Source organism: Plutella xylostella, chromosome 7 (assembly GCF_932276165.1).
Source record: "Plutella xylostella chromosome 7, ilPluXylo3.1, whole genome shotgun sequence".
NCBI classification, from domain to species: Eukaryota; Metazoa; Arthropoda; class Insecta; order Lepidoptera; family Plutellidae; genus Plutella; species Plutella xylostella.
In genome coordinates, this window is record NC_063987.1 from 5,959,910 (window position 1) to 6,089,155 (window position 129,246).

General features: G+C 35.6%; 2 protein-coding genes across 3 annotated transcripts; both read right to left on the minus strand.

The window, feature by feature from the left end:
* Positions 1-20,427: 20,427 nt before the first annotated feature.
* On the minus strand, positions 20,428-87,222 carry LOC105390918 (transcription factor SPT20 homolog). The gene is made up of 6 exons (XM_048622041.1): positions 87,034-87,222; positions 34,888-35,027; positions 23,892-23,950; positions 23,249-23,492; positions 21,933-22,169; positions 20,428-21,720 (listed from the first exon to the last, which is right to left on the minus strand). The coding sequence occupies exons 1-6, from the start codon at positions 87,053-87,055 to the stop codon at positions 20,497-20,499; spliced, it is 1,926 nt and encodes a 641-aa protein (XP_048477998.1). The 5' UTR covers positions 87,056-87,222; the 3' UTR covers positions 20,428-20,496.
* A 22,761-nt stretch (positions 87,223-109,983) lies between these two features.
* Positions 109,984-118,552, minus strand: LOC105390916. Of its 2 annotated transcripts, none has more exons than XM_011562291.3 (3): positions 118,134-118,552; positions 114,514-114,733; positions 109,984-110,225 (listed from the first exon to the last, which is right to left on the minus strand). In XM_011562291.3, exons 1-3 carry the CDS (start codon positions 118,318-118,320, stop codon positions 110,060-110,062), a joined length of 573 nt encoding a protein of 190 aa, XP_011560593.3. In that variant the 5' UTR covers positions 118,321-118,552; the 3' UTR covers positions 109,984-110,059. The 2 variants fall into 2 exon arrangements, with proteins under 2 accessions (XP_011560593.3, XP_011560594.3); XM_011562292.3 differs by lacking the exon at positions 118,134-118,552 and adding an exon at positions 116,797-117,430 and having other exon boundaries at positions 109,995-110,225.
* Between the last annotated feature and the right edge of the window lie 10,694 nt (positions 118,553-129,246).

Sequence of the window (129,246 nt, forward strand, 5' to 3'; positions counted from 1 at the left end):
CCTATTATTACGCCGCGGGCGGATAGTTTCAAAGAAAAAAAGTGGCGAAACTGGATAATTATGAACAACAATATGAAGGTACGTTTATTGTTATTGTTTTGTTAATTTGTGAGATAAGAGCTTTGTAACATAGTCTTTTTGTTGACTCTTGTCTGGTGATGTTCACCCTAACCAGACATTACAAAGTTGCTATACTATATCCCATTCAACGACCTCGCTGAATGACGTTCAGTCAAGACGTCGAACGTTACAATCAACGACTTGACGAGTTGTCCTTTAGTCATACAACTGAACAGCGCCATCCAATGAACGGGCTAGTGGTTCAATCAAACAGGAGATTAAACCAGTTGCCTGCGACACATATATATAACAAACGTTCAAGTATAGGTATATTTACATACAGTATTTGTATGCCTTCCTCACCCATTCTAGTCATTGATCCTCATGCTTGGAAGATATTGTTAAAGTACTAAGGCCGCCTATTCTTTAAAATTAACTTATATAATAAATTTACTATTGTTTAAAATTAAGTTATAAATAATTTATCTAAATCTATTTATGAGAATGCCCGACTGCCCGTAGTAAATCCCAAGACAAATGATAAATTATCTACGGTCTTCGGTATTCGTATTTTTTTTGTGATTAGGTATCGCTTACCATAGGTATACCTAGTGATTTACTTAAATGCTAAACGCCGATGTCTGAGTTTTAATTTATGCCAGTCACTACCTATAGTGTAAGTTTTGAGAATTTTATGTTACACCGAATTGAGCGCCTCTAGTGGCCACTATGATGAAACAAATGACAGAAGCTGTCGCATGCAGTTGACAGATAAAAAAGCGAATGTTTTCATTTTGCGTAAATTTTCGCAACGTCAAAGTGTGGTGTAAACCACAGGGACTGCATTTCTACACAACTAAATATCAAAGTAACTTTTATGTGTAGCATTTAAAACCCCTATTCTAAGAATAAGAGGTTAAAATTATGATCATATTATATCAAAACTTACACTGGGTTGCGGAGAGTTTTTAGTAACCGTTCGAGAAGTAAAAATAACGCAAATTTGTATGTTCCACTACTCGAAAGGTGAAAAAACTTAGTGTCATTTAACTGACAAGTTTTTTTCTATGCACCAAGACCTAAAATAGACGCATTTTTCCTGAAATAAAAATGACATATTATGTATCTAGCCTATCTGAAACCTAGTTAAACATTGTGAGATATGGCGTTTCGACTTTCTCCGTGTTCGGCATCATAAGGGTCACAGTGACAGTTAAATAAAGTCCATTTTTCTCTCCACCTTTATTTGCAAGGTGCGGGTGCCTATATAAATAGAGTGAGTCGCCCGCGCGCCTCAGTTGTAATATCACCATGCAGAAATGACTAGGTTTCAGATAGGCTAGATACATAATATGTCATTTTTATTTCAGGAAAAATGCGTCTATTATGTAGTCTGAGCCTATCTGAAACCTAGTTAAACATTGTGAGATGTGTTTATTATCGCATGGTGGAGAGAAAACCAACTGTGACCCATAAGCTACTGATGAGTATATCAGTAGATAAATATTTGAATCTATAAATTTATAATGCATAGATTTCTAGGTAATAGATATACTAAAAAGAAAGGTATAAGTATACAAAAGACTTAAGTACTTCCTTATTATTCCTGACTTGTCAGAAAGTTATGGAAGGTATGTACCTATACATATAGGTAGGTATTTATACATATGGATACACACAGTGCCTCTTCGAAAGCAATACTTATTAGTAATTATTGATCAAAATCTTGTTATTGTCAAGGCAATATTTTTAACATACACTAGCCGAATGGATGGAACCAGTGAAATACTTTGCAACAATATTTAAAAGCTGTAAAATGTAGAATATCGATCCAGGCCGCTGGGGCTCAGGTCAGCACATGCTGACTAGGGTATGTAATTCTGGACTGACCTCAGAAATGCAGCAGGCGACCTTGGAGCCTCGAGGACCTGCTCAGTCAGCCCTGTACGAGGACACGGCCTGCAACACCTGGCGCGGCATCTAGTCCTTGGAACGAGGAGTGGTGCTTGAAGGGAAGATAATTTTACTAAATATCTCAGCCTCATCAGCTCTGGAAAAGATTAGATGAAGGCTGTGACACTGGCGGATAACTAAGTATTCAGTTTTTCAAAACATGATGCAGGTTACTATATTCATATTCTATATTGACAAGTACTCGTAACACACAGTCTAATTTTGTATTGTAACTAACTCGGCGGTTAACGAGTTCCTGTGCAGTCCTACTAGGAAGGAAAGTTATTTTATAAGCCTTTGCACTGATTTTATGGGCTACTATCATTCTGTATCATCATGTGTGAATATTATGAGCTCTGGCAGCATTCCTTGGTAGATGACATCAATTAATAAAGATTGATTAACACAACAATAGCAATTATAATAGTTGATAAATGAAACCCGGCTAACATGTCTTAACTGGGTAAGTAAATGATCAGTCATGCCACCAGGATAAGTAAAATGTTCAGTACTTTATATGAAAAACATTAACAAGGTCACCTTTAGGTATGTTCGTCAACACTAAGGGCAGGTCTCGGCCAAAACCTTAAGGCTTCGCCTTGTTGCAACTTCAAAGGTACGTAGGTAGGTACCTACTTACATTGTTGTAGGTTCGATTTTGAAACCATTAAGTCAACCTGGATAAAACAAAATAAAATAGCTCGATTAAATAAAGATGGTACGTAAAGATGTTAGTTGTACCTGATCAGACCTGATGCAACGATAGCCAACATAGACTCTCTAATCTGTGGAAGCAACAATCATGGTGGCGGGAACATGGACAGTTGGACGAGCCACCTCGAGCCTGACTTATCAATCAGAACTGACAGTTCGCCAACAGCAGATAGCTTGCGGCTATCTATAGGTAAACTTAGGTAGTTAGCTATACCCAAGAAAAAGTCCTTGGACATCGATATGACAGTGGAACGGCGAATAACTGTGACCTTCTTTAAAACAAAAAGGCTTGTTGTTGTCCAGCTAAGGAAGGTTACCTACTTCAGCGACCTGGTATTGCATTCTGAAAGAACTGCGAAGAGTTAATATTATGACTAATAATTATTACTTATTTAGAAAGTTTTCCGCAAACTCTAATAAATCAAGCAGCTACCACGTCACCGCTGCCCGGTTATAACTCTGTACTAGCTTAGTAGATATATATACCAGTTCTAGCCTTCAGCTAGAGGCCAGAGAGCTCCTAAATGTGATGCGAGTACGAGCATGACACAAGTAATTTTTTACTTGGTAACTAGTTACGTAACTAACTGAAAGATCCATAAAACAGTTGAGGATTACTCAGAATGGAATTGTGAAAACGGCACGTCTGCATCTTAACCAGTCAGTCTAAGTAGTTTCAGCAGATACAGTGTTGAAAAATAGTTATGAAACGTTTGCGCCAGAATTGAATTAAAAATACATTTTCATTAGAGAAGCCGTCTAGGCATGAATAGGTACTTTCACCCTTTGGATTGTGCTCCAAATGATGACCTTCGAAATTCATAGAAATTTAATGACGACTGCCATTGTTTATTATCTAGCCCCGTACATTGAGTAGGGCCGCGGCTACACGTGATGTGATACACAGTACACAGTAGGTATATGCATGTTCCCAGAATAGTGGAAGTTATAATTTTACCAAAAGGTAGTCGTCTCGTGCAAGAGCACCGTTACTCGATTTATTCGATACACAACTAGTAGACAGCTGCTGCGTAGGAGGTTCACGCATTTTTCAACAAAGAGCTCGGATTATACACACTCACAATCCACTGGAACATAAGGAAGACAGCTAATATGGTGCCACTCAGAAACCGCGATGACACTCCGATCATGATCACCCGACAGTAGGATCATAATAAATTCGGTAACTTGTGAAGCGGTATGGTATAGCAACAGCGACTTTCACGAAATCAGGAATTAGCTCAGTGCTTTTAGGTTGAACACTCGCCGGTGGGATTCACTTTGCTCACAGCCGAGAAAAGAAAAGACTCAAAGCTGGAATCTGCCGATGTGTCATGACACTTAAGATAGTGTCTGGGGGATCACTTTATATGACGAAAAACGAACTTTCAGCGCACTGCGGCGCGAGCCGCTCTATCTGTTTGTATACTGTATTAAACGTGCCGATTGCACGACAGCTCTCGTTCGTTCGTTTCTCATCAGTATAGAGTAACGCTCCTGTACTTACCGTGCGTCACCATTCCCATGAGCAGTCCAATGATCTTTAGGCAGTTTAGAACAAAAGCTGCATTAGACAGTTTCTTCAGCAGAGACATCGAAATAAAAAATTGATTGCACAACTATCCCCAGGAGCAGTCTACAGGTCACTTTGGGGAGTTCAGAAGAAAGCTGCTTTAATAGAATACCCTACCTCAGCGGAGGCATCAAATTGAAGTACTATAACACTTTTAGAAGCGGTACACGTTACCCGATTTGTCGTCATCCATGCCGATGCGGCTACGGCGACTGCAGGTGGTTACTCAGGCTTCGTTGGTGTGCCCTTGTATGGCTAACATGACCAACCTTGGCAGAAAACGTTCGTCTGCATATGCCAAAATCACTGATGAATAGCGCACGTTACTCGATACCTTCTAAATAAGTCACTCATAATGATGGCTGATGATGATGATGACCGTGCTAGCAATAGTGCAGGCGGTTCCGCTGAGCATAAAATCTCTTCCCAGACAGGGGGCGTTTGGATCTGGCAACCAGAACAGGAGTGCCAGGTGTGCGCAGCGATGCAGGTGGGACAACACAGCCGCCAGGGCAGGAGTACATGGCTGGGTCTATGCAGCGATGCAGGTAGCACAAACCGGTGGCCAGGGCCAGGACCGGGTGTACGCTGCGATGCAGGTGGCACAAAACGGTGGCCAGGGCCAGGACCGGGTGTACAGCCGCCAGGGCAGGAGTGCATGGCTGGGTCTATGCAGCGATGCAGGTACCACAAACCGGTGGCCAGGGCCAGGACCGGGTGTACGCTGCGATGCAGGTGGGACGAGACGGCGGCCAGCGCAGGAGCACAGGGCCGGGTGTATGCTGCGATGCAGGTGGCACGAACCGGTGGTCAGGGCAGGAGCGCAGGGCCGGGTGTACGCTGCGATGCAGGTGCCACGAGACGGCGGCCAGCGCAGGAGCACAGGGCCGGGTGCAGGTTACACGAAACTTTTATTTCACCGAATCGGCCTGCCTACCCTCAGCGGGTAGGTAACGGCGGATCACATTACTCGCCGCACATGCCACAATGTCCCAACATACTGAAACTCGGAGCCACGTGCTTCCTGTAAAAAATCCTATGACGGTCCTGGAAAGCTCCTGTTTGTAAAGCCTTACATAAGCTATAATCAAGTGCATTATTGTAATAGCAAAGTTTTTATCAACAGTTTTCTAAAAATATTAGAAATTGAGGGTAGAAAAATATATTTTTATTATTTTTTCCTGTATAAAATTAACATATGCTTTACTTAAAGCGGTCATTAATGTAAGTATCTAGCTCAAGCGCCACTAGTAGGACCGGAATATGTGATCAATCATCACCACGACTATTGAATCGGACCCTACTGCGTGGGATAAAAACCCCAAGCGCCGGAGCATTATGACCAGTGGCTGAGCTTTTAAAAGCAGTAAATAATAGCATTTTACTCACGGCTTATCAACTCAAACCTTCGTTGCGAAATCCTCAGCAATGGCTGCGTGCGCAGCAGCCGGCAGGCCCCGCGCCGCCTGGTCCGCATCACGCTACAGCTCCCGGCAGCGAGGACTCCGCAAATTCAATATTATATTTTTCCCCGTCGGAGCGAAGCCGACGAGAACCGTGGCTACATTGAGCCATTTTGCCGAAGTGTTCACTTCAAAAATCAAAAACCAACTGAGGCGCGCGGGCGACTCACTCTATTTATATAGGCACCCGCACCTTGCAAATAAAGGTGGAGAGAAAAATGGACTTTATTTAACTGTCACTGTGACCCTTATGATGCCGAACACGGAGAAAGTCGAAACGCCATATCTCACAATGTTTAACTAGGTTTCAGATAGGCTCAGACTACATAATATCGCATTAAGTTTTAATGTTTAAAATGTTGTACTCAAAGTAAAATAAAATATAATATATATTTATAAATTAAGCTATACATATGACTTGATATGTGTAAACAAAAATAAATGTACTTTATAAAAAACTATTTAAATCACTGTTGTGAAAATCTGACAAAATCTGATTTTAAAATATTATTATTTTGTAGTTGAGTTTGAAATAAATAAATAAATAGATACTACGAGTATATATGTCTACGATTATTTATGAGTTTTATTGCGTTTTGACAAACAAACGATTAACGGATCCCTCTGTTTTCTATGATTTAACTTTTTAGAAACGGAACCCTAAAACTGAACCTCACATATATGTTATAAAATAAACTGGGTTTGCATTTTAGAACAATTTTCAGCTATCTTTTGTTTATCTTTCCTAGTGTTTAACACTTCCTAACTTTTTTCTGCACTGTCCAAGCATCTTGTTCATTTATAGTTAATCTAAGGTTCACTCACGGGCAATGAAAAGGTTCCACTGAGAAAAGCACCAAATTACTCCTAAACGAAAAGGTTGGCTGACGCCTTTTGCAACATTGAAGTACATTTTCAGAGCATCAGGATATTGCCAACTAAAAACGGATATATTATATGTTAAAATTTAAAATTATTTTTTTGAAAAAAAAAGGGCTCGTTTGGTGTCGGCATTTTGTGAGTGGAACTTTTTCATTGCCCGTGAGTGTATAAATTTACCTAGAGGAACTGTCCACGGCACGGCAACGCAAGGCCTCGGCCCCAATTTCCTCGCTATAACAAGATCCCGCCAGCTCCCGCCCAAGACAGTAGCTAGCCAAGTTATTAAGGCAGTTAAGTATTTTAATAACAAATTAATTACTTCAATAACTCAGTTAAATTATACGCCCCATTTTAGATACCGAAGATACAATATCTAAACGGATTTTGTAGAGCTACCCTCGAAAATGAAATCAGAACTATGTAGGTACTAGTAGAAATGGGAATTAAAGCCTTCGCGCGTGTTCTTCCAGTCAACCTTCTAGAACCTTCTTGAGGATAAAAAACTTGAACTTTCTGTTCTACTTTAGCAACACCCTGTATAATATAACTTTTGTTTTCTGAACACGAAGGTTATTAAAAGTTTGTGTGTAATGTTGTTTTTTGGACATAGGTTTTGTCTTAAGTACCTAATAACAAGCAAATTTAACAAGTACCTACCTCATTATTTTGACCAGAAAAAGTTTGTTCGGGTCTTATGGAATGTCTTTTAGATAAGTATTAATTAACCACGTTTTTTTAAGAAATAAATACACTTTTGTGATATTTTTAAATATCTAATACAACTTAACTATGATAACATTCGTTAGATTCGTTATGGTGTAGGTACCGGATAAGATCCTTTATTGTAGGGCAAAGTAATCAAGTGATAGAAGAGGATCCCGAACTCGTTAATCATTTGCTTATTATAGTTTTGAAGCCCATCATCATCATCAGCCAATAATAATTAACTGCTGGGCACAGGCCTCTCCCAAGGAGCGCCACAACACTAGGTCCTCGGCCTTCCTCATCGTCGTTGGTCCAGCGGACAGGAGGGCGTCCCACGCTGCGTTCTTCTGTTCGTGGTCTCCACTCGAGAACTTGTCTACGAGTAATAAGGTGAGTTTTATTTGATTCCAGAAATAAACAGGGCAAGCAAAGCTGGCAACACCTAGTATTAGGTATATTTAGGAAAAAACCTTCTTCATTGGAGTCACTGAAATTCTACTTGACCAATTTAGTATGAAAGGCACGCTACGTGAAAGCATTCTCTGACATCTCAATTGCTTTTCGTCGAAATGTTTATCAATATGGATGTGCCCAACTCGCTGTTTGGAAATACTACTCGGAAAAGGAAAAACTCAAACTTTTCGTATCGAATTAAAATTTTCATTCGCGTGTGTGACCAATAACAATATCTACGACACAGTGTAGAATAATATATTTAGTTCAATCTAGCATTTTAATTAGTAAAGCAATATACAACTGAAAATACAGTTCGGATCAAAGATCACATACAAATGGAGGAGTTTCATGATTAAGGAATGATGAATTGAGCACTATAATATTTAGATCAGAATACTTCAAAAGGATTAAACTGAAAACTTCTTAGTGGCGACATAATTAATTTGACAAAGTTCTAAGCCGCGGTTTATATCGACACTGAAAAGTTTGAAAGTCGTTGGATTTGGTGATTTCATTAATATTTATTGTCTGACCTTGAATGAAGATTTGTAAATGAACCTGACTACCAGATCACTGTGCTCGCTGGTTTTGTATATTATATTGTTATCAAACCTAGTTATACTTATCATTATTTTAGTAGTGTATAAATGTTTGCGCCCAAAATTTTAGGCGCCTAATGAAGTTTATGGACCCTAAAATGCCGATATTGGTACCCTATCTATAGGAAGACATGCTTACTAAGACACATACCTAGGTACCTATCTACTTAAATTTTAATGAGTAACGTTATTAGTCAGTAAATAATATTGTTAGGACGTGATCCCTCCACTTCTGTTAAAAGGTCAGGGACATATATTTTTATTACTCAACGGAATTCTCATGCCAGAGTGTGCGGGAATCTAAATTAACGGCTAATACGTCTGACTAGACTTGCAAAAGATTGGAAATGCTGAGATAATAACTAAAGTCTTGACTATTATTAGAATAGAATAAGGAAGAACACTTACGATTATTATAGGTGGCCATTTTGATCATGTTCTATGCTAATAGTAATTAAATACACAAAAGTTATTCATCATGGCGGGTTGAGTCACCCCCTTTTAGCTTACAAAGTTATTTTACATAATCTAAGTCAGCCATGAATAAGAAATCTCAAATTATAAAAAAATATTCATTTGCTTAACACGATCAACAATTTCAACGTTACAAATGGATCTTTGTAATAATCAAGTTTGTAGAGACAAAAGCTTCTACTGTTTAAACTGGTGTCTGGGCCACGGACACAGCTCTCGAGATCTCCTCGACGATGACATTGGTTCCAGAATAACGCCCTGCAGTGAGCTCGTGTTTAACTTTGCGATAAAAAACCTCAACCTCTAAAAACCTTCTGCTAACGACTGAAAACTTATGAAGTTGTATGAGAAAGTTTGATAACTTAAAAGTTCTCATTTAAGTAACTACTGTTAAGAACTACATTTATTAATATAAACTACTCGTATATATGTAATTAAGTACTTACATAGTAACCGGACATACATGTTTCTGCATTTCGTTTATCAAACATACGGCAAAAATACCTACTGGCCGGATGCTATATATAAGGAGTTTAAAAAACTTTGCATGCAGAAGTTTTGTTTCTTTTTAATATGAGTTATGACTTATTTTTCCGCCGTGTATACTATCACAACATAACCGTACAGTGTGATAATGTCTGAAATTATTTGCAAAAGACGTGTGTCTGCTCAGCCTTCATATACCCGAGCCTTGTAGCCTGTCATCTTGAATCAGATTATTCAACCAAAGTCTAACCAATATTAGGAATAATAAGTCAGTAGGAAGCCGTTTCCATTTTTTACGATATATGGCGCAGGCATCTGGTTTAATCTCCTTTTTGATTGAACCACTAGCCCGTTCATTGGATGGCGCTATTCAATTGTATGACTAGGCCGAACGTTGATTGTACAAGCGTCACAAAACGTCCAACTAGTTAGCTGACTTAAAATCAGTCAGGTGGTGAATAAAACAAATATGGCGTCTAACAGCTAACAGCTGACACAAAAAGCACCTGTATTGTTAGTTTTTTGCAAATAAATTAGCTTTGAAGTGCGTTATTTCTGTTAAAATAGTGTGACAACATGGATTTACCTATTATAACGCCACGGGCGGATAGTTTCAAAGAAAAAAATGTGGCGAAACTGGATAATAATGAACAACAATATGAAGGTACGTTTATTGTTATTGTTTAGTTAATTTGTGAGATAAGAGCTTTGTAACATAGTCTTTTTGTTGACTCTTATCTGGTCATGTTCACCCTAACCAGACATTGCAAAGTTGCTATAGCATTATATATCCCATTCAACGACTTCGCTGAATGACGTTCAGTCAAGACGTCGAACGTTACAATCAATGACTTGACGAGTTCTCTTTTAGTCATACAACTGAATAGTGTCATCCAATGAACGGGCTAGTGGTTCAATCAAAAAGGAGATTAAACCAGATGCCTACGACATATATAAGTTCTTTGATGACCGGTTTGATTGCGTTTTTACCCGGTAGGTAAATTACTTATTTAAAAATTTACTTAAAGTAAGTACCTGTGAATGTGTTTGTTCCTAGGAGTCCTAAATCTATTTAACTTAACTTGAGATTAGACATCAATAACCGTTTTAACCTTTGGAACCCTGACAAACTCTGTCTAAAAAGAGGTTGAGGTGTGAAAAAGGTATAAAATATTGCCTCACATAAAATATAATGTCTCTTGTAACAATAACTTGTCTTCAATCTGCACCGGCTGTCTAGAATGTGTTTTTTGGAAAATGGACTTGGTTGAAGATAACAAAATTATGAATTGTCGAAGGTAAGTCCAACAATATTATATTAACTTGAATATTGTGTATAACAAAGCGATAGAGAGAGCGTTTTCTTTATGTGGAATACTAACAATAAAGACCGTTCCAGTTTTCTAAGCTCGATTGTTTGTGATGCTGTATCAAACGCAGGCGGGCGCTTTTCCCAGTAATACTTCGGAATTCGATACCATTTTGTCTGAAAAAATATGATCAGCAGCATTATCTATTTGGAATGAATTAAAAAAAAGCAAGGCAGGTAATTAATATATCTAGCCCTAACTCTGTGGAATAAAACAATAATTGAATAATTAGGTACTTAATTTTTTTTATTAAGTAGTAAAAGTATTGTTTAGTCAGTCCTACGTTTGAAATGAAAAGAAATGAAATTTACGTTTTTACGAAAACCGTTTTTACAAGTCTTTGACCACGACATTTCCGGTTTCCGGTACTGACAGAGTAAGTTTAATCAACATGATTAATGGCTATTATACAATCAAGAATCAAGACTTATAAATATTTCAGGAAAACCATCAGGTCCCATCCTACACACATCACAACACCAAAAAAAATTGTTTTGGAAAATATTTGTGTTGGATACCATAACTACCATAAGTATTGTATTAATCAAATTCGTCGTTAAAGCTTGAGCCGTGTCTGGACGAATGTGCTGTTGTTAACGCGAGTGCTCCCTGTTCTAGTATTCTTTATCTACACAGCGCCATCGCAAGCGCTTTGAATGACGTTGTTGTAGGTACGGACAATAAGATTATTGTAGCGAATAGACAAGGTATTTTATAAAGAACATATCTGTTTATTAATAAAATTGTAGGTTCTTTACCCCTCCCATTTCCAAAGAAAGTTAACCAAATGGCAATGAGGTTGATGATATCTAGAATACTTTTTGAACGGTTTTAAGGAAAAAGCTAAGGACACATTAAAACAAATATGAAGAAGTAAAAAGGCCCTCAATTCATAACTTTTGGGTCAAGTTATCTGATGAACAAGGACCTTTTATCCCAAGTCCTAAAAACTTCGACTTCGACATAAAAACTTCTAATAAAGTATGGAAAGGTCGAATCTGCGATTGTCACGAACAACTATCATCTTCTCACGTATTTTTTACATTGTTGAAGTACTTTCCTAATCCTAATGACTTACTGGTTCAAATAGTATTTCATTGAAAAACCTTTACTTTTCTTTTTCTTAAATTAATATCGTTATGAAAACATTGTGACAAACATACTTATAGTGCGACAATAAACTTATCTGTTCCGGTGAGACCGAACTAAATTGATCCATATCTTATTACTCACTAATGAATTGTATATTGTAAAAGATTAGATGGGTTTATTAACACCGCAAGAGCGAATTAACAATACGAGCAAACTTAAAATCTTATAGAATTAAGAAATATTAAACATTTATGTGAGCTGTCACCGGAACAGATAAGTTTGTGGCACTACACATACACATACACTATACTGTAAGGAGATCCAAGAAAAGAGCCTCTTCCGTATACACGTTCGGTGCAGCTTCAATCCTATATCTTATTTTGAATAAAAAATTGTGAGACATAATTAATGTATTCAATTATTGAATGGTTTATTTCAACACAGCGGCTGTCATGAGGGTACACCCGAGTCCGCGTTGTTCTATGGCGGCTGTTCGTATGTACTAAGCATGTTTTTTTATGGAATAAAATCGGTACGTCGATAAATGCTAGGCTGGACACGTCCACGTCTCACACGACACAGACGCAATCACGACAAATTGGACGCTCTGAAGCTGAATGCAGAGTCGCCCACTGCTTGTTTATGTAAATTAATGTTATTTCTTTTTTGTCTGCTGTCCGAATTACAAGACTGGACTTTTAACATAAACAAATATTTACTACGGGGATGGCAGCGTTGTGGCCAACATGCTGTTAATGTTCTTATTTAGTGTAGTTACATTATTAATAATTATTAAACATTAACAATGGCAAAGATACGTTTTTATACACAAATGTACTTACATCTTAAATAATGAGTCCTCTTCATGTTACTTCCAACGATATCGTTAGTAGGTACCTAGACCTACCATAGAATAACAAGTACAGTGTAGGTACTACGACCATTGATATCGTTAAAATAATTAACCACTGCGGATTCAATGCAGTACTAACTGAAATAAAAACAAACAGTGCCATATTTAAAAGTTTTCCTCGTGAACGTTCACACTGAAATCCTTTTAGCTCCAACTATAAGGGAGGTTCTATCGCCTACGCCTATTCATACCAAACGCCTACACACTGCGGCCCAACGGCTGGCCTGCAAGCATTTATTTATTCGAAGTTTATTTATTCGAAGCATTAAAGAGGTAAATGAGAGGGATTAATGCTTGATGTAAGAGCGGCCAATACTAGAAGTACAGTCAGCTGCATAAGTAGCTATCTATACACTTTTGAACCTTGTCAAACTCACTAACTGCCTGTTCATTCATTCAAACATTGTCTTTTTGTTTAGTAGGCAGTTTGATACGGTACAAAAGTGTATAGCTACTTATGCAGCTGACTGTACCTAGCTGCTTCTGGCATTGATAGTACTTTTGACCGATGTTATTGTTCAATCGTTAAATTTGTACAAATGCCCGGAAATAAGCGCACTTTATGCTCATTCAACACTACACTGCGACTACTGACTTATCGGTGTCTGACTAAAAAGGCAAAATCCTCTTTGGCAGCTTTTTGCTATTGCTGTTACGAAAGCCGTAAGGTGCTGATTCTAAACAACTTTTGAAATTATGTGGATGCAACCTATATATCAAAACATCATTACATTTAATTTAACACAGAATTAAATAATTTTCATTGTGCGGACGACCAACGTGGCATTACATGCATTTTGCAATGCGCAAAGGTATTTACGTTATAGCTTCTTTCCAAAACTTCAAATACTTACTAAAAAGTCTCGACTAACTTGCCTTCTTACGATGTGACTCATTTTATCTTACTTAATATAATAAGTATTTGTGGTTTCGCATTATAATTGCATATTTTATCAAAAGACGTCGTCGTTAAATGCTTCATTAGGGTGGTTTGATAACAGACGAGACGTTAAGAGGCTCATTTATTTCGTCCCAATTAAATAAAATATTCAGAGTTTTCAAAATTATACTTTTGCTTCTTCAGCTTTTAATATTTTATTCAAAATGAATTCTTAGTCACTCCCCAATATAATTGCCCATTTACAGGGTGTTCCAAAAGTTACCATACCAAGTAAGCAGAAACGGGTGACTCAGGGGCTCATTCTGAACAACAAGGCCGCAGATCTGCTAATTATTATGGATGTCAATTGCATGAAAACAACAGTAAATTTCATTATCTGACAGTTATTTGGTAGTCTTTGACGATTGAAGTTAAGTCTCAATGGCATGATTTGTTGTGTATTACATATTTTTAGACTTTGGGCCCAGATTGCCGCCTAGTTATTTTACCAGTATGGCAACACCTTATATAATTTAGTTTTCTATGTAAATTTGCCGTCCCATCCCCTATGTTTTTCTTCTTAATTGACTTCTATATCATAATTTTTACGAGCCAGATCAATAGATTGATAGTGTTAGGTTGAGGGTTAATTCTGGAAACCCACTCTGAAACTATTGGAAAATTTAATTGAGTTGGGGCTTACAGGACGGCTCCTGTGAATGAGAATTCAATTACACTGGGCTACGTAAAAATATTGGAGTATATTTTTTACCTCGTGTTCCTGGTAATTTTCTCTGTTGACTTTTTTGACGTGTACTTGTACTATCGAAATCAACGTTTATTTGATGAATCCGAAAACAAAATCCAGACTCTTTTTTTCTTTCGTTATATTGTATTTTTTTATGTATTTCCTCTACCTACCGGGATTTATGTCCGTCCGCTTATTGAGTTTGGTTGTTATACTATTTTGTACGGGCTTTTCAGGTTAATAATAAAAACAATGATTAAATATTAAAATTATAGTTATTAAAAAAATAATGATTTGTGTATAAGTATGGCATGTATAAGTCAAAATAAAATGGGTGCACAGGCCCGGAATTTACATTCAATAATGCTGTACATCACTCAAATACTTTAATTGACAACATTTCAAAATTTTATACAGTTGAAATTCGAAAACCATTTAGAGATATGGCTCTAATATTCACAAAAAAAAATGTTTCCGATTTTTCTTTTGATTTATTTCAGAGAAAAACATAAAAATCTAAATTATCATTCGTGACACCACGATGTGGCATAATAATTAAACGGGCTTTTACTTCTAAAACATAAACAACAAAAAAACATGTTATGTCACTTTGACAATGACAATGACAAACATCACTCAAATGTCTGTCACTTTTATGTGTCCTTGTCAATGACGGAAGTACGTGATTGGTCCTTGCCACAAAATAAAGTTGAAGTTGAAGCTGATTGGTCCTTGTTCATGTCAAGTTAATGTCATCCAACTTTTTTTTTTTAGGTTAGGCAGGCAACGAAAATATTTTTATCCCAAGCCTCGACGTGACGTCACTCATACTAAAAATATTTTGAACTTTGAAATCAAAAAAATATATTAAAACATAGAAATATTAAGAAATAAAAAAATACGGGTCATCTAAATTTGTGATATCTCGTCGAAAATAAAATAAAATCGGTGAGCATTTTATTTGAAATGTTGTCAATTATATCGTAGGGAACTGCAAAAAGTAAAATTTTCATCACATCCTACTTTTTACGTGCACAGGCCGTTCACTAAACTATGTCCTCTGTTCATATACTTGTTAAATCTGGTGTATTTTAATACTAAGCAATAAAGAACAATTTCATTCAAACCGGTGCTTACCAGGGGCCTGGTAAAATGGCTGGTACGTATAGGAATCGTGCCAGCAAGTGATGTGTAAGAACATCGTGAGTGTCACAAGACGTCTCGGCAATTGAATTGGTAAGCCACTTGTGCTCTAGTTTGAATTTTGAGAAAGAAATTGGTATACTTTAAAGCGTACCTGACTAACAATTTTCAGGAAAACTTGGGAGTGATTAAAATTGCTTACAGAGACTTTGTATCACAATAAAGATATAAAAAATACAATGTTTCTTTAGTAGAGTAATAAACTAAATGATTTTGTGGGATATTGCTTTAGTTTTAGTACCACAGAACTAACCATGTTTAACGACACTATGGTAGTCCGTGGTTAGTGTACCTGCTTGCTGAGTATGGGGCCGCAGGTTCGAATACCACCCAGGCCAAACAACATTTTGTATGCTCAGCATTTGTATTTTCCTTGCATCTGATTGCTGATTATCTAGAGTATGTTTATATCTAGCTATATGCGACTTTTTCTATAGGTAACTGTATGAGCTTTCTGACACCCATAGTACAGGCCTCCGGGCCTCTAGTACGGGTATTGCAATTTACGAAAACGAAAAAATTTTTGATTTTCTTCTGTCACCTGCATATCTGTCTAAAGTTTCATGACAGTTTCTGCTAGGGGCGCCACTTTGTATGCGAGAAAATGTAAACTTTTATAGTTTTCGGCAAAGTATCAAACCTGTACTAGACCCTCCGATCGCAAACTCTTTCTGTCAACTATAATCAGATTAGCCAGTCAGAATAGCCCTAGCTACCCAGGGTGCGCCTAAATTAGGTACATTACGATACGTCACTCATTTCAAGCACCCCGAGGTAAAACCGTAAAGCACCCAAGGAAGCCATAATCAGTAAACAATAAAAAATAGGGTGAACCGAAGCGAATTGTTACCCAAAACCGTTCCATTTAAATCAGTTAACAAGAAAAGTTTCCACAATGGCAACTTTACAAGCCCGTAAAAGTTAGTTATTAATTTGCGAAATGGTCGCGCCAGGTGTGGCGACTTTAAATAAGCTGTAAATAATTATATTACTACAGTCATTTGTTGCATAATGGTAAAACTTAAATTAGTGATTAACCAAAAGTAGTTTTTATTATATTTCTAGATTGTATTCAGTATAAGGTATCGCGTCCTTATTCCGAGGTAAATCACAACATTTGAAAGTAAGTAAGAAAAATAAGCATTTGTAACCATCAATATTGATGTGAAATATTGTCTTCTGTAAGAATATACGTTAAATTTTATATTTCTTAACACAGATTCATTGATAACACATTAATAATACTTAAAAAAATATAATTTATTACACATGTCGATTTGCCCTAATACCGAGGTAGGATTATGGTTTCTTCCATATACCGAGGTAGCTTGTTCCATATTCCGAGTTAGTCCTGTCAGTGGCTCCATGGGTGTGGCCATGAACATAAGGAAATTACAATCGAAAATATCGATATACTTTTTTAACCTTAAAGTACTCCAAATAAATTTAATTATTCTAAATAGTAGTTGAAAATAATGAAAAGAATTAAATACTCTCCATTTATATTGGTTTTCGTGATAATTTCTATTATTTATGTAACATTTTCATAATTCATTATTGCAACTGGTAACATTGGCTAGAAAAAATATTCATAATGCTTCTATGATGTTCTATGGACTTCTCCAAGCGATTAAAAAAAAAATAGAGTAGAGATGGGGTAAATTGATGAAATAGTGACAGTAATCGACTATAATCGATTATTGAACTCGAATGATTTAAACATTTTTTAATATAGTTTTTATCTAAGTAAGGTCTAAAATTTTTCCACGATATTTTATGTTCTTACTTAAATGTTTAAAAGTTGATGATACGTAATAAAAGTAGATGTGTAAGGGATGAGGAAAAGTATCGAATACTTACAAAAGCCAAATACCTTATCAGTACTAATTTCCGATGAGTACCTAATGTATTTACCATAAACGAATATGATTATAATAAAAGTATCTACCCAGGAATCGATCCAGCATCGATTATTTTTTCATTCAAGCATAGGTCGGAAGCAAGGAACATTGCACTAGGTACATCTCTATGGCGCATGCGCGCTGGACTGGAGGCGCGCCGGCGCCATGTTAAATTTTCCGCCGAAAAGTTTGCCGCTATTCTTTGAAAGTATTTTTGTTAAGTCTTAGAAAACAAACATCTTTTATTAAATTATTATGTTTGTATTTGCAATATGCAATTGGAAAATCGATAAGGTAAGCTTGTGTGCGAATTATTTTAGGAAATTACGTGAAATGGAAATATTTTTATGTTTTTATCAGTAATTTGGCATCAGTTTAGTTACTAACCTAGGTTTTTGTTCTAGCGTTTTCGTTTCTAAACTCACTAAGTTTTGTGAAAATGGGTACCAACTTATAAGGATAAGCTTAATTCTGTCAACTATCCATACAATTTACCTACTTACTTTATTTTTCAGTGACAACAACAAGAAAATGAAAAAATCAACCAGACCCCTAAACCAAACATGAAATGCAGTATACAGGACATTCATTTATCTGGGAATTCTGGGATAACAATATTACAACGGCCATCAGACCTCGAAGTAGAAGGATAATGGAAATAAAATACAGAAATGAAATTAGGCAATTGTGTATATAAGTGTTATAAAAACTCAACCGTCGTGTGTGTTATTTTATTCACCCAAATAAAGTTTTACGTCTACAAATTTCTTTCTTTCTTCTTTTATAAAGAGTAATAAGTAGGTAGTATCTAGTAGTAGTTTCGTAAAGTCAGGCATATCTATCCACACCCCTTTTATATTTAGGAAGAAAGTCGCTAATTCATCTTGATTTTATGGTTTGATGACGGCATCGGATGACACTGCGAAGGTGTGATGTAGTCATATTCCGATTTCCGAGGTACCTACCTATGTAAAATGTCATACTCCATATTAGGGGTTCAGCAAGTATTTTAATAATCCATATTTCGAGTTATCAAATTATCGATTTAGAAACAACATAGATATGTTACTCAAATCATACATAAAATATTGGTAAAAATATGTATCACTTACGTTAATAGCGATAAAATAACACTGTTTTTTATCATTTCAAATATACATACTAAGTTAAGGTTTTCTAGGTAACCATGTTTTTTGCGTCAACAATTATCGTGTCATATTAAGATTCGTAGAGGATATTTTGTACCGCCGAATTAGGTTATAAGCTTGTCACGTTCATCATTATTATTATGTAATCAAGCATATACTTCAAATGTTATTATTTGTAAAGTTATAAGCTAAAAATCATGACATAGTATTTTTCCTTATACCGAGGGTACCTCGGAGTTAGGAACAACGTATAAAAATCAGGCCCTTATACCGAGGTATTTTGTTTTTGAGTTTAAAGGGGTTAAATTAGTTTAAAAAGAGTTAAAATTTAAATTTAATGTAAGTATAAGAATATAATAAACTAAATATAAACTATTTACAAAGTTAAACGTCGTATAAATATTAAAAAACACAATTATTAAATATGGCTGGCCTTACGTAAGCCGGGTCGCGTTTGTATGAAAAACATGGCGGCGTCGCCCTCACGGCACATTACATGAGTTTTTAGTAATTTTAGGCAATTTTAAACATATTTACTACATCAAGTAGTTTCAGTTAAAGATAATGAACGATTAAATGTAATTTTAGAGTATCCAAACCTATTAAAATAAGTTATAATCATGAAAATAAATATAACTCGAAATAAGGACGCCATTTTGAATACCGCGAAATATGGACTCTCTACCTTAATACCTACAAAAGTAATCATGTTAAGACCACCAGGTACTTCTCTAACTTCTGAGATAGATATTTATTTTAATTTATAGATATGTGCACTATTATACATATATGCCTATATAGCTGGTACCTGCTATGTTTCACAACATTGTTTGTTGCACTAATGGCTGGCACCTCGACTGCACAGCTTAAACCACAAGTCTCTAATTGGAAGCTCTGACTTATAGAAACCTGAAACCTTTGTTGTACCTAGGCATTGCCGCTAGGAATGAAAGGAACGTTATAATTTAATTGTAAAGTATTTAAGTAAACTTGGGTATTAGTAAAGTATAAGCTTTCAATAACGAAAAAGTTAGATTTAGAAAATATTTTAAAGTAAATTGTCTATATCTCATAAATTCGTCACAAATATACTAACACACACATTATAACAGTATTCTTTTGTATAGATTGAGGCATGTTTGATCAAATCTCTTCCCACCTATTCTATATTACAGTATGTAGTAAGTAAGTAGAAAGAATAGAATCTCATCCTTGTTAATGTCTTTCGCAGCTTATTAGTAAAGTAATTGGGGTGGAGTGTTAGGCGGCCACGCTCGGAACAAAAACTAACTTATTTATAAGTATAATTATGTATAGTGCCACAAACTTATCTGTTCCGGTGACAGCTCACGTAAATGTGTAATATTTCTTCATTCTATAAGATTTTAAGTTTGCCAGTAGTGGTAATTCACTCTTGTGGTTTCAGTAAACTCATCTAATCTATATCAATACATAATTCATTAGTAAATAATGAGATATGGATCAATTTAGTTCGCTCTCACCGGAACAGATAAGTTTGTCGCACTATAAGGGCCTATCGTAGGTAAAACTTCCTCGAATGTCATGAATATTATAGGATATAGCGGGTAACATTGGAAGTATAGAGAGTTTATGCCATTTTCTATCGCTCAAAATAATATTACATAAGTTCCGAATTGAATTCGGTGCTTATCTATTGATATTGTATAAGTATTGTATTCTTCTGTGAATGCAACAAACCATACTTTATACACGACTATCACAAAGTAAAGAGTAGGTACTCGAAGTAACGAAGTAGAGGCATTATCATAACAAAGACAACTTTAAAAATCTTTTATCACATTTATTTCTTAGAGTAATTCACATATCTAACATTATTTACAAAAGGGCGGTGCGTTTAGGGTCGGTCTCCTTCTTCTGACCTTATTAGCGGGTAGTACTGGTGACGCCTGAGTGGTTGCCGTTGTTGGGGGACCTGGACTGTCTCGAGAGAGGACCGGGACTGCGCCGCCTGAGAGCCGAGCGAGCCCACCGGCACCGGGGTCACGGAGTACCCGGCAGCTACCAGGGCAGCAAACTCTTCAGGAGTATACGCCTTGTTGTTCTTAGGCGGCGGCAGTTGCGCGCGCCTCTCGTCCAAGCTCTGCCCGTGCTGCTCGAGGTTCACGTGCTCGACCTTCTCTCCTTGATGAGCTCTCTGCGGCTGTTGAGTCCCTTCCACCTGCTCCTCTATCCTCACGCTGTGCTGGTGAGCCACCTTCTTAGGTACCAAGTTCTTGCTCACGTAGATGGACGAGTGAGGAGGTTTGGACGTCTGTTGCTCGGCCAGCTGTTCCACGAACTTTTCCATGTTCAAGGAGTATTGAGGAATTTCGTAACGGAGCTGAGGCTGACGGGGCTCGGACGGCCTCTGGGCGAGGGATCTCAGGTAGTACTGGTCATTGGCAAACTGTTGGTGCTGTGGCCTCTGGACAACGGTCAGGCCCTCAGGGTAGTTCTGGTCGTAGATTTTAACAGTGCGCGGCTTTTCGGATTCAGGGTAACGCTTCAGGTAAGTGACAGGCCTGTCAATGCTGGATGCGGGGATTCTGGCCTGTTCTTTGTGTGCTTGTTGAGGAACGGCCGTGGCTTGAGGACGGGCCTCGATGTATCGGAACTGCTTCTGGGCCACTTCTTGCAGCGGCTGCTGTTGTGGCTGTGAGACGTACTGGGGCACGAATCGGTATGTCAACTGGGTGCGAGGTTGTTGCAGCTTGGGGGCAGCGACTACCTTGAGTCCTTGATTCTGGTGGCCTTGAAGTTGATGAGTTTCAGGCTGACTGTAGAAGGCAAACTGAGGAACTGAAGACGTTGGTTGTATGGCTTGCGGCTGTGGAATGGTGACGTATCGGAGGGTTTGCGTGGGTTTGGCTTGAGGCTGCGGGTGCAGGAACCTGTACTGGGGCTGGGCATTCAGCTGGGGCTGAGGCAGCTTCACGTGCTGTTGGACGTTGTTTGTGGTTTCGATCAGGTACTGCTGGGGAGCCGTCGCGGACTGAGGTGGGTTGACGTGCACTTTCGCTCGGAGTTTCGGCGACTGTGGCTTCTTAGTCGGCTGCACTTTAGTGATGTATCGGTCAATCTGAAAAGAAAAGCACATAAATAATGGTAAGTTTTTTTTAATAGATTTATTATGATATGGAAAAGGTGGGGTCAAATGATTATATAGTCAGATTAGTCCTCAGTCACTGTCTGCCTTGTAAAGTTGATAATATATCACTTAAGCTGGACCTTTTCATGGACCTAGCATACATGCATTCCAATAGTAAGTCGGTTAAATTTCACTATATCTACCTGCTGGTATTGAGGGGCAACACTGGCGACGGGTTGCGCGGGGGCTTGCGTCAGGTAAGCAGCAGTCTTCGAATCCTGGCCTTGTCCGAGGAACGCCAGCAGCTCGTCATCGAAGGATGTGACAGCATTGTGATTGTGGCTGGCTCCAGAGTCACTGACAGACAGAGCCGCGCCCACTGATGCCTCCCCGCCGTTCACTGAGGACGAAGGCCTCACGATCACCGTGTGGGAAGCGGGCTGGAAAAAGACGGTACCTGATTACTACAACATAATATTTTTGTTTACGAGTGCGTCTGGATTCTAAAGGACGATTGAATTTGACAAAGGTAAGTAATACAGCACAATAATTCTAAGATTTAAATCTATAGCATATTCAATTTCTATAAATTAGGCAATCCTATTGTTATCACGGAGAACACAAATAATGGAGATTGACTTCTAGCTTTGTTTTTATAATAAGTCATAACCGAGGATATTGAGAAGTACTGATCCTAAGCACACTACTATATAGGTAAGTATTGTAACAGTAGAACCTACCTTACACCACATAACACTAAAACAACAACTAGGATTCCATAATCCCATGTAACACCTAAGTATAGGACAGGTACACTAAACCCTTGTGTAAAACAAAGGAATGTAACTCTAATTAGTGTCATCATAACTCCTCAGCCACTTCCTCACACGGCACCCTATCTGGCTCAGTAATCAGCTCCTTACGAAATAAAGTTATGTAAAAAAATGTGGGCCTAATTACAGCTTAGATTTAGGCTAGGTGATAGTAGCACAATATAAGTCATGACATAATTATCTAGCGAATCGCACTCGAGTTCTGTAATCTTTAAGTTATAAAAGCGTAGCAATAACTTTACTATCCTCGTTAACACGATGAAAAACCCAATGGTGTGTAGATAGAGAAAGTAAGGAAGTACAATTGTAGTTTATTAGATTTATCAATCAGTTTAAATGTGTTTCTGAATGTATCCTTAAGTGCGTAGATATATTACTAACTATATATTCATATATAGCCTAATAAGATTCTTCTTAATAAGTTCTGCTTCTTAGCCCCGAAAAATTTAACATTATATTTAAAAAAACTCGACTATAGGTATGTATATAGCATACAAGTTTACCGCATGGTGCGGTTTCTTGCGATACACAAGCGATACGTGACAAAGGTTTAGCGTCGCGCTGACTCACATCGCGCGGCTTCGAGAGCGAGTGCGACGGACAACTTTTGTCACGTCATGAAGTTCACGTCTTGCGCCCCATGCTAGGCCTTCTAATATCCCCTTTAATTACAGTCACGAGCATACCTGTCTAGCCTGCTGCGGATCCACATAGTAGAACTGCGGCACCAGCCCTTGCTTCTCCTGCTGGTAGAACTGCTGCCCCTGCTTCTCCTGCTGGTACTGCTGGCTCTTCTCCTGCTGGTAATACTGCTGCAGATGCTGAAGCTGCGCCGCGCTCACCAGCGCCGGGGCTTTCCTCTCCTGCTGCAGCTCTAACAACTCCTGGCCTGTGAGAGAGATGACTTGGCCGGGGCGGTACTGCTCGTGGCTGTGGGGAGAGAAGTGGTTTGTAGACTCGTAATGCACTAGCAATGAATAAGTCCCGGTGACATATGGAACGGCAATGGCAGATGGAACTTTTTCGTTGCTCGCAGTTTTGTTTTGTGTGCGATAATCCTTTCGGTATAGGTACTAGATGGGGTGATCATGTGAACCTGACTGCTACGCTGAAGGTCCCGGGTTTGATTTTGTTTGTACTCCGGTCTTGGGTGTTCAATGTTTGTGTCGATTGATGTCCATGTCCATCAACAAACAGCTGGGGCATGTATTCATACAGCACCAATGCCTCTGACTAGGCTTGATGACCCATGACCTAACGTGCCAACCGAATAGGTAATACGAGTATAACTTAAATAATAGTAGGTAATTAATAATTATGAATATTTACTTGGATGCCGATGCTACTCTGTCTTCCTCCTGAGATTCTTCAACTGGGGCCACCTGTTCCTGTAATTAACAGATAAACTAGCATTAGCATCACTCTCATCAGCATTAAAACATTTTATACTTAGGTAAGTATAATGTTATGAAATCGGAAACGGGACTTTACAGGTCAGCCTAGGTAGTAAATTTAACATATTGCGGTAGGTTAAACAAGTGTACGTGACAAGCGATAAACACCGTACTGTAATAGTGAGAAACATGGAGATTTCGTCTTTTTCCGGCAAGATATTTTACTTACTATATTTATAAGTTGATCAAAATTCAAAAACTCATGACCATGAACGATATAATTCTATAGATACTAAACTAAACTTAGGTATAATTATAATTAAATTAAAGTTAAATAAAACGTGACATATTTTATAATTTATTCATTTTTTTTACCTCAGTAAGGGTTATTTCTCTATTCTATTTTATTCTATTCTCTGTGGGGGTGTAAGTACCTGCACCTGGCTCTCTCGAGTGAAACCTTTGTGCATATCCCCAAGGTCTAAACAGCCTTCCTAAGCTTGGACCATTTCCCACCACGCTGCCGCTGTTCCACTGCGGGTTGGTGGGTTAAATCTAGATATGCAGGTTTTCTCACGATGTTTTCCTTCAGATTCAGATTTATTTATTTGCTAGAAACATGGGTACAATAATTAGGTTCAGGGTCTTACATTAATAAATAGTGTCAGGCAAGTCTCACCGATTGTTCGGTATGCAAATTATAAGTACTTACAAACATATAAAACATAATATTTTCATAAAATTAGATTAAATAGGCAGGTAGGCAGGCCTTCACCGTAAGAGCGATGGTATACAACTATACATTGTACATAAGTTAAAATAACTCATTGGTACATTCATTAGTTATTTCCCTAGCTGGGCAGATATAAAATGTGTATTTCCGATGTTTGTGTTTTTATACAAGTAATGTTATGCCACAACCAGTTAAAACGGTCAAGCTTATGTACATATACAATACAATACAATACAATAAAATCCTCTTTATTTGCACCAAAAAAACAGAATCAATACAAAATAAAACTTAAAAATAACATAACAACAGTACAAAAAGGCGGCCTTATTGCTTATAGCAATCTCTACCAGACAACCTTTGGATGGAAGAGATAATGAGCGAAACATATTTTATTTCTATTTAAAATACGAATTACCTTTCCTCTTCAAACTTTAGCAGTGCCTATTTTAACTTCACTCTAAAAACAGCATCCATATTCATGTTTGTATAATATCATTAAACTTAACTTTATATGAGAAAAGTTTGATTTATTTCATCCCACACAGTACCTAATTTTGTTTCTCCTATTTAAACTATTTTAAAAATAGATTATGTTGCGTCAACACACATGTATCTACAGATTTATAGTGCCTGTACGTAAGTAGGTTGTGTCTAAACTTTTTAAAGATCTTGCATTTTTGTTCCTGTCCACCCAAGTTTTTCTTCTTACATAATACGGCTACGACTACATACTACTATAAACTCCTTTCTACCAAACCTTCTACTTCTTTCAAATGCCAACTGTTAGGTACCGATAACACCAAATACCTAGCAATGTTTTCTTAAACCACATAAGATCTCTATCTAGGTCTATATATCTTGAGCGACTTCGTTAGTCGTTATTTATGTGCACATTTAAGATATAAGATTGCATGTAAAATAGATAATTATGCAATCTTCATCGTTACCCAAGAGTATCTAAATGATCTTTGAGGACTTACCTGTACTTACCTTATCTTTGTGATAGTACCTAACTACAAATCGAAATAAAATATCACCATAGAAGAAAATACTTATCATAATACACATCTAAGTGCTTTAAGTACTGTTGCTGCAATCTCGCATGTTTTTTTAAGTATTGATACCTAAATAAAAGCTTATAAAAGGCAACTTATTAACGCCTTATGAAGCTTTCAAGTTCAAAGAGTATTTCCCATTGCTCTTGAACTTTGGAACACACAAAAATTGAAAAATAACATATGCCACAAAAATTGGATAAAACTCAGACTTAATACAATGTGTACTCATAAAATACACTCACGAGCAATCTCCAGTTCCACCTGCCATTGACATTCTATCATCATCACGACCCATTACGTCCCCACTGCTGGGGCACGGGTCTCCTTCCAATGAAGGAAGGGTTTTAGGCCTAGTCCACCACGCTGGCCTAGTGCGGGGTGGTGGACCCCAACACAAGCAAGCTTGTGCTGAGAGAGTTGTCGGGTAAGTGGGCAACCCGACTGTCAGATGTTTTCAAGCCGCCCGAAGGCCTCTTACTAGGCTTAACGACTGCTACCGAAGCAGCAACCGGGACCCACGGCTTAACGTGCCGTCCGAAGCACGGAAGCGTCCAGAAAAGCACCACTTGAAATTGGTCACCCATCCAATGGCTGACCGTGTCAGTTGTTGCTTAACCTCAGCGATCAGTTACGATCACTGAGGCCCGCTCGACTACGGACATTCTATACTTAATTATATTTATGTCACTGGATTTTTTTCAGTGCTCGTGAATGCTAATAATCAAATGCATATATTATGTATAATGTATTTTTTCTTACTTGTCGTAGATTTTGAGCAATCTTGGAGTGTTTTTATTTGAATTAATTTAAAAGCTAAGTTATAAAATAAAACATAATGACAAATGAAATACTTACAAGCAGAAATGTTTGAATTCGTAATTAAACCATTTATTTTGGCCGTAGTTTATATTTTGTTTAATAGTATTTTAATTAAAAAGACACACAAGTAAAGATTGTTTACCTTTTACGCCAAATAAGAATGAATACAGTATAACTGTCATTTAAAAAGAACCGAAAACCTACTTAGGTATACAAGAGGGCAACATCTGTTTGCAAAACAAGATATATGGGCCCTATGGTTCGTCACAAAGTTCCCGAGTGCCGCGTAATTTCTCGGTTGAACAGACTAAAAGGGACAGCGGCAGCGGCGGCGGTTGGGGGCGGGTGAACAGACCGGAATTCACATTATTTGCTGTATTTCCTTTAGCTTTCATGTTCAAAACTTTGTATTTTAAGCAGCTTTTATACTTAAATTCAGTATTTTTACTAACCTACTGTAAGTATTGTATAGTGTGAACAAAAAATATAGCATTTTATTGGAACGAACTTTGCATAAGTTACGGAAAATAATTTACCAACCATAAGCTATATAGCTATCAATAAATACCTGAATGAAAAACCTAATTACCCGACCAACACCGTTGCACTCCCTAATATTTCTGTCTCATAGTGCCCATGAATCAATGAATTTTGTTGCTGTTATGTTATGCTTTTTTCCATCTTGAGAGCATGGGATCCATTTTTAAGCATAACTTGCAGAGTCTTAAATGTATACATTTCCAAAAAGATGTTTAGAATGAGTCACCCTCATTCGGCTAGTATCCCACTTTTGCAACACCGAGTATTGTAGGTATATCACGCTACTCTGGTAAATTAATCTGATTTATGGATAGAGGCTGTCAGCCTACTCCTACATTACGATCACGAATATTGCGATCAAGGACACAATATTATATACCTACCTGTTACTTTGTATTAGACGAAGCAATATCCATGCTAATATTGTAGACGGAAACGTATTTCTGTTTCCTTCCCTTCGTTGATGACGAATCACTGCGACGCGAGTACGCGACGGTCATATTTTTGATAGAAATAAATTTAATAATAGTGTGATCAACATAGGGTTCATATACTACTTAATACCAAAAAAACTATGTAAAAGCAGTTTTGAAAACATCTAATGTTGACTATTTCCGTCTAAAATTGCACCTACTTATAAATGCTCCAAATAGTGACGTGCACGAACGAGTGCGCTAAATAACCGTTATTATTATCGTTGTAACGTTCGAAGCTGTCTTCGCACGTTGCGACACCGCACACTCTGCTACCCGCTTGACAGTGGAGACGTATTATTAACTGTTGCATCCGTTGTCGCAACTACTTTTAGAACCGAGACACTTGTACATGCAATTAGGATTTCCCGTGTCTTACACGATTTTAACTGCCATTTTCAAACGCTTATTGGACTTTTAAGCATTTATTGGTTTTTAATTATATGTGTTTAGCGATCGATAGCGTGATGGTTTGCACAAGTAGTTTATTGATTGTTCGCAAACTTTGTACTTACCTACATTAGAAACTCATGAATTTTTACGGTCATCTACAAATTAATTTTAAAAACAAAATACGGTCGGTCGTTGCCGAATAAAATGCAACTACCATCTATGTAGATACTGGAACATAGGTGCTACGCTTTAAAATTTGTTTACCGTTGATAAACATTACGGAAAAACGCTTGTATAAAATTCTGGTGGACTTTAAAAGCACTAGCCAATCCAAAATGAATGCGCAAAGATCATTCTGCAAAAATAAGCCAATTCGATTGGTAGTCCTTAAATCAAAATGGCGCCGGTCCCAACGCGGCACCGTATTATTATCAGTTGCAGGGTAATTGTCGCCACAGATGGCAACCAGTTGTTACAGTGGCGCTCCGAAGCTGCTATTAGAAGCTGCGATGTGCAATCCACGGATGCGGTCTGTCAAAGGAAATACGATCGATGTCTTTGGTTGCGCCAATATGGCACATCCTTATTTAGTTTTATGATTCTTGCATTTTATTAAGTAGTTACCTATTTATTGAACAGCATTGAGTGTACAAAGGTGGATTTAACGCAAGATAAGATCAAAATATAGAGAAAATTATTAAAACATTTTGATCTATTATCGAAATATCTAAACAGAAAAAAAAACGAAATAATGTTATTTTGATAAGTTACTACCTAACTACTTTTGTGTACTAGCTCGGTGAGTGACCACTGATCCTCATCTTACAGGTTTTTACCAAGTTTGAGTATCAGGGGACACAGTATTGATGCATATTGCTTACAGCCTAAATCTATGCTTGTTAACTTTGATTTTTGTACTTAAGTTTAAGCTTGGCTATGAAATAAATTATTATTTATTTATTTATTATTTCTTTAATAAATACTACTATTACTTTATGATCACGTGGTTTGGTAATCCGCAACCCTGTATTATGTAATTTTAACCGATAAATTTTATTGCAATAACAATTAGGTAACTATAACAATTAATTGAACAATACTTAGCGAGCAATCTATACCTAATCATAGCAATCGGACATGTATTTAATAGAGGAAATAAAATTAGTCAACACTTAACGACTGCAAAGCATAGTCTCCTTTACTTTCGCTATAAAATGCTTATTGTATTAAAAGCATACTTTGGTTCACAGAAGATGACAAATAATCGTTTCACTGAAATCGTAAATCACTGCCTGAAAATTAACAATATCTGCACGAGAGAATGATACAGTGGATGTTTGCTTCTAGGCCAATATACAGTTTTCAGAAAAAATAAGCCAAGTGCTGCTTAAGTACATTAAAAAATGGAAAAATTACTTTAGAAAATTGGTCAAGTTACGTGAACTGTACTAAATGTTGCGATTACATACTTTGACGTCGAATAATGTTTGCTCGTTAAAGTGTAGAAAAGTTATCGCATGCAAATTAAATGTAGAACAACAATGAGGAATTAATAGCCAGCCGAGTACTTAGCTAGTTTATGTAATGTAGTACCTAGTGGGATATTTAAAATGTAACAATGGTCAGTATTTTTTTAGTTGGTCCGTAACTATTGAGACAGGCAGGTAGAACCGATTTTTCCGTTTACGCTAATTTTCAAAGGTCTTAAAAAAGTTGTTCATAATTTTTCTCTGAGTCACCCTTTCGGCTCTATTGCAACACCCTGTAGATCAAGATGTATAAATTGTTCGTGTGGATGACGTCACTAACCGTTTCAACCTTTGGTTTGCGGAACCCTGATAACCATAGTAATCTGGAGTAACCTACAGCCAACACCATGCAAAATTATTCTCTATTTAATGTTACTGGCAAATGTAAGTGGTTCTGTGTTTTGTAATGCGGATGTATAATGTATCTGCAGTTTAGAAAGGTATGTTCCATTGTAGTTCGGTCATTGGGTATTATTATAATGGCAACAAATGTGCTTTAATTTTATTACAACTTACAAGTAGACACCGATCAGGGGCAATCTTTTCTTTACGAAATACGAAGTTTCGGAGAGCTGTCGTTAGAGGTTGTAGGTTGGCTGGTAGAAAATGCTTTAAGCATTAAGTCCACCTTTTGTACATAAATAAATAAATAGAGCGCGATATTATAATATCGGTACGTCTATATACCTCGTTTCAGCAAAGATGATTCCTGTGACGTTTCGTTTGGAGATATCCCATAATAATTAATTTCTATAGATCTATTGTAGGACTAAGTCGTATCCAATGATATGTAATTAATTGACACACATTTCTGTGTAATTTGGAAAATTGTGAACTGTCACAGTTATCTTAGCTGAAACGAGGTATAATGTAACGAGATAGAGACTAGATTGCAGCGTACCAAAATATAGACTTACAAAACATACATAGGTAGGTACTTACTAACTGTTTTAGTTTTGTAATGTAATTCTTTTCCCGTATTTTACTTAACGTCCCGAATGTATAGGTAGCCTTAGGGACCTACTTACAACATTGTTACTATATTAAGCTAGTTCCAAGTCTAATCGTTTTCAATGCAACAAGATCTCAGAACACAAACCAATTTGTCGACATTTAATAAATAGGACCTAGGTATAGGTTATATAAGGAGCTGTTACTAATGTTTAGGTCTCTAAGTGACCAGAGCGTGACTGTTTGTAGGGCAATGGAGTGAAAGGGCCTTGTCCACAATCTGTTGCTGAGATCCTTCCCAATGTAGGTACCTACTGTAGTACCTAGTGTGTGTAAACCACTTATCTGTATGCATTCTATGTTATGGGATTGAAATACTTATTACAAATAGGGTATGATTTAAGTGAATAAATTTTCTCAAGTAACTCTTTCTCAAAACTTTGGCTAAGAAGAGTGGGTTAACATTATCTATGATCCAAAAATTCAATGAAAATCGATTCAACCATTTGAGGGCTACGCTTCTGCAGACATTTACACACATACACGATAAACTTACAACACCCCCCTTTTCCATAAATGTAAACAAATTACAAACTGCAAAAACTAAACTATAATGATTATCTGCGCTCTATGTCTAGTGTCTATGGGTGAAGCGGCAGTCTGTGTTGCAAACACATCTCAGTGACATGATTGATTACTCTATCCACTTAGTGCCACAATCTTATCTGTTCCGGTGGTCAAAATGTGCAACTAACGAGACGTCATTGTCAAACTTCATTTCATACTCTGTGCGTTATTTGAGTTGTCAATTTCTGCGAAGAGGCTGACGCTACGTTATTTAATTTGTTTTGTGATTTTCTGGGTGAAATAATGCCAAAAGCGCTGTAATGTGATGCAAGAAAAGTAGTACTATATATATTGGCTTTTATGCAGGAAGAATAACATATTCAGGCGCCTTTAATTCCGTTTGAAAAATTGGAAGAACGAGTTGCAGCGGCTACAGGTTAGTGTTGCCAAATATGACGAATAATTTTACCCATATACTCCATGTAATTTTATTAAATATTTTCCCGAGAGCGGAGAGGCCCGTGCCCCAGCAGTGGGGACGGGATGGGTCGTGAATAGTCGTGATACTCGTGATGAAAAGTATATAATCTTTATTTTTCTTTGATTACAGGTGTGAGGATATGACATGATACTTTAAATCTTATGCAGTATACCAAGAAGAATTTCTCGCATCTGCAGCGATTTTAGACGAAATAATGATGATTTATGACATGTCATTGTTTTCCCAACCTATCAAGAGTTGGCAGAAAGAAATTGCTTTTTGGCAATTAGCCTTTGGAAGGAGACCCGTGCCCCAGCAGTGGGGACGTGATGGGTCGTGATGATGATGATGATGATGATGAATTAACCTTTGCACACTGTCTGAATTTCTTTTAATTGTATGCTCTTATTTACTTTAAAAATGTTAAATAATGTGTTCAAAAATAATAATTAATAGTTTTTTTAAGTCGTATCTCGTTATTCCCAGGACCCACATACTATATTACCTATACCATTGTAATCTAGATTTAATGTCCTATATCAGAACATAATCAGAACTAATTTTATTTCTGTTCGCCGTAAACAAATTTTCCATACAACAAATGTCGTTTGATATATTATATCCTCTTTCATTTACTATCGACCCTATATTTTGATTTATCTATACTTATGAATGTACTTACCTAATTATAACAATAGGTAATAGCAGAAATGCATTGTCGTTTAAACCAGAAATAGGCAAAATTTAATCGATGGCATCACTGGATTCGATCACAGCGAAGTCGCCACCGGAACAGATAAGATTGTGGCACTATCAATACGTTCTCGTTTAGAGCAAGTAAGACGTTTATTTCAAACATTTTCTGCTTCAGTGATCGATGGGTATTCGCTACTGTTGCAACTTGATCACACAGCAGTTATAACGCTTATTGGATATAAGTTATTTAGCATCAAATGGGAACACCAATTAGTATAAAAAACCTGTAAATTAGATTATATGTATACGGGAGTTTAAAAGTATGAAAAGGGGAACTCACCCACCGAATAATAATTAGTAACTAGACTAAGCTCGTTTTAACTTTTGTTGTACGACTTCCAATATTTTGTTTGTGGCTTTGCACGGACGAAGGAATGAATAGTTAAACAACATGCTGCCGCTAGATGCGACACGCTAGAGCATAGAAGAACAAGTTAGTACTCGGTACCACCCACTAAATTTCTTGCTAAGCTCAAAATAGTAATAAAAAAATCATTGCACAAAATCACCTCTATTCTCGTGTTCAATACGGGACCTGTAATTGGCGACGTGAGTAAAGGGACTCACGAATATGTAGCTACTCACAATAATTGAATTAGGTCTAATGGCCGTCCATTAGGCCGACTGAGCTTCGAGATGCGATAGGAAGTAGCTTTGTGAGGCTAAAATGTTTCTATTGAGTATTTAGTTATCATAATAATCACGTATGCACTTTGTGTGCCGTTATTAGATACTAAATATGCGGTTTCGACTTAGATTCCCGTTTGCCTCAGGGACAAAATAGTCAAACTGGGTGGAATAATAGCTCAAATACTGAAAAAAAAACTGTTTTTTTTTATGTTTATTTACTTAAAGGGTTTAGTTTATCTAGTGTTAACATTTGAAGAGGTAAGATTGTTTTCATATAAAAAACACAACCTTTACTTACTATCAAAAGCTAAGAAATACCTTGAATAGATTTGACATTTTAATCCTTATTAATCGATTTTACAGCTTTAGAAATTACAGCCAAGTAAGTGAGGAGTCCCTGCTATTAGAGCGTAAGTACGTTTTATGGATTAATATGTCTGATGCAACGTTAATGACTGACCTATCACAACATAATTGTAACATTATAGGCTGTTTACATTCGACCTTTCCGGTAAATCTATAAATCATAGGTGCAGGTTACGTCCGTCGGTCGTTCGGTAAGCATAAATTGTATTCAATGGGTACCTGCCTACCGATTAAGGTGCCAGATTGTACTAATATAGTTACATGTGGAAGCTGTAATGATTGGCCGGTACTCGTATTTACCAAGATGACATAAAAATTACTGTCTAATGAGCTATTGAGAGTAAAGAAACAAAACACGCATTATACACTCACGGGCAATGAAAAGGTTCCACTCGGAAAAACACCAAATTACTCCTAAACCGAAAAGGCTAGCTTAATGACGCCTTCTGCAACATTGAAGTACATTTATCAGAGAATCAGGATATTACCAACTAAAAACGGTAATATTTTGTTCAAATTTTGAATTAAAATTTGTTTGAAATCATTTGGGTTGTTTGGTGTCGGAATTTTGTGAGTGGAACTTTTTCATTGCCCGTGATTGTTATATAATGAAGTTAAATTTCAACAGTCAAATATTCAAATACAGAGAATGAAATGTAAATCTACACAAAGTTTTATACGATAAATACATAAAAGATTTGATTAAGAACAATAATTTTGTGAATAAGATAGTCAATAACTCATGCCAAAAGCCTTAACCAGTGTAAGCAAAAATTAAAACGTCACTTTCCTTTTGTTATGAGAGAAACACGTTTCAAGGAAAGTAATTTATTTAGATAAATTTATACGCATAGTAGATTTTCGTTTTTATGTAGCGTCGTCGTAGCAATAAAAACCATTTACTATTACTGCTGTTAAGCAAAACATTACGTTAATACAGCTAGTAAATCTGTAATGTATGTTTTTTTTGCATTACCGCATAGCGTCGATCGATAGTAAGTGGCACTTGACAAATCGTGTGGTATGGTGATTAAGGTGCCATTTTAAAGTGTATCAACAGTATAATTTATTGTGCTATTATAATGCTACACATTTATACAGGTGACGGGTAATAACAGGGTGTTGTAAAAGGTTAAATGTGAATTTAAACATCTATCTAATCTGGGTGTAGGCTGCACACAATTTATGCAGCACGGCTTTTGTGTTAGGACCATAGAACAACGCGGACTCAGGCGACCATTCATACTCAATGGTTAGGACCGATATTATTAACTCTGTCATTTTGGACTTTCTATACAATATCCTATAAACAAAAGGCATGTAGGTATATTTGTATAAATATAATACGTGTGTTTATATGGTTTGTATTTATTCTGCGCATTTTTTGTTATTTTAAAATCTGATTTCCTATATTTGGAAATACCTACGAGATAGAGTCTTCAGAGAAACTTCGTGTAACTTACATAAAATAACCAGGATAACATAAAACTAGCATAATCGGAATTCATAGGTATCTTAAAAGCTTTTATAAGACTTAAAACTTATTATAAGTAACATTAAAAGTATCTCCAGTAGGATTTAAGGATCAAAATTATTAATCAAATTAGTTAATCATTGATTAAGTATAGGGCTAACCTGCTGTTTCCTGGCGCTCCTGTAGACGTAGTGTGTCTGAGCGGTGTCCTCCTGCGTCTGTCGTTTGTCCTTGTTCAGCGCGGGGTCGGCCGCATCTTCCTTCTTTGTCTCTTCGGCGGCGTAGGCGCACGCTAGTACAGCTGAAAAGAAAAGAAAATATTTTTAGTTTAAAAAACTAATGAACTAATGAATGAACTACTTTTTAATTTTTTATTCGAGGAAACATATTAATACTGCCGGAAAAATCTTAGTTGTGAAGTTTTCGTGATTTCAGTTTTAGTTTACACATAGTTGAGTAGGTATGTGCGGGATTTTTCATTAAAAAAACTTTTAAGTTTTTATGCTATGCCTTCCTATGCAAAAAATTTAAGTATTAAAAAACCTTATTTTGATAATTGAAAAGAGAGTTAACAAGAATAATATAAGTAGAAATGACCAAACGAGAATTTAGATTCGCTGTTCAGTGATTTAGTAGGGGTGGTAACAGTAACAGCTTCCTTGCCAATTTCTGTAAGTATCTCTCTCTTACTGTTATTTCCATGGCTGGGATCTTATTAAATTCGGCTATAAAAGTTCGGCTAAAGGAACTTATTACAACACCACGAATCCATCACACATTTAATAGTAATAAATAGAAAATGTTAACTGTTAGTTCTTTTTTTTTAAAAGCAGAAATTCAATGCAATGAAAAAAATATTTTACAAAATTTAAAATTAATTTTGTTTTTGGAAATTATTGTGAAAACATAGATAAGTACAGCAATAAAACGTCTGTACGCTCAGCTGCATAAGTAGCTATACACTTTTGTACCTTGTCAAACTGACTACATAACAATCAATGTTTGAATAGACAGTTTGTGAGTTTGACAAGGTACAAAAGTGTACAGCTACTTATGCAGTTGACTGTACATTACAAAGCGTGAGAGTACCTATGTATATTTTATGATGATATTGATTGGAATTGCTCCCACTAGGTATAACTTTTCGTCTACCAGCACCAATCGACAATATTTCATTAATTCTCGACACAATAAGAGTTAGCCGAGGATGCCTTTGATCTGTGTGAATCTCTATCTACTTAAAGCCGAAAAACAGGGCTACCGGTTTGTTATTCCCTAATAAACGTTTCTTGAACCAAACGAAATGAGGTCTTTTACAGCCGGGCAGTAGAATCAATTGAGGACGATCAGATATCAGATCAAGAACCCCTGGGGATATGTTTTGTTCCGTTTTTGCGTGTAAATAATATGAAATTTATCATTCATAAAATATAAATAGATTCACAAGGATTATCCCATTTCACTTACTACAGTTATGTTATTTAAATTCTTAAATATTCACGTATACAGATTATTTTAATTATTTCTGTTGGTTATTGCTGGTATTATTTTTTTATTTAGGTACTCTACATACCTATAAGAAGCTAAGAAACACGCTGACGAATATAAAAAGGTGTTTCACGTTTAACAATACTCTAATTCATCAAAAACTCGTAATAACTCGGCAAAATCTAAGCTAAATTCCTCATAAAACAAGAGAGAAAGTAGTGAGTCACGTTTTAGACTGAATTTGAAACAATTATAAGCTCGGACCCGAGAAAATAATGGCCTTGTAATAGTCCAGCGCAAGTATTCTGTCGGACATTTTGATTTTTGTGGGAATTGGGTCAAAATAGCCGAGCGGCGAGTTGAGAGGTCCATTCTAGTATACACCGTTCACTGTGGCACGGCAACATTGGCAGTCACGGGCGATCGCGATATTAAACCACGAGACGTGATTATTAAAAGTTACAGAAACTACTTTTAAATGTAAGGATGTAGAGGTACCTGCAGAAATTACTAAAACATTATGAAGTAGGTAAGGTACCTATGTGTAAGTTCAATAATTTTATTTGTATCTACACCCCTTTTTGACTTCCATTACTGTGCATATAAGTATGTACAAAGTAGGTACAATTAATAAAACATAAAGGGCCTTACCACAAAAACTTTGACAGTATTTAACAGGTGTTTACCGCTGTCAAACGCCTACAAAATCTGTCAAATTTCGTTTTAAACACTTGTTAAACAGTGTTTAAAGTTTTTTGTGGTAGCACAGAAAAACTCTATAAATTAAATATACTTCAGGGATTAGGGTATCTACATATTTTTCCTTTGTGAGTCTTAGGTTAGTTAAACACTGTTTAAGTGGGGGTTCTTCGATCAGATATATTTTTATTGTCAAGGTCCCTACGTATTTTCTGTGAATAAAATCAATTGGGATATTAGGTATATAACATGAAAAAATCTGAAACACTGACGAGCCGTTGCATCAATGGGACTTATTCAGTCAACCTTAAAGGCTAGAGTATTTATTTGCACAGGATTTCGCTAAACGGATTGTAGGTAATCCGATAGGAGTGAGAGAATCGGCTTTTACTCTATCCGTCTCTTTTTTTCTGTAGGTTCTGTTGAATTTGCAAAACTATTCGACAAGGTATATAGAGCTATTTGTACTGTATGTGACAGTTATAGTCCGATCAATGTGCTGATTGGAGTAGCTCGAGTAGCTCGATAGACAAACATGCTTTACATGCTATTGATACATTGTTGAAGTGCATTCTAGCATTACTCGCGTTTAGCTTGTAATGTTGTAAGAGCAGCTACTAGTTGGCGGATTATTTTGAATGAAATGTCTATCTAAAAATCTAGCCCCCTGATTTATAGAAAAGATATAGGACGTTTTAGCTATTGAACTGTTTTATCCCTCTCTGTTAAAGAACAATTTATTATTTGTCGAAAGGGACAAAACATGGTAGAAATATAAAACGTTATAATAATAAATAAATATGTGGGGACATCTCACACACGGCTATCCGACCCCAAGCTAAGCAGAACCTGTGTTATGGGTGTCGAATAGCTGATATATCTAGACAAATAGATACATACATATCGCGGGCTTCATGGCAAAGGGGCGTAAGCGCAAAAAATCGATTTTGCGTTTTTCATGCCAATCGATTCCTATACTAGTAATACACGTTCTGTAATTTTTTTGAAATTTTCAGTAAACTAGATTTTGAGATATTCATAAATAACATAAAAGCGTATACGATGTATCAATAATTTTGTGTCGTGTCAAAAAGGCGTATAGACGGCGTATAAACATCAGTAGGACGCATTTCAATAATTTCGCCATGTCAGAGAGGCGTATAGACGGCGTATAAGAATCAGTGGGGCGCATTCAAATAATTATCGCCATGTCATATAGACGTATGTGCATTTTTTTAACAAAATAAAATGACAATATGCTTTCACTGTTGATATTGATGCCTAGTCCTTTCCAGTCCAGAGTTTTAATACATCTTCCAATGCATCACGGAACAGTATCGGAGAAATTACGTCCTCTTCCCTCATGCCCCTTTGCCTATGGATAGATCTTGTGGCTGGTTCTATACTTGGACAGTAATCGTTTCAGTGTCATTAGGCACTTCAGCGCCTCGATGTATCGTCAATCTATTGGACATATCTGCAAGGATGCCAGAACAGCCCAGATCTCGACAGAGTAAAAATTTTCGTAGTCTACGAAAGCTAGGCACAGAGGCCGATTATATTCTTCCTTCTTCTGTATAATCTGCCGAACTGTGTGTATGTGGTCTACAGTGCTATAACCCCCACGAAATTCGGCATGCTCCAGCGGCTGAAATTCATCAAATCAAGTCTCGTGATGACTGTTATAAATGTACATAAACATCTTATTCACGTGGTCAAGAGTGTGATCAGTCTATAGGTTTTTAAGAGCAAATTTGTCTCCTTTCTTGAAAAACAATAGACCTAAACATCTGGGGTTCTGGCTGTTGCGCATGTGAAGCGTACAATCGTGCATTCCGGCTCAGATTCGACGATTCTGCTATGGCTGGTTGTCAATTTTTTCGTTAGGGTCCCTTCAAGTCGCCTGGCAAAGACATTCGATCCCCGGTTTTGTTTAATAGCTTCTTCAATCCGGAGTGTGTTAAACCACTGGAGGTCACGATGAAAATAGCCTTGCGTATCATTTTGTTGAGAGCCTCTAGTTCTGACGGAATGGTCCAGCACATGCCGTTTGGTCTCCGTAAGTCCAAGAGTCCCCCCTGAAAGCTTAGACTTCCTTCCCGTGTTTTACATTGCACAGAACCTAGTGCCATCTTTCTGTATTGCATTGATCACGTCGTTGCAGTGGTCTGGCGCAGAGTTGGTCAGAGGGTGGACTTCATCAGTCGCCGTTCTTCAAGCTTTAGGTCGATATTCAGAGTTCCTCTGAGTATACGATGATTAAACAGACCTGAAATATCTGAATATGTGCCTCTTAATCAGTCATGATGATGAAATCGATTTCATTTTTCGTGACAGAGTCCGACTTGCACCAGGTCCACCTTCCTTGGGGCTTCTTTTTGAAGAAAGAGTTCATCAAGGAAAGCCCTTGCATTCTGCGAAGTTCCAGCCTCAGCCCTCTGTCATTTATTTAAGGAGTTTTTTGAGTTTATGTTCACTTAATTAAGAGTAAATTTTGTTTTAACAGTAATTCTTGTTTTATTTTGTACTCTTATTGTTTCTAATAAATTATTCTGTGTTTTTTACAGCTTTACTATGTATTAAATAGTTACTTAAATAGATTGTTATTTTTTAATAGGCGTATCATCTCTCTTAAATTGAGAACATCCGTTAAATTACGCCATGGCAAAGGGGCGTATGAAATTCGAAAAAAATAGAAGCAGTTACATTTTTGGTTATATTTTGCTATCAGTATATTAAATGATTTAAGTGTAAAACAAATAAAATATATATAATATAATTGGATAACAAATAAAAAAGTTTGTTTATACGCCCATTATTCCTATATATAATATGATAAAAAAAGGATAGCAATACAATAATTTCCGTCAAGGCAGATAGACGTATACGCCATAAAGTGTACTTAAAGCATAGATATTATAAAAAATTAGTTTTAATTAAAACAAAAAATAATTAACTAAGGTATATGCAAAATTATAGCAAGCTAGATTACTTATTTAAAAAGTTATGATGTTTTTTTGCTCTCCTGAAAAGTAGGGTCGATGCGCATACGCCCCTTTGCCATGAAGCCCGCGATATATACTAAATATATAAGGCCCTAAATTCGAAGTTGATGTTTCGGTTTTTTTTTTATGATCCGTTTCAATATTTTTGTTGTGCATTCATATTCTTATTTTGGCTTACATTGAAAACTATTTACGAGTTAACACTACATGCCAACTTTTACCTTCTAAGTTCCTTTGGTTGGGTAAGCTCTACGCAACTAGAATATAAAGACATACCAGTCCACTTCATAGGACAGGCCTACTAATAACAACAAATCTAACAAAATTATCTTGCACGCACGATCAGCCTACACATGCGAGAGTCTTACTTGTACCTAATTTATAGGCCTCACCAACGCCATCTGTTATGCTAACTAAGTACCAGTGAGAGTGGACGCTCGCCTTGAATGTCGAGAGGGCACTGGAATGTGAGAACATCTAGATCATTGTAGATCATCTAGAGCTAGAGTTATCTAGATCAAAGACGGGATGATGGAAGGTAGGTCTAGGTATAGATATCTAATATTCGCTAATCTATAACTATAATGTTTCCCAATTAGCTATATCGCCGTAATGACTGCAATTTGAGATAAGCATTGTGAACTACAACCTAAACCACGTTTTTGACATAATTTTATTTTATAGTTCATACCCAATAAAAAGAATGAATAAGTAGTTTAGAATAGGTAGGTTTAATAATTTTTTTATCTATATTTTTTTTACTTCCGATAAATGTTTGTATGATACATAGGTACCATAGATTGCGTAAGAGGTAGAGAAAATTTACCTCAAATTCAGCCGTATTATCTGAGTAAGATTGGGTTCACGGTTAGGTAAGAATATATATCAACTAGAGGTCGCGTTGTGGCGCGGGCTGCAAGCAGCCGCGCGGTGCTTCGATACTTTCGGTTTAGGTGGGTGTCTGTTTTCAGTATGAATTTCCATTTCAGCTGGGTATTGGCTTGTATACACCGTAGCAAATCTTTCTTGCGTTTTTTATGCCTTAAAAACTGTGTTCACTATGATTTTTTTAATTATAGGGTTTCTGACGGTTTTAGGTGGGATACGGTTTTCAGTATGAATTTTGGTGAGATACGGTTATTCACTTGACTGTAACGTATCGAATATTTTATGGGGTTTAGTTTTCCCTTGAAATCTAATTTCAGTATGAAATTTGGTAACAGATGGACTTTGCCATAATACACTGACGGGCAATGAAAAGGTTCCACTGAGAAAAGCTAAACAGAAAAATCTAGCTTAATGCCGTCTTCTGCAACATTGACGTACATTTAACAGAGCGTCAGGATATTACCAACTAAAAACAATAATATTTTGTTCCAATTTTAAATTAAATCTTTGTAAAAATTGGGGTCGTATGGTGACGGCATTTTGTTAAACATTGTCAAGCATTGTGTACAACAGATATTTCTTGAATTTGGCTTTACATAAAAAAAAACTACACAGGAATGTTAAAATTTGCCTTGAAAACTATTTTCATTATGAATTACGGTAGAGAAACTGATCTGTATGATCATTTTTTGGTTTCGTAAACTTTACCTAGTATCGGGATGACATCGTTTTGTGTACAAATATTGGGTTCTTTAACACCTCATATATCTGAGTCACCTCCGATTATATTATATTCTATTGTGTGTGGGGGTGTAAGTACCTGCACCTGGCTCTCTCGAGTGGAACCTTTTTGCATATCCCCAAGGTCTAAACTGCCTTCCTAAGCTTGGAACATTTCCCACCACGCTGGTCCACTGCGGGTTGGTGGGTTCTCATATCTAGATGTGCTAAATCTAGATATGCAGGTTTCCTTACTCACGATGTTTTCCTTCACCGTAAGTGCGATGGTACACATTGTACTTATGTTAAAACAACTCATTGGTACATGTCAGCGCCGGATTCGAACCCGCATCTCTTGCGTGAGAAGCGGGCGCTTACCCGACTGAGCTACCACCGCTCACGTCCATTCGCGCGTTTTTCTAGCCTCTCGATTATTAGTTTCATAGCAACGAAATACACAGGCTTTTTTATTCATTAATTTCTTACGTTGGTTTGCTGTTTGAGACTATTTTTTACAGAACTGTGGTTTACTTCAATTTCATCCATAATTGGAACTATAAACAAGCCCAAACCTTTGTCTTTCTTTTTTATTCATTCAAGGTATTTTTTGCCACAATTGGCTCTCAGGTTATAGGTATAGTTGTGTTGACAAGGGTATGAGTAGTGCTGTCTCGCTTCGCTCGGCGCTCCAGGGTTTGCGGTATGGTGGTTTACATTGTTTTGCCTCGCTTCGCTCGGCTACTCTTTTACGGTAAGGTAATACTTAAGTTGTATTGCCTCGCTGCGCTCGGCTCTTCAGTTGTTGTGGTATAATGTTTTGAAATGTTTTGCCTCGCTGCGCTCGGCTCTCCAAGGCTATGGTGGTTTGGATTGTTTTGCCTCGCTGCGCTCGGCTCCTCTCCAGGTCTTGGAATGGTAGTCTCGGTTGTTTTGCCTCGCTTCGCTCGGCTCTGCAGTTACATAGGCACTTGCTGTTTATTGTACTTTAGCCTCGCTTCGCTCGGCTCTTCGGGTTTTCGGATGTTGGTTTCAGTAGTTTTGCCTCGCTCCGCTCGGCTCTCTAGGTTTTGGATTGATGGTTTAGGTTGTTTTGCCTCGCTTCGCTCGGCTTTCCACTTCTTAAACGGGACTTTTCCCGTAGTTTTTGTTTATTGATATTAATAACTATGATACGTAATGCCTCGCTTCGCTCGGATTTCTTTCCTTTATGGCAGGGTTACTTGTCGGATGCCTCGCTGCGATCGGCTGGATTTATTTTGGTATAGCTTGTAGAAGGACTATGGCCTCGCTGCGCTCGGCACTTACACTGTGGTAAAGTTGATTTACATTTTGTATATTTTTTTTTTGTTTTTTTTTCTATAAGTGGGGAGTTTGTTTTATTAATTAAAAATCTATGCATTTAACTACACAAACGCGCCATACATTCGAATCTCCTCAGACCATCACAAAACGATAAAATTGCATATTTATGTATAATTTCTCATGTTTTTAGGGAAATTTTGTTTTTTTTTCTATAAGTGGGGAGTTTCTTTTATTAATTAAAAATCTATGCATTTAACTTCACAAACGCGCCATACATTCGAATCTCCTCAGACCATCACAAAACGATAAAATTGCATATTTATGTATAATTTCTCATGTTTTTAGGGAAATTTTGTTTTTTTTTCTATAAGTGGGGAGTTTTTTATTATTAATTTAAAATCTATGCATTTAACTACATAAACGCGCCATACATGCGAATCTCCTCAGACCATCACAAAACGATAAAATTGCATATTTATGTATAATTTCTCATGTTTTTAGGGAAATTTTTGTTTTTTTTTCTATAAGTGGGGAGTTTCTTTTATTAATTAAAAATCTATGCATTTAACTACACAAACGCGCCATACATTCGAATCTCCTCAGACCATCACAAAACGATAAAATTGCATATTTATGTATAATTTCTCATGTTTTTAGGGAAATTTTGTTTTTTTTTCTATAAGTGGGGAGTTTTTATTTCATAATCAAACTAAATGCATCCACCTACACAAACGCGCTCTACAAGTCAAAACTGTCAGACCCCTCAATACAGGTGAAATAGCCTTAAAACATGTAAAATTTCTCTTTTACAAAATGGCTGCCACTTCATCCGCCATTTTGATTTTTGCAGTTTTCGGAATTTTCCTATTAATTTTACCATATATCCAACCATGTACAAAGAAAAACATCACCCCCCCTTCCCCCCTTCTGGGAGATCAATTCACCTCAACTTGAATCGACGTCGAACTTTTTCAAAAATATAATCTCCCGTATTTCTCAGGGTTGCCAGCCTAAAGAAATAAAAATAGTCAAATGTCATTAGTATGAGCCTTTCTGACTTAACTGCATCATTTTTTAAAATCCAAAACGGTTATTTCTATTTTTCAGGTTTTTGGGGAAAATCTCAAAATTTTACCTAAAAATGGGGAATTTTTATTTAGCTGGTATAGTCTACCCAACAGACTACACAAATGCGCCATACAAGACAAATCTCCCCAACCACTCTAAACATGTGAAAAAACCAATCAAAAATCGTGAAAAAAAGTCACTTTTACAAAATGGCCGCCAAAGCAGTCCGCCATTTTGTTTTTTCTACTTTTCGGAATTTTCCCATAAACTGCACCATACATCAGACCGTGTACAAAAAAAAAACCACCCCACCTGCCTCCCTTCTGGGAGATCAATTCACCTCAAGTTGGGTCGACGTAAAAAAATCCGAAAAAATATAATCTCGCCTATCGCGCAGGGTTGCCAGTCGAAAGTAATAAAAATGGTCAAATGTCATTAGTACGGGTCTTTTCGACAAAACTGCATCAAATTTTAAAATCAAAAGTGGCCATTTCTACTTTTCATGTTTTTGGGGAAAATCTCGAAATTTACCCTAAAAATGGGGAATTTTTTTTCACATGGCAACTCTACTCGTCAAACTACACAACCGCTCCATACAAGTCAAACCTGTCAAATGCCTCGAAAACAATAAAAAAATGCTTTGAAAATCCCCGAAAAAACACGTTTTTATAAAAAAATCTCCCCTCCCCCCGCAATTATAAAAAAAACATTTTTTGGAATTTTCCCTTAAATTTCATCATGTGCCACACCGTTTACAAAAAACAGCATCCCCCCACCTCCCACCCATCCGGGAGATCAATTCACCTCAAGTCGGGTCTGACACGCCCTAAACTTTGCTTCACTGCAACTCGGCCGCCATTTTGTTTTTTTATTTTTTTATATTTTTTTTACAATCTGTCAGACACTCTAAACACACCCTCAAAATATAATAAAATGTATGGTCACCAAAAAAGAGGAACAAAAAAAAATTTTTTTTTTTACAACTTTTTTTAAAAAGTCGAGGTTTTTCTCTACTCACCCGAGCACCCTGTACATTTCCCTAAAACATTTTTATATCAAAAAATGGCTCCTTCTGGGAGAACAATCATGTCAGTCAGTCAGTGAGTGGTAATCCAGCTTTATATATTATAATAATACCATTTGCAACAAGCTAGATTTAAATTTAGATTTAAAATTAGGCAAGTTCTATACTTGATTAGAATAAAGCTACTCTCGGGTATGTCGACTGGCATATCTAGAACGGAAGACCCTTGATTGAAAAACAGATTGGTGACTACAGCTAGACTATAAATTGGATAAGTTTATTTACTTACGTAATAATACGATAATAATATTATTAGTTGAAAAGTAATTTATCTGCAAAGAGAAGAATTTCGAAGAGAATTACATAAAAATCCTCGCGGTGAACCTGTACAACACAAACGTTTAGGATCACAAAATCAATGATATTATTCCGGGAATCGCAAAAATACATTCAGTACCAGTATTTTTGCGAAGACGTCCTTTCACAGATATAAAATATACAAAATCCTGCCCTCAAGCAGTGTTCACCGGAGCAAGGCATGTAATTGGAATGATATTTGCGAAAGAGAATTTTTCACCGAAAGCCATTTCGGAAAAAAGAGAAGAAATTATGATAAAGGCAATCATTTTAGAAAACATCATACCATCTAAGCTTTTATAATATTTCTATTATGTGTTCTTTCGAAACACACAGCGTTGAGTGAAGAAGCAATTATTTGATTTCTTAGTATAAATAGGAAAAAATGGGTTTTTACATACCAATCTGCTGTATTTTCCTCTCTTTCACTTTAGCCAGTGGACAGTGCAGTCTAGAATCTGGATTCTACTCTGTGACGCGCTGTCAAATTTCTGACATAGCTTTTTGATTTCTTGAATCAAACGCGTTTATATATTTTTGAAAATGGATTTTTTACTAATAATCCATGATAATATTCGTGTTTGTGGAATAAAACAATCAATAAAAGTGTTAATTCACTTAATGTATAAAAAACTCTGTATGAGACATCGTACTTTTCGTCAATGTACAAAAAATAATTTCTCGCCGCTACCGACGACGCCCCGCCCGCGGGCCGGTATTAATATTTTTTTCAGAAAACCGAGAAGATCACAAGATTACATGAAGATATTATGATAAATCTCTGTGATAGTGTGAAATATGCTCTCCAGCAATTGGATTCATACCTACCTTCGAAGTCTGAACTGAGTAAGTCAGAAAACTATTTCACGCATGAATCTTTTTCGGTACAAAAACATTGCAATTTACAAATGATATTTTATCTTTGTGCTTATACCTTTAAACCAGAAACCAGCTCTGTTCAATGGTGTTTCTTTATTCAAATAGTATTTACGTTGTTACATACTGTATTTACATAGTTTAACACCATTTGGTAAAGCTAAAAATTCTCATAAGAGAATGCTTACTTATATGAGAACATTTAATTTTGTTCCTATTCATTTAATGCCATGTTATCTAGCATTAGGAAGCCTCTCAGATGGGCTACAGATGCTTGTTAGACCTTTGGTTGTTGGGTTTATAACCTTTACACTGCTTACTTTGAATTTAAATGTTTCAATTCTAAACATGGTATTGATTCTTGGTTTCACAAGTTTGAAAATATTTTCACATCTGGTATTAATTAGTTAACATGTACCTGCCTATCTACATAATATACCAACCTTTTGATTGCTGCATGCATAGATGTGTTGTCGCAAAATATTTGTAATTTGTTGATTACATTATTTATTTACCAAGTGTTTATGAAGGGTGACACAATGAAAATAAGTCACTATTTATGCCCTTATGTGGGTCACCTCTGACTACCCCTTCGGGGATTTGCAGTCGTGTGTATATTATACAGAGAACTTTACACTTATATTAGCAGTTTCACTATTGAGACTGTCATCTTAAAATAAATTAAATATGACATGCAGTGCTGTGGTTGACAATATTGACTTGCAACCAATGGCTTAAGCCAGTAGCATAGTTTGACCTAGCGGATGGGTTGATGAGATTATAATTTATAAAATCTCTTGGCTAATATTTATCCCTATATTTACAACTTTTGTTGTCTTATAGAAAGAAAGAAGAAAGAAAGAAAAAACATTTATTGCCACATAATCGGGAAAACACAATAAAACACAAATACAAAAATTAACTTAAGATTAAAAGGTGGCAAAAGGACAAACTCAGCAATGCTGCGAGTTATACCTCGTATAATCTATGCAGCGCTGGTTTTCAGTATGCCCTGAACTTAGGTGCTAAATTATATACTAATAAATTAATTAAACTAGTGACACAAGCTTAATTTGATAATAAATGGTATAGTTTTTTATATAAATAAATACTTTATAATAAATATTATAGTTATATATACAAATAAATAATAATAATTAAATATTGTAGTTTTATAAATATGAATTAAATTAAATATTGTCATATATGTATAAACGCAACTAGAAGTAGAGTAGATTGTTATAAGTCAACTTGCAGTGTCATTGAAGCCAGTCTGTTTTATCAGTTAGGTTCATTTTTATTTTTTAAAAGTATATGTCCTTGCCGCATCTGAGTTTTGTTTTTGTTTTAAAATATTTTTTAATTTATATTTAAAAGAGATGCGTGACATATTCTTCTGAAGAGGCGGGGGTAAGTCGTTCCAAATTTTTGAAGCAGCGTATTTGAAACCGCCTTTGAACCCAACTGTCCTATGTTGTGGTATGCATGCATTATTTCGCGCCCTACTACGAGTATTATATTGGTGAGCTTCCTTTTTCCATCTCAATTTGTCATACAGGTATGCTGGCCTTTCTGTGTGAACGATTTTATGCACCAGGTTGGCTAGATGCAGTTTCCTACGGGCAGCCATTTTAAGAACGCCCTTTTCATTCAAAAAAGGCGTTATATGGGCCCTTTTCGGTATCTTATAGCAAAACCGTGCACATGCGTTTTGTACCCTTTGTATTGCTCGTTCGGTTTTCGCAAATATTCTAGGTCCATATACCACGTCACAAAAGTTAAAGAGGGATAAAACCAACGACTCAACTAGCAAAACCCGTACCGTCTCAGAGATAAATTCACGGATTCCGTATAGTACCTTCAGTCTGTAAAACGCGTTTCTGATCTTTAAATTTACATGTTCTATATACCGTAGTTCACTATCCATAAGGAGCCCCAAGTTTCTGGCTGACATAACTTTATCTATGATGATGTCATTAATCAATATTTGGGGGTTATTCTGATGTATAGCGTTCACTTGATGTTTAGTTCCTAATATCATAAATTTTGATTTTTGCGGATTGAGTGCTAAAGAATTTTTACAAGACCAAGTGAAAATCGCGTGCAGATCTTCGTTAATTTTAATAATAGCTTCATTAATGTTTTTAGAGTTGAAAGAATAATACAGCTGAGTGTCGTCTGCATAAAGATGTACTTTGCAGTGCTTAATACATTTGATCAAATCGGCAGTATACAGTACAAACAGCAGGGGACTCAAAATAGAACCCTGAGGGCAGCCTCTAGGTACTGTCTGCATTTTTGATCCCTGTATGTTGCCGTCCTCATCAACTGTTTCTACGTACTGCGTTCTTTCGGACAAGTATGATCGAAACCACTCACAGGTTGTCGAGGAAATGCCGTAATAGCTCATTTTTGAAAGGAGCAGACCAGTATCAATACAGTCGAAAGCTCTAGAAAAGTCCAAAAGAACCAAAATACTACCCTTCCCTGTATCTGACTCAGTTATTATATCATCAGTTACATGAGCTAGAGCCGTCTCTGTACCATGATTGCTTCGGAAACCAGATTGCATGCTGGGTAGGATATGTTGAGTCTCTAAGTATAGGGTTAACTGTTTGCAAACTACTTTTTCAATTACCTTTGACAGAACTGGTAGAACACTGATTGGCCGTAGGTCTTTGTACTCTTCAACGGTGATATTCTTCGGTAGAGGTCTTACTTTAGCTGCCTTCCATGCGGTGGGAAAGGTTTTAAGCGCTATGGATTTATTGACAATAAAGGTAATTATGGGCAGTGTTATCGAGAGCGTTAACCGAATCATCTCTGCCGAAAGAGTATCTGTTCCAGTTGCATTTGTCTCTATGGATTTTAGTATGGCCGCCACTTGCTCGTCAGTGCATATTTCAATTTTAAATTCTGAACTATTTGTAGAATATTTATTATTTTTAAAATAGTCAAACGTATTTTGGTCAATAGTTAGGTTACAAGGAACGTTGAGAAAAAAGTTATTAATTTGGTTCGGGTTATTTAAATGTTTTGGAATAGATGGTAGACTGGGTTTACTTAGATTTGTTGAGTTCTTTAAGTGACTCCACATCTTTTTCGGATTATGTATATTATTATTTATGTAAAAATCGTAATAAGCCTTTTTTTCCCTTTTAATTGAACTGTGTACTAAATTTCTTAAATCTTTGTAGTATTGTCGGTGATGATCCAATTTTGTTGAAATTGCCTTAACCAGTGCCTCATCTCTGTGATGCATCATGATCTTTATAACGTCTGTGATCCACGGTAGTGGTTTATTTCTTATGCGAATCTTTTTAAGAGGAGCATGTTTGTCGAACAGGTGAAGCATTAATTCATTGAAGCGGTTAATCATATCGTCAACTTCTTCTATTCTAGTAATATCCCACCAGGGCAATGAGTGTAGATCAGAAAAAAAGTTATCAGGCAGAATTTTATTTAATGACCTAGTAACAATAAAGTGCGGAGTATCTTTAGGTTTTTTAATTAAGAGCTCATTATAGGTTTCTTACCATAATACCTTCTTACAACTTATATGTATACATGTTGTTTTATGCTCACATAGCATTTAAAACTGGCTCGGGGCCCCTATTTACCATATTGACTTAGTTATTAACCATGATAACTTCTTACAACATGTATGTATACATATAAATATGTTGTTTTTTGCTCACCCACAGGATTTAAACTGGCTCGTGGCCTTTTTATTCCTATTTACCTATTACATAGGTATACATATTATGTCCTTTTACATGCGGGTGTAATGGACAGAGCAACAAAATACATTGCCAGTCTAAGGCCCGTATTAATAAACCGCTCTTACCGCTGAGAGCGCTCTCAATCACGCTCTTAAGATGCTGTTCTAATTAATAAATCGAACTTGAGTTCACATTACGAGATGATGTCATCACCTGAGTGACGTCGTATTAATAAATGATACTCGGCACTTGAGATGGCTCTCAAGATCCCGCGTAAGAGCGTGATTCCTGAGTGTAGTCCGAGGGTGACTTGAGTGCGCGTTTTTGGTAAAAAAGTTAAGTTTTTGTAAAAATTTAAAAATGGATACTGAAAATATTATTAACGAAATTGATTATCATGACGAAATCGATCACTACGATGATGTTTTATGGCCAGATATAATTTGTTTGCCTTAAGTTTACATAAGGGATGCCCGCAGGATCACTTTCAAACACCTACTAAAAGGTTCAGATTCTGTTACATTATAGTTATCACAATTCTGCCCTCCTTCCCGCTGGACTGAGACCATAGGCGGGTAGCCGGTAGTGGTTGGATGAGGAAGGCCGAGTACCGAGTGTTTTGGCGCTCTTTGGGAGAGGCCTATGTCCAGCAGTGGGTAATTATTGGCTGATGATGATGATGATGATGATATCACAAATCTAATAAGTGATGAGGAAGGCCGAGGACCGAGTGTTGTGGCGCTCTTTGGGAGAGGCCTATGTCCAGCAGTGGGTGATTATTGGCTGATGATGATGATGATGATATCACAAATCTAATAAGTAAGAATTCATCTGCAAAAAGTGGACAATAGGGGACTTCCAATAGTTCCAATTGCTCCAGAGATAGAAGTACTTTTGAAGCTCAGATTTCACGCCATGTAAATAAAATGTGTGTTATTAAAAAGTCGAACAAATACCTACTTAAATTGGATATGGATTGCTATTGTAGCGGTGATAGCTTAGTTGGTAACGTGTGCCCGCTTCTCACGACAGAGATGGGTGTTCGATCCCCGTGACATGTACCTATGGCATCGCTCTGTAGGTAAACATCATGATGCAACACAATCCTAACTAATATTATAAATGCGAAAGTAACTGTGTCTGTCTGTCTGTCTGTCTGTCTGTCTGTTACTCTTTCACGCCAAAACTACTGAACGGATTTGGATGAAATTTGGTATAAATATGGTCTAGACCCTGAGAAAGAACATAGGCTACTTTTTATCCCGGAATTCCCACGGGAAAACTTTTTAAGGCGAAGCGAAGCTCGCGGGAACAGCTAGTAAAACATAAAACAACAAAAAACTTTTGTATGTACGACGCGTGACGCGCTGCGTTTTGTTTCGTCGCCGTCGTTTGTCAAAAACGTTAAAATGGTTTTATGATTGATTTAGCGCACTAGATAGAAGTAATTTTATGTAATAACACATTTGTAAGTATTTGAAGTATTAAAATGATGCATTAAATTAGAATAAATTCATCAATAGTAGGTATTCAACTAAATACGTGAATCAAAAGCAGTCACGAAACGCTTTTTCGTTCGGTCAATCATTCATCATTCATTAAAAACTTGAGATCCTGCACTCAAGATCGGTATCATGTGAGTAGAGCTCAATAACCGTCTACTAATTAGCCACGATCTTAAGATGCTGATTGTATCTTGAGAGCGTATCACCTGAGATCGCTCTTGAGAGCGGATTTGAGATCGTTTTATTAATACGGGCCTAAATGCTGATAGGCACTGGCTATGATGAACTCATGGATCATCTCATAATGTATTTTAACTTTGCATAATTTCATTAAACTTTCGGAAAGTTAAATGTAGCAGTTACTAACTGCAATATTATTGATGACACACACACTGGTGGTGTCAGACCCGTCTTCAAGTACCTAATTATTGGGGATTTTATGCAAAGTTTATGAAGGTTTGAACTTATAAGTTCATTGTAATACATTGACCAGTCGAAATGCTGTTTATGGCACTGGTGAAGTAAAATGTATTATATTATATTTGCATAATTGCTGGAACCTTCCTCGCGGAGAGGTAAAATCTTATATGGTATCTGCAATTATTCACACATATTGTTCATGGGATACCTATATATGCGAAGTTTATGATGGTTCACAACCGCTTTATATAGCATTTAACCAGTCGAAAAGCCATGGGCTCTGGTAAACTAAAATGCATTGCCACCAAGTTTTTGCAATTATATATGCAAATATTATGATGTTTAACAACCATTTGTATAGCTTTTAACCAGTCGAAAAGCCATGGGCTCTGGTGAACTTAACTGTACTTATTTTATTATTACATAAAGACAATTAACTATTTACTTTCTATCTGTAATATTTTTTCATGATTATAATTTTTTCAAAGTTGTTCATGTCATACCCTTGACTTTGTATCTATTTGGGGTTTTTAAGCAAGAATTTATGGGAGTTTCAATACTTAATACTCAATCATTTATTGCATCCATAAGTCTTACAGTTTAAAACTGATAATAGGCATAATCCACTCATAAAAAGGTGAATTGCCAATTTTTTTCTCCTGTTTTCCAAAGCAGCTGCCCGCCAAAACAAAGCACAGCCCAAACAGGTTGGGAGATCCTCCCTTTCCAGTGGGCATAGCATGGGACCACCATCACATCCCTATTTATTTTTACTAATAACACCACTTAACGGTTTCTGGCTAAACCCATAATGACAAGATTGTTGCCGCGGAGGCCATGTGCTATTGGGACATTTGATTATTGATATGCAGTGGCCAAACATAATGAAAGCTGATGAAGCAGCTTTCTAGGCCCAAGCCCTTCCTTCATTGGAAGGAGACCCGTTCCCCAGCAGTAGGGACGTGATGGGTTGATGTTGAAGCGTCTGCGCCTTGGCAGCTAGAGTTACACATTTTCAATCTAATATATTGTGTTGTAACTTGCTTACTTTTTCAGGGATCTTTTCTTGAAAGACATAACCTGAGATCTCATATCTTCTATCTTAAAGGTGAGCTCTTGTATTGTGCCTATACTTAATATTGAATACAATACATATTTTTTCTGAATTTAATTTGGTCTTAATAGCTAACACAGGCTTGCCATAAGGAAGAGCTCAGTGATTACAACAGTAAAGTTGACTTCAGAATGAATGTTTATTCAGTAGACATTGGCATTAATATCACCTATACAAGGTGTATGCCACAGCACATATTTTACCACTATGTTGGCTGATATTGTTTGAGCCCGGATTTGAGTACTCCTCATCTAGTGTACCCACATGGCAGGTGGTTGTCAAATGATTTTGCCCAGGTAGCTTTCTATTACCCACATTGCACAAGTTTGTAGTCTCTGGAGAGTACAAACATGAGATAGCTACAAGTCTAAGTGCCTATTATTGTCCTGGACTTTTGTTCACCAAGTTGTGTTAACATTTGGCCTTTATGAGCCTTTCTAAGGATCTATCTGGTAAGGTGCCTATATTATATTGATTTTTATATGTATACCATATACCTACATCATGTGGAGCCTATGACTGATGGCTGTGAAAATACCTATCCAATTATCCATATTGGTTGGGCTATTGAATAGTCCCTATAAAGTGTTTACTTGCATTTATGGTGGATTATATTGCAGTAGTAAATTGTTTATCAAGTATAGATAGAGATGATGTGCGGTTCTGAAACTTTATATTTCAACCTGAGAGAAGGGTGTAAGCCATAGCTGTACAAAAGCTGTTTCAATTCTAACTGGCCCTTTACTTAAGTAGGTTGCTACCTACATGCAGGCTTGACTTTTTAAAGACTGTTGGTCCTGTAAAATCTTGGTAAAATTAGTCATGTTTGATTGAAATTGGTACATCTATAAATTTTTCCGTGTACCTAGAGACTAGTCATCACCCATGTATATCTCAAAAGGAAAATTATGATAGTGTACACATAGACAGCTGTCATGTAATCCTATTGCAGTAGGCTATTCAACTACCTAGCAAGGGTGGTGCAGTGACATAAGTCTAATACAATCCATATTTCTGTGCTTTATAAAGTTCAATTTTACTTCAACTAAAAAGGAATACTACCTAATAATATGTATGACTACCTAATAGGTACAAATTACCTATGGTTATGTATTACCTAGAGGGCCTATGTAATACAAATTGATAGGTACTTATATAAAGACAATGATGTAAAATTTTATATTTTCTATTGTCTGTTTCTATGCTATTAGGTATTCCTCACACCTGGATTGGTCCTTTACTAGTTCTAACTTTAATTTGATAAGAAATTGGCTTATTTATGTTATACTTACTTACTTAAATTAATAATGGTATGATTTATGATCCCATTAGCAACATACTTACAGATCATAAGTGTAGGTAAGTATGTGACATGTTGTGTATCACACTAGGTATGTAGTGGATACACACCTATTGATCATTAACTAGAGTACCTATGTACTTATAAATTTTGTTTTTAATTAATTTTCTTTCTTTTAGGTGCAAGTACCTTTATGATGAAGGTGCATTTTACGTATGTTTCCTTTACAACTATGATGTTGTCTAACAGGAATCTTTATTATATTTTAGGTATATTTTACCTAAAAAGGAGATCACGTAGCGTTTAGATTTTCTAATATCTTTCACCAGCAGATAACAAACAAGTCTTCACTCAACGCTGTGTGTTTCGAAAGAACACATAATAGACCTGTTTTGCATTACAACAAAACAGATATTATGTGTATGAAGAAACACACAGCGTTGCAGCAACGGCTTGCAGGTGAGTTTTGAAGACTACTATGTCAGAAATTTGACAGCGCGTCACAGAGTAGAATCCAGATTCTAGACTGCACTGTCCACTGGCTAAAAGAGAGGAAAATACAGCAGATTGGTATGTAAAAACCCATTTTTTCCTATTTATACTAAGAAATCAAATAATTGCTTCTTCACTCAACGCTGTGTGTTTCTTCATACACATAATATCTGTTTTGTTGTAATGCAAAACAGGTCTATTAAATTAGATGTTTTAAGTAATCATTTTATTTGTGCTCTACGTTGATAATTTGGATTACTAAAGTTCTATTAAGGTAGGTATACTGATGATAGGATTCAGACGTAAATGGGTACTTATATTTGTGCAATAAAGGATTAAATAAATAAATAAATAAATAAATAAATAAATATAAGTATTTTTTTATAAGTAATTACCTATAAGGATTTTTAAGACTCAATCCCCACGCAGATAGATGCCTATTATAAACATTTAAAGGAAGTCAAAACTTAATAGATAGGTACTTTGCTGCCATCCGGTGTCGTGCCGTAATTTTTCCAGTTTGTAGAAAAACACTCAATACTTATCGCCAGTCAACATTATCCACGCCTCAGTCGTCATTCACAGCTCTGAGCACATATTATAAGCTGAATGATCACGAATATAAGTTTTTGTCACATTTATCGCCAATAAATGTAAAAGAATGGAAGAATTTATGATTATACTTAACGAAAGTAAGAGCAATATGCTGAAGTGTTTGCAACAGTTTTACATTATGTTGTAGGCAACTAGGTAACTAAGCATTAAGTATTATTTATTTATAAATCATTGCATTGCTATACATTAGGGAACGAATCATTGAAATTTTCCTCATAGGAGTTTGAAACGGTTTATCCAATTGTTATTAATTAATTAATCCAATTAATGGTCAATTGACCCATAAATTGTTTGCCTATAGTAATTTGCACTCAACGAACGTTTCGCCTAGAAACTAGGTATATAAGGTACGTTTACAAATTTGTGGGTGAGACGTACGTTGGAGGAAAATTCTACAAACATTACATCCCCATATTCCCGATGTTCATAAGTTACCAATTTGTTGGTGGTAATTAGTTTAGAATGCAAATGTTAATTTAACTTTTTTTATATAACTTTTTTATTTCCATAAGCTTACAGTCATGCAACAATCACAAAAACCCGCAGGGTCAAAAAAAAATTCAAAATTCAAATGGTTTAATCGACGTAAAATTTTACAATTATTTGTCGATAGTCATCTACCACCATTTCATAAAGGCCCCGTCATTGAGAAGGAAAGAAATGGCGAAAGAAACTCCTCGAGCATCTTTTCAACTTTTTCCTTATAATCTATTACAATTTTTACTTATATCTAGTACCTACAACTTTACTTAAGTACCCATATCCATTTCATTTTTTCAGGGTTTATCTGAGATTGCGGAGTTCGGATCTTGAGACAATTACAAAACAATAACAATAACAGAATAGTAGGTTAGGTACCCGGCAAGATAGATTATATTTATACTTGAGCACTTATAACAACTGGTGTTCGCGGCCGGTCCGCACACACAGCACGCTCCCGCCTGCCCGTGTGTGCGGGCCGCCCGCGATTTACACACACAATAGACAGCAAATTAATGCCTACATATCTTATACAATAGGTTCAATCTACTTATCCGTGGGTACATATTATTAGAAGTTAAATTAAAATAAAATAAAAGCAATAACAAGATAGTAATACTTACATCAACAGCATGTACTCACAGTCACCACTACTAGCAAAGTGTTTTTTGATCGATAAGATGAAGTTTTTGTCGTTTAGGTAACTTTGTGTGGTATCATCATTCAAATCATTTAATAAGTATGGGAGAAGATACTCGCAGGTTCTTCTACCGTATACGTTGTTAAACTTAGGTAGATTATATTTTTTAGTGTAACTTAGTGTCCTCAGGGATTTATAGCGAGTCTTAGGTTTTAATATGCTAATACAGTTGTTATACTCTTCCTTAAGAATAGCAATCTTAATTTTTTGGTTAATAGGTAGAATGTGACAGTGCTGAAATAAGCCTATTTCATTATTTTCATACAACATTTTAGTTCTTTTGTTAACAATAGTTTTTAACAATTTTAGTTGAAGCTTGTATATATTTATAAGATAGGTTTTATAGGTTCTTCCATAACTACTTAATCCGTAACTAATAATACTATCAGCAAGAGCAAGGTATAGTGTTCTTAGTAACCTATATGGTAGTTTATACTTCAGTATAGCTAATCTGCTTGCAATTGAGCGAAGTTTATCACAAATGTAATTAATATGAGGCCCCCAATTGAGCCTGTGGTCAATTATAAGACATATACATATGTTGGTGTACAAAATCAATATTTTTACATTGGCACCGTATGTTATTTAGATGTAGACATAAATGTTCGTGAGCGACGATGGTAACCCCATATGTACATATGGGGTTTTATTGTGAGATGAGTGAATGTGCATTACTTTTGTTTTATCCGCGTTAATGATTAGACCCACATCGTGCGCCCACTTACAAAGCAAGTTAAAATTATTCTGAAGTATGTATTCAGCCCTGGCGAGGGGTTAATACAATATTTTATATAGGTATCTTTTTATATGCCGCATGCAGAGAATCGAAAAATTGGCTCATCACTATTTCTATTCGTGTCTCGTAGGTATGTAGTACAATTTTGAAGCCTACTATATTGTCATAATTACCTATAATGATATCTTATGAACTTTTTATTATGTTTCTAGAATTACGTTTTTTTATTTTAACAGTAAAATTCCTTTTGTTTCTCTCAAACTCAATAATTTAGATTAAACTAGGCATTTTATATGTGGCACTCTTTACAGGCTGATAACCTTCTATTCTGAAGAGGTTAAGAGATTTCACACAAAGATTTTCATCAAATAATCTGGCGTGTTACATCGTTAACATACTTCACAAGTCTTTTCCATAGATTAAATACAATACAATACAATATAACTTTATTGAACAAAACACACAACATACATTAAATAACAAAAGGAGTAAGCACAATAGGCGGCCTTATCGCTAAAAGCGATCTCTTCCAGGCAACCTTTGGGTGAATGAGAGACTTATTGAGTAGAAGAGGAAGGTGAACACGTATTGCATTTAAATACTATATATTATAGTGATATTTTTTTATTAAAGTAACTTTTAACTTGATGAATGATGATACAATAGTGCAGTAGTTAGTAGAACATTGACCAAAGTGTGGACACTAGGGTTCTATTCCTGGTCGGGACAGATTTTATATTTAATATAAAAGTGGCATCCTTGTTAGTCCCCGAAAATGGTTCTGTCTTACAATTATGTGTGTTACCGTCAACGAACAAAGTACTTCTCTAAAGGTTACCGTTATCAGCTCGTTATCAGTATCACTAACTATCATATTCGTGTCTTTATCTTGACATGTCGGTTGACAATTGACAGTCGCGCTTGCCGCCCACTTTCAGTTGAAAGTGATTGCGTGCGCGCGCGCTGCGTTCCGACCGACGCTACTAAACGCACGAGCTTCCTAACCCGACCGTGCCGGCCACCGAACAGTCGGCGATCGATTCCGCAACACACCCTGTAGTTTTTTTTTTAGGTATCAAAACGAGGTATATGCACAGATTAAGTATTACTAGGCAATAGGCCCGCCCCCTATTACATTGGGACTAACATAAACACTGGCGAAAAGTGGGTGCAGCAATGCACCTCTGCCTACCCCGCAAGGGAGTACATTAGTACAAGGTGTGAGTGTTTATAAATAAATAAAAATAAGTATTACTAGGTAGGTATGTTTTAGCGATAAGGGGTAATGAAGTTTATGTTGTGTATAAAGTCATATTGTATTGTTAGTATGGGTGAAATCATCATAGAGTTCTGCAGAGACCACAAACAATCAAGCATTTGAGGGACCGCTGGACCGAAGACGACCTTAGAGATATGTATGGTAGGTACTGGAATTCTGTGCTTAACCGTTTCAATGTAGAAAACAGTATGTTTTTCAGATACTTCTTCTTAAGGGCCCGTACAGGGTGACGTACCGCGCCAATTTTGGGTTTTCAATGCTCTTCATACAGCACACGCAGTGACACGCACACATGTAAGTTTGCACAGTGGGTCAATAAACTTTTACTCGCCAACTTTATTGACAATTATGTTCAAGTACATTTTGGGTGATTTTAGGGTACCTAAGTAAGTATAATTCTTACTTACACTGGTAGGCACCAGGAAAGAGTAGAAATTAATAGGGGTGCCACGTGCCACTTTACTCTATACTCGGAACCCGATTAGCTTTCTCAAACAAATGTGGTATTTACTTGTAGAAAGGTAACTACAAGTATTAAAGTGTAGATAATAAGTTTCGGGCATCCTCCAGCCAACTGAACCCCGACGACAAAGCAAAGTAAATACATAGTGTCGCAAAAGGGCTATACTAAACCAAAAGGGGATGACTCAAGGGGTCATTCTGAACAACTTTTGTTCTACGAGATTTGCAAATTCGCGAAAAAAAATATTCGTTTTCCATGGTAAAAAGTCACATGTCCAACAAAGTTTCTATGAAAAAGGTTTTTTTTTGTTAATTTCCAAAACTCGTAGAGCAAAAGTTCAGAATGACCTCCTATCTTACTCCTTTTTACCCGACTGCCGAAGGAGGAGGGTAATGTTTTTTGATTGTATGTATGTATGTTTGTTTGTTCCCTCCTGTAGCCTAAACGGCTTGATAGATTTTGATGTATGAGGTATTGTTAGAAGCGTATTGATGGCGCGATGGTTATAGGCTATGTGACGTTCCATTAAAATGTACATAGCGCCCTCTAGAGGACATAACGTGATGATCGAAAAAATAATAATTCAACTTTGCCGCGTAAGGTATCAAATGAAAGGGCTTGATTTTCACATTACAAAAATATGCATATTGAAGGTATTTAAATAACAACACCAAAATTATTGAAATAAAAAATGATCATGAACTACTGACGTAAAATTTCATAAAATAAAAACAACTAAAAAGTTACAAATAAAAAAATACAATTATAAACAAACGAAAAACCCGACTGTACGCTAAAAACATGAAAACAAGTCCCAATGTTAATGGAAAGTATCGCAGGCGGGGACCAACTTGACTTGTTTAGTACTATATACCGCTTTTTCAATACCTGTAAGTACATTTTTTGGTAGCAGCATAATATTTTTACTTAATTTTAGGGTTTCGAACGTCAAAAGAAAAAAAGCAACCGTTATAGGATCTCTTTGTTGTCCGTCTGTCTGACTGACTGTCTGTCACCGCCCTTTTTCTCAGAAACGCGTAAAGATATCAAGCTGATATTTCGCATAGATGGGGAGTACCCTAAAAAAAATATTATGGTACTCCCTGTCCCACACAAGTAAATTGGGGCTTATATTTTTTCCAGTTATTTTGATGTGTATCCTTTTTTTTCTTTGTTGTTTTGTATAAGTATGTGTTTCTTTTCTTTAAATCTGTATTTTTTTTGTTGTTGCTGTCTATGTGTCGAATAAATGTATCTTTATCTTCAAATCACGCCATCTATCGTTTGTTTTTTTTTGTGGCTACTGTCTATAGAAGAAATTCCGTCATTGACAATTTTACGTTACGAATTTATTTTTATTTATTTTATTTTATTTTTACATTTTCGTGGAGAACCAACAGCATTTTGTTAATAAATAATTATTACTTATGAACACATAACAACTTGATGCCATTAACAGAATGAACTTAGTAAACCCAGTAAACCTAACACATCCAGAGGAAAAATAAAATCTCTTTCTCTCTCTCTGAAAAACATACTTAATAGCCTAAACTCGATGCTTTTAGCTATTAACATCTTTGAAATAAAATTGAGCCACCACCGTGTTATGCCCTCATCAGATCCTCACGAGACCATACCTCAACCAGCACCAAGAGACTGTATTTTTGATCCCTAACCTAATGTTCGTGCGTATTGTCATCACTTAGATCCATTCGCTATATTCCTGCTCCTCATCAGACCTTTACGAGACTGTAATGTCACGAGAATATTGCACACTATATAATTTAATTTAATGTATTGAATATACTGGAAGAATTATGCTTCATCAATTTCAAATCAAATTATGTTGGTGTCATAAAAGTTGAAAAAGTGCAATGACAACCAATGTGCAGTGATTTTGTATCTGTACACGATAAGATCGCGAGCTGTCAGTGCTGCCTAAACCGACGTGACCCTTCTTTGGAGGCCAGCGGTCAACTGAGTCAAACGTCACTTGTGTTTATGATTTTATAACACAGAAAGCCGCCATAGATATTTGTATGAAGATTTGAGGGAAAAAAATTGCTCAAGTTTGGGATTAATTTACACAAAATAAGTGTGTGTTTATTAAAAAACAAGGTATTTAGCGCCTAGTCCAAGCCTTTAACTTTATAATATGATAAAAATCATATGAAATTTCTTAATAATTACGACACAGTTGTTACAATACGGGAGTGTGATTTTCTGGTTATTCGTCATATTCTGAATTTTATTTACAGTTATCCATAATCATTTACTTGAATTCGAATCATTCAGCACCTAGCTAGACTCTTCGGCTACCTGTGTGATTTTTTTCAAGGTTGTAGAGCATCGTTTACTACATTATTCTATGACAATGCCAACCCTCGATTCCCCCTTGCAGACCCTTAACGTGGCCGTGACAAACACTACAACTTGACTTGGGTTTGTCACTATATCCACTGATTAACTAATATGCAAACTAGGGGCTGCTTGATCAGGAGGCAACAAATTAAAACCGAACATAAAATAAACAGTTCCAGTTCACATGGCTTCAGCAAATAAAAATGAATTTATTGGAATTTCTCTTTTGCAGTGATTATAGCATAAATTTAATATTCAAAATGATCAATCATCAGTGCAGTTGTATGTAATTATTCAAGTGATAATTTATTCATTGATGTGTTCAGAGCAGGTATATTCGGTGTAAAAGGGGATTTATTGAACTTTCAAACTAGCTGTTTATTTATGAAGCGATATTGAATTATTTACAGTGTTTGTTAGTTTTTAGGGCACCTATACTTACCGTATATTTGCCTACTGACAAACAAAAATATATATCTGTACTTATCTGTCCGCAGTAATATTTCAGCTGTAACGTTCGGAATTAGTACAGAATACTTAGCTTTAACCACTTTTTTCAATTTTTAAGTATTGATTTAAAAGCGATGCGAAGCTCTTGCGATAAATATAGTTTTGCTACTTATCATAAATACATATCTAGCTCAGCTACAAATTACATAACGATAATATTAATGATAACAATGAAAGGTAAGGGGATGGAAGGTAATTGGATGTGAATTTCCTGCTTCTCATTGTACCTATTATATTATCTTTAGTTGGTTATCCTTCTGTGGGCATGGTTTATTGGTCCTTGTTTATTGAATAAGTTACTTCTCATGACCCCTATGAGATAATTGCTGTTTCGGACAAGAATAAAATTGCGGTAACATAATAAGAACAAAACGTTATTACTTAAGAAATTAGGTACGTATTTTGATGTTATTGTAATTTATATGCATCAGTAGCATTGAAGTTTTTGAGGTTAAATCTGTTTATTTGATTATAAGGTAGAGAGTCCATATTTCGCGGTATTCAAAATGGCGTCCTTATTTCGAGTTATATTTATTTTCATGATTATTACTTATTTTAATAGGTTTGGATACTCTAAAATTACATTTAATCGTTCATTATCTTTAACTGAAACTACTTGATGTAGTAAATATGTTTAAAATTGCCTAAAATTACTAAAAACTCATGTAATGTGCCGTGAGGGCGACGCCGCCATGTTTTTCATACAAACGCGACCCGGCTTACGTAAGGCCAGCCATATTTAATAATTGTGTTTTTTTATATTTATACGACGTTCAACTTTGTAAATAGTTTATATTTAGTTTATTAACAATTTTTCTGTCTAGACCACCTGAAAAAAGTATCTCACCCTATACATACACGAAAGGTCACACAAAACAAGTATAGCATGATTAGAGCAAACAATGTTTACGGCGAACGGCACTGTGCGTATTTAATGCCAAAACTTATTAATAAAATGGACCAAAATATTAGAAATCTAATTACACCGAAAAATATCAAGCACAAAATAAAATCATACTATATATCATTACTTTAACTTAACACTGTTCGAATATGCACCAACTATCTTGTATGTTTGGCTGATGGTTTATTATTAAACTACCCACTATTGTACTTATTTAATTAACGTGTAATATTGAATAAGTTTGTGTATTGTATAAAATATAAATAAGTATAATTAGTTATTAAGTACCTAATTACGTAGAATGATTCATCACGGACAAATCTCTGTGATTTTTGTGATGCAATTATATAAGTAATCAATAATTCTGTAAAATAATTTGATAAATAAATAATAAAAAAATAATAATAATAATTATATTCTTATACTTACATTAAATTTAAATTTTAACTCTTTTTAAACTAATTTAACCCCTTTAAACTCAAAAACAAAATACCTCGGTATAAGGGCCTGATTTTTATACGTGGTTCCTAACTCCGAGGTACCCTCGGTATAAGGAAAAATACTATGTCATGATTTTTAGCTTATAACTTTACAAATAATAACATTTGAAGTATATGCTTGATTACATAATAATAATGATGAACGTGACAAGCTTATAACCTAATTCGGCGGTACAAAATATCCTCTAGGAATCTTAATATGACACGATAATTGTTGACGCAAAAAACATGGTTACCTAGAAAACCTTAACTTAGTATGTATATTTGAAATGATAAAAAACAGTGTTATTTTATCGCTATTAACGTAAGTGATACATATTTTTACCAATATTTTATGTATGATTTGAGTAACATATCTATGTTGTTTCTAAATCGATAATTTGATAACTCGAAATGTGGATTATTAAAATACTTGCTGAACCCCTAATATGGAGTATGACATTTTACATAGGTAGGTACCTCGGAAATCGGAATATGACTACATCACACCTTCGCAGTGTCATCCGATGCCGTCATCAAACCATAAAATCAAGATGAATTAGCGACTTTCTTCCTAAATATAAAAGGGGTGTGGATAGATATGCCTGACTTTACGAAACTACTACTAGATACTACCTACTTATTACTCTTTATAAAAGAAGAAAGAAAGAAATTTGTAGACGTAAAACTTTATTTGGGTGAATAAAATAACACACACGACGGTTGAGTTTTTATAACACTTATATACACAATTGCCTAATTTCATTTCTGTATTTTATTTCCATTATCCTTCTACTTCGAGGTCTGATGGCCGTTGTAATATTGTTATCCCAGAATTCCCAGATAAATGAATGTCCTGTATACTGCATTTCATGTTTGGTTTAGGGGTCTGGTTGATTTTTTCATTTTCTTGTTGTTGTCACTGAAAAATAAAGTAAGTAGGTAAATTGTATGGATAGTTGACAGAATTAAGCTTATCCTTATAAGTTGGTACCCATTTTCACAAAACTTAGTGAGTTTAGAAACGAAAACGCGAGAACAAAAACCTAGGTTAGTAACTAAACTGATGCCAAATTACTGATAAAAACATAAAAATATTTCCATTTTACGTAATTTCTTAAAATAATTCGCACACAAGCTTACCTTATAGATTTTCCAATTGCATATTGCAAATACAAACATAATAATTTAATAAAAGATGTTTGTTTTCTAATGTAAAGACTTAACAAAAATACTTTCAAAGAATAGCGGCAAACTTTTCGGCGGAAAATTGAACATGGCGCCGCCGCGCCTCCAGTCCAGCGCGCATGCGCCATAGAGATGTACCTAGTGCAATGTTCCTTGCTTCCGACCTATGCTTGAATGAAAAAATAATCGATGCTGGATCGATTCCTGTGTAGATACTTTTATTATAATCATATTCGTTTATGGTAAATACATTAGGTACTCATCGGAAATTAGTACTGATAAGGTAATTGGCTTTTGTAAGTATTCGATACTTTTCCTCATCCCTTACACATAGGGAATACAATCCCGGCCTTTATTTGGGATCCCGGGATTTCGGGACTGGATGAAGACAATCCCGGGATCCCGGGATAGTCCCGGGATTAAGGTCACAAACAAAAACACGTCTAATGAATCAACGTTTTTAGGTTTATTGGAGACACAGTATTTATAATTTAACTTTGTCAGACCATACTTAGTTGAAAAAAAAAATACTTCTTAAAAATGATAAACAATAGGCTACTTGACTCTTTTTTAAAGTAGGTCTAATATGATTAATAATTTCTCTATTAGACCAAACAATATAATCTATTATTTTTTTGGACCTAAAGTGGGTCTACTCTAGACGAACCGAGCATGAGCGGAGCCATTCAAGGTTTCGTCGTTCACGGTGTCAGGTATGGACGTATGTACAACGAACCTACAACGATCACTGTCCTCGAACACTGCGAGCGCGAAGCAAAACCCTTTGTGTTCGTCATAAAACCGACAACAGGCGGAACGCAGCCGAGCAACGAACGAAATGTTCGCAGTGCGCTCGTTCGAGGCTTGTAAGTCGGTCCACACTATACGAATTGTGTTCGGCTCGTGCTCCGCTCGTGCTCGGTTCGTCTAGCGTAGACCCAACTTTGCCAATTGCAAAACTTTAACTTAAAAGTTCTATTTTTCATAAACAGGCGAAAGCGATGTCACCCATATTTGTTTATAAATTATCACATCTGTGACGTCACACGGGTAGAAAACAATCATTTGACATTTAACTAATGACAACAAAGCTACGAGAATACCTTTACATACTAATTTACCCTTTTTTGTCAATCCCGAAAATCCCGGGATTGGCAAATTTTAATCCCAAAAATTTCGGGACTGGAAAATGATCGGGATCCCGGGATCCCGGGGAGCGGGATCCCGGGCTTGTATTCCCTACTTACACATCAACTTTTATTACGTATCATCAACTTTTAAACATTTAAGTAAGAACATAAAATATCGTGGAAAAATTTTAGACCTTACTTAGATAAAAACTATAGTAAAAAATGATTAAATCATTCGAGTTCAATAATCGATTATATTCGATTACTGTCACTATTTCATCAATTTACCCCATCTCTACTCTATTTTTTTTTTAATCGCTTGGAAAAGTCCATAGAACATCATAGAAGCATTATGAATATTTTTTCTAGCCAATGTTACCAGTTGCAATAATGAATTATGAAAATGTTACATAAATAATAGAAATTATCACGAAAACCAATATAAATGGAGAGTATTTAATTCTTTTCATTATTTTCAACTACTATTTAGAATAATTAAATTTATTTGGAGTACTTTAAGGTTAAAAAAGTATATCGATATTTTCGATTGTAATTTCCTTATGTTCATGGCCACACTCATGGAGCCACTGACAGGACTAACTCGGAATATGGAACAGGCTACCTCAGTATATGGAAGAAACCATAATCCTACCTCGGTATTAGGGCAAATCGACATGTGTAATAAATTATATTTTTTTAAGTATAATTAATGTGTTATCAATGAATCTGTGCTAAGAAATATAAAATTAAACGTATATTCTTACAGAAAACAATATTTTACATCAATATTGATGGTTACAAATGCTTATTTTTCTTACTTACTTTCTAATGTTGTGATTTACCTCGGAATAAGGACGCGATACCTTATAATTTAAGTGATGCACTACGCAGACCGGGACGGCATGGTAATAGGGATTTAATTTTTCAATTCAACCGTAATGTTACAGTTTTTCGACATAAATTGCTTTGCTTTAAAATGATGCCGTGGCATTGAAAAATCCCTTTTATATGGCATATTGTTATAATACCTTTAGAGTAGGTCTAGTGAGGCAGTGATTTTATTCTAGCACCTTGCACAGACCTATGACTTGTAAATTCCGCAAAGTTGAATGGCTTGTATCTGGAATTCTGAATAGGCCTTTACGCTAACAGAATTAGCCTTGATTCATTGTGAATTTGTTTGGAGTAAAACTGAAAGCTTAACGCGTGATAGCACTTAGCCGATGAGCGGCGGCCGCGGTGAGTAATTGCAGACGAGTCCGATGGAGATGATACGGTCCGGCGGAAGCGGTGCGGGACCCGTTCGACCCACCAATTATTTGAGCGGGAACAGCTAGTATAGCTGTTCCCGCTCGCTTCGCCTTAAAAAGTTTTCCCGTGGGAATTCCGGGATAAAAAAGTAGCCTATGTCCTTTCCCAGGGTGTAGACCGTACCAAATTTCATGCAAATCCTTTCAGTAGTTTTGGCGTGAAAGAGTAACAGACAGACAGACAGACAGACACAGTTACTTTCGCATTTATAATATTAGTTAGGATTTGTCTAGCTAGGTTGTCCGGCACTTTAAGTGATACGACGGCTTTTTGGACCCTAATTAAGTTACAACTTGTAATTTTTTAATTGTGTAGTTTGTTTTAGGTGTATAAATAAGGACTATTCTATACCTACTATCTATTTCTCTATAGTTCTGTTGCAAACGTGGTATGAGTAAGCCAAAAGAGGGTCGGTCATACTTAACAACTTTTGATGTACAACTTTTGGAAAATCTTGAAAAAAAAGCATTTCCATAGTAAAAAAGTCACGTGACCATCAAAGTTTCTAATCTAATAATGAACCAGCTGGTTTAGAACTAAATCAGATCAAACTAACGAAGGGATTGCAAAGGAAATCAATGAACAGTTCTTCGACTACGTGGCTAAGTTCTCCGGAAGTGTTGGAGGACCGTGGTAGGCTAGTTAATAGTTTTAGATCAGTCACTGATTGCGGTGAATTTGAACTTATTAGTACTTAGAAGAAATACTCTAAGAGTGGCTAAATATATAAGGCGCAAGACACATTGTAAAGATGTGATACAACCACTCGTCCTAGACGACCTTCTGTATTCTTATTTTTTTTAACAAAAAATATACGGATGTGTAGTATTTTCGCTTCGCCCTTACATTCCTTCGCATTGAATTGTGACGCTTTTATATTATATTTGTTATGAATAAAGATAGAGTACTCTTTATTTGTACACAAATCAATTATTAACAATTTTACATAAACACTTAACTAGGGTACAAAGGGCGGTCTTATACCTTATAGCGATCGATCGAAATATGCTTTTATTATTAATGTTGTTGTTGTTGTCGTCCTAAGGTACCCCAGTGGTACAGAGGGCTACACGAGAGTGCGCCACGCCGTCCTGTCCGCAACCGCTCTGGCCTTTGCCATTTTATTATTAATAACTGGGTCCAAATTAGTAGGCCACACGGGTTCCGCCCGGCCGCCGCGATGGCTCGCTTGATATTCGTTCCGCGGCGTAGGTAAGAATTCACTTTTTACTCCACCTATTGATATGGTGTCACGGTTTACAATTTAATTAAAACGTAAATAAACCTGATTAATTCTGCAGTTTCTTAGAATTTCTGACGAAGAGTCTTTTTGCTTGATAATGTACAGTCAGCTGCTTTAGTAGCTATACACTTTTGAACCTTGTCAAACTCACTAACTGTCTATTCGTTCATTCAAACATTGATGTTTTGTTTAGTAGGTATTTTGACAAATGACAAGGTATAAAAGTGTATAGCTACTAAAGCAGCTGACTGTATGAATTAAATGAGGAGTAGTTTGGTAAGGTGATCATAATCACTAATGGATTAAACTTCAAAATAAGGTACAATATAACCGTTGTAATATTTAACATTTACTTATTGAATAGAATGATAAATGTTCATCTGTGTTTGATTATTTAGCAATGCCAAATGGTCAAATTACACAATAAATAACAATAATTATTCTAAAATGTCAATGTTAACAACACTTAATTACAATAACTCATTTGGATTAATTGCAGATGATTTTAATTTAGCTGCAATCATTGCATCGATGCATCATCGTCCTATTTATCTAAAATAATTATTATAGGTACATAATATGTAGTACTTATTGCTTCCATGTCATTATCATTATACTTACGTACGTTCTTGCTAAATGAGACGGTGTGTTCCTATCAAATCCTGTCACATCACAGTCACTGATGTGTAAAAAAAATGTTTTAATAACATATTACATTATATATTTTTTGTGTTGAATCGTGTAGTTCCGCAGTGGAGGAAGTGCTGTCATGCAAGTAACTAGCAAGTTACTACCAATTAGTTTTTTTAAACGTCCACATATTTTATGATGCACCTACGATGTTTTTGCTCGTGCTAGCGTAACGGGCTGTTCCTATTTGGCGTTAAACTTACTTTGCGCTCTCTATCAGAAATACGAGGTATTTTTTGGGTTCTGCCGTGGGTCGCCATATATATTATGTTATCAAAAATATATTTTTGAAAAAAAAAACTCGTTTATATAAGCTTGTTCCTACTTAATCATATATTATATTCCAAACACAGGTTAATTACAAGTTACCTACCTAGATGATGAATTAGGAATAGACCTAGTCCGTTGAGAGATCTCTGACTATCGCATCTGATACAGTTTTACGGCCGGTGTAATTGCTACTGTTGATAAGATTCCAGCAGAATTAAACTAATAAAACCACTATTAGGAGAAACTGATGTAAATTTGAAAGAATCAAATTTATTAGACCACTTATCTCAAAGATTTTATGAAACAACCAAACTAGAGAACGTATTAGTTCTATTGAAACGTTATTTTAAACGCACTCTCAACCGCTCGTATTTTGTGTTTTAAATCGAAAAATATGCTTAGTTTTAGAACTCCGAATCTAGATCGTTACAGAGATTACTTTTAGTAATAAGGCCGCTGATAGTACTATTTATTTTCTTTTCTATGTTTATGAAACTGTTTCTGTTTGTGTTCAATAAAGAGTATTTTATCTTTATCGTTCTGGGGCGCACTTGATGCAGAGGATCTCCCTCGCTGTGCAGCGCAGTGACGCAGTTGGGGTGGTATTTTTTATGTTAAACATGTCGAAGCATGTTCGCTGCCCATTATTATTTTAAGGATGAGAGTGAGTGCTGATATCCTTGTATAATGACTGATTAAATATATTATACCTATACAAATGAGCATATCTACACAACTTGATACCGCTTCAGAGATAGGCATTTCCTATTAATAGACAAGAACGCGGCAAGTTCATTGTTTGCAAGCAAAAAGGGAAAACACAGTAAACGCCATTGTCACGTGAACACAACAGCAAACAACTTGCTACTTAGAATCTGATATCGTGTCGGGAAAGTGACACTTGTGGTCATACATAAAATAATAACGAGCAATTTGCAGCATTGCACACTGTACTTACGTTTGTTTTTTTTTTATTTCCGCATGTGATATTAAATTTAGGCGGGTAATTGACCGTATCGTATTATGAACGTGCGTACTGGTCAGCCGCGAAAGAAAAATAACTCTCACACGTAGATGGATAAAGTTAGGGATATAGATTTTTACAAAACCATCACGCTTGCTGCAATAGTTTTGGTTTTACTCATAGAAATTGGAGTTGAAACACAACCCAATGCATGTTGGCCTACGTGCAGCAGTTTCGTTCATTGGCTGAAGCTGGTGACTAAAATAAAGCAATTTACATCTAAAATCCGAACATATCCGTGAAAACACGTACATATACAATATGAAAAAACGTAGCTATTCCAATCAATCAAGTGGCAGCTGCTTCCGATCGAAAAAACATACATAGGTACAACTACATTATTTATTACACTCACACATTCACTCTTTGAACAGAAAAACAGTTTTTAACCCCTTATTCGTCCTAAATATTACTGAAATATCGGAAATCCTCTACCGATCTAATTATGAAAAGGCCACGGTCTCTCCAAAACCTCTCTTGAGTCGATGAAAACGTGGATGGTTATCTCTAGCGAAAGATTAAAAGGTTTTTGAGTCTTTAAATTTAACGAAATGTCAATCGTGGTTTGCCTGACCTCTGCAACTATAGTACATTATGTTGTTGTAATTGCTAGATGGACGGTCCTCATTTTGTAGAACTATTTTTTCAAATAGCACCGCCTATAAATAAATAAAAAGAAAATTATCCTACGGTTTCCGGAAAATTATTCAGAAGTGTATATTTTGAAGGCAATATAATTAATTTATGATAGAGGCAAATCTAAGAAACTGAATCAGTACATTCAGTACCTGGTCTACTACTAGGAATGTAGAGCAAACTCGTGACCTTCAAAAGCTTAATGATTGTGGGATGAGAAAGACAATAAAGTTTTTTTTAATGTCTATATTGACCTCGAAATTTTGCAATCACTTCTTAGTTTGGCCCGACTTTCATAAAGACTTTGATATTATTGCATAATTCATAACAATGAGACTACTTAACTCCTCTTATCGCTTCACTTACTTTTTTAGTATTCAAGGTTACAGATTATATTTAATTTAAACAATAGGAAGTAGGTTAAACTACTATTTATGCGCTTTATGGCTGTGATAGTCTCAAGCATTTAAAGTTATAAATTAAAGTAAACATATCATCATCATCATCATCATCAGCCTATAGCAATCTACTGCTGGACGTAGGCCAAAATTGCTATAAATGTTTAAAAAATACCTCTGCCTCTCTTGTGAGTTTTTATAAAAAAAACCTTGTAGGTATATGACTGTAGGAAGAACGAAAACTAGATACTTTTTAACAACCTTTATACATTATAACATAAACTTTTGTGATGTTTCAGAGGAATACTAATGGTGGAATATTTCAGGTCGTTCTGTACCTGTGTGTTTGTTTGTTCATATCTTTAGCTTGTATTATATTTATGTTCCCTCACATAAACTATCACTGTGTTGTTTAATAGCTCAAATCAATATACGACAAAAATACACCAAAAGCCATTCCTTGAAATTGAAAATTCTACGAACGTCCGTCGACAGCTATAATACGAATTATTAATTTCAGTGCTAAGGGTTGCCTTGACAAGTTGTATAAGTAGAATATATTTTGAAAAGTAGCAGAAAGTTTAACACCCATATTCTAAGTATTTCAATATTTATCAGGAATGAACTATCAAACTGAAGGTATCTCTTGCGCTTTAGGAAAATTCATTGATACAAATTGAGTGATAGGATCGTAAATTGTAAGCTTATAAAATACCTACTATTAGGTATTTGGTTATATGAGGAGGCTACAGCGCTTCCAAACTTGTTCAATTAGAACTTGGACCGACAGCAACGACGACGGATGACTCAAATTGGGTAATCTAATAATATTAAAAATAAAATGAGCAGAAGTATAGTAATTTTCTTGAATTTAAATTTATTTTTATTTCAATCTTTGCACTTTTACTGCTATTTTCAGACGTCATGATGTTTTTGTTTTTTAGGAGTATTTTTAATTAAGTAATTTTGTAATTAAAAATACTCCCAAAAAAACAAAAACATCTTCCCAGTCCTGAAAAAAACAAATGAAACTCAATAGAACGTTCCGTTTATGTTTCATTTATACGAAAATGGAACGCTCGTCGGATTTCACGTCGATTCCACAAACTCGTAATCGAATCTCCTCGGCTCCTAGGCCGAGAGTTCATGTCACATGTCAATATTGACACTACGAATGTGCTATGTGCTTGTGCTTGTGTGTGTTTACAGAGAAATTCCCGGGAGAGCGGAATAATACGATTTTAAATAGCAAAGTAGCGAGTGTGGGCTTTTCCGGGAACGAGAGGTTATAATTATGTTATAATATTGATTATACAAGAACTTATTAAAAGTAAATCTCTTTCTTCATAATTGTTATTATACGAACATGATGAACCTATTCCATCTTGTAAAATTATTACTTAAGTAATCTTATAAGTAGAATGTACAATGTGTTTATGCATAATCCTTTTTATTCTTTATAAGTTGAGCCAAAGAGTGTTTTAATTTAAGTTATAATAACGATTCTCCGCAAAGCGAGGTAACGCAAATCCGTATAATCTGTTAAGCTCAAGAATATTTGAATTGAATTCTTACTGAAATTTTGTGGATTTCAATTCTTTGCCAAAATTGGCTTCTAAGTGAATCGTGGGTAACGGTCCGGCAAGGCCCGCTATAACTTTGTGTGAATAGATTGGACGCCAAATCAATTACTTTAATCAAATTGGGCGGCGCTTTACATTTTATGATGATTTATTTGTCGGAGTCTCCGACCATTTTTCACGAGCTTCAGGCGTAAGTATGTAAAGCTAAGTTTATAAAAGCTCCTAATACGTTATGTTTACAAAGCGCCTGCACTTTATAACCATGTAGGTATCTAATATAAAAATTAACATAGCACATTAATTCATAGTTTATGTACTTACCTATGTTTGAAGTACAGGTACACCTAACTATGAAACCATGCCATTTTTATCAAGTAAGTACTTCTTTGATTTCTTAAATCCCCTGATGCTTAGCTTATCTCCCACAGGACAAGCTGGCTTGAAGCCGAAACTCTGCTCATAACTTCAGTAATCTCACCGCTTAGCATTAGCAGCGCCATCTCTGGGCCTGTTCTAGAAATATTCATTTTAAATTGGGCTTCACGTTATAAATTGTCCTCATTTGTGAGATGCGGACTGGGTTTTTGTCAGTCAGCACAGTTTCGGCCCAGGATGGAGTGAGTTTAATAAAATAGAATGAGATTAATTTATATAATTTATCTAAGTATACACAGTACCTACCTATAGGGCGGATATACCTAGGAGCGGTGGTAGCTCAGTCGGGTAAGCGCCCGCTTCTCACGCAAGAGATGCGGGTTCGAATCCCGGCGCTGACATGTACCAATGAGTTCTTTTAACTTAAGTACAATGTATACCAATTACCATCGCTCTTAAGGTGAAGGAAAACATCGTGAGGAAACCTACATATCTAGATTTAGCACATCTAGGTATGTGAACCCACCAACCCGCAGTATACCAGCGTGGTGGGAAATGGTCCAAGCTTAGGAAGGCAGTTTAGACCTTATATGGATATGCACAAAGGTTCCACTCGAGAGAGCCAGGTGCAGGTACTTACACCCCCAGAGAGAATAGAATGAAATAGAATAGTACCTACCTATAGATATTATATTATAATTTATTATATCCTATGTTAAATCATACAATTATGCCGAAGTTGACAACCAAAGAATTAGTAATAATAACCAAATTCATTTCCAATTTCAAATAGTTAAACATTGAAAGAAAATTATCCAATGAGAGTGAGAGAAATTTACTTACATTCTTCTTATCCGATTCTGAGTTTGGGATCAGGCTAACGTATGTAGGTACAGGTACGAGGTATGAGTATATTGACCTAACAAACCAAGCTTTCCTTTAAACATGAAAACGTAACCTTTTTGCAATAACCAAGCATATAAATTAATATCGACAACCCGTCAAACGGGAAAAGGTATGAGTAATCATATATTCAAAGTAGCAAATCCAGATATTAAAATACACAGGATATTACGACAAGTCTACGTCTATGCCTAAGCCACGATTCCGTCAATATTTTAATAGACCCTTGGAAATATAAAGATTCAAATAAAAATGGTCTTTAACCCAGCGGTATAAGGGGCAATATAAATTCCAAGGGTCCATTTATTGAGTGTTCATTTCAAGCCTAGTCCCTCGACTCAATTTGTATTCAAAGAAAAATAGTTTTATTCTACTCAACCATAAGAGTCACTTCCATCAGGAATTAGAAGGACAAGGAATGTTAATTGGCTTTGAAGCTCATTCAGGTACTTAGTAATAAGCCTTTCTATCAATTATCACTAAGCTGTTTTAATAACAATATCAGATGAAAGGTACGGAAACGCGTAGGCTTCCCTTGCAACTAGCAATCAGGGGAACACCCAAATATTCCGAAAATCTTTTTTCCGAATTTGATAACACCGAATATGTAATTTACGAAATATTGCAATACCGATTTTTTTAAATACCGAATTATAAAAATCACGAAAATTATAATTTCGAATATTATAATCACGAATATTTGTTATTGCGATTGTTAAATATACGAACGTTAAAAAATACGATTACTTTAATAAACGAAAAATAAAATACCGATTTATTATTATCACGAAAAAGTGAAATCCCGATCGGAAATATGATAATTCGTGATTTTGACAAAAAACATAAACGTCTTTAAAACTTTAGAACCAAAAGATAGGTGCGACGACGAGCAAAGCGAGGAGGAGCGTGTTAGGTGCACATAGATATCGAAAAACAAAGCGGAGCGCAGCGAAGCGGAGCGGAGCGTTTCAAATATAGAGCAAAACAATTGCCAGGATTTTTATTGTGTTTAACCTTAAAAACCTTAGGACCTAAACCTAAAGATAGGTGCGACGACGAGCAAAGCGAGGAGGAGCGTGTTAGGTGCACATAGATATTGAAAAACAAAGCGGAGCGCAGCGAAGCGGAGCGGAGCGTTTCAAATATAGAGCAAAACTATTGTTAGCATTTTTATTGTGTTTAAACTTAAAAACCTTAGGACCTAAACCTAAAGATAGGTACGACGACGAGCAGAGCGAGGAGAAGCGTGTTAGGTGCACATAGATATTGAAAAACAAAGCCGAGCGTTTCAAATATAGAGTATAAATATTGTTAAATAGTAAACTATATGTTGTTAAGTTAACAAAGCAATGCAATTGCTCGGATTTTTACGGTGTTTAACCTTAAAAACCTTAGGACCTAAACCTAAAGATAGGTGCGACGACGAGCAAAGCGAGGAGGAGCGTGTTAGGTGCACATAGATATCGAAAAACAAAGCGGAGCGCAGCGAAGCGGAGCGAAGCGTTTCATATAATATAGCTTAAAAATATTGTTTGTATACGGATTATGCTGTTAATAAACCTACTATTCCTAATATATATCTATTTCTTGTTCACTAAAAACATTCGGGAATTTGTATTTTCGGAATATTTAAAATTCGGAATTCGTAATTTTAACAATTCGATATAATAAATAATCGTACTTTTGAAACATCGAAATTATAATATTCGGAAAATAAACTTTCGTCATTTTAATTAATCTGTTGTTTGAAATTTCGTTTATTATACTATTCGTTCTTTTCGCTATTCGGAAACTTAAAATTCGGGATTGTGAATTATTCGGGACTATGAAATTCGTTATTATGAAAATCGTTATTTTCATATTCGTAAAAAAGTAATTCGAAATTCTGTAGTGTACCCAGCAATCAGATGTGATAAGTAGTTGGTTTCCTAGCAACTAGCTGGATGCTATATTTATGAGGTACTTGCTCTTGGCTCTTGGTGTTGTAATACTGGGGTTACTCTGCCAATTACAAGAGCTATCATACAATGAATACGTTTGATACAGTCTAATAAACTCATGGTTAACGTAGCAGCAGCCCTCTGAAAGTTACGTCCAGGTTATACAAAGACCCCCAAATTCATAGAGCTTTTTGACACTTTACATAAGGTTTAAAATTGACGTTGTGATATACGAATTTCATCTTTTTGATGTAAAGGGCGCCTTCAAATTAGTCGCTAAGTGTCGCGCGGCTGCAGCGCTGCAGCCGCGCTGCTGTCAAAATCCATATAAATTTTGTAATTTAAAAGATGCGCGACTGCAGCGCCGCACCAGCGCTGCAGTCGCGCGTTAATAATTTATATGGAATTTAGACAGCAGCGCGGCACTTAGCGACTAATTTGAAGGCGCCCAAAGAGTCGAAATTCTTGTGTTTCAATGTGAATTTTAACCTTGTAATAAATTTACAATACTGTCTATGAATTTGAGGGAGAGACTTCACGTTGTCATTTTGTCAAACGGTGATTTTACAAAATCGCAAGGCCAAATTTCTACGGTGCGGCGCCGCACCGCACCGTGTGGCCTAGCCCTTAGTGTCCCCGCACACGGGCCACCGGCCACAGCCACAAACGCCGCCACGAAAAGCTTTTGTATGGAAACGATTTGAAGCGTGTGGCCGCCACCGGCGTCAACCGTGTGCGGCAAGTCCATATAAAATGTACGAAAATTACAGGAAATATGCCAGTGGCGGCGTTTTGTGGTTGTGGCCGGTGGCCCGTGTGCCGGGTACCCTTAGTCTTAGTAGCTTTTTCGTAAGCTAGAGTGATCTTCTTGGTGACTTTCATTACTTGCTGAGGACTGTAGGGTTATTATTTAATGTTCTGTTTAACATAATTTGCGTTTTCCTTGTAATCGGAACTGACAACCACCGTGTATGAAATGAAACCGATATAAAATATCCGATATGACAGGATTAAAATAGGGGTACTAAAAAGTAGAAAACTACTAATTACTGCTTCTACTACTAATGTCGAATAAATATGAGAAAACCGTCGTCGATACATATTATATGTAAATGTAACTGATACTAACTATGACTGCATATTTAAATAAAATGTAGTTTTTAGTGACCTGTTTATTATGTAACCAGTGAAGCCATACCATAAATAAATAAATATGTGTTTATTTTTATTCATAAGTATTTTGTATGTACGTACACACGGCAACGTCAAATGGTTGGCAGGGCACACTAATGTAGTGTATGTGTGCACACTAACGTTGTCTATGTGTGCAACGCAGAAATCGGTTTACACACCAGTAACAAACCACACACACACAACAGCACAAACGAGTTTGCGCGTAGGCAAACGCCCGTATACCAGGTGTGACATAAAAATATCAACCGGTAGTGTTAGTGAAATAGTAATAAAATTGATGTGAAGCAAAATTTCACTACCTGTGTCTATACACTTCGTAGCTCATTGGTAGAATGTTTGACTAATGAAACATAGGTCGTGAGTTCGAGTCCACGGACGGTTATTTTTATTTAACTTAATTCAAAATTTGCGTTAATTTAAACGCTGTTGAGTATAAAATTAATATATTTGAAACTGACAAATGACTACAAGCTGCATAGCTGTCGACTATTTCTCTTCGTCAAAAATATATGATTCGTTCTTCATTTGGGAATTAAAACCATTCTACCCTCATACAATATGAATAAACGAAATTTGTTTTTAGTTTTAGTGACAATTCACCTCTGCATCTGCAAAGTGATTCACTTTGTGATTTGTCAATTTAATTAATTACTCTTCGCAGTCACTATGGAAAGTCACTTAACCATGTTCAAAAAGGCGGAGATAATCGTATTTATATGAACAAAACATTACAATTATTAGTGAAATCGCAAGACGTTTAACGGTAAGTAACATAGAATTGCAAATATTTTATTTGACTGTTAGAATATTTGTATTTGTATAAGCTAAGTATTTGTTTTTTTTGTTTGCAGAGGGGAACTGTTCAATTATGGGTTCACCGATAAGCAGATTCGGGACATGTAGACAGTAGTCGTCTATACGGATGCATCACTACGCCATCGAGAAATCGTAGCTGCACATAGCACTGATCCGTTCTGCAGCACCCGTTCTACGGCCACAACACATAATCTATCCCTACAAACCGTACGGGTTCACTTGCGTGCTGCTGGGTTGCGGTGTCGGAGGCCGGCGAAGAAAATTGCTCTAACCGATCAGCATCGTCGAAACAGAGTGCGTTTTGCGACTGACTATTTTAAACTTTGATTGGTGCAACAATCTGGTGATATTTAGTGATGAAAAGTCCTTTAAGTCAGACAAGGGTGGACGTAAGATATTATGGCGAAAAAGTGGTGAAAATTATAGTTATTGGGGTTAGCTCAGTAATTTTTATTTTTCAATTTTTTAAGATTTTAGTTATTTTGTTAAATACTTATCATTATTTACAATTATGGGTAAGCCAATGTGTTAATGATGTTATTGTTACTGAGGTTAGAATAAGTTATCTTATTGCTAGCTAATTAACATGTTGATTCATATAACTAATGACTTGCCTATTTACTTTAGTAAAACAGCCAGTCCATCCTTTTCTGATGTTTATTATGATATAAAACTGCTAATTGAAAATTTTCCTTATTAATATAAACTATAACTATGTTTTAAAACGAAAAACAACAAAAACGTAATATCCTTAATGTTTAAGTTACGGCAAGAATAAATTTGGTAATTATAACACTTAATAACTTGTTTCATTTACTTTATGTGTAGCTTTTATTCGTATATACTACATTACTATTATTAACCATCTTAAAAAATAAATTAAATCTATAAAAAAACAAAAAAGGAATATAAGTTTAGTGGGATTTGAACCACCATACCGATTAATGCAAGTCTTGTATTATACCAACTGAGCCATTTAATCTATTACAATGCCTTGCAAAATTTTGCTTCATATTATGAAAAATTAATCATTGTCACTGGCACAACTACATGCTTACAATATCCGTGTGTGGGTTGCCCAGAACTAAATAATTACGTCGACGTCGCCGACACACACATACACTACCTACGTTAGTGTGTCCTGCCAACCATTTAACGTTGCCGTGTGTACATACGTAAATTGTTAAACTCCTGCCAATACTATTTACCCCAGATTAGTAGCGGTATAATGGTAAGTGGTTGGAGCAGTTTGATGGTATTGTGCGTTTCATTGCCATATATGTATTATAACTTATAATAAAATTACTAAGTATACTATAACTGACTTCGAACAGTACAAGAACTATGTTTAGATTACTAAGAACCCGGCAGAGGGTTTATTTATTTATTTATATTTGGAAAACCAACCAGCAAAATACAAGTTTATGTTACTTAAGGGTTATAGTATGACATTTCAATTTCAAGCGAATAACAGGTTTTCACATTTTTCTAATTTAGGCACTTAATTTTAACTAAGATGAAACAGTCACTTAATGACATTGTAAAACTGAAAATTATACAACTTTATAGTCCGAAGGAAAAAAATAACAAGCAAAAAGAAGTAAGTTGAAGACTATCCCCCAAATTCATAGTGCTTTTAGGTTACTGGACAATACTAAGATACTTACAGAATATTTATAACATTTCAATAATATAACAATCATATGTATCTAACCAGAGACGTCTATATATCTAACTCAGTTTTTTATATTACCAACGTTCTCCAAAAACCAAATCTTGCATTAGGAAGCACGAACACAATTTTATTGCTGAATGTAAATTTGTTGGCAAAATTTCAATTCTAGGACCAAAATTGGCTACTATATAGTCGCTTCCAGTTTAACTTATAAGAAAATGAAAGTATTTGTCTTCAACTTATGTAATATACGGCAATTTTATATCTTACGCAAACAATAGGAAAAAAGTATCGGGATATGAATTTTATTTTGGGAATACATTTCTAAACTACTCTTACTATCCAGGAAGCTAATGGTAGAGCTCTACTAAGCATTTTCTCTAATAGGTTTTTGTTTTTTACGCCCTTTTCAATTCATAATTAAAGCATTAAAGCACAAAATTAAGATCTAATCCAATATGAAGTACTTAGATAAAATTCCTAAAGCAAATCCTTGATTTCCCCCCGTACCATCAGGTACTTAAATACCTAATAACTCGACATACCATTTAAACTATCACATACCTGTACATAGGTAGTACCTATTCACCTTTTATAATGACCAATATAAATTACGAAGCTATGTTAAACTATCAGGTTAATTTCTTTCACTTTCGCTTCCCGTTAATTGATTGTTATTTAAACATATATATTATTAAGAAGCAATATACTGTACCTCTACTAGGACGGCAATCAAATGAAATATTTAGTGCCAATTTCTCCATTGTCGGTTATTTAACCGACAGGGATTGATTTATAAATTAAACGTCATCTCCATATAAAATTCATGACAGATGTGTCAAAAGTTAACCACTACTCCCTGGTTATGCTCTAACCTAGAATCGAGAAATTGGCACTTAAGGCGAGCATCGTCCTATCGATCGGTATCGTACGTATCGGATAAATGTATGGGGAAACGGCGACGGCAATGCCGATGAAGTGGACGCACTAACTTGTGTGAATTTCTATACAAAGAATACCGAATGCGATGCGTCCGTTGCGTACGATACCGTTGCGATTTCGAGATTTGTGAATACCTACGAATGACATATTTAAATCAGAGCCGCGAGCACAGGATTCGATACTATTTTCGAATCTATATACACAAACATATGGAAAAAACAAATGCCACTTTTGTAAGTAACAAATTTGTCTTACATTTTGACAGTGACATTTGACGATACGCAACGTAAACGGAGGTTTCGAATCCTGTGCTCGAGGCTCAGGAGGTACATAATATACCGGTATAAATCACTACGGGTGGAGTCATACACTTAAAGGTGAACATAGTTTGTAGTTCAATGTGATAACAATCACAACATAATTTATTCATATCTAGGAACAAGTCTCCTAAGGGTGGATTAGACCAAACATCACGTTACACGAGAATAACTATACCGGAATAAAATTTATACGCGAGTAAATATCTAGGATAAGTACATTAGCAATGTATCATTTTACTTGTAGAGGTACGAACTACAAATCATAACTAGCATTTATTTCACCATTTAAATATTATGACGATCTATGTATAATACGTAGTTAGTAGGTACCTGTACCTACGGACACATGTTTCTTTCGGAACTTGAAAAAATATTGAAGGCATAATTTTTTTTTACCTTCAACTGGTTAGCAAAAAATATAACAATGTAATTAATTAATATCACTATCACCTTTTCTCTCACAAACATTTATGTGCATACACAGGATGTTACAATACACGTTCGCTTGTCACGTGACTTTTTACTATGGCGAGATTTTTTTCCCGACACGAATACCCAAAACTCGTAGTACTTACCGAAGCTTTTTAGAATTACTTTTAGATTTACGGTCTATACTCTTAAACTTTAACACCCCGTAGAAAGAATATTAGGAAGGAAAAAGAGCTAATTATTGTTTTACACGATAAACTACATGATCTTCTAACTCAACATGGCAATTACGCCACGTCGTTGATAGCCTACAAAAAGTTAAACAAAAGGGTGTTTTTCGCCGCATAGATCTTGTAACAAGTGATTTAGCCACACAATGCCGTCGGTCCAAGGACCGTTATGGGAACCAATTCTGATCACTATCTGGTAATTTGTAAACGCCATTGTACGCGAGTTATCTTGTTAGATTATAACCGCAGCGCGAAAACGCACTGAAGGTTCTATCAGCAGGTCTAGTACAGGTTTGATAGTTTGGCGAAAACTATAAAAGTTTACGTTTTCTCGCATACTAAGTGGCGCTTCTAGCGATCAGATGACAGGAGAAAACGTAAACTTTTTCAGTTTTCATAAATAGCAATCCTGTACTAGAGTCTCAGTTAGATGAGCAGGATTTAGGTGCTTGTCATTTTCAAGTTTGGGCCACAATCATGATTACAAAGTAAATAAGTTTTACCGTAAATAAACATGAAGTGGGCTTTACATTAAAAAGTTTGTCTAGAGTGTCATCAGCACCATCACCACTGATCACTTCTACCAGGTTCATAATTATGTTCTTCCAAGTTGTCTACGTCAGTGGTCTCAGAAGTTGTCTTTTACTACTTTTATTGCCTTTTACATAAAACTGGCAAGGAGCACTTCGGTCAACTTAAAACGATCCTCTCACATGTCGCTCTTATTTCTCAAACAACACCCAAAACGTTATTCAAATACAACATTCCATTAAACCATCGGGTACAATGAAAAATACTCTACTATCTGTGATAAAGTGTGATAGTTTCTGCCGAATTTAAATCTTATGGCTTCTGCAGAAGAACGGCAGGATCTTAGTTCAAAGATAATGTTTATCCAGTCTCCCACTGTACGCAAAGAAAACAACGGTTTTAAAAGGAAATGAAATCTCGTAGTAGCAATATGAGGCCGAGGTCATTGAACTTCGGTGGGAAAATTAAAGGAAAATTGTCGGGAAGGGCGGCAGACGGGATGAACCCATCTGATCCTTTCAGTCATTTCATAAGTGAGTACCTAAGTATTTATGTAAATATGTATTATACCTACATCGTACATAATATTGAATCTGGTTTGGTAAATATTATTTTAGTTAGGCTTTGTTTACAATTGAGTATTTTTGATGTGGTGTAGCGAAGCTTATAGTGAACAGTTTGATAAAGACTAAAATATTTTTTTTCGTTTTACGACAAATTATTGAAAAGATTTAAAATATGTCCGGAATTTTGCATATTTGCAAATTTTTTGAAGAACGATTCTTATTTATTTGAATGGTTGTCTCAAATCTAGCTATTATATTTATTTGATTTTATATGTATATAGTTACTAGTCGGATAGACCGAGTCCGCTAAAAGTTATTACAGTAACAAAAGTTATTCTCCCACCACACTTACGACCACTATTGAAAGAGTCCTTTCAACGCGTTTATTGAGTTTCATATAAATAGAACACATAAAACTAACTTTAACTCACATAAAAACTATTCTCCGTAAGGGAATGTCGGTATTTTATCTGCGCTTTTTCTTATTTTTCATATCATGATATAAAATTTAATATTTTTTGGTCTAAGAATTATTAAATATTATTTTTTGGACAAAGGACATTGGATACTTCACGTAAGAAAAGGGAGCAATTTAAGCTTTTATAGAAATAGAAAAATTGTTTTAGGAGTCTAAACATTTATTTTAGGTCATAAACTAGGGTATAGTTAGTTGATAGGGTTAGTTAGTTAGTTGATAGGATGTTTCAGTGTGGCATTCTTTAGTCCTAGAATTAAAGTTGTTCAAAATAACGAGCTGAGTAACCCTCTTTCGGCTTGCTATATCACTTTTGTGATTCAAAAATATGCCTATAGAACAGTAAGCGGGTTCCCCTATTTAAAAAACTAATTTATTTTGAATCGGTAGATGCTTTAATGTGGATAATAAGGATGTTTATACATAAATAATATTTAAAGTTTCCTTTAATATTAAAAGATTAATAAATTTATAAAATAATAATGAGTACGAGTAGTTTTCATAAATTTTATTACCAATATAAAGATTGTGGAGTTGACTTTCATCATCACTACACAATGACTTTAAGCGTAATGATGACGATCAAGAATCAAGAGCACATACACACCGTATAAATCAAACGTATTGTCAATCACATTTCATAGATAATAACAATGATTTCGATTAGGAAATAACCAATAATGTGCTGCAAAAAATTAATTGCGGAAATTATAGCTACAATACAAACTTGCATTCGGTATTGTTCCGACAGTATATACGAAAATAACAGATTTACACAATACAAGAAATTTATTGCTTAACTGCATTAATGTATTTATTATTCATGCCCATTTTAGGTGCGGAAATGTTGGAATCTCTGACAAGACAAGAAGTTTAAAATTCGCTACATTTTTAAACATAATATTTGAAAACTAATTGAGTTCCGCGTTATAAACAAAAGTAACAATAAGTCATAGTTGTAGCTTCTGGTTAGAATGCGGCACATTTATAATTAGATTTTCCTTTTAATAAGTAGTTACACTGCAACCACTGCACCCAATCTCTTTATATATTTTTAGTCTGTCCAATACAAACGTTGTCAGGACGAGATAATTATAAACGACAAATACTTACTTATTATAATAAAACAAAGAGTAAATCTATCAGTCTTAGTATTTATTATCGAATCACTGTTTCTCTCAGATAAAAATGATTTACAAAATATCCATCATATTTACACAGACATACTTATACATAGATCCTCCATTGTTTCATTTCATAATACACAAACTTTACTATAATGACCACAACATAATGTACTAGGAGCCCTGAGGCCAAAGTAAGTAGTATTTGCAGTAGGTTCCCACGTCAATGCCTCATTCCGAACACGTAATGAAATTTGGAGCAAGGCCTGTGTTAGATGGTTTGCGCGAAATGCAATAATTGGTAAGAAAGGGCAATGTACCTACTTACATACATAAGTTCATAATGTAGGTACGTAGGTAAGGTATATAGGAAAATTGTTTCGACAGGTGTTTTTTTGTGAGTTAATAACTGCTATTATTAAGCACAAGACCTATTTTTGTATAAAACCTGATAAGTAGCTATAATTATTACAATAAATAGAATGAATAACATAGAGATACCTACCTAAATATGATTTAATAAATCTAAAAACGACATGATTGTAAAGATCATTTTTACTATTAAAATATGCCAATGGCCAGCTTTGCATACCATCGACTAAGATCCGCAAGAAAATCCATCTAGCAACAGTGAGTATCGTCATTTTTGCAGTGAGATCTACCGGCATACTGGAGGTATGATCTATTGCGAAGATGAATGGAATCCATTTTTAATCACCTGTAAGTGATTTAATTAACACGGAAACGTGAAAAAAGTTAGGTAGGTATTTTAAGTAAGTATTATAACGCAAATCTTATTAAAAATCCTCAGTTAGAAGACGATGCACGCATGATTGTATAAGATGGGAGTTTATTTGTTTTGGCCACGAAACGTATTTTATGCGTGATCAATGTATAAACATTTAGGTACTTAGATTTTTATTTTATTTTACTGTTTATACAGTAAAATAAAAAAAAATCTAAATGTACTTACTAGCTATAAGTTAAATACTTACCTGATGTATATTTTAAAAAAATCTACTTATTATCTACAATTCTCCGTACACGTGTATGTGCGTACTACTGCGTATCCAACCTATTTACTTCAGAAAAATATGCTTAACAATTTAATAAACCTGTACTTACAAGCTCATAAAATGTTTCAATTGCACTCTAAATTAAGACACCAGCAAATCTTTGAAATCGCGCTCTAAAATGACAAGAATATTTTAACCCTGGATTCCTTGTCCAACATGTTGATTAAATTGCGGTTATAAAATTTAGAATAAATGTATTTATTTTAATGAGATTTTGCTGTATTAGTACTAAAGCTCGGGTTCTCTCTCTATATCCATCAAAAGTATGATATATTTATATTTTGTTTGTACCTATGACTGCACCTCATTATATTAAAATGACTGAGTGTTTAAATTCATATTTAAGTACAATTCAATATCAATAGTTAATTCTTAACCAAATGTTAACTACTTACTTGTTACGACAAAGAATAACACCAAATTCCCAGCCACAGAAACGAACTATTTAGGTAATAAAACGACATCGACACTTTATCAGACAGAACATACAAATATGTACATGTACATATTAGTACTTACAATAGAATATGAACAATGCGGAATCAATGTTTGTACATTGTTTCCAACGAATACAAGAATACTTTTCCTTCGCCTGGGAATGGGGTTCATATAATAGGATGATTTTCTCTCATTTTAGTTAATACACTGGCGATGTGGTTTGCGGTAGGTATCCTATAATGATGCTATTGTAACTAGGCAGGTGTATTGAATACGCTTTCTGAACTCTACAACAAATTTTGAACTGAACTTTATTATTTGAATTTAATCAATAGATACATTGCTTGTTTGCAGAGAGCCGAACGGAGATCAATATTATTTTACCGTATTATCTAAAAATCATCATGATTAACAAAAAAATATTTACAAAGTCATTCAAGTTATTACTGGTTATGATATTATTTTTTGAGTTTGATTCTTTGTACATAAGTAACTATACAGATATTTATCTCAAAACACATCCTAAGTGTAAAATAAGTCATCCCCATTTGACATACTATATACCGCTTTTTAACACCCTCTGTAACGAAATTACGTATTTTGTCGGCAATTTTGGTAATATCTCGTGTCGCAGTATCCCGCACGATAGTTTATGGGAACACCCTGTATATTATGTATGTATATTGTCACGAATTCGTTCGGACAGTTTTATGAATCCTCGGATAAAAGATTTAAGTTGGCCCTAAGGGTTTAACCTAGGCACGTTTTAGGGTCACTAAAGCCCTTTCAGAAGGTCCTGTAATAGCTGTAACATTTTTTACGCCTTGTCATAAAAGTTGACCCATAAACGCAAAATGGCGCGCTTCGAAGTCTTAGTGACAAAAATATGTAGCAATTATGCACTTAATTTTGTGATAAGAGGCAGTGTTTGTAAGATTGTTCATCTTTTATTCATAACATTCATACCTACAGATTTTAAGAGCCCGAAATTAGTTCTTGTGTCTAAATTCTATACAGGGTGAAAAATTTATCGTCATTGAACTTCCCGTTGGTATGGAAATGTACGCGTCATACAAAGCATATTGACTATAGGACCAACTGTCAAGTGTATTGACCTGTGAAGACAAGTTCACTGATCAAATTTCACCCTATTTGTAGATTTATTTGAAAAAAAATGCTTGGTTAATTTTAAAGATATAAAATAATCAAAAAATTCATATTTTAAAAATTAAAACTAATCTTAATGAGAGAAATCCTGAAAACCTGAAACAAAACTAATAATAAAAAACTTACCGAAAAACACGAAGACCTTCATATTCGTTTCTGTTCGAACAAGCACAGTCACTGAAATTTGAAATTGGAATGAGTCGAAATTCGTGTCGTCGAGGAATGTTCGAATTTTAAAAGTGATTTTCTTTTTTCCGCGGCGGCGTTCGTCGCGAGTGGTCGCCAGGCCGCGTGTGGCGCGTCGCGTGCGCAGCCACCTTCACTTTCTACATAAACATAGTGGGGTCGGGAACGGAAGGGTTTGTTGACACTGCGGCGGCGTGACCGCCTGACTCAATTGGCGAATTAGTTTCTTTTGTAGCCGTTGAGGATGAGCGTGAGGGTTTGTGGACATAAGCGTTTCCTTCGTTAAATACTTAGGTTAATTTTTATGGTTCAGAATGTTCTTTGTAAATGTTCATCTACTCCGTAATTAGTAGGTAGGTACCTACATATTTCTATGATCTGCTTAAAAAAGTAATAATAAATTAGACGCGGAGTATTATTTTTTTTATTTTATCTATACTTTATTGCACAATATACAATCGTAATAATGTACAATCACGTGGACTTAATGCTAAAAGCATTTTCTGCCAGTCAACCTGCAACCTAATATCACTGATAAAATTCCACCCTATTAAACATAAATATTAATAAAACATTCCGATACTGTGAAGCTACTTTGACAAGTTATTTTTTTGTTATTTTTGTTTGTCCGTAACGTACGTAAATCTAACACAACATTTACAATTTGTGTCACTATGATTCTTGAGCTACATTTTGAAACATTTTTCAGATTTTACTGTGTTTCTATTTTATTTTCACTCGTGAAAGAAAGTTTAAAAGCGCAATGTATCATTGTCAAAAGGATGAATGAATAGTTCAATGCATTCAGTCGTGTGAACCGGAACAATCGCTGCACTCTACTGGCTAACTGAAATATGAAGTTCAGCTACAGTTTTCAGGTTTCAAGATAATTTTACTCTACTCCATATTCAGCTACAGTTTTCAGGTTTCAAGATAATTTTACTCTACTCCATATATTCTATTCTATTCTTCTATTCTACTAATACAGGTCTTGCAAAAAGGTTACACAAAGCCGAAAGGGAGTGACTCAAGGGGTCATTCTGAATAACTTTTGTTCTAGGAGATTTGAAAAATCGCGAAGAAAATACAAAACCTTTTCCATAGAAACTTTGTAGTTCACATGCCTTTTTACTATGGAGAATGTTCTTTTTTCGTGAATTTTCTCGTTCAGACCTTTTTGCTATATCCTGTATAAAGAGGATAGGAATTCACTGGATAATTAATAGATCCGTGGTGGCTACTCTGTCTCTGACTATCTCTTCGGGGATTACAGTCGTGAGCATATGTAATTAATAATCATTTTCTTATTTATATCAGACGAAGCTGCAAATATATTTGATGCGATATTCGAAGAGCTCATCTAACCATTTTTAACTACCTGTCAAAGATCACATGCAAAAAAGCAGCACATCTAACAGTAAACCTAAATATAAAAATAATTAATTAAATACTTCCTGAAAATGTATGAGTCTAAATACACATAATGATCTTTTCATTAACGAATTTGTTAATACGTTTGGTATCAGAGGAAACCAGAATAAAACCATTAAATATGAATAGAATAGAATAGAATAGAATAGAATAGAATACTTTATTTGCGTAAAACATGGTATTACATAGATGTCAATATTATCGAAAAGTGCTCATGTTTAGCCAAATTATATTAGCATGCAAATCATTATTTCTAGAGTAGGTACTTACAAACTAATATTTACATTATTAACTACTCTAAAAATTCTTGTAGGCTATAGAAATTGTTTTCTGTTAGCCATTTATACAATTTGTTCTTGAACATATTAATATTTAGGCATTTGAGTTCATTCGGCAACTTATTGAATATTTTGACACACATAATAATACAACTTTTGCTATATTTAGCCGATTTAGGTACATCGTTATACACTAGTCTGTGCGGATTTCTTTGGGCTCTATTTCTCACATCGTAAGCATTCAAGAACAAGAATTTATGTTGCATTACAAAGACACTCATTTCAAATATGTAAAGTGATGGTAGTGGTAGCAAGCCAAGTCTCCCAAACAGAGGTTTGCATGACTCATCGGCAGGGACTCCACATATAGCCCTGATACATTTTTTTTGCGCAACAAATACTCTTTTGATGTCCGTACTATTACCCCACATTACGATCCCGTATCTTAGTATAGATTCCACGTAGGCACGATAGGATATGACAGCGGTTTTCTTGTTAGTAACTGTTTTTATTTTATTTAGTGCGTAGGCAAATCTATTCACTCTATTGCATAGGTTATCTAGGTGCAGTTTCCAGTTTAAGTCCTGGTCTAAGATAACACCTAGAAACTTAGTATTCGATACTTCTTTGATTCTGTCAATATTTAATTGAAAATTATATTGTGAATGTTTTGATTTATGGAATTGTATATAATTACATTTGTCCAAATTAATTAATAAATTATTCATTTGTAGCCAATGTATAATATCTTTAATTGTATTATTAATTTGAATTTCATGGTCATTTATAGTGGAATTATTAGATGTATCGGATGTCATATTGGATTTATCAGATGACACAATAATTGAAATATCGTCAGCGAATAAGATACATTTGTGTCTTGTAACTTGGGTGATATCATTGATATAAAGTAAAAACAAGATGGGCCCTAGTATACTGCCCTGGGGTACACCGAATTTATTTATTCTAGGTTCGGATGAATATGACCTCTCTTCCTCGATTTCAATTTTTTTTATTACCACATGTTGTCGTCGCTCTGTCAGGTATGTTGATAGCCATTTGTGAGCAATGCCTCTAATTCCCATTTTTTCCAGTTTTCCCAATAGAATTTTGTGAGAAACGAAATCAAATGCCCTTGATAAGTCAAGGAACAGGCCAGTAGTCAGACGGTTTCTATTGAGATTACTAAGAATTTGGTTAGTAAGATTGTATATGGCCAAGGACGTGGACTTTCGTCTTTGGAAGCCGTACTGGTCGCCACTGATAACATTGAATTTAATACAGAAATCTATTAATCTCTTGTACATACATTTTTCAAGGACTTTGGATAATATAGGTATAAGTGTAATCTGGCGATAGTTGTCGATGTCCTCTTTGTTACCCTTTTTGTGGATAGGCCTTACGATTGATAGTTTTAACACTTCAGGGAATATTCCAGTATAAAATGAGAGGTTAATTAAATGTGTTAGTATAGCTATTAGTTGTTCTATGCTTTCCTTGATTATCCTTGTGCTTATTCCATCGTAACCTTCAGAACCCGTGTTATTTAAGCTCATTATTTCCCTTTTAACCTCATGCTCCGACATAGGACTAAGATAAAGAGAGTTTGTAATAGTATTTTTATTACTCACGATGGCTTCCATATCATTTGATAGTGGGGTGTTCGTTGTGTTAATGAAATTGTTATTGAAAGCTGTTGCTATATCTACAGGGTCTGTTATAATACTATTGTTTGTTTTAATTGATGTTATATTATCTTGTTGATTTGCATTGGATATTTGGTCTTGTATTACAGTCCATGTAGCTCTACATTTATTCTTGCTATTGTTAATAAATTTTATATTACTCTGTTGTTTAGAGTTATGTATGCATTTTTTTAGGAGGGCAGCATATGATAAGTATTTCGTTCTGTTGGCTATTGTTTTGTTTGTATAGTATTTGTACCTTAGTGATCTTTTTGTTTTGCAACTTATTTTTAGCCCTCTACTTATCCACTTTTGCTTGTCATGGATGTCGTTAGTAACTTTTTGCCTAATTGATGGGAAACATAAATTGTAATATAGACATAAGGACTCATGGAAGTTGTGAAATGCCAAATTTAAGTCTGATTCTTTGTATATTTCAGTCCATGAAAGACAGTTTAGGCATTCTTTAAACTTCCGAACGTTGTCTGCGCAGTAGTCTTTTTTGTATCTATAGTATGATTTTGGTTTATTATAATGCGTTTTCAGTACCGGTAAGCTGAGTAGCTGTGCAGTGTCGTGGTCTGATAGTTGTAGTGGTAGTACATCTGCTCGTGCTTCCTTAATGTTACTCAAAATGTGGTCTATACAAGACTCCTTCCGAGTAGGAACATCTATATGAATTTGTAAGTTATTGTTATTACAGAGATCTTGCAGCTTCTTTGTTACTATTCCCGGCTGTAGAGTGTTAATGTTGAAGTCACCGATCAAAACAATGTTAGTTGTCCGTTTATATTTGTTATTTATTTCGAATAAAATGGTATTAAGTTTCTCCAGGAATATATTGGGGTCAGATGTAGGAGTTCGATAAATGCAAATAATAAGCAATTTATGTAGCGGGATTTCGATTCCACATACTTCAAATTTTTTTTGGACGGCATATTTTTCTATGAAAGATAATTTGTTGTAGACTATGCCGCGTTTTGCTAATATGCAAGTTCCGCCTCTTCGTTGTTCCCGGCAGAAGGCGGCTGCTAGTACAAAATTATTGATTTTTAAGTAATTTTCGTATCCAGATTTTAAGAACGTTTCAGACAAGCATATTATATCGGGATCGTTTTGAATTTCTTGCAATTCCTGTAGCGTTATTTCTAACAATTCTAACTTTGATAGTATGCTAGCTATATTTTGGTGGAATATCTTAAAATGAGGAGTTTTCTTATCTTTATTCTTCACGAAAAAATGATTTTTTACTTATAACTGGGAAGTAGTGGGGTATTGTACCTTTTTTAGGTGTTGTGAGTAGCGATTCAGGGTCATTTGTAGAGTCTTTTTGTAGGCTCTGGTTTGAGCTTCGAGCAAAGTAGTATGGAATAGTACCCTTTTCATATATTTTTCCTTCACATTGGTCTGACTTGGGTGTTGTTGGCTTACTACACTTTAAAAGCACTTTTAATTGCTTGACATTTAAATATTTGTAATCGTAATCAATACAATCTATTTTATAGTTGATTGTTTTACACATGATTGAGATATTATTATATTTAGAGAATTCGCACTTCAGAAAATGGCAGTTTTTATATTCTTGGCATACGTTCATAATACAGCTGTTTAGGTCTGCCGCATTCAAATACCTGTTGCCGAAAATATTCAGTACAATTATATTATTTCCCTTAAATCTAACAATGAAATTGCGTAATTGTAACGATAAAACATTTAAATCATAGTCATTTTCGCCAATACAGATAACAAGTTTATCATTTGGTTCCAGTTTTAAATTGAGACTAGGCTTTAACACGTTACGCTTTATGTTTACTATTGAGAAATAATATCCTCAATTTAAACAATGTTAGTTTTTCTCACTAACTCTAATCTTTAAGTTGTAATGAGATTAAACACTCTGGTAGGTCATGTAGAGAAGATAAGGTGACTATGCTTTTATGACATTTTGAAGTAACTTTAGTGTTAAAAACGTATACTAAATAATTATTTTAGCTAGTATGCAGCTTTACCCCTTCTGATTCTAACCACATCAGATCGTATGTAGAGGAAATCCTTTTTTTTACCGAAATTCCTTCAATGTGTGCATAAAAAATATCTATACATTTAAGATACTATAAAATATAAAAATCTAAAGCTTTTTGCATGGATACAAATTTTCTATCAAGTTTGAATGCTGAATTACTGTAACCTCGTAATACATATTGTGACTTTGCATAGTAAAAACTGTACCTACTCTGTGGGAACCTTATAACTTAATTAGTTCATTACTGCTGCGCTGGTTTCTTAAACTTCAGCACTTAGTATTCTCAAGATCGTACTTGCTCAGATTTGCATAAGGCCAGAGGAATTTAATACCATTTAGATAAGATTATCTACACTGGTTGAATGGTGTAGTGGTGGTAGAATTCCGCTGGAGAATAAAATTCAGTCCTGGGTTCGATTACCGAAAAAGTAGTATTTTTTTCTAATCCATAACGAAACTAATCATGCCTTCAGGTACCTAAGGACAAATTTTATGTATTGTACTTTATTTTAAATAGCAGCCGCTAATATTAATAAAAAAATACGAAGAGTTTTGCTACCTGAAAATGAATACTCAATAATGCCAATCACAGCGCTGCATTGTAAGCTGCATTCTGGCTAAGTTCTACTTAAGTTGACGTTCTGAGTTGTAAAACCATCAGTTTATTACCACGAAGACAGTTTTTTACAGTTAATAAACATAATTTTAAGTCCGTTCCACAGTAAATTAATTATTCTTTCCCCCAAATTACTTAAAGGACCTAACTGAATACCTACAAAAAAGTTTAAGCTGTAAAAGCAGAATTTTGCTCATAATTTAAAACTAAACCCCGGGTAGATCTAACTAAGCACTAACTCAATTTGTGGAACTGGCCCTCCTTCTCGGCGCTAATTAAGTACTAGATCAAAGTGATAGTCTGATTAAGAGCAGTGAAATGAATAAGGCCCTTTCCTTGCTTCATACCTGAGAGATTATTTAGTTGAACTTTTACAAGATGTGAATAGTAAAAAGGTTTATAAATACAGCTGAATGTAAGTAGTAAGTTTTTATATGTTACATACACGGAAAAAAACACACGTATAAACAGCTAATAAATACACGTATTTTTACTCAGGTTTGTCTGGAACCCTAACCCAAAAAACTCACAAGAGGGCACTTTGAATTACTTGTACCATAAATAAAAAACAAGAAAGGTTGAACAAATGAAGGTCTACCTTTACGGGCCTTCTGAGTCGGCCGCCAGGGCAATAAGTCTCCTTCACTGGAAGGGTACCCACTCAAATGTAGATCAAAATAATTTACCGGAATCTAAATAGCTTTGTTGATAGATATTCGGTAGGGAAATACATTACTGATTAGAAATGATGTGGTGGTATAAAGTACAAAATTACAAATACGAACTACACTCACGGGCAATGAAAAAGGTTCGCTCACAAAATGCCGACACCAAACGACCTCAATTTTTTCAAACATTTAATTTAAAATTTGAACAAAATATTATCGTTTTTAGTTGGTTATATCCTGATGCTTTGTTAAATGTACTTCAATGTTGCAGAAGGTGCCATTAAACTAGCCTTTTCCATTTAGGAGTAATTCGGTGCTTTTCTCAGTGGAACCTTTTCATTGCCCGTGAGTGTAATAACACACCTATTAATAGTGTAGCTAAGGAGTAAATGAGAGGAGCCTCATAGAAATGATCAATATCATTTACAAGAAAAGGGTTAAATTTTATTGGAGTTAATATTTTCCAAATTGAACTTGTTCACTACTCGTGAGTGTATAATGTGTATATGCTTGGTACAGTAAGGGGCAGATAAACCTGACCCCCCTCAGAAGCATTGTTAGTATGAGAGGGGGGTCAGGTTTCTCTGCACCTGACCGTACTACGTAAATTAAACCTAGAGTAGAGCGTGCGTACAATCTAACGTCGTTGTCGCCATTATATCAAACAATGTTATGAATTAATTCTAGACACTGACATTGTTCGTATACGAAAACATAGACTGTTTTGAAAAGTCTATGAAATTCACAGCAGAGGATATAGTGTTCAAAATAATTTCATATCACGTCCCTTATTTTTATAACTAAACTTAATTAGGAAGTTATACTATTCATGAAAAGGTATTATTTTATTCTTTCTGAAGTCTTGCAACATACTATATTATATGCACCCGTGAATTATAGAATACATAATCAACTTAACAAAATAAAGCTTGTGTAAAATAATTGACTTTTATGCTCTACGTACTAACAATAAACTCATACCTTCACTTACTTAATTTAGAAAAACAACTACAACCTAACACTTACTCATACACTTCTAAATAAGTCATTATTTTCATCAGGAAGCGATTTCAGATTGGCATTCTCTGCCAGATCACTTACCATCTGATAATGGTGTCTATTATGAAACTGTTGGGCAATATGTTATAATTGTCGGCTATCCGACACGGTATGTAGAAGGGTAATTATTTACAGTTACCTCTTCTTTGCCAAGTGAGTGGAAGTGGGCAGGACATTTCGCCCAGAGTGCAATTTGCCACTGACGTAACATATTGTTACATATTTCACGCTGTATCTGTTAAATCTCAGGTGGGTAAAGCGTTGTTAGGCTGCGTTTCCATTGACGCGGAGCTGGGCGGAGCGGTGCTTAGCGGTGCATGAATTGTCCAATCACTATGCTCGAAATCTCCGCTCTGCTTCAATGGAAACAGCACGAGCGGAGCGGGGCAGAGCTGAACGGATATTCATATAAAATAAGCGAGGTGATGCGGAGCGGAGGACAGCGGGGCGGTGTGGAGCGGAGGACAGTGCGGTGCGTTGCGGAGGGTAGCTAGGTATATTTATATTAGTAATTAGTACTTGGTTTATTATTGTTAATGTGATGTAAATAAAGCAGGAAATACATACATAGAATTAACATTTTTTGAAACTCTCTCTCACTCTCGAAACTAAGGTAGCAAAGGTCGCGCAAAGTACCGCTCCGCACCGCACCGCCCCGCTCCGCTCCTCTCCGCTCTGCTTCAGTGGAAACACTCACCACTTTTCACCGCTATTCTCCGCTTATCTCCGCACAGCTCCGCGTCAATGGAAACGCAGCCTTAGACGGATTCATTCAAAGTGTCAAATAAACAAGATTGGAAAGAAAGTGAGCCTAAATATATGTAGCTTTATGGATCTTAATTTTAGATTTAAGAAATCCAGATACAAAATTACCACATTACTGAAACGTACAGTTCCTAACAAAACTAGATAAAAGCATCTCTAAGCTCTATGTTGCGGGCCTCATGTTACGACAATGTATTATTGCATGCGATCAGGAGTATAGAGAACTCTTCTTATAAAATAATTTAAAAATATGAACACTCACACCTTGTACTAATGTACTCCCTTGCGGGGTAGGTAGAGGTGCATTGCTGCACCCACTTTTCGCCAGTGTTTATGTTAACTCTTCTTGACAGAAAAAACTTTTCTTTGACACTTTTTTACATAATATACCTGTATCGTTCGCAAAGAAACAGTATGGCATTCGAACTCACTTTTGGCGCTAATGTTGCTCTAGTATATATAGTAATCGTTGCACCGTTCGGTTGTCATTAATCTAATAGGAAAAACATATTTTTAAAGGCTCAGTGTAGTATTTTATTACCCGACCCCTGAAAATTTAATTCAGTTGAATAACGTCAAACTATAAATAAATAAGTTAAACGCTAGGAGAGCGCGAAGAATATAGTAAATTTTAGCCATGACATGCTCAGGATAGGCAGTACTATATCATTCTACTGATGAACCATATTACTAACTTCAGTCTTGATCTATTATGTTATAACTTATAATATAACACTGGCACACAAAATTTACGACTGGAACAATCTACTTCCATCACTTGATGTGATGTTTACAATCGCATGCCTATTTTATTGATACTTACACTAGGTATTACATCATAATCGTTAAACTTCGTTACGATGTTGGATGCATTTTGCTTTACCTCTCATTACGAAGTAAGTAAGTACAATATTTTAAACTAGATTTATGTTAGTGAAGTGATTAACAAAGATAAACGTCTAAATCTAAGACGTTTCACTAGGTATTTTACTTATACCTTAAAAGTTTATTTTTGTTATTTAAATGACTATCAAAAGGTCTTCTTCTATGAAGGTTTAGATTTGATAATAATGATGAACACTATTGGAATTGAAACTCTGCTAACTTAATTTTCAACAAGTTTCACATATTTTAATAAAAGTGTACAATATCTGTGAATTTATACTACTAATTCATTTTATCCCGTGTTTAAAACCTACATAAGTATCTGCATAAAACTTCTGAAACCAGCGAGCGTGAATGAGGAGACTTCAATGTTGGAAAAACGAAGGAGCTGACAGCGAGGTTACTCTAGCACTCTAGCAAGTCTAGCAAGTCTAGCATGATAATAAAATAATCTCTTTAAATTCGCCGTTGTTCTTCCACATAGGCTTCTGTACGCTCAATGCAATGAGTTAGAATCGTGGTTAGTGCGGCAGCAAACCTAACCTACATACGTTATTCATAAGATAGAATGACCTCCCTGTGAAACGGACTCTGCAGATGCAAATTCAGACACAAAGGCTCGGTTGGTATATTCCAGACTCCCATAAACGTAAGTAGGTATGTCAAACGTGGATGAATGTATAAAGTGTACCAATTCATCGTTTTAACACTTTTTAGTTCACATTTTACTCAAACAAATACCATACTCTCGTTATAGTAACGCAATGATTTCGTGTCACGGTGGTGTAAAGGATAAGGTTTCTTCGAATCCTGGCATGTACCAATGGATATTACGGTGAAAGAAAACGTCGTGATGAAATCTGCACATCTACATTCTAGACCACTGAGTGTATTGTACTCATACAAAAACAACGATACATAAATGTGTGGGATATCAGCAAAGCCTGTTACATACAAAAAATACAAAGTACATTTTACAATTCTTTTTCACTTCAACCTAAAACACTTTTACAATTTGAAAACCAATTTTAGCACCCAAAACATTGTACCGACTGCAATTTTCTTAGCTTAAATATAGTATGAAACCACACTGTGCTCTAATTAATTTGGCTTATGGCTCAGATACCACTTAAAACAGTGGGACATCAGTACAGAATGCCCTCAGGAATGAAAAGCTATATTGATGATACTTCATCTCTTTAGAACTTTCTGTATCGACCGCAGTGAAGTAAAAAAAAAACATTTTGAGTAATCGATGATCATTCTGTAGCGACATGCCGAGAATAGCGGTTTGCCGACATTAAATTTTTCCTTACATCATAATGTTGGCATGAATATGCCAATCTTCATATGGACATTTTCTATACCTTCTTAAATACCACATAATGCCTTACCTTGCAATTTGTTAATATCACCATGTTTCATTATTTATTTATATACTTATTTAATTTTCATCCATCATAACAGAGTAATAAAGTTTCTATACTGTTTTTCTTTATGCTGTGTCCCCTTGTGCTGCAACCAAAGTCTGACTCACATCTTTGTCACCCGATTGTGAAACATATTACGAGCACTTTAGAGCAAGCATTGCTTAATATTGTGGTTTTTTAATAACATTTATTATGGTCTTATTGTCAGACTTAATCCAGTGATTATTTATCTTAACTGTGAAAAAACTGATATTTTAACTATTGCATCCAAAGACAGTGTATTTTGTCATTAGGTATGTACGTATAGGTTGACAGGGTGTTGCAAAGGGATGACAGGTTTGTTGTTATTTTTACGACTTTTAGGCCCGGTTTCGAGATACTCGGTTAGATCATAACAAGGGATTAGTTCATCAATTATACGTTATCTTCATATTAAAGTCTTGACAGATGTGTCAATAAACAACAACTAATCCCTAGCTATGATCTAACCGAGTATCCCGAAACCGGGCCTTAGTCTGTAAAAAAAATCTTTGTTAGGGCACAACATGATTTCCATCGGCTTCCCTTTAAGATTTGAATTAATGACTTTACGTATGATAGTTTTTATATAAAACTAGCTGTTCCCGCGCGCTTTGCTTCGCCTTAAAAAGTTTTCCCGTGGGAATTCCGGGATAAAAAGTAGCCTATGTTCTTTCCCAGGGTCTAGACCGTATGTATATCAAATTTCATTCAAATCCGTTCAGTAGTTTTGGCGTGAAAGAGTAACAGACAGACAGACAGACAGACACAGTTACTTTCGCATTTATAATATTAGTTAGGATAATCCGCCATATGTCTGTTTTTTTTTCATACCAGCATATCATCCCAAACAAATGATATAAGTTTTTGCCACTGCCATTGATTTAAATTTGTTTTCTTGTCACCGACTCGACTGATAAGAAGCAAAACCTTTTTTTGCAGTCGATTCAGGAATTCCCGTAAACCACGGATTTCTTAATTATGTACAACTGAAATTACCTGAAGTTGTAATGTTTTTAATTATTCATTTAGGGCGCCAAATTAATCATTTAAGTATTTGATTTATGACTGGGTACGGTTCTCGTGTATTTTATCGGAATAAGCTCCTTTAGTAATTTTGAATTATGATATCGCACGATGGCAAATTCTCTTAATTATAGAGAAGCGTATACCTATAAATATATACGAGTAAATATTTTGGCATACCTTTCTTACTATTTTAAATTATCTGTAGGTATTTTTTAGTTAATGTTTAGTAGGAATATGTATGTAGTTTTACCTCGACCACTAATAAAATTCTACCCCGTTCAAAGACTGTTGCCTCAGTTTAATATAAAAGAAGTTATAAAATGCGGAAAGCAGTAGGAGGAAATGCTTACAAACTTCATGTTAAACATATATGTGGGTGGAATTGATTTTCATGCGAAGATTTATTTGTTCCACTCGGTTACACGAACAATTATTACTAGTTATAAATTAAAGTTAAAGTCCTCAAACATATTATTATGTATTTATGTCGTCACTTACTTCAAAATGTGAAAAATTATCACTAGTTTCCTCTAGCTTGAAAATTACATAGAATCTACTGTGTTTTCCCTAAGTTATATTAATGAGGTGCGCGAAAAGATCCTACAAACGAAGCCAAAAAAATATGACATCACAAGAGCTTAAAAATAAAACGGTACAAAAAGGTGGCCTTATCGCTTATAGAAATCTCAACCAGGCCATATTTGGGTTACTTATCAACTGTATCTAATGAACATAAAACCTCGCCAGTCTTACAACTAATCCGGCTAATCCTTACACCAGGGTGAGACAATGACAAACGGTAGCCCATGCAGCTGTTGTGTTTCCAACAGTATAGTGTCGGTTGTCGGTACTTATACAAGAAGATTGCAACGATATTTCAAATCTTACATATTAAGTTAGTCTTTTGCAGCTGATTGTACATTCCGTTTATACTCCAGGGTTCACATGCAAAATTGGAAAATGGATTAAGGGCCCGTACAGGGTGACGTGCCGCGCCAATTTTGGGTTTTCAATGCTCTTCACACAGCACACGCAGTGACACGCACACATGTAAGTTTGCACAGTGGGTCGATAAACTTTTACTCGCCAACTTTATTGACAATTATGTTCAAGTACATTTTGGGTGATTTTAGGGTAAGTAAGTATAATTCTTACTTACACTGGTAGGCACCAGGAAAGAGTAGAAATTAATAGGGGTGCCACTTTACTCTATACTCGGAATCCGATTAGCTTTCTCAAACAAATGTGGTATTTACTTGTAGAAAGGTAACTAAAAGTATTAAAGTGTAGATAATAAGTTTCGGGCATCCTCCAGCCAACTGAACCCCGACGACAAAGCAAAGTAAATACATAGTGTCGCAAAAGGGCTATACTAAGCCAAAAGGGGATGACTCAAGGGGTCATTCTGAACAACTTTTGTTCTACGAGATTTGCAAATTCGCGAAAAAAAATATTCGTTTTCCATGGTAAAAAGTCACATGTCCAACATAGTTTCTATGAAAAAGGTTTTTTTTTTGTTAATTTCCAAAACTCGTAGAGCAAAAGTTCAGAATGACCCCCTGTCTTACTCCTGTTTACCCGACTGCCGAAGGAGGAGGGTAATGTTTTTTGATTGTATGTATGTATATATGTATGTTTGTCTGTTTCTTTGTTCCCTCCTGTAGCCTAAACGGCTTGATAGATTTTGATGTATGAGGTATTGTTAGAAGCGTATTGATGGCGCGATGGCTATAGGCTACGTGACGTTCCATTAAAATGTACATAGCGCCCTCTTGAGGACATAACGTGATGATCGAAAAAATAATAATTCAACTTTGCCGTGTAATGTATCAAATGAAAGGACTTGATTTTCACATTACAAAAATATGCATATTGAAGGTATTTAAATAACAACACCAAAATTATTCAAATAAAAAACCGGCCAAGTGCGAGTCGGGCTCGCGCACAAAGGGTTCCGTAGTAAGCACAATAACTTAACCAAAATTACAGTTAAATCAACCTATCTCAAAAACTATAAGAGATACTTTGATCAAACCAAAAATCGTTGAAAGAGTTAATTAGCATGCATCACCTCTATTTTTTTTAGAATTTTATACCCCGTAGTTATAAAAATAGAGGGGGGGGGACATACTTTTTACGACTTTGAGAGCTGATATCTCAAAAACCGTTCACTTTAAGAAAAATGTTTTTTAGAAAACTTTATATCATTTTAAAAGACCTTTCCATTGATACCCCACACGGGTATGTAGGTACATCGAAAAAAAAAATTTCATCCCTCAGTTACATGTATGGGGGGCCCCACCCCCAATTCTTTTTTTTACTATTTAGTGTCATATTTTTGTAGCGGTTCATACAACACATATTCCCATCAAATTTCATCACTGTAGTACTTATAGTTTCCGAGTAAATCGGCTGTGACAGACGGACAGACGGACAGACGGACAGACGGACATGACGAAACTATAAGGGTTCCGTTTTTGCCATTTTGGCTACGGAACCCTAAAAATGATCATGAACTACCTACCGACGTAAAATTTCATAAAATAAAAACAACTAAAAAAATACAATTATAAAAAACTAAAAACCTGACTGTACGCTAAAAACATGAAAACGAGTCCCAATGTTAATGGAAACTATCAAAATCAAAATCAAAATCAATTCTTTATTAATTTGTGAACATAGGTAATGTATGAATAATAGGTGTTAAGTACAATGTTGAGATCTCTATGTTCTATCTGGTCACAGATGTACAAATCATCATGCAAATCATGCACACATGCTTTCTTCATAATTTAAATGTTAGGTACAAAAAAAATATTAGGTATATTACTTAATGAATTTTGTTAATACAATAATGTCTCAATTAATAAATGTCAATATTGAATAAAATTACTAATTATATAATGTTATAGTGTTTCATCAGTCAAATATTCGTTTATTGTATAATAGCATTTTCCTACTAGTAGTTCATACAATTTCTTTTTAAACAAATTATAATTTAAACTGTGGAGATAATTCGGAATTTTATTAAAAATTTTTGGTCCCATGCATAATATATTTTTCCGCATCAACGCAGTTTTTGACGACGGATAACTGACGTAATTCATATATTGTGACCTAATTGATCTGTGACGTGTCTGGGAGACTTTGACAAACAGATTTGGGTTGGTTTTTACAAACACCGCAACTTCATATATGTATAAACATGGGAAAGTAAGTATTTTGAGAGACTTAAAGTGTGGCTTACAACTCTCATCTGGTTTTAATCTGCAAATATCGCAGGCGGGGACCAACTTGACCGCCACTCAAGGCCGTTTTCTAAGTAACATTCAGCTAAATGGTGAACCCTCTGCTGGTATAATTTGTTTATATACCGCTTTTTCAATACCTGTAAGTACATTTTTTGGCAGCATAATATTTTACTTAATTTTAGGGTTTCGAACGTCAAAAGAAAAAAAGCAACCGTTATAGGATCTCTTTGTTGTCCGTCTGTCTGACTGACTGTCTGTCACCGCCCTTTTTCTCAGAAACGGGTAAAGATATCAAGCTTATATTTCGCATAGATGGGGAGTACCCCAAAAAAAATATTATGGTATTCCCTGTCCCACACAAGTAAATTGGGGCTTATATTTTTTCCAGTTATTTTGATGTGTATCCTTTTTTTTTCTTTGTTGTTTTGTATAAGTATGTGTTTCTTTTCTTTAAATCTGTATTTTTTTGTTGTTGCTGTCTATGTGTCGAAAAAATGTATCTTTATCTTCAAATCACGCCATCTATCGTTTGTTTTTTTTGTGGCTACTGTCTATAGAAGAAATTCCGTCATTGACAATTTTACGTTACGAATTTATTTTTATTTATTTTATTTTTATTTTTACATTTTCGCAGAGAATCAACAGCATTTTGTTAATAAATAATTATTACTTATGAACACATAACAACTTGATGCCATTAACAGAATGAACTTAGTAAACCCAGTAAACCTAACACATCCAGAGGAAAAACAAAATCTCTTTCTCTCTCTCTGAAAAATATACTTAATAGCCCAAACTCGATGCTTTTAGCTATTAACATCTTTGAAATAAAATTGAGCCACCACCGTGTTACTGCCCTCATCAGATCCTCACGAGACCATACCTCAACCAGCACCAAGAGACTGTATTTTTGATCCCTAACCTAATGTTCATGCGTATTGTCATCACTTAGATCCATTCGCTATATTCCTGCTCCTCATCAGACCTTTACGAGACTGTAATATCACGAGAATATTGCACACTATCTAATTTAATTTAATGTATTGAATATACTGGAAGAATTATGCTTCCTCAATTTCAAATCAAATTATGTTGGTGTCATAAAAGTTGAAAAAGTGCAATGACAACCAATGTGCAGTGATTTTGTATCTGTACACGATAAGATCGCGAGCTGTCAGTGCTGCCTAAACCGACGTGACCCTTCTTTGGAGGCCAGCGGCCAACTGAGTCAAACGTCACTTGTGTTTATGATTTTATAACACAGAAAGCCGCCATATATATTTGTATGAAGATTTGAGGGAAAAAAATTGCTCAAGTTTGGGATTAATTTACACAAAATAAGTGTGTGTTTATTAAAAAACAAGGTATTTAGCGCCTAGTCCAAGCCTTTAACTTTATAATATGATAAAAATCATATGAAAATTCTTAATAATTACGACACAGTTGTTACAATACGGGAGTGTGATTGACTGGTTTTTCTTGATATTCTGAGATTAATTTACAGTTATCCATAATCATTTACTTAAATTCGAATGATTCAGCACCTAGCTAGACTCTTCAACTACCTGTGTGATTTTTTTCAAGGCTGTAGAGCATCATTTACTACATAATTCTATGACAATGCCAACCCTCGATTCCCTATTGCAGACCCTTAAAAGAACCAGCTGTTAACACGATGAAAAAAACAACAAACGAAAACACGCTAGACAGGACCTAGTTCAAAGAGGTTTTATTGGCACGGTTTACTGTTGAAGTGGTTTCCGAACCAGCTTCCGCATTTACGATCGTGAGATGCAATCAAACTGTGCGACGGAGTTTGCACGAATAGTTTAATATATGGGCCGAGTTTCACTGATACGTTCGGGGTGCGAGGCACGATCGAGCTGCCGGGTCTATGGTTACCTTTAACTTTTAATAGATTTTCCAGTGAGTTGTAATCTGGTTACGCGTTACGTAAATGGTGAATTTAACAGTTTATTGGAAAATATTAGTTTTAAATGAATTTTAGAATATACGTAGATATTCCTCTACCCAAAAGTGACCTTAAACAGATTAGATAGAAATAGCTATAAGGCCGCTTATTGTCTATGTTTCACTGAACTAAATGACAATGGGCGTTTTGGGACCTATGTCCAATAAAGACGAGACATACATCTGTAGATGGATATACATTGGATAGCTCTTTTCAAGTGAGCAAAAAAGTATTATGACGACAAATCCGTATAAGTTGTCCATTTTGAAATATATTCGTCGGAAGGAAGTATTTTTCTATGCCATTGCACTCTCTCTTCTGATGACAGTTAGGGCGCAATACACGTAAACACGTATTATTGAAATTGGAAATATTACTTTCAACTGGTTTTATTTACTGAGATAATAAACAAATATAATATTATATGAAATATGATCATTTTGTTATAAAAATTAAAAATGAATGTGAAAAACTAACAAAAACATTAAAATTACAGAAATAAAGTATAAAGTTTTCAAGGTACGATTATTCTAATTGGACGGTAAATCAAGACTAGCGCTTCCGTTATTCATATTCTGCTAAAAAATACCTTTTTAACGACGTATCACTCATTTCTATTGGTGGTGGTCCCAGCTTCTATATATTTGTGCCCATCATCATTTGTTTATCTCTTGTTGGAGTTTCTTGGGTAAAGTCAAAAAGCAGATACGATTTGTGGGTAAAGTTGTTTAGTTTAACTAGTAGATCTTATGTTTGAATTTTTAGGGATGTTTTATTTATCGGTGTTTAAAATCATACTGTTGCTTTCAAAAAAATATCAGAAGCATGGTTTTTATCCGACAGACTACCTTTAATACGAACATTGCGAAACATGCACTATTTATTTATTTATTTATTTATTATTTTTCATGGAGAATCAACAGCATGTTCTTATTTATAATAACTTAAAATAGCTATTTAATATAATATTAGACAGGCCATTAACAGATTCCCACATATAGAAACAAACTTAAAGTATACAGATAAAAAACTACGCTAGTTACAAACTAACAGCGGCAAGCGCCACTACGCCTAGTTAGAATTAAGTGCCTACTGACTTATTATTATTGGCAACATAATATTAGAAGAAAAGACTATAAACAATATATACAATATAAGGTATTTTATCATACAAATTTCATACAGCTAGCGACATCTAGTGCTACCGCGAAGCATTACACAGCAAGCAATGGTAGTAAGTGAAGAGTTTATAATATCGGAATAACATGAGGTGCGGTGGGCCGAATCTCCAGGTTGTAAGCGGTGCGGTGAAGTTCATAACTGATTTACTAGATGTCGCTGTTGCCAACCTTTTCAACATGCTTATTTACCATAAAAAATATTTTTGATATGCAAAATATCTTGTTAATTTAAGTATATTGTACTGTTTTTATTAAGTTTCAATTACTTACTCTCGATTCAGTTTATTTCATTAAAAAGTGGTAAGCTGAAAGAAGTTTACTTTCATTCTAATATCGCGTTATTTTTACCTTGACCTCCTTCAAGACTGGAGGACTTTTTCCACTTCCATCTCTTCAGGTGTTTTGGAGATATCACACAGAAACTCACTCGATAGCTAATTGTTGTAATTTATGTAGGGCGCAATACACGTAAACACGTATTATTGAAATTGGAAATATTACTTTCAACTGGTTTTATTTACTGAGATAATAAACAAATATAATATTATATGAAATATGATCATTTTGTTATAAAAATTAAAAATTAATGTGAAAAACTAACAAAAACATTAAAATTACAGAAATAAAGTATAAAGTTTTCAAGGTACGATTATTCTCATTGGACGGTAAATCAAGACTAGCGCTTCCGTTATTCATATTCTGCTAAAAAATACCTTTTTAACGACGTATCACTCATTTCTATTGGTGGTGGTCCCAGCTTCTATATATTTGTGCCCATCATCATTTGTTTATCTCTTGTTGGAGTTTCTTGGGTAAAGTCAAAAAGCAGATACGATTTGTGGGTAAAGTTGTTTAGTTTAACTAGTAGATCTTGTGTTTGAATTTTTAGGGATGTTTTATTTATCGGTGTTTAAAATCATACTGTTGCTTTCAAAAAAATATCAGAAGCATGGTTTTTATCCGACAGACTACCTTTAATACGAACATTGCGAAACATGCACTATAAACAATATAAGGTATTTTATCATACAAATTTCATACAGCTAGCGACATCTAGTGCTACCGCGAAGCATTACACAGCAAGCAATGGTAGTAAGTGAAGAGTTTATAATATCGGAATAACATGAGGTGCGGTGGGCCGAATCTCCAGGTTGTAAGCGGTGCGGTGAAGTTCATAACTGATTTACTAGATGTCGCTGTTGCCAACCTTTTCAACATGCTTATTTACCATAAAAAATATTTTTGATATGCAAAATATCTTGTTAATTTAAGTATATTGTACTGTTTTTATTAAGTTTCAATTACTTACTCTCGATTCAGTTTATTTCATTAAAAAGTGGTAAGCTGAAAGAAGTTTACTTTCATTCTAATATCGCGTTATTTTTACCTTGACCTCCTTCAAGACTGGAGGACTTTTTCCACTTCCATCTCTTCAGGTGTTTTGGAGATATCACACAGAAACTCACTCGATAGCTAATTGTTGTATTTCTAAACAAATACATGTTCCAACCGGGGATCGAACCCTGGACCCTCGCCTCGGCACAGCAGTCTGCTTCGATAACCACTACGCCACCCGTTTGTACACATGACACATGCAGTAATAATTAGTAGGCTATTCTTAAATAATATTTGAAATATTATTTATAATATATATTTACAATTATGGTAGTTTTTGTGTATTTTTTTGTGAGACTTTTTTTTTGTAATGCTTGCTTACATGCAAAATGTAAGATTAATAATCCTTATTAAGTAATGTAACAAGACTGCTGACCGTTTTCCCGCGAAAACAAATCGCGCGCCGAAAACGGTTAGCGTCCCACGCCGCCGCGCCGTTTTCCTGCGCAGCTCTACTGCGCAGACCGCGTCCCGCGTCCTCCCCTTCACCCGCGCGCGCCCCGCGCTCGCGCCACCGGCCAGCGAAGCCCGCGCAGTCAGTCGGCGCCAACCCGTTTCCCGGCTACACGCTCGCTCTTGCGCCGCTTCGGAAATAGTTAATAGTTTTAAGCACAAAGACTACCTACTTGCCTATTCGTGTCTGTAGAACCTGAAATATACTGTGAACATAGTGTATTCCCTGAGTTTGCTTCCTATCTACCACTCCCACGATAGGACTTTCTCATAGTGGCGCCCCACGTTGGGCGCCACTATGAGAAAGTCCTATCGTGGGAGTGGCAGATAGGAAACACAATACTCAGGGAATACAAAGCACTGTATTTAAAGGTTCTTCAGACACGTAAATAGCAGTTGAGGTAGTCTTTTGCGTATAACTAATAATTCCCGGCTGGATCACGCTCGCTTGCATCCCCTTCGCGAATTATTAGTTATACGCAAAAGACTACCTCAACTGCTATTTACGTGTCTGAAGAACCTTTAAATACAGTGCTTTGTATTCCCTGAGTATTGTGTTTCCTATCTGCCACTCCCACGATAGGACTTTCTCATAGTAATTAATTTTTATTTTTTTTTTTTTCACTTCCCTACTGTCTGCTCCTGAACCTCCTGCAGGTTGACTGGTACAGAATGCTCTTAGCATTAAGTCCACCTGATTGTTCATCTACTTTTGTAAATTGTGATATAAAAGTATAAATAAATATTTGGTTTCCAGAACGATTTATTTCCCTTATCATCTAGTATAATGGCTAACCCATCCGGTAGGATCTACCAAAAAGGAAAGTTTGACATGAAAACGTAAATGTTGTACTTATCTTATATATTATACATATATATTCATATATATATATATTCGTAGTAGTGGTGAGTAGCATCCTGATAAAATTAGGAATATCAAAGTTGAGAGTTTCAGTGCTTGCGGATTTTACACAACAAGTTATGCTAAAAGGTTTTAGTGAAAACACGGTAATTTTATAAAAGGCTCGGCTAACTTAGGGCCACAGCACCAAAAAATTAAATCTAGATTTAGTGTTAAATCTCGATTTATTCCATAAATTTATATGAACTGACGTTTCTTAAATCGAGATTAGACACTAAATCTAGATTTAACACGTTGGTGCATGTAACTCTAGGGATCTTTTTTTGTTTTAATCGGGTTTTGGATTATAAATAAAAATAATAATAATTTTCTACCCTTTTATGTAATCAATTAATACTATATGTACACGTAATTCCAATACAATTCAAGGATTCGCAACTCTTAGCATATAACAAAAATATTCGCCATTTTGTAACTTGATGAGAACTTACACTATGCGTTGAACTCTTTTGTATGAAAACGATAATTGATTTTCACTCTTACTCAGGAAAGTTGTAGGTAGGTATAGAAATGTTAGTATAATATTTATTATGTTAGTTGTATAGTTATATGTATACAAAATGTTAATGTGGTACAGTAAGCCAAAAAAGTTACTGGTATCGTAATTCTACACAACTTATGGAAATACGTCAACAAAATATATTATGTTCCCATACTTATCATGTAAACGGCAAAGATTTTAATACTGTATAATTATAATGAAAAATACGTAACATTAAAATATAATATACATGGTGCTTATTTATAAGTGGTCATCCCGTTGGGAGGTGAATGTACCCGTCATACTAATAAACATGACCACTAATAAACAAGCACCCTGCATATCTATTGTTGGCCACTGTATACAAGAATTCACGGAAATATATACCTTTAGTTTTATAAAATATATATGGTTAGCAGAAGAAATACGTTTTAATACAGTTTTATATACAAAATTAGTTACAGAGTGTTACATAAAATATGAGCTTCTAACTACCTACTCATAAATAATTCGCATTTTGCAATTAATTTTAGCACATTTGTAGGTAATAAAAATATTTAAAATAAATATGACATATAGGCATACACATAAGTTGTAGAAATGAAATGAAGTAGTACATAGTTTTATATCACAAACCAATGTAACGAAAAAAATAATTATTTACTGCACTTTGGTACTTATATCAATCTTTTCAAGTACAGATTACTATTTCTAACCTAATAACTATTTTGTCGGTAACTACGAACATAACAAAATCACAGTAAAACATAAAACTAGTACAGCAACTCAGTACTTAGTTATAAGTAACAAATAACGATAACAAAATTTGGAATCTTGGACCCAGCGTAGATTATCATTGATAATGGGCTTTGTATGCCGTATACAAAAAGAACGCTTCTTACCAACACCGATACCTTACCAATATGGAAATAATAGAAGCGTTTTTTTTTCTGTATACGGCCTTACAGTTTATCGCAAATCACGCTATATTCACACGAGTTCGTTATCGACGTCGATAAACTCGTTTAATGCAAATGTAATATATAGGGTGTTGCAAAAAGGGTGTACTAAGCCGAAACCTACATGGGCAGCATGGTATATCTAAGCCCGAAACTGAAATCAGAATTTCAAAATTCGCGAAAAAAAAACATTCTCCATAGTAAAAAAGTCACGTGACCAACAAAGTTTCTATGGAAAATAATTTAATTATTTCGCGAATTTTTAAATTCTGATTTCAGTTTCGGGCTTAGATATACCATGCTGCACATGTAGTTTTCGGCTTAGTATACACTTTTTGCAATATGAATAATAATTTTGCAATCCCTCCAATAACGTTTATCTACGTCGACAAAGAAACCGTATAGCGTCAGCTGTTCATCAATATAACCGTCTAGCCGTAACACATTCTTAGAACTTAAACTAAATCACGCTAAGGTGTTGGTCTCATCTTGCGTGTCATTAAGGTTGATTTCCCCGCAACTCCGCAGCTCCCCCAGCTGTCGGCACAGCTCTGGAGACTTCACTGTCTCTCCGAGGAACACGCTCAGTAGGTAGAAGTCTCTGCTCTCAGCCGGGAACCTTTGGTATTGGCTGTGGACGAGAGAATAAATAAATATATTGATAAGAGCAAAAAACCTGGTGAAGAATGAGGTTTTTCTATACTTAAATATTTTGGGATGTTTTTTTACTTTCATAAAGTACGTCTATAAACTGTGTAGGTACATAGAAATCCGCTTTATATGCATAAGTGTTAACGCATTTCTAAGCCTGTTAGGTACATCAAAATAAATAATATATATAAATAATACCCATTTTAAACGTTATCTAACATGTTACGTCTGCAACCATAAGCTATTTATACTTTTACAATAGCAATAGGGAACTAGAAAACCACAATGTTTTATCGTAATTCTTTTTAAGCTTTCAGTACCAATATAACAAATTACTAATAATAGCTTGATACTTAATAAGTACGTAGATTTTAATGTTTTGATGCAGATGCTTATGTATGGTGTTACATATTGTGTAAAATATGATTCTATTCTGATTATGACTAACATAAATATCAATATTTTTTCAACAAATACCTACAATGTGATTGAAAGAAAAAACACGCTAAATATAATTTACTATATTTTTCACATTTATATTTAATTAGTATTTAGCAGAATCATCTCCCAGTGAAAGTGTTTGCAAATTGCATAAGACTGGTTCACCTAAATGCCTGCATTAGAAACAAGTTTGTGCAATGACACTAGATAGTAAAACTATTTTTATTTTATTCTTTCACAAACATACAGTCATATTGTATACATATTATTTTGCTCAAGACTATGTCTGTAATCTCCTAATTCTTTCACATCATCGGAGCATATCTACTTACGAGTAGAACATCTCTGTTGGAAAGTTTTGGCATTTTTCCTGTAAAAATTGTGTTGTGTCCGGACCCTACTACCCTGATTACACCTACCGTGTAGAGTGGCGAGACAGTATCCTCGGCCGATCCTCGGCCAATGAACGGCTAACAATTAAAACAAGTGCTCGGCCGGGGATACAGTCTCGGCCACTTTACTCGGTAGGTGTAACCAGGGTATAAGAGTCATCTTTCGTGCACAGTAAGAATTGAAAAAGGTGCAAGTCAGTGCGTTTCCGCTGACCTTGTGAGACTTGCGTGAGAGTGAGCGAGAGGGCGATGTGTGTCGCGAGGCGGTCCCGCGCGCTGGACAACTGGGCCAAGGCTGGACTGTTTGGGTAATTGCGTCTTTGTGCACGTCATGTAGGAGGTAGCCTGGTGGTGCCACTAACGGCATGGTGTGATAGGATCACGGGATTTCGGTTACAATATTGTTTCCATAATGAAGAAAATCATAGGCGGTAGAGTAGGTACACGCTAAGACCCCCTAATAACTTTGTTATGGATGTAACTATTCCATACCTATAACATTCTGAACCTCAATAAACTAGCCAATTCAGATATACTCCAACTACAAATTTTTGGATTAGTATGCAAGCGCAACGATCAGCCTACTGAATAGGTAAGCTGAGGCGTCGGCGCGCATGCTAGACGCATGTCTAGCATTGCGGAATTCCACTCGTGACTACGCAATGGCTCATCGCCTCTGTCACAATACTACTTAACTCTATCTTTACTGACCACTTCTTCTGTTTGAGCCTAGAGCTGGACTAGGGTTAGTTACTTTGGCGAAAAAGTTAGACAGGCAGATGCTAACCTAACTTTCAAGATCCGAACGTATACTGACTACTATAACTGTTGCACACCAATTATGTCTGATAAATAATAAATGGTAGCACATCTAAATTATTAACTTTCGACAACCACGCACTTTTTACGTAAATAATTAACATATCTCGTTAAATAAAACCAGAGTTTTTCTTCATTTTTGCCTACCCTTTAAATTTGTGATATGGCTGAAATTTCATATTTATTTTAGCGTTTCGAGTGGCGCTCAGCTCTCAGCCCTCCAATTAACGTGAGACAAGAGCTCTACAGGATGTGGGCACATCAGTACGTGAATTAATATAATTATTATGAAATCTAAAACAAATAAAGATGAGATTGTCTGAAATATTTCCTTACATTGTGAGTATTAAGCTACCTAAATAAAATGCTTAATAAGCTAAAAAGATCACTCTAAACTGGCTACAGGTTTCGCAACGCTCGACAGATTGACCAGAATGTAGTTATACCACAAGTTCTACATGCCTGATTAGGGTTTAAAGAATTTTTCATGGTATGCAGGCATTGAATAATAATTTCTTAGCAAAAACATCTATAGAGGTAGACAAGCGTGTCATGGGATTTGTGACATTGTATTGATTAGCCTTGACTTCAAGTTGACCCTACTAAATAGACTTTCCCAACAAATTACGACATTTACATTATCATTCAATGTCATTTGTTATTTAACGATTTTTAACCGACTTCAAAAAAAGGAGGAGGTTCTCAATTCGACGACCGAATGGCGCAGTGGTTAGTGACCCTGACTACTGAGCCGAAGGTCCCGGGTTCAATTCCCGGCTGGGGCAGATATTTGTTTAAAGACAGATATTTGTACTCGGGTCTTGGGTGTTGATATTTATATTTAGTATCTATCTATCTATGTATTTGTGTAGAAATATCAGCTGTCCGATACCCATAACACAGGCTCTGCCTAGCTTGGGGTCGGATGGCCGTGTGTGAGATGTCCCCACATATTATTATTATTATTATTATTATTATTATTATGTTGTGTCTTTACCATCACGGGACCATGGGGTCCCGGGCATTTGGAAGGCGTGCATGGGGCCGAAGCCAACATGTAGAGGCCCGTTTGACAACATTAATCTATATGAAATGTGACACCAACCGACGATTTTCCCTGTGTAAACTATAGAGTAAACCCAAGGAAAATCCCCGGTTAGTGCAGGACTATTGTAGGATATGGAGAAAACTAATACAGGGTTATGGAAGGGGGTGTTAAATGGACTGGGTAACTGGGACTATGGAAGGACTATGGCCCCTGCCTGACCTATATGTTTCACACACGGATAAAAAGGCAGGGGGTGACTCGCACACACAGTAAATGGGCCCCCCAAAACAGTCGCTAGCACATTACAGTGACGTAGCAACAAGGGGGCAACATGGCATGAGGTGCTAAGGATGGAGAGGTATTCCACGGCTCTCAGGACAATCGCGTTATCGGTCAAGATCCCTACAAGCACCTTACTGGGTAATACATCCTTCCTCGAGCATTGCTGCTCTAGCGGTACACCACTCAAGCCAGCCAATGAAGGCAAGCAAGAGGTGGGAGATCCTGTTCCTCGTCAGTGTTCACTCTGGACAACCAATAAAGGCAAGCCAAAGATGAGGAACAGGGGTTCTCCCCGGCATCGGGTGGGTGGGGTCGCTAATGCCCAACAGCTCGCCACAAGCTGCCCTGCCGCCTTATTATTATTATTATTAAAATTCGTCGGGATCTTTTTTTTTTTTTTTTTTTATATTTTTTTTTATGTATGTTCACCGATTACTCCGCCGTTTATGAACCGATTTTGAAAATTCTTTTTTTTTTTGTATTGGGTTGAGCTTCCAGGTGGTTCCATTTTTTTTTCAGAATTTTATCTCACCCCCAAGGGTGGGTAAAGGGGTAAAAACAGGGTATGAATTTCCATTTTGGGCACATATTAACCGATTCTAATGAAATTAAGAACGTAAATATAGTTCTTATAACAAAAAAATATTATGGTGACCTTGAGCTGATCTGATGATGGAAACGGAAGGCAGTCAGGGGAACTCCTCAACGGTATATAGCAACTACTTCGTGTTTAGGCTTGAATGATTCGTATTGATTAGTAGGACTTTTTGGTATCATTTGCACCTTACTTTTGATTGAAAATTATTACAAATAAACTAAAAACTATTAAATAAAATAATAATTAAAAAAATTAAAAAACCGACTTCAAAAAACCACTAAAATGTAAGAAATAATTTAAGGTTTACACAAATTCTACTCGTATGAGACAGTACAAATATACCTAAACAGGAACTGTTCTTTTTTGAAGTTGGTGCCATATTTCTTCAGATTACTTTGTCACCGCACCAACATCAAAAAAGAACAGTTCCTGCTTAGGTATATTTGTACTGTCTCATACGAGTAGAATTTGTGTAAACCTTAAATTATTTCTTACATTTTAGTGGTTTTTTGAAGTCGGTTTTTTTATATCCAGATCAGGATGTAGTTAAAGCTATATTTTAAATAATTTCAGCATGTAGGACTCTGGCATTATTGAGGCTTTTTAAAAGCCAAAATCGTCTACATTGCTCCTCCAGACCCCATCATGCCAAAACACATAAACCTGGCAAATAAAATAATATATTCACCTAAAAACTTCAGGCCAGTCCAAGGCCTGCCTCGGTTCCTTGGTGGCCAGCTCAGCATACTGCCCACATATGCTCTGGAACACGCAAGCGGAGGGTCCAAACTCGTTCACTATGTACTTTTCCACCTCGCTAGCGTCGAAGTTGTCTGGTTGGTCGAGTTGACTAGACTGGTCGCTCGACTGGTGCAGTGCGAAGCGGCGGTTGCGCGATCTGTAGGTTGCTGGAATAGAAAGATTGGGAGAGATAAGTTAAATGGATCACAGATAGGCAAGCGTGGTAAACTTATAAAGGTAGGAGCCGGATGAGGACGGTCGAGAACAGAAAATTGTATATAGCGCTCCTGGGAGGTAGTGGGCTAAGCAGATGAACATCTACGTGACCATTCACGACGCAGGTTGATGATCATGAAGTAAAAGGTGGATGGCAACACAAGGATAGAATTGGTACAATGGCCAGCAGTAAACGACTGTGGGCTAATATTAGACTTAAGTTAGTGGTCAGATTAGCCAAATCTGACCCAGAATATTTAGCATTCGTATATAAATTTATTTTGCTGCAAGACGATTAAGGTCAATGCTCCCCTGGTGTCCTAATGCTCCCTTATTGTCCACATTTGTCACTGTCCAGCTCTGGGTCACTGCGGACATTCTTGGAATCCGATGTTAGATTTGAAAAATGTTGCTATTATGTAGGTATATGTTACTATAAAAACTACTGTACATACCTATCTCACGAAACATTTCCATACATTCTCTGCACATCGCAAATAGTAATGTAATGCATTTCATAAATGTTAGTTAAAAGGCATAGGTTGTCGTTTAACACCTATACTAATTGGTATTATATTCTATAGTTACACATACAAAAAGACAATTTCATACTAGGACTACTACTAGAATCTCTCCATGCTATAAGTTTTATAATGTACATAGTCTGGTTGTTAGTCCATCTTCCTACACGTAGGTACCTTTTATCGAAGATACGATTACTACGACTCTATCTAGATAAAATAAGTACCGTGAAATCATACTCATAAATTTTCAATAAACCTAATAATATTTCTTTCGCTCAAACTAACAACAATATAGAACAAACCACTGTAAGTGATTCCGGAGCTAAAAATAAAAGTATTTACCCAAACAGCTGTTACTCTGCATAGTGGGTTAGTTTAATAAATCAGTGGACGCAAGATAGAGCGTAGGTATATAGATACATAGGTACATAAGCTAGACCTGTCTCACACTGTGTCGGAGCGACACTGTAATGATCTTCAAGACCTGTATTCAGCTCCTCTGTTGGCTATCTCAGATCGGATCTAGTTATTATCAAATGCTTTCTTCCGTCAAAAAGTTCAAGAATAGGTGATATTTATATTCGAGGACCTGTCACCCTATAAGTGATGAATATAAAACGCCGATATTAAAACTTGTATTATATGAGGGTTAAAACAAAAAGAAAGACTGATAAGTAGCTTTGAAATTATGATTGCACGGATCATCGGAACATACACACATACTAGCCAACCACATATCACTCCTTTTTGCTTTGCTGTAGTCAGGTAAATTCGGGTGTTTTTTACCCGAAACTCCCACGAAAAACTTTTCAGGCAAAGGGAAACTCGTGGATTAATAATTAATATTAGTCAATATGGCCAAAACTATTCCGGTAAGCTATGTAAGTTGTCTGCGTTCCAGAATAGGAAGTCTGTAAAAGCATTAACTGGTGAGCCCAGCTGGATTAAGTCCAGTAATATGGTTAATGGATTATGCGACTATCTCCGATAATAATGTTGTTACAGTGAGTTAAATAACTTATTATTGAAAAGCAGTTTATTTTAGCTTTTGTTACTAAAGAGCTTATTAATTATGCTGTTTTTTATGAATTCTGTATTAAGTAACCTGCCTAATGTACAAATGATTTCATCGAAACTAGATCAGTGCTTAGTTTTAATTTCACATGCACTGATCTCATTCCCATTCACTTGTTCTTAATGAGAATAAAAACGGCACAAATTAAATCACGTGTGTTTATTTAAATATGTGTTAAGAAATATGCTGTTGTCTATGATCAAAAACAAAAGTCATAGGTCCTACCTAGCTAGACGGCCTAGGTACCTAACCACACGGCATACTTAACGGAGTTTAAATTGTTATGTGAAATCTAAAATTTGCTGTTAGTTTTTTTGTCTATTTTATACTTAGTTGTTACTATGCTAGGTAGTATTAGGTAAGTTTAACTAACTAATTACTCACATTACCTATAGATCTTAACAAAAACCCTTACCTGGACTAACAGAATAGGACAGTTTCTTCAAAAAGTTCGTCAACCGCACACTCAGAATAATAAAGGGAAATCCCACAAGTTGCACCGGTAACTCAAATGCTGCTTCCTGACTGTCAACTAGGTAACACTGCAGCACAACTGATAACACTAAAAATATGCCAAGAATCTTTTTAATCTCCATGTTTATCACCCGAGCTGTTCACTTGAAGAGTTTATAACGACTATAGGTATTCGAGACGCGACGACTCGTCAAATAGTTATGCGTTTTGTAATTTCTAACGTAACGTCCCTATTGTTTGAAGTCATCTCGTGAGCTTACTTTACTTCATTCACTCTTGCTGCACAGTCGTTAACGCGACACAATATCCGAAAACATTTGAACAGAAGTAAACTGTGAAAAAGTAACACGAAAACTATTTACGAATCGACGTTTGATTTTCGAAACTTTAAAAAAACAACGAAACCGGCTGCACTGCACAAAATTAAAAACCAACTACTGGCTGGTCCGTTTTAGCAAAGGAAAAATATTTTTGAATATCGTTCGATTCATTTCACGTATCCGCGCCTTCTTATAAAAGGGGCGCAATCGACACAATATTGGCGCGTCGTACCGCCGAGATCTTAGTACAATAACTACGTGACATGAAACGTGTATTTCATCTGGGCTTAGGAAAGTGCTGGCTCCCTCCATACTTTCCCTCTGGGTCCCTACGTCAGTAGCGGCGCGGGGAGCGAGGAAACCCAAGCACGCTGGTTCGGTAATACCCAGCCAAGAGCCAGAAGTTGGTCAATCAATGTTATGTCATAGCACGGGTCAGTTGCGAATGCAAGTCAACGGTCTACTTTCGATGTGTGCTGGTGATGTCACCGGTATTGTGTGGCCACAGGTGGTAACGTTACGGTCTCAAGGTCAGTATCAGCATGGATACTTTTGATGTTTTTGTACCGAATGGTTTAAAGCCGGTGTCCATTTAAAAGATCTCAGGTGCCTATAATTAATATTTATTTTTTATTTTTATTTATACCAAACATTGTGTAACATAGATTATTTTGTTGAAGTTTACGTGCCATTAAACCTGAAGGGTTTGTCTTGACACTAAATACAATCGTGGTCGACAAATCAGTAACATGAATATAACAATAGGTATTAATTATACATAGGTATTAACATTACTTATTTGGATACTCATACAATTTCATTTCTAAGGTAACATACATAGGTTAACATTATTTGTGGACAGAGCGTATTTAGTGGAATACGTACAATTTCTAACATAGACCCAAGCCGAGACTCCTTATTAGCACAAAGATATTCTATTTTTATTACAAAGATTTACCTGGACTTAGAGCGTAAGACATTTTCTTCACAAAGTTGGTGAGTCTAACCGCCATGATGATGAAAGGGAAACCGACTAACTGCACCGGCAGTTCGAACGCCGTCTCCTCCCCTCCGCCCCTCGTCGCAGCCTCCAACAGAACCACCAACACAATACTCCATACAGAGACGAACTTTTTCAAATCCATTTTGTTCTGAGGAACTAGTACACACACACAAGGAACACTACGTTTGAATTTCAAAAATTTTTGTTTTTTAATTTTTAAGGAGGCCGAATAATTACGAACTTTTTGGTTTGATTTAAATTGGAATTCGATTATCGTTATCAGCCAGGTTTATTTTTGTAAAAAATATTTCTGTTTGGTTTATGTTGTGAACTGTACGATTCTACATACGAATGTGCACTACGGTGAGGTTTGGTAATGCAAGTTGGACTGACTGCACCGGCTCTCGACTGGCCGATAGTTGAGTTTCGTAATGATATAATAATCATTAAAACAACAACAATGTAGTTCTACAAATCACTAAATACTTGGACATTGCGTGATTAAGAAAATATTTGTGTAATCGTTCAACAGAAGACGTGCATAATTTCGATCACGCATGTTTTTTATGTATTAAACACTAAGCGGATAGAGTATAATAGAGGAATGAAAAAAAAATACTAACTACACTAAACTGAAGAACTGAATAACTCTAGGACTTATGTAAGAAGTTTTTTAGATAATAGATCAACAATATAGTACACTTCTAGGTAAATGCCTGAGACTCTTCTTACCAGCACCATAGACTAACAACACCAAGATTGTCTCAAAGATTTTAAGGTCATGCTTCCTTCCTGTAATTGTTTCACTATAAGTGTAGGGCCAGTACAGTATGAAACATATTGAACTTTTTTTACGTAATTTCTAAATGCAATAGTGAGGGAATTCCAGTTCTCTGTCAGGCTGTATCTTTGATAATATTCTCTAGCAGAGACTAGGACACAAAAAATCTGACTAAACTCTAATTTTTAATCCCACGGAATTCTGACAGTTATCAATTTTTGACATGTCAGAGATCGCAAACCTTTTTTGGCTGGGTACTTTTTTCAATACGAGTCTGAACATCAGTTGTATCCGGATAATTTTCTATATCATATTTTTAAATATTTAAAAAAAAAAAAAAAAAAATTTAAAATTTGAACTGTTTATTTCATAAAAAAGGTTAATTGGATAAATTAGTAATTCCCGGGTTTAATCTTTACATATTTGAGATTTTTATCCCTGGGAAGGTTGCCCTCATTTACATAACTATGTGGTTATAATTAAGTGCCTTATCAATACAAACATAGTACAATTATCATTCTGGATGTGAATTATCTGCACGTACATCCCCTTCTTTCTTATATCTGTCATATATATAGTAACGTTTAAGTAAACTTCGAACTTGCTTTGGATTTGCATCTCTTACATTATTTATTAAAGTTTTTGGTAGTGAGTTTAATATATGGGGTAGGCTGTACGTCCAAATTCTTCTTCCGTATTCGTTATTACAATTAGGTATATTAAATGTGGGTGTTTTTGGCAGAGTTCGTAGGCTACCATATCTCTTCTTTAAGTTAAGTGACTGTATCTTATTCTGATTATCACATACAATTGCAAGTTTTACTTTATCATATACACTCATTACTTTACAATATTGGAACAAGTTTTCATAATTATTTCTATGTTCATATTTAATTTTTAATGGTACTATTGTTTTTAACAGTCTGATTTGGATGTTATAAATACGTTTTAGGTATGTTTTATAGGTATAGCCATAACTCGTTATGCCGTAGTTTATTATTGAGTCTGCCATGGACAAGTATAGTAATCTCAAGGTGTTGTATGGTATCTTTTGTTTTAGAATTTTAATCTTAGCCAATATAGCTCTTAACCTATTACACACATGGTCCACATGCGGACCCCAATTAAATTTATCGTCTATTACTAGGCCAAGGTAGGTATGTTGTTTTACAATTTCAAGAGGCTTACAATCACATGGTGTTTGTTGAAGATGCATACAGTTATGTTCGTGGGCTACGATTGTTGGTGTAATGCTAGATTTTAGGTATGATGAGTGAATGTGCATTAACTTAGTTTTTTCATAATTGATGGATAAACCAACGTCGTGCGCCCATTTACACAACAGATCAAATTCTTTTTGCATTGTACATTGCGCAACCTCTAGGTCATGACATCCTACTATTAGACATGTGTCGTCAGCAAATTGGTAAACAGAAGCACGCTGGAATAGTTTACACATATCGTTTACATAAATCAAATATTCAGTTGGACCAATAACCGACCCTTGGGCCGTGCCCCGTAAGGATTGTTTTAGGTCACTATGCTCACCGGCAATACTAACTGTATTGTATCTGTTTGTATGATAGTTTTTAAACCAATCCAGCGTTGGTCCCTGTATGCCATTTTGCTGCATTTTTTTATAAAGCGTTTCGTGGTTAAGTGTATCAAAAGCTTTGCTGAAATCAATCATGATTGCAAGTACATGTCTTTTATTATTCAAGTGATTATTAACCTCCTCAGTAAACAAAGATAGAAGTTGAGTGGTACTCTTCTTTCTTTGGAATCCGAATTGTTTCTCATGAATGATGCCATTGTTCGATAAGAACTCATTAATTTTTTGTCCAAAATATTTTTCTATAATTTTATCTACGCAAGATAGTATAGTAATAGGCCTATAGTGATTTGTATTTGTAAAACAACCTTTTTTGTGAATTGGTCTAACTAAACCGATTTTTAGTTGGTCGGGGTAAGTCGAAGTACTTATACATTGATTAATTAAATGTTTTATAACTGGTGTAATTTTGAAGGAGATGTATTTTATATCTTTGGCTCTTATCTTATCGTATCCTGGACTTTTTTTGTCGTTAATTTTTTTAATAAGTTTTTCTACTATGATGTCATTAATTTTATTAATTCTTAGTGATACTTTTGCCGTATTTATATATGAATTTTCATCAAGCAATGGCTCATTACACGAGATTACAATGTCGGAGACATTTTTCTCAAAATCTTGAGAGAATTTATCTGCTAGGTTTTTTGCTTTAATTCTAAAGGACTTTAATAGGATGTCATCTACAGCTTTTATAATCCTACCTGTTAGTCTATTAACAATTTCCCACATCTTTTTTGGGTTCTTAAAGTTATCATAAATTTCTTTTTTTGTAAAATTATTTTTTGCTTTATTAATAAATCTGTTTGTTCTATTTCTATATCTTTTGTATATAATCTCATTTTGTTTGTTAGTTACATCACTTAAATGTATTTGTAATAATTTTGATTTTTTATTACACATTTGCTTAAGTTTATCTGATATCCAGTTACAGTTATATTTTTGATTAGTTTTTATTGTTTTCTTTATACAACATTGATCGTATATACTGTTAAATTTATGCACTATAAAATCTAGAATATCGTTAGGGTTATTTATATCAAATACTGGTGTCCAGTCAATATTGTCAAGCTCCAATCTCAGCTTATTATCATCTATTTTGTTTATAGTTATATTTTGATCAATCGGCTTTTGACTGATATAGGCGAGACCGGTTATGAAGTGGTCGGCTAGTGCATTTCGCACAACAGCTGAGTGCAGGGTAGTGTTATTGTACCCGCCTCGATCATTAGTATCGCGTACGAAAATGTGGTCAATGCATGTTTTAGATGTGCCTTTTACTGTGGTCTCAATTCTGGTATATTGATTAATATACGATTGGAATCCGAGTTCAGATAAGGTATTTTGATAAGAGCTTGCCAACGGACTAGACACCAAGATATCTATATTTATATCACCAGCAATTAGAAAGTTTGAGTTTATCGGATAGTTATTCAACACTCTTGATAGTTCGTTAATAAAATTGCAAATATTTAACTTAGGGGGCCGGTATATAGCACACACATACATATTATAGCCATCGGCTGTTATCACTTCACCAAGTAAGCACTCAAAACTAGATATATTCACTGGTATTTGTAGGAAAGTTACACTTTTATGAGCGTACACTATAACGCCTCCTCCTTTCCGGTTGCTTCGTAGCTCCGTGTACATTGTATAGTTATTGAATCCAAACAGTGTTTTTGTCAGGTCATTCACATTACACTCAGTTACGATTATTATATGGATAGTTGGCTTGCTTGTGGCGATAATGTACTCTAGTTGGGAATGGTTTTTTATCAGTGATCTTATATTGACATGTAAAAGTAGTAGTTTATTTTGTCGAGGATTTATATCATGGGTATATTCGCTCCAAGTGGAGTGGGTTGATTCATATACTTCTGTTTCATAATTATTCATTAAAGATGTATATTTTGTAATGACAATATAAAACAAATATTGTCGCAGTTAAGAGAAGTGGAGTAAACTTTAATGTAAGTTTACATACCTCATTTTAGCAGCTCCTTCTTGATCGTTTCGATGTCGTTGGCTGATCGCACATAGTACACTTTTTTATCCCCGTCATTTTTACGTACCATTACCAAGCCATCTTTGCACCACACATATTTACATAGTGATTTCTCCTTCAGGTCTGTTTTTCCTCTCCATAGCAGGTACGCCGTAGTAGGGCTCAATGCTGCACGCACGAAGACCTTAGAGTCGCCACTGACCCCGAGGTCCCTGGCGCTGATGCTGGTACTCCTCGCGGCGGCTAGCCATGAGTCGCGGCGCCCCTCACGCAGGGTCACGACGATAGGAGCATCTGCCATGGCACGGGCTCCTTGTGCTACGCCGGGCTTGATGGGTTTTTTCTTCCTGTACACTTTTACAATGTCCTCTTCTTTTTGCTGGATTATCTTGCTCACAAGCGAAGCTAATTTCTTAACGTCTTTTTCGTCCTCGGTGACGCCACAGATCTCGATGTCGTTACAGAATTGGGCTTGCTCCATTTTATTAATTTTTTGCTGCAGGACCTCGTTCTTGAGTTCCAAGTTTGCAATTTTATTGTTTGCGTTCTTGCACTGATTTTCCATTAGTTTTACTCGACAGTCATAGTCTTTCATTTTATCTTCAAAGTCATCTATTTTATCGGAGTAAAATTTGAGGGTACTCTGTAACTCATCGCGTATGATTTCGCGGACCGTTTGCCGCATTTCACGAACCTCTTTTTTTATCTCGTGCAACAGCCTTTCTTGAGTACCTTGGTTAGTTCCTTCAACTTCTGAGTCTTCGTCCTCCAGGTCTGGTAGAATGACCGAGATGCGTTTCGGCTTACCTCCCGCCGCGCTAGAACATCCACGGCATTTCCAGTCAATCGAGTCCGTTAGGGACAAGGCACTCAACTGCTCAGTGGATAGGGACGCGCAGGTGCCATGCAACCACTTGTTACATTTGCTGCACTGTACTCCGGGACTTTTTTTGCCAACAAGTTTACTGCACTTGGCACACTTCACCATTTTTATCTTTGACGCGCACGCGCAACAAACAGTTTATAGATAAACAATTAGACAATGTCCGTCCTCCGCTGCTGCGTACGGGCAACTGAACATTTAGAATGATGGTCTTTACGTTAGGCGCAAAAGAACCACGAGGACGCTTCTTTCTGGGAGAGGGAAAGTCTGACTCTTGTGCTCTGTTAGATGGGGGTGCTTCCCGGGAAGGGCCAGGTTGTGGCTCTATAACGTTTATAAAAATCAACAAACGATCACAACGCAAAAGTTCAACAATAAGAAACCGGCCAAGTGCCAGTTGGACTCGCGCACTGAGGGTTCCGTACAAGTCTACTTACCTGAGATATTTTTTTCTTTTAATTTCATCATTATGTACATCTATACGAAATATTAGCTTGATATCTTTAGCCGATTTTGAGAAAAAGGGTGGTGACAGACAGACGGACAACAGTAAGGGTCCCTTTTGTTAGGGTTGTGATTCTTTTTTTAGGGTAGTACGGAACCCTAAAAAAAGAATAGTAACAATCGGATCAATCGTTTCCGAGATATTCGTGGACAAACATACATACCAACAAACATATAAACATACTTATACAATAAAAAAAATCATATTTGTTTATTAGGCTTAATGGATTGTCATAATATGTGAATATGGTGCAGTTCCAATAATCTTACATACCTACATACCGAACATATTATTATTTACTTACCGAATTGAGAATCTTTTATTTGAAATCGATTAAAAAGGTTTGTTATCCCTGAATTTAGTAGCAAGTGATGCCATGCTAAAGAATAAAATAAAGTAATTAAAATTAATTCGATACAATGGTCGTGAGTCGTGGTTTTACTTAATATTATAAATGCGAAAGTTTGTGAGTATGTATATATGTGTGTATCTTTGTTAGTTCTTCACGTCAAAACGGCTGAACCGATTTTAATGAAATTTGGAATGGAGTTAGCTGACACCCTGGATTAACACATAGGCTACTTTTTATCGCGGAATTCCCACGGGAAAACTAATTAAGGTGAAGCGAAGCTTGTGGCAACAGCTCGAAAACAAAAACAGCTCGCTGAAATATTTGTTATTTTTGTATTACCTACTTCACTTGAGCAAGTAAATATTTAGATTTATCTTTTTGTATGAAAACATTAAAAAAAATATTGCCCTGAAATGGATCCAAATTTTTCCTTTTTTCGGTAAAGAGCTTTTTAAGTGGTATCACTAATGAAATGTCAGAATTCCGCGGAATAAAAAATTAGAGTATAAGTACTACATACAGTACCTGCAGTATAATGTATTAACAGTCACGTGTTTTAATATGTACACATTTATGTACCTTTTCAAAATAATATATATGTATTTCAGAGCGGTGGTAGCTCAGTCGGGTAAGCGCCCGCTTCTCACGCCAGAGATGCGGGTTCGAATCCCGGCGCTGACATGTACCAATGAGTTCTTTTAACTTAAGTACAATGTATACCATCGCTCTTACGGTGAAGGAAAACATCGTGAGGAAACCTGCATATCTAGATTTAGCACATCTAGATATGTGAACCCACCAACCCGCAGTGGACCAGCGTGGTGGGAAATGGTCCAAGCTTAGGAAGGCAGTTTAGACCTTGGGGATATGCACAAAGGTTCCACTCGAGAGAGCCAGGTGCAGGTACATACACCCCCACAGAGAATAGAATAGAACAGAATTCATAAAAAACGGTTCTTGAATTTAATATTCTGGAGGTACAAGATAGGGTAGTGTCACCGAGATTATATTTATTAAAGACAATGTTCCATTGCTGACTTTACACTTTTCTGTGTGACTATCATTAGTGAACGAACAAGACATCCTCATCAGCTAACCAAGATTGTCTTATTAGCAGAACAGACGTGGAACAGACAGATATATCTGTACGCAGTGATTCCCCTGGGCCCTGTGTGTCACGCAAAGTGTGTTTGTGATGCTTAGATTAACAATATACACAACCGATGGAAGTAAGACCTAATAATTCCAATATTATTATTTGTTAGGGCGTACAAAAAATAGACTTCTTTTCCCTATTGACGCGGAAACGGCTTGGGGTAACTACAAAAGAAACCCCGAGTACCTCATTATGAGGCTTCGCAAGAGGCCTGTTACTCCAGAATTATTACTCCCCACTTTACCCACTAGCATATTGTTCCGAAAAGAATGGGGGATGAAGATAGTTTTTGAATATTAGGTTTCCCCGTCTATGTGTATTGTGTAAGTAAAAAAGGCAATGATAAATATGGGAATGTTTTTTAAAATTTATTAGGTACTGTTCAAAAGTTATCCTCAATATGGAGATGGGAATGGAGATCATTCAACACCAATCACTGGAATTTATCATAAATAAAGCGAAAATAATTACTGATTAAAAGTGATAAAAAATATTTTGCGGGTATGAACTAACAAGTATTCTATGGAAATGGAACCCTAAAACAAAAAGTTCTCTTCCTAATTATGAATTATGTAAGAAAACTTTTTCTGATATCGCGGCTGACGTTGAGGGAAAACGCAATATTCTGAGAAGAAATACATCACGATAAGATAAATAAGTGAATGAAAACATACCAATAAATCAGTCAAGTCTACAGTGAGAAATTGCTGTACCACCAAAGCTTTTTTATTGCATTCCTGCTTAATATTTATTTAGATTGACAACTCTTAGACCCTGACGATATGACCAGGGGCCCTATCGCGAAGTCAAAATTAAATTACATTTGCGAAGTAATTAGTGCCAAATATAATACATTCTGAATCAAAATGGTTGTCGTGATAGATACACAATAAATACACTGCTTTTTAAATTTCTCTGCAATATATTCGAATGTCGAATTCTTTATAACAGTAACATAATGTTGCAACATGAACGAAACAAAAAAAAATCAGTGTAATCAATCTATAACCTGTGCAGAAAAAGCATGGTTTATCGTGGTCTTGCATTATACGCATAGAACAACGCGGACTCGGGTGTACCCTCGGGAAGCGTCATAGCGATCTTACTTGATACAAAAAAGACTGCCAATTTTTGCGGGGGGAAATTTTACCGTTTACCTTGATTATGTCTCATAGGACATGTCATTATGAGTTTTAATTCCTAGCAATAAGGGTTATGTCAAGAGACATTTAATTATGAACACAGTGTCGTCATTCTTTCTTGCCATGGATGTAACAATTATCGATAAGCGTTATCGATGAATTCGAGATCATGTGTTTGAAATAATAATTTTAAATAAATTAAATTGTGAATGATTAACATATGAAGCATTTATTCCTATAACTTATCTTTTAAGTTTTTTCTTAAAATATAGAGTGTAGATGAAATGCTTCCTAAAATTAACCATATGATTTACTTACTTGTCAAACTAAACATTTTTTTGCTATACGACAAAAATGGTTTTTCTGCTCCATAGAAACTTGGCTGGATTTTTACATCTTGAATTTCCTGAAAGCGATGACCAAAAAATGTTCAGAATGACCCCCTAGTCAACCCTGCTGTCGGCTTACGTTCACCACTTTTGTAATAGCTCGTATATCATAGCAATTTTTTGAATAATAAAATAAACGAACTAGGTACGTATGTGTTACCTCCTTTAACTGTGACCTTTTTGTCGATAAGCACATATTTACATAAGGGTACATCACTATTGCATTTTTCTGACATTGGTTGCTAGGCAACGGCCAATAACAATAAACCATGACCGAAGGCGATCAAATCGGTGAACAAATCCGGAAATCCGAATATTCTATGCAATGAAGCTGTCATTTAATATGTAAACTAATCATTTTACACGAAACGAACGCTTTGCCAACTAGATTGAGTCTAGTGAAAATTGAGATTGCAACTAGTTTTTATAAATCGGTGGGCCTTTCTGGCCCACTACCCCGGCAGAGGGGAACGTCTCCAGACCATTCATACTCGATGATTATACGTCCCATAAAACCTCAGCACAAATGGATTCCCTCGCGGAAATCCTATAGATTTTTCGTTTTTCCAACTAGACTCGACCGAAATCAGCCCAACTCAACCTGGAGCCATAAAGGGCTAAGATCACAAAGGAGGATATGCGTAAGCAGGTCGTTAACATCGCACTGTCACCTTTCCCGCCTTATCGGCCTGACTCTTTGAATATTTTATACTAAGGGCTATTTTATAACGTATCATAACTGTATTCATTATGAAATCATATACTTATAATAATAAAAAAAAACATTAAATAACACATGAACTATGCACTAGAAAAAAGAATTTTCAGTAATTAGAAAAACGAAGTCATAATTTCAGCATAATGATCCCGTCGGAAAAAAATTGCATCGGACAAACGACATTTCGGAATTTATTGAATCGGAAATATGAGTGTTGGAATTTTGACCCGGACTCCGATGTTTTGAAATAAAAACACATTATTTACATACATAAATAATGTTATAATGTTTTCCCCTTTAAATTAAATCAATACTTTAAATCTAAACGCTTACCTTTTCCATACGTGAATTCTGAAAAACACCACAACACAACCACAAATACGAATGAATTGAAAATCATTTTAACAAAATAAGAAGCTGTTGCCACTGGCACGGTTTGTAGATTGATTTGTACTGTAACAGTAAATAAACTGGGGAAATAATGATTAAAAAAATGAGTTGTTACGAAACCGTTACCAAACCATGGCTGTAGTTGGAAAGCTGAACCTATGTCAATGCCATTGATGAAATCACCAATGGGATGGGAATCAGGAATTAGCATTATTTCAAAGATATGTCTCTTGTTCAGTTCGACCGTTTATATATTTTAAAATTTATTTATTTTTACTTAGAATTAAACTTAGGTTTATACTTATATCTGCCTATTATATTTTCCTCCTTTTTTTAGTTAAAATAAAAGTAACTCATAAAATTCAGTGGAGCAAATAACTTTCGGTTTCAAGTTCAGTGTAATTATACAATTAAGTACTATAATTTTCTGAGCGAAGGCATTTGTACGATAGCCTTGAGGTACATTATTAAAACCGTTCTCGCTTTTCGCTTCTTGTCCTATATACCTACTTCACTTTTACCAAACGCTAAACGTATTTTAATCAAATTTTAAATACATTTTGTACTAACTGACAGACGTATGACAGGTTACTAAATACGTTTAGAGTTTGGTGAAATTCCACCTTACATTATGGAAAAAAACAAATGTCACTTTTGGTACTAACTTTGCCTTACATTTTGACAGTGACAGTTGACGATACACAACGTTAACGGAGGTTTCGAATCGTGTGCTCGCGGCTGTTCATCAACAGTCGATAGTCCCGTCAATAGGTGTACCAGTTGAAATAAATAAATAGATAAATAGAACTCCACGTCACTTAATCGACAATCTAAACTGTTGATGAACCGTTCAGAGCCGCGAGGACAGGATTCGAAACCTCCGTTTACGTTGCGTATCGTCAAATGTCACTGTCAAAATGTAAGGCAAATTTGTTAGTTCCAAAAGTGGCACTGTTTTTTCCATATGTTTGTGTAGATTCGTAAGTAGTATCGAATCCTGTGCTCGCGGCTCAGAATCTGTCAATTTAGTCAGATTTTTGATTTTGATTTACAAGTTTTTATGAAAAACTTGTCTGCGTATTAATTATGTAAATAAAATCAGCATTCCACAGCGCACCCAGACCGGCCCAAGACG

Bases quoted from the DNA above. Each gene is read 5' to 3' on its own strand.
- LOC105390918 (XM_048622041.1), bottom strand. From the start codon at position 87,055: ATGAAGGTCTTCGTGTTTTTCG. The intron at 35,028-87,033 runs GTAAGTTTTTTA...TTTTCTTTTCAG, and splicing joins GAAGGTCTTCGTGTTTTTCG to CTGTACTAGCGTGCGCCTAC. The intron at 23,493-23,891 runs GTAAATATTCAT...CTCTCCCCACAG, and splicing joins AGAGTAGCATCGGCATCCAA to CCACGAGCAGTACCGCCCCG.
- LOC105390916 (XM_011562291.3), bottom strand. From the start codon at position 118,320: ATGGATTTGAAAAAGTTCGTCTCTGTATGGAGTATTGTGTTGGTGGTT. The intron at 114,734-118,133 runs GTAAATCTTTGT...TTTCTATTCCAG, and splicing joins GTCTTACGCTCTAAGTCCAG to CAACCTACAGATCGCGCAAC. The intron at 110,226-114,513 runs GTGAATATATTA...TCTCGTCCACAG, and splicing joins GACTGGCCTGAAGTTTTTAG to CCAATACCAAAGGTTCCCGG.